Source organism: Vipera berus, assembly GCF_964194415.1.
Source record: "Vipera berus genome assembly, chromosome: 1".
NCBI lineage: Eukaryota > Metazoa > Chordata > Lepidosauria > Squamata > Viperidae > Vipera > Vipera berus.
The window spans coordinates 278,649,453-278,793,631 of NC_138202.1; the positions used below are offsets into that span (position 1 = coordinate 278,649,453).

General features: G+C 39.3%; 1 protein-coding gene across 1 annotated transcript; it reads left to right on the forward strand.

The window, feature by feature from the left end:
* Window positions 1-1,618: 1,618 nt before the first annotated feature.
* FNDC1 (fibronectin type III domain containing 1) lies at window positions 1,619-92,139 on the forward strand (the record flags this gene model as incomplete). Its single annotated transcript, XM_081336021.1, has 20 exons — window positions 1,619-1,706; window positions 33,914-34,117; window positions 34,995-35,093; window positions 43,546-43,663; window positions 44,970-45,157; window positions 46,407-46,514; window positions 48,601-48,789; window positions 51,517-54,183; window positions 54,900-55,018; window positions 55,108-55,219; window positions 57,708-58,073; window positions 65,140-65,205; window positions 67,969-68,121; window positions 72,918-73,148; window positions 74,223-74,331; window positions 81,304-81,383; window positions 83,917-83,946; window positions 86,715-86,876; window positions 88,594-88,716; window positions 91,315-92,139. 20 exons carry the CDS (start codon window positions 1,619-1,621, stop codon window positions 91,428-91,430), a joined length of 5,328 nt encoding a protein of 1,775 aa, XP_081192147.1. The 3' UTR covers window positions 91,431-92,139.
* Between the last annotated feature and the right edge of the window lie 52,040 nt (window positions 92,140-144,179).

Here is a 144,179-nt window from a genome sequence, read left to right on the forward strand (position 1 = left end):
AAGGGCAGCATGAGGGAATAAGTATGAGGGAACTTCAACTTCCCAAGGGCACTTTTACCTTACCTATGTCTTAATGACTGAAGACATTGCATTGATTAATAATGAACCTGGCTCAGATGCATGTACTACCTGGTATTCTAATGAAAAGGAAACTTATGGAGGAAGAGGAGGAGGAGGAGGAAGAAGAAGAAGAAGAAGAAGAAGAAGAAGAAGAAGAAGAAGAAGAAGAAGAAGAAGAAGAAGAAGAAGAAGACTTCATGAGCACTTGTAACTTATCATTCTTGTGCAAGATGGATGAGAAGAAATCAATAGGAAACCGCCTGGGTGAATAAAAGCCTTAAAACCTGTTTTCTGGGGTGGGGGTAGGGGAAGTAGGAAACCTCTGAAAGAAAAACTACCGTAAGCTACAAGACTTGGGAACCACTGGAGTCTGTGAGCTTCTGAGGGAGGATGCTGAACAGTCTGGGGAAAATTATTTGGTCTTTTTAAAGCAGAAGAGAACTTCAGACATTCATTCACCCTTAATAATTCCCAACCCTTCTGCCAATTCAATTGTGGTCACTCCCTTTTTGTAGTGTGCCATCAACAGTAGGATTAGCAGTGGCCATCCGGATTTAGGGAGCCCAAAAGAAAAATCTAGTTAAACTTGACGTGGACCCTGAACTCATCAAAAATTGCATATCTCTGGTTTAGCAGTATGTTTAATTATATGACATATGCAAATTCTATCCTTCTGTATCCCTTCTTAAAAAGAAACTCAAACCTGGAAACTTTTAGTTTACTATAACTTGAAGGGTGGTAGTAAAAATTACTACAGCCCTACATATTTGAATTTGCTAAACAACTAAGGCCATTCAGAAGAAAACAAAACAAGTCAACAACCAAGATTAAAACAAGTCAGGACTTGGTTTGATCTAGAAATTTAGCAGGTTCTTCTTGTCTTACATAGTGCTTCACAAGGTGGTTGTATGGATAAAAGTTTGGGCCTGTATGTCGACCTTTAAAAGAGGAGCGATAAAAATGCAATTAAATGAATCCCGGAACAGGGGAAAAAATGGGAATATAACCCTTCTGTCCCTCGGGTGTATTTTGTCTTTTACGTTGTTGTTTTTTTAAAAAAAAAAACTTTTGTCTTCAGATCTCTTACTTTCCTCGCCTGCCGTCTCAATCCGCCTAGCAGAGCCCGTGTTTCGGACGCTTCGTGTTTGGTCGATTTTGTGACGGAGATTCTCAGCGATCGCACAGGGCGGATCGACCTCCGGGCGAGCTGTCCCCAACGGAACCCATCCCGCCGCCGCCGCTGAGATCGGAGCGCCCGTTTCGTTTACTTCGAATCACGGAGCTTGCAATGACGCTCCCGGCCAGCAGGAGGAGACAGGAGGCCGGCTAGGCAGCCCCGCGGAGAGGAGCGGGGACCGCGCTGCAGAGCAGGGGCGAGCAAAGACGGCGCGGAGGCGAGGCTGAGCTCTGCTAAGTGTGGGGAAGTGCGGAGGAAGAGCGCGGTCTCTGCACCGTCCCGTCGGCGTCCACTCTCCCAGCCACCTTCTGCGGACACCCGCTTCCTACCCTCCCTTTGGCAGCTTTCGAGGCGCCCCCGGCCCTTGCGCCCACCGGCTCCATGGCTGCTTCGGCTTCGCGGACCTTCTTGCTCACCGTCGGGACGCTCCTGGTGCTCTTCGCTGCCCTGCTCCACTCCGCCTTCCCAGGTACAGCCCCCCCCCCCGGTTCGTTCTCTCGACGGCGCGCCCGCGGGCACCCTTGGAGAGACGGAGGGAACTCGGGAGACCCTGGGGTAGTTTGCAGAAGGGCTTGGGACGCCCTGCCCTCTCTCTCTCCCTCTCACCCGCCCCCCCCGCGGTTAAATTCATCAGCATGGCACCCCCGGGCGCGTGGGGCTACAGCTCGCCAGTTGGCTATGTTGGCAAAGGAAGACGGGAGTTTTCACTCTGGGTATCTGGAGGGCCCGCGCTCCAGAGAATCGCAACGCCAGCCACTTCCCCACCGTAGGAATGAATACCTGGCGGGAGAAATGCCGCGCTTGCCCCGCATAACTCTTATCTCCACCTGCTTTGCGGTCTGTGCAGCCAATTGAGCTTCCTGGCAAAGCAAACTTCTGCTAGCCTGGACTCTTTTTTTTTTTTTTTGCATCACACGTAGATAGATGCAAAAGTGATTGGCCAGCATTGTCTTCTTTTTCTTTTAAAAGAGGATTGATGGAGCACGGCTCTCCACAAAATGTTTTTTTTTTAAGTAAACCTCATAGGAATGCAATGGAGCAAATGTTTATTTGTGTACATGGGATCACTGCTTAATACACACACACACAGAGGGACACACACATTCTCACTTTTCCAAAGCTCTGATCTCCACCTTTATTGTCCTTCCATGTCTGTTTTGGTTGTAGGGTCCCACAGAGCCAGGAAACCCGAACCAGTTGTTCCTAAATGTAAAGCAAACACAAAAATACATCTCTCCTGGGGAACTCAGGGAAGGATCTCAGTTGTTTGCAATGCAAAGATTGCAATTCAGGGATAGCATTCCTACCAAATGCTGCAGGGTAGATTTGCAGTAATTATGCATAGGTTAACTCCAGAAGAGGAATGTTTAGTGATTGGAAATAAGATTTGGAGGGGGAAAAAATGAAACAGTGAGGAATGACTGAGGGAGAATTTGCCACGCATGCTGTTGGAGAGGATTTCCAGGGTCTAGATTTTTTTCCCCCTGCTCAGAATGTTCCCCACATCCACTTTTTATAAAATTAGGTATTGTTGGTAAATGTCATTGGAAAAAATTGTCTAGAATCTGTAAAGATTTTTCAGATTTGTATTGGGAGTGTAACCAGCAAGAGAGATCTTTTATCATATGTGCTGGGTGTGCAAAAAAACTAGGAAGTTTTGGGTTCAATTACATTACATCAATTCAGAAGATTTTTAAGATTTATGTACAACTGAAACTTGAGGCTTTTCTTTTGGAACTAACTGATTGATAAGCAGTTGGGAACTTCATGGAGCTTCTTCTTTATATATGACTACTGCAACAAGACTATTATAAGCACAAAGGAGAAAAGATTTGATACTATCCACAATGGAGGAATGGGTGGTGAAGATGATGGAACTTGCTGAGATGGCCAGATTAACAACTCTGATCAGAAAAAAGATTATTATCTAAGTTCAGTGCTGATAGGAAACCCCTACAGAGGGGAAAAATGAAAATGTGACATATGGTTTTAATGACTAGAAAAAAATAAATGGCAAAAAAGTGTAAGTCATGTTGTAACCATGAGTAAGAAGTTAATTTATCTATAACTTATAAAAAAAATCAAAAGTCTATCCTTCCTTCCTTCCTTCCTTCCTTCCTTCCTTCCTTCCTTCCTTCCTTCCTTCCTCCCTTTTTGCTTTGTCTTTTTCTTTCTTTTTCTCTTTTTCTCTATTCTAAATATTCTTGCTAGATTTTAATCTTTTTTAAATAAAATTATATGTATAAGAAAAGAATGTTCCCTACCTCCCACTCCTTTTTTGCTTTTATTTTTGGTCCTTTTGATCTGTGTTTTTAAAAAAAAGCACGTACTTTTCTCTTATAGGAAGGGCAGAAATGGTAAGTAGCTGAATATGCCCATACAAGTTGAGCTGGGAGTAAAGAACAGGAATTCTTAGTGCATATTTGCCCACAGGGCCAGTTCCTTGCCATAATAAGATGATAGGATTGTTAAGGTTGGGACTAAATCCTAAGCAAGACAGAGTGCTTGGAAGCAAATCGCTTTAGAATCAAGGAAACATCAATCTGAGAAAATACAGTAAGTTCATAAAGTCAGGTTGGAAAGTTGAAACAAAAACAAGTGCGCCTTACTGAGATGTTTTTTCCTCTCCCAGGTTTTGAATATCAGCTATTTCATGGTATTTTAAAAAAACGCACTGTGAAGTATCTTTCATCAGGCGTACATTTGTCAATACTGTGGTTGTTTCCAACAAGATGCCTTAGATTATAAAGATGGGTGTGGCAACTCCTGAAGAGTTCCCACTGCATTTTTCAGCTCTTCTTTTGAAAAAAAAACACAACTTTTGCAGGACAGTGGCTTCCAGGAAGCGTCTGCTGGAACACTTTAGTCTAACACAGTACGGAACTCTACAGAGACTTTACAATTAAAGTATCTGCAACTCACTCAGAGGTCACTTATTGGTTGTCTGAGCAGTTCCTGATGATCTAATCAGAGTTGTTAATAGCAATTGGGAGCTCCTAATGCCCTGCAAGGGACACGGTAGCTCAGTGGGTTAGGACACTGAGCTTGTCGATCAGAAGGTCGGCAGTTTGGCGAGTCGAATCCCGAGTGCCGCGTAACAGATTGAGCGCCTGTTACTCGTCCCAGCTTCTGCCACCCTAACAGTTTGAAAGCACGTAAAAATGCAAGTAGAAAAATAGGGACCACTACGGTGGGAAGGTAACTGTTCCGTGCGCCTTTGGCGTCTAGTCATGCCGGCCACATGACCACGGAGATGTCCTCGGACAAACGCTGGCTCTTTGGCTTTGAAATGGAGATGAGCACCAGCCCCTAGAGTTGGAAACAACTAGCACACATGTGCGGGGGAACCTTTACCTTTAATGCCCTGTATAAACACAGAGGGGTGTTTTGGGGTTGTTGGTTTTTTTTTGGTCTTGGCCTGAAGTCTTGTGCTGAAACTCAGCTTCATCCCGTTTAACTCAGTTACAACAATTGGATGCACAGATCAAAGAATTATGTGGAGAAAACGAATTGGATGACCAGGGGTGGGTGGGTGGAAGTTTTGTCTTTGCTTTTATATGGAAACAGTCACAAGATATTGAAGGCTGAGTAGTCTGCCCAGGATAAAATAATTGCTGGCTCTATTCTGTTCAGTTCCAAGTCAGTTCCAAATAAACCTGTTATAGGTAATCCTTGACTTACAACCAGTTGCTTAGAGACCAGTTGAAATTATGACCTATCTAAAAAGGGAATTTAAAGTTAAATTTAAAGAATTTAATCCAAAGTTCCAATGAACACACACACACACACACACACACACACACTGCAAACACATGACTGTGCTTTGGGTGCTCAGCAATATGGCTATATTTATGGTAGTGTGTTGCATCCTGTAGTAATGTGACCACATTTTACAACAGTGTTATGCAAAACTGGTTACTTCTGGTTTTCATCAAAAACTGTGCCCATTATGATCCATTGGTTTGTGTAACAACTGCTGCATTTGTTTAATGACTGCCGCAAAAAATGTTATAAAATCGTGACCGACCCATTTTTTTTTACTGTTATGACTTCAATAGTAATGGGAGGACTCTATTACAGTCATAATTTGAAGACTGTCTATACTTGCTTGAATTCTAGAATTCTAGAATTTCAAAAATCTGAATTTAGTTAAAGGACATCCACAAGAATGCTCATTTCTAATATTTACTGCTCCATTCACCTGAGCAACCTATCTTGGCCTTAACTTTCCTCGTCTTCCAGAGATGTAATTCTTAATCTCATAATTGAGAACGATGCTTAGCCATGCTAACTGGGAAGGATGAGATAACAATCCAGCACATCTGTATGGCCAGTCTACTATCAGCAGTGCAAGCTTATACATGTCAACTCAGAATTAAACTCTATTAAGGCAAACCCACACAGTCCCATTGCCCCTGATGAGATTAGCCCACTAGCTGTTTCCAAAGGACATGCCCACCTCCCACCCCCTCTATCTCATTGACCACTTGCAAATGAGGCAGACCAAGCACAGCTTTAGATATTCCACTCTGGAAGTAACTCTTTCCCCCTTCTCCCACCTCCATATGCCAAACATAGGCAATGAAGGACACACTGATATGTCTTGGGGGAAGTGGCCAAAAATGTGCTCCTTGCTATGCTCTGTGTCAGTAAATTTGTGGCTTCGGTTGGTTCTGCCGGTTTCCTTTGGAGCTGCACCCTTTCATCTGAATATTGACTCGCTCTTAGACTGGTCTTATAGATGTGCTGGACTATTATCTCATCACTATCTCCTTCTACCAAATGAGCAATTAACAAGCATATCGATCTAGATCAGGGGTGTCAAACTCGCAATGTCATGTGACATGTCGTGACGTATCACGACTTTTTTTCCATTGCCGGCAATGGGGTGGGCGAGGTTTTGACACCCCTGATCTAGATCCAGCATATGTGAGAAACCAGACCACTTGAACTGCCAATCAATAAGAGAACCAATCAGCTGCTCATAATTCAAACATAGCACCAAACAAACAACCAATCACATGACCAACTGACCACACTGGCACACAAGACATTTATAAGCTAAGGAGAATAGGACAAGAAAATCCTGATGCTGATGTTACCTAGTTTGGTAATGAAACATTCAGAAATTATATTGAAATAAGCTTGGAGAACAAACCACAGCCAAAATTATCTCATCATTTCCAGTTAGCATGGCTAAGCATCGTTCTCAATATGAGATTAAGAAATACATCTCTGGAAGGCAGCTGGTGAGGAAAACTGCAGTAGACCAGCGTTTCTCAACCCTGGCAATTTTTTTTAAAACAAGTTTTATTGATTTTTAATATTTACATGGACATGTATTTGTGAAACAATATGGTGGCTGGGTAATTAAAATAAGAAATAGCCATTTGTAAATAGGTCAGGTTACATCAACAGAGATGCCCTCTCTAATTCCCTTAGTGATTACATAGTCAAAATAAGCAAGTTAGTATATTTCTAGTTATAACCTAGTCAATCAACAAAATTCAAAATATATTTTCACTAATACGTATCAATATCCTGTTTTTAAATTTTATCTAATAGCAATAGGATATTCTAGAATAGCCTATAGTATATAGAAAAAAAGCTTAATTTGGGGTAACCCACAATTCCCTATTTCAATAAAGAATAATTCTTTTGTCTACAAAACTTATATTGTTCATTACAAAACATTTTTATGTTTTACCATTAAAGTCTAATTTTCATCTTAGCAAATCACCAGTTATTAGAAATATATTTTTTGCCTTACCCATTCAACAATTATTAAAATGCTATCTTTTATATATAAAGTTCTAGATTGTATACTATAGTTCAAAACTAGCCACTGAATATTCTATAAGGCATCTTAACCATACATCAATTATTAAAATGCCATCTTTTGATATGTCATTCCAAATTCTATAATATAGTTCGGAGTTATATTTCCTTTACAAATCTAAAAATTAAATGTAAAATCAGTGATATTTTTTAGAGATTCCCCTTAATCCATAAAAAGATATTTTTATAGTCTTATCTTTAGGAATCCCAAAAAACAAACAAGTTCAGTCTTTTAAATCTAACTCTTGCCTTCCTTTTGTGCCAATCATACTTCGCTCTTGGTATCTTTAAATTCTCAAATGTATCTTTCTTTCTTCCTAGACCCCTTATTTGAATCCAGGGAGCGTATCCTAATGTCAGTTTTGCAAGGAAAATGTCCCCTTTGTAACCATTGTATTTTTGCTTTGGTAGTTCGGTTTTTGGTGGTTGATATAATATGTTGTTGTTAGCTGTGAAGTCGTGTCCAACTCATCGCAACCCTATGGACAACGTTCCTCCAGGCCTTCCTGTCCTCTACCATCTTCTGGAGTCCATTTAAGCTCACACCTACTGCTTCAGTGACTCCATCCAGCCACCTCATTCTTTGTCATCCCCTTCTTCTATTGCCCTCAATCTTTCCCAGCATTAGGCTCTTCTCCAGTGAGTCCTTCCTTCTCATTAGGTGGCCAAAGTATTTGAGTTTTAGCTTCAGGATCTGGCCTTCTAAAGAGCAGTCAGGGTTGATCTCCTCTAGGACTGACCAGTTTGATCGCCTTGTAGTCCAAGGGACTCGCAGGAGTCTTCTCCAGCACCATAGTTCAAAGGCCTCAATTCTTTGGCGCTCAGCCTTTTTTATGGTCCAGCTTTCGCTGCCATACATTGCAACTGGGAAGACCATAGCCTTGACTATACGCACTTTTGTTGACAGGGTGATGTCTCTGCTTTTTAGTGTGCTGTCTAGATTTGCCATTGCTTTCCTCCCCAGGAGCAAGCGTCTTTTAATTTCTTGGCTACAGTCCCCATCTGCAGTGATCTTGGAGCCCAGGAAAATAAAATCTGTCACTAGCTCCATTTCTTCCCCATCTATTTGCCAGGAATTGAGAGGGCTGGATATAATATAATTGTCATTAAATCAGTCAAATCTTTTTGTTCTTCCAATTCTGTCTGGGTTAGGTAGAAAGTAGTAGCTGGTATTATGTTTGACATTTGATTAATTGAATTCTTAATATAGTGTATTTGAAGGCCTTTTGTGTCTTCATTCTTGGTGTTGCTTTCTTCAGGTGCTGTTAACTTTTTGGCTTGTAAGTTTTGTAGTTGCTATTAAAGTTTGGACTTTAAGGTTTTCTGTAGGTTGCTTTTGTTGTTCTTTGAAATCTCCTATTTTAGTGTTAGTTTCCACTTCTTCTATTTGGTTTTGGGTTATCTTTTCCTCATTTACAGTCAGAGTTTGATTTGGTGGCTTTAAATTGTCAGATTTTTCTTGCAGCTTGGCTTTAATTTGCTCTGTCATTGCCAAGATCGTATCTAGTATTAGTTTATAATCAAGTGGCGGGATGTATTCATCCATTTTGTTGTTATTTACAGTTAAATCTTCCATGGAGGCTGTTTTAATGATAGTCAAAGATTTTCTACCTCCTGAAGAGTTGTATTTAGTGCCAAGTGTTCCCACACTTATCTTCAAGAACAGCTCTATTGTTCAGTCAGCTCCCACAACAGAAAAAGGAAATTTACTTGCTGTACCAGGTTTCGCCACAAGATGTCATCAATAACATATAACATGCAATGTAAGAGGGTTTTTTTCTTTTTCTTTTTCCAAATTAATATAGAACTTTTGTAGGATTAGTCCAAATTTTTTCTTTATTTTATTTTATTTTAATTTAATTCACAGTTTAAAGAGAGAATAGGATAGTGAGTCCCCAGCAACAAATAGAAGCTTTTTAGTAAATATGGCTGAAATTGCTTAAATTCTTTGCTGCATTAATTGGATTTCTTTTGTGACTTTGAGGCTTTAAGATTTGTTCCCAAAGTAGATATTCGCCGTTTTCTCAAAAAATGGGGATTTTCAGGAAAGTCCCACAGGAAGATGATTAAGGGAATAGGAAAGGTAAAAGCTCACCCAGGTCCTCTAGATTGCTTCTTAGTGCTAAGTAGTACTTTTGGTTTTCGGCAGGGAGCGGCTTAGTGATCGGCCATCTTTATGGCTGGTCTCTTCTTCTTCAGGCCAAAGGAGACGATCCCGGATTCCAGCGGAGGGTTGCCACCCTTCCACGATTGCAGGGAAGTCCTCCTGTCAGTAATCACCCCTCCAGGGCGATTTTTGACCCTTTTCAGGGTCCTCCAAACAAGAAAGAAACGGACGGCAGGAGACATACTGTCCCTGCACATCTGGAAGCGCCGTGTGCGCAAACCGGAAGCCTAAACCTGGCAATTTTAAGATGGTGAGGAAAGTTGCAACAGACCAGTGTGGATTTCAGCTCCCCAAATTCCCCAGGCAGCATTTGGGGAATCTGAGAATTGAAGTCCATAGACCTCAGAGTTACCTAGGTTGAGAAACACTGCTGTGGATAAATCCTTTATTGAATATCTGTCCTTGATTTGCTTGAAAGTAATGTTAATGAATGAAATACAGATAGTCCTCAACTTACAACTCTTTGCTTAGAGACTGTTCAAAGTTATGACAGACACCCCCAAAAAGTATTTATAGCCGAGATTCAAAGTTCTGATAGCCATCTTGCTGGTCACATGACCACATTTTATGTGCTTGGCAACAGGCCTGTATTTATGGCCACTTATAACATCCTGAGATCATGTGACCAACTTTTATGACTTATTTGCCAGAAACCGGTGTTTACAATGGGCTCACTTAACCACTGCAAAAAGGGTCACAAAATTGGGCTTGGCCATGTAATGACCCATTTAATGACGGTCACAACTTATGACCGTAGTTGCAGTCTCAATTATGGTTGTAATTCGAGAACTACCTGTAGTTTTGAGAAAGGAATTAAATCCTTGACCGCTTTTTCTTTAAAAATTGTTTATTTTCTTTCTTTCTGAAAAATGTGAAAGTTTGCCAACTATTGTAATGAAACATTCCTTTAATGAATAATTGCCCTATTAAAACTTATGAATGAAATAATTTTCAGGAAAAAAAGTACAGCATATTTTATTTGGAATAGTGCAGGCCATAGCGAAAGGTTCCAAATGCGGGCATGCATTGACATGAGGGAAAAGAGAATTTTATAATAACATTTTTTCATAGCACTTTCCATAACTACTACTACTACTACTACTACTACTACTACTACTACTATTATTATTATTACTACTACTACTACTACTATTATTATTATTATTATTATTACTACTACTACTACTACTACTACTACTACTACTACTACATTAGCATTAGCATTACTGTTTCTAAAAAAGGGAAAAATAAAACATTGGACTATTTGATTTTCCATCAAAGTGGCAGCCCTATCCCAGTGTTTCTCAAAGTTGGGTAACTTTAAGAGGTGTGGACTTAATGCTGGCTGGGGAATTTTGTGAGGTGAAAAATCCACTCATCTTAAAGTTGCCAAGTGTGGAAAAACACTGCCCTGGCCTATTTTGTTTGATCTTGGAAAGCTAAGGAGGATCAGGAAATCCAAGGACTGTAAACCGTACTGAGAAAATCAGAGAAAAGCAACATAAAACAAGATTATGACTATGAAACATGCCTGTTCTATTAGAGGCCCAATTCCAGTGGCACTGATTCTGTAGCACTTTGTGACCTACTGACCACAAGGGAGCAGTAGGGGATAGGTAGAGAGTTAATGATTCGCTCTGTGTCTCCTCTGTGTCTTTCACCCTGCTTGTTTTAACAGATGGCTAATCTCAGAAAAAGAGGAAGTAAAGAAGAAGTAACTCCTGCAAGAGAGTGACTTTGATATTGGTTCCTGGTAACTGCCTGGACTAGTCCTTGCACTTTTCTTGGTAAAATTTTGGATATAGTTTGCTCTTGCCTCCTTCCTAAGGCTGACAGAGAGTGACTAACTCCCGGTCATCCAGCTGGTTTCATGCCTAAAGCGGGACTAGAACTCACAGTCTCCTGGTTTCTAGCCTGGGTGTCCTAACTGCTACTCAACCTGGCTTTCCAAATGATATTACATAATTACATAATCTTCAATCCTTGTGCTCTTTGCAAGACTTTAAGAAGGCAGATCCTAGCTAAATTGTTAAATTTAACAAACTACCCTGTGGAAAAATTATAAAGATTAGAAAATTATAAAGATCATCTTCTGGATTGACTTAATTCAGGCATCTTCCAAATCTGTCCAAAATGGAGCAGCATTTCTGCCAACTAGCATGCATCCTGCTTCTGAAGCTTCACTAGAATTTGGAAGGAGGTGTAGTTGGGCAATCTTTGAATAAGAACCATTCAAGAGCTTGAAGAGGGGAACAAGAGAAGAGAATTTTGATTGAAACATTTAATTACTAATCTTAGTGGGTTTACTCTTTGTGAAAAGGAAAGGAAAATAAAATTAGCTTGGGATAAGTCTGCTGGACAATTGTTACTGAAGCCAGGAGCAGAATATTGAAAGGGTCTTAATGTTACATTGGATTCTTATTATGGAAAATGGAAATGTTCTGCTTCTGCTACTATTTACTCTATTTCTATACTCTATTCATGTCCTATACTGCAATTTCCATGACTTTGGAGTTTATTGACTATAAAATACAGCCAAACAAAGAATCCTTTAGCCAGCTTTAGATTCATCTTTTTCCAGCTTTAAATATCATCCCAAACTTGCAATGCTTCTTGTCTATAATGTACACAATTTTTTATTTTCATATTTTTTATTAAAAAAAAGATAGAGAATGAAGTAATGCCGCTGTCCTTTGTCCAACCACATCGTGATTTTTTCATTAGCTGTAGAGCACGTAAAAGCCTTGGCATCAAAACTGGGCAAATGGAGAAGCTATTCAAAATTTGGAAAGAATTTTATTTTTTCTAATACATAAATATTTTCAAAATTTATTTTGATGGGTACTTAAAACCCTAACTTACATCTTTGTTTCAACTTATGACTTTGGTGATGGCAATGAAGTTTAAATTGATTCCAGATTGTTGTTGTTAGCTGCGAAGTCGTGTCCGACCCATCGCGACCCTATGGACAACATTCCTCCAGGCCTTCCTGTCTTCTACCATCTTCTGGAGTCCATTTAAGCTCACGCCTACTGCTTCAGTGACTCCATCCAGCCACCTCATTCTCTGTCGTCCCCTTCTTCTATTGCCCTCGATCTTTCCCAGCATTAGGCTCTTCTCCAGTGAGTCCTTCCTTCTCATTAGGTGGCCAAAGTATTTGAGTTTTAGCTTCAGGATCTGGCCTTCTAAAGAGCAGTCAGGATTGATCTCCTCTAGGACTGACCGGTTTGATCGCCTTGCGGTCCAAGGGACTCGCAGGAGTCTTCTCCAGCACCATAGTTCAAAGGCCTCAATTCTTTGGCGCTCAGCCTTTCTTATGGTCCAACTTTCACTGCCATACATTGCAACTGGGAAGACCATAGCCTTGACTATACGCACTTTTGTTGACAGGGTGATGTCTCTGCTTTTTAGTGTGCTGTCTAGATTTGCCATGGCTTTCCTCCCCAGGAGCAAGCGTCTTTTAATTTCTTGGCTACAGTCCCCATCTGCAGTGATCTTGGAGCCCAGGAAAACAAAATCTGTCACTACCTCCATTTCTTCCCCATCTATTTGCCAGGAATTGAGAGGGCCAGATGCCATGATCTTGGTTTTCTTAATGTTAAGTTTCAACCCAAGTTTTGCACTCTCCTTCTTCACCCGCAACAAGAGGCTCTTTAGTTCTTCTTCACTTTCTGCCATTAGAGTGGTATCATCTGCGTATCTTAGGTTGTTGATATTTCTTCCGGCAATCTTAATTCCAACTTTTGATTCATCTAGCCCTGCCTTTCTCATGATGTGCTCTGCATATAAGTTAAATAGGCAGGGCGACAGTATACAGCCTTGCCGGACTCCTTTCCCAATTTTGAACCAATCAGTGGTTCCGTGTCCAGTTCTCACTGTTGCTTCTTGACCCGCATATAGGTTTCTCAAGAGACAAATAAGATGGTCTGGTACTCCCATCTCTTTAAGAACTTGCCACAGTTTGTTATGATCCACACAATCAAAGGCTTTAGCATAGTCAATGAAGCAGAAGTAGATGTTTTTCTGGAACTCCCTAGCTTTCTCCATGATCCAGCGTATGTTGGCAATTTGATCTCTAGTTCCTCTGCCTCTTCGAAATCCTGCCTGTACTTCTGGTAGTTCTCGATCCACATACTGCTGAAGTCTAGCTTGTAGGATTTTAAGCATGACTTTACTAGCATGAGAAATGAGTGCAATGGTGTGATAGTTTGAACATTCTTTGGCACTGCCTTTCTTTGGAATTGGAATGTAAACTGATCTTTTCCAATCCTGTGGCCACTGTTGAGTTTTCCAAATTTGCTGGCAAATTGAGTGTAGCACTTTTACTGCACTGTCTTTTAAGATTTTGAATAGCTCAGCTGGAATACTGTCACCTCCACTAGCTTTGTTGTTGCTCAGCTTTTCTAAGGCCCACTTCACCTCACATTCTAGGATGTCTGGCTCGAGGTCAGTGACCACCTCATTGTGATTATCTGGGACGTTAAGCTCATTCTTGTATAGTTCTTCTGTGTAATTTTGCCACCTCTTCTTAATCTCTTCTGCCTCTGTTAGGTCCCTGCCATTTTGGTCCTTTATCATGCCCATTTTTGCATGAAACGTTCCCTTCATCTCTCCAATTTTCTTGAAAAGATCTCTGGTCCTCCCTATTCTATTGTTTTCTTCTATTTCTTTGCACTGTTCATTTAAGAAGGCATTCTTATCTCTTCTAGCTATTCTCTGGAATTCTGCATTCAATTGGGCATATCTATGTTTTTCTCCCTTGCCTTTCGCTTCCCTCCTTTCCTCAGCTATTTGCAAAGCTTCCTCAGACAGCCATTTTGCTTTCTTGCATTTCTTTTTCTTTGGGATGGTTTTGGTTGCTACCTGTTGTACAATGTCGCGAACCTCTGTCCATAGTTCTTCAGGCACTCTGTCTATCAGATCTAATTCCTTAAATCTATTTGTCACCTCTACTGTATATTCAACAGGGATATGATTTAATTCATACCTGAGTGGCCTAGTGCTTTTCCCTACTTTCTTCAGTTTAAGCCTAAACTTTGCAAGGAGAAGCTCATGGTCTGAGCCACAGTCAGCTCCTGGTCTTGTTTTTACCGACTGTATAGAGCTTCTCCATCTTTGGCTGCAGAGCATATAGTCAATCTGATTTCTGTGTTGACCGTCTGGTGATGTCCATGTGTAGAGCCGTCTCTTGGGTTGTTGGAAAAGAGTGTTTGCTATGACCATCGTATTCTCTTGACAAAATTCTATCAGCCTGTGCCCTGCTTCATTTTGTACTCCAAGGCCAAACTTGCCTGTTATTCCAGTTATCTTTTGGCTTCCTACTTTAGCATTCCAATCCCCCATGATGATAAGGACATCATTTTTTGGTGTTACTTCTATAAGGTGCTGTAGGGCTTCATAGAACCGGTCAATTTCATCCTCTTCAGCACTGGTGGTTGGGGCATAGACTTGGACTACTGTGATATTGAATGGTTTGCCTTGGATTCGAACTGAGATCATTCTGTCATTTTGAGGATTGTATCCCAGTATTGATTTTCCTACTCTTTTATTGACTATGAAGGCTACTCCATTTCTTCTGAGGGATTCTTGCCCGCAGTAGTATACCTGATGGTCATCTGAATTAAATTCACCCATTCCTGTCCATTTTAGTTCGCTGATACCTAAGATGTCGATGTTCAGTCTTGTCATCTCTTGTTTGACCACGTCCAGCTTTCCTTGATTCATGGATCTTACATTCCAGGTTCCTATGGAGAAAAAATCTTTACAGCATCGGACTTTCCTTTCACCACCAGACATATCCACAGCTGAGCGTCCTTTCGGCTTTGGCCCAGTCGCTTCATTCTTTCTGGCGCTACTAGTACTAGCCCTCTGCTCTTCCCCAGTAGCATATTGGACGCCTTCCGACCTGAGGGGCTCATCTTCCAGCGTCATATCGTTTTGCCTTTTGGTACTGTCCATAGGGTTTTCATGGCAAAGATACTGGAGTGGGTTGCCATTTCCTTCTCCAGTGGGTCACGTTTTGTCAGAACTCTCAGCTATGACCTGTCCGTCTTGGGTGGCCCTGCACGGCATAGCTCATAGCTTCATTGAATTACGCAAGCCCCTTCGCCATGACAAGGCAGTAATCCATGAAGGGGTGATTCCAGATTAGGTGATGGCATAAAGCCAGCCTGGCCTAATCAAAAAGCTAAGCAGAATCAGATCAGGGCAATGCTTGGATGGAAGACCATGAGGAAATACTAGGATTATAAGTTTGATTGAGACAATTATATAAAGTCAAGCATGACTCAAATGAAAGGTAACATGGAAGGTGCTGGGTTCTCCTTCACTGATATAGTTAATGGAGGTGGGATGGTTTTCTACCACAGATGCCATCAGTGGAATCCCACACTGGGCAAGAGATTAAACTAGAAGATTTCCAAGAGATTAAACTGGATGATTAAATTACGGTAGATCTTTTACATTCTGCAGTTCTATGATTCTGTCCTTAACAGTGGGTAACCTGAGGCCTCTGTCTCAGGCAGGCCTTGGGCCTCTTTTTAAAAGTCCCAACTATGCAAATGTCTTACTAAGGCCACGGTCTCCTCAGAGTTTTCACTTCATAAATGACCAGGTTCAAATTATCCAGGGTGGCCACATTAAGTGAAGACTTAGCTCTGTGGAGAAGGTTCTAACGCTGCAAAAAATGGAAGGAAAGAGAAGAGGATGTCTCGCCATAAGGTGGATAGATTCAGTGACAGTTGTGATGAGTGCACTGTCGAACACTTGAAAGATCAGGTTAGGAACAGATTCTCAGGAAGGAAAATTTATCCATGTCGTCATGAGGAGTTGAAAACAACTTAATAGCACATAGTCAAACAACCAAAATGACAGCATATTTATTTCTCCTCTCCTTCAAAAAAACAAAACAAAAACAGTCTTTCTTGCTTATTATGAAAAACTCCAGAATATAACCTTAAGTTCAATGGATAACATCTGTGATTTTCTTAAAACATTTAATATCTAAGAAAATTATTTTTATCTTGAAAATTCATAACACAAAATATTAGTTAGCTTTTGAAGACATCAAAGAAGTCTTGCTTTGTGAAAAACAGTTTTCATAAGTCTCACTTTTGTAAATAAATACTTAAATGTAAATACATAAAATGTTGAATGAAGTATTTAATAGGGTGCATTTTTTAAAAAAAATTATATACTGTGAAATATGACTGAATATTGGGTAAAACATGCACCAAAATGCAATAACATTCATGCATTGTGAAAATAACTTCAGGTTTTTTATTTTAAAACTAAAACTTGGCTTTAAGGAAACAACCTTCAAAATTGTCTCTGTAACACTGATGAGTGGCTACTGTAAATGGCAATACAGAAAGGAACAAAATGCACTCAACTTACATTTTACAAAGATAAAAAATGTTGTTTTTTTTAGAATTTGCCTGTTTTGATATTTTATAGTTTGGACTTTGGCAAAGGAGGATGTTTCCTAATCCCTAGAAAAGATGCATCCAATATTGCTGATTTATTGGTTGTGTTTACTATTAAAAACACAACTAAGAAGAATGTTAGATTTCTTCATCAAGTAAGTGCATGTTAAAGCTTGAGTATGTGTTCCTTGACATTTTTTCAGATTTCTGAAAGAATGTTGGCAAGAACCAGTGGAAAATTGTACTTGCACAGTAGAGATGGAGTGGAAAACCTTTCTATAAACATGAATCTTTCTTAGGTGGGCAAAAAAATGTCTTCCTGTAACACAAAGTGGAAGAATATTTTGTAGTGTTGAAGGAAAAGTCTTCATCAAGGTTCAGTCCAAGCCAGGAATAAACAACATGGTGACTGCTTTAGAAAGAAGGCTGCAGTTTATTGAAGAGGAGAGTCAGACAGAAATATGGCTCTGGAAGAAAAGAGAGAGAGCACATGTAGGGAGTGGGTTTTTATACCCTTTGGAGCCTTTTGTTTGGAGTTGTTCCTGTGGCATGAACTTTGACCTGAGTCTGAATGTGCCTTTCTGGTATTCTGATGGTGGTGGGTTAATCTTATTATGTCCCAAAGATCAATCCTGCTTCTCCAGGGCTGTGGCTGATGTCTCTTAGATTTTTGGTGTGAGGGATTGTTGATTCTAGGGATCTTTCTTCCTAATCCCAGTTTCCTGACTCCAGTCTTTCTGAAAAGATGATCACATCTGCAATTCTGCAGACTTGGTTTCTGTTTGGGACTGAGAGACTTGGGGGCGGGGTTGGTTTCTCCTTTTAAAATCCTTTAGGGAAATATATTCTGCCTTTTAAATATTTCCAAAAATATTTTTTTTCTCGGTGGGGCTGACTTCCCAAAGTAATCAGGTCTCATCATCATAACCCAACATGGTCATGAGGCTCCTGTAAAATCTGCAATAGAGCATCCTTGATGGTTTAAAGGTTCTGATATTAATTTGTCTTTTTGATTTCCGAAGTTAGACTTTTGACCATTAATTTGGGGGTCCTCAACCTTGGCAACTTTAAGGCTTGTGGACTTCAACTCCCAGAATTCCTCAGCTAGCTTTGCTGGCTGAGGAATTCTAGGAGTTGATGTCCCCAAGTTTTAAAGTTGCCAAGGTTGAGGACCTCTGCATTAATTGTTTTGGGTAAAGTCTTAAGGAACAATGTTAATTTTCTTGTAAAAGGACTTGAAGGAGAACACCTTATAATTAACTTTGCTTGACACACTGGAATGTGTGTTACTTAACACACAGTATTATGCTTCTTTCCCTCACAACAGCAACCTTGTGTGGTGAGTTGTGCTAAGTAGAAAACTTAAAGTGCGAATATATATCTCATTCAAATGAAAAGCTATCAGACACAGAAATGTGTAAAAGTGTGGATGCATTCTTTGATCATCTTTATTTCATTGTATCCAGCTTTTTATTTCTTTTTCCCTATTTCACTGAAAAATGAAAAATAAATCTAAATTTATATTTTATTAGTTCATCTTACAATGGTGATCCCATTTCAAAATGTTGCAGGGAATGAGTCATAATACTGTATAGGTTTGGATGAAGAGGATTAGAGTTAAGCTCAGATCTTACAAAACCAAGCGGCAATGGGTTCTTCCAGATCCAGGGACTTTTCTGACTCTAGTTCTAAATGGGGTTGCACTTCTCCAAATAACACTAATATGTCATATGAGGATCTTCCAGAACTCTTAGCTCTTTCTGAAAGAGCAAATGACAGCTGTAGCCAGAAATGGTTTCTGATAGATGTGTCACATGCATCAAATGTTCTTCTTTAAAAAAAGCCTCAAAGAGCTGACTGTTTCCCCAGGCTGTGGGTTAGGATGGGATGTAAAGCAATTTTGCATTTTTAGGATGGCTTCTAAATGCCTTTGACACCCATAATCATTGAGAGGTTGGATGGCTTTAGAAATCTTTCTTTTTTTTTTTTCTTTCTTTCTTTCTTTCTTTCTTTCTTTCTTTCTTTCTTTCTTTCTTTCTTTCTTTTTCTTTCTTCTCTCTCTCTCTCTCTCTCTCTCTCTCTCTCACACACACACACACACACACACACACACACACACACAAACACACATAATCTGGGGATATAGAATCAGCATATATAGTATTCAGCCATGGTGGTGTGTTCTTGCTCAGTCAGTGTCCATTTACCAGCCTAGACCAGACTTGATACAGAGACGCAAGGTTTTTGAGCTTCTATTCAAAATCCATGTGCAAAATAAATGGATGGATTATAGAATGTACAAAACGAATTACAAGACATACTAAACTTGACCTAGCTTCTAGCTTCAAATATGTGTTGGACATCTGGAATTTTTCAGCTACTGTTAGTATTATGTCACAAATATATGCTGTAAAGTTCTGGAATCAATAAAAACTTATGAACCAGAAGGAGTTATCGGCACTTAAAAGATATGAGAGCCAGTTGGATGTATGGATTAAGGCACCAGGCTAGAAATCAGAGGCCATGAGTTTTAGTTCCAATTTAGATTACTCTCTCTCAGCTCTAGGAAGATGACATGAGCAAGTCTCCCCTATAAAATCTCAGAAGCTTAGCCAGGCAGTTGCCAGAATTGAAGTCTGACTTGAAGAGGGGGGGGAAAGATAGAAAGCAAGAAATGAACTGAAAGATCTATTATACCAAACAAAATATTTCTCTGTCAGCTTTGGGCCTAGCAACTAGTAACAGGGAAGAAATTTCTTTCACCCATTTTTTTACCCTAATTTGAATTACTGTGACAAATGGAATATAGTTATTCTTTGAATCATAAACTGATCCAAATATGTATGGCTTTCCTTACTGTTTTGGAGTCAGCAACAGGCTCAAAAATACCATGCAAAACCATGTACCGGTATATTAAGAAACATTGAATGCAAAGTAATATACAATAAATGTTGCCAACAAAGCATGTGTTATTAGAGGTGAAATTTTGTGCTGTTTAAAATTGCAGGCAGGTGTGGAAATTGGATGTCACTGATTTATGAGTGAATTCATACTTGATTGACATGAGTTAGTGCTTACCTACTAAGAAGGCCGCAGTCCCCTCCATTGCAAGGCCCTGTCACTTCTATTATTATTACTACAGTTGATCACACAGTCAACGAGACGTTTTAACTGGATTTGGCATTTTTGTCCATCTATTGAGTCCTTCTCAAGGATCCGGGATAGGCAGATGTTGCTTAATAATATTAAATGTATTGTCACAGGTTGTAAGCTGTTCCAAGTAAAGCTGCCTGTTGAGAGTGATTGATGGTGATTTTGTCAGTGCCTATGGTATTCAGGTGTTGCTCCAGAAGTTTTGGAATTGCATCCAAGGTGCCTGTTACTATTAGTACTAGCTTTGCTTATTTTGCCACAGTCATTCTATTTCTATTTGCAGTTGTTTATATTTTATGATCCACCCCCCAGTTCTTTCTCTTCTCTTCTGCTGTCTCCAGGTATTGCAATGTCCACGTTCCAGAATTTCTTTTGTCTTTCTTATCAATAATTGTTAAGTGTGAGGTGTTGTGTAGCAGATGCTTCTCTGTTAAGTGTGAGGTGTTGTGTAGCAGGTGCTTCTCTGTTTGAATTCTAAAGTCCCAAAGCATTTAGCTTCTTCGTTTTCTCTTACTTCGTCTATTTTGTGGTCTCCCAGTTCTTGCTTGCAGGCAAATGGTATTTCTTGCAAATATTCCAATATACCATTCTTGCTACTTTGTCATGCTGTTGTTCGTAGTCGGTTTGTGTGATCTTAAAGTAGCTAACTAGGTTCTTCGGCTTCTTTGCAGAGGCGACATTTGCTGTCTCTTACTGTCTTCTCAATCCTGGCTTTCTATGCATTTGTTCTTAAGATTTAATCTTGTGCAGCCAAAATTAGCTCCTCTGTCTCTTTCATCAGCTACCCTGCTCTTAGCTCTTGCCAGGTTATCTGCTTTGCCTGCTAGCTTTTGGCTATGTAACTGGCCATGCAATACTTCGTTTTACCACGTCTCTTCTATTTGGTCTTCCTTATAGGCCAGTTTGGTCTCTTTGGTATTGAGTAAACCTTCATTACTAATTCATCTTCATACTTTATACAACAAGAGAGCAAAATAGAATCTAGACCTGTGTTGAAAGGTGGGACGATCAGAACGAACATAGAATGGTCTTCTTATTATCTAAGAACACCTTCACTGCTACACCCAACTGGTTCTGGGTTCCTTTATGGCAAAAGGGACTGATTCCATGGAGAGAGGTTTTTCTGAGGACCAGAGGGGGCATGGTTTTGAGTGCTGCCTGCATCCTGTGGATGGGGCTTTGGTTGTTTGCTGGAATGCCGCGGCCCGGTTCTGGTCCACAGACTGGGGGTTGGGGACCCCTGCTCTATGGCACTTTATCTTTTCCTCACATAGTTCTCAGTGCTAGAACATCTGAGATGCACGAAGGATCTGCTTCAGAGCTCTGCATGAAATACACAGCAGGATGAGAAGATATAATTCCATAAAGAAGGCCCACCAGCATAGGAGCAGCATGTTCCTTCTGGCTGTGGGGCTAAAATCAGAAAAGGATCTCATTCTCAGGGAATGCCTGGTGATATACATATCTTTGCATTATATGTCATGATTAGCAGGAATCATGTGAGTATGAATGTTGGACTTTTTAACGGCTCTCGTGATATCTTCTCCAGATGTGTGACACCTTTACTGCATGAAGGTTTCCATAAAAGGGTCCCCCCCAGCATTTGGTTTTAGCTATCAATTCCAAAATGAAAGTTTCTTCAAGGGGAGACATAAAAATTATAAATCTGTGCTTTTTTTTAGTCTACAAGATTAGCCTGCTTTTTAAAACAGATTATCTCATCTATTTTTGTGGAATTATTCTGTGTGGGCCTATTTCATCAGTACTTACTATATTTATGCATTTGCATTAATAGTGTAAGATAGCCTTCATCCTTTCTGATCTTCCCATCTTTCACCGCAAATCTTCATTCGGTTTTGTTTTCTTGTCACATAAAATATTTCTACTTTTGAAAACATAGTGGTCTCTCTGAATCAACAACCATTGGAAGGTGGTTAGGTTGGCTTTCTAATTTGCTAGCCTAAAGTTTTTTTCTGAGTACTGGGAAAACTGGGAGATCTAAGAATCCATTGGATGAAATCCTTGAGCTGGCAGACCTTTCAATATAGTGACTAAATAGCTGTGGTATGGCTATTGAGTGATTTAGATTTTTAAGAAATAAGGTATAATTGCTCATTTCAAAAAAAAACCAAAACTTTTGGAGAAACAGATGTAGAAGTGTGGTTTATAAATAAAAGCTGGAATAAATCCCTTTTCTGTATAAAATAGAGATATTTTTGACCCAGAATACCCTCAATACATTAACAATTTATAGTACCACCCTGCAATTACTGTGGCAATGTAAACTGTGTCTGCATTAGGCATATATATCCAAATTAGTGGATAGATGGTGCTAGAAATCTATAATGTAGATAGTCTTAGGTTCTTCAGAGATCCAGTGACTTAAATTTCTCAGGGTTGATCCATTTCTTCTATCCTAAGATTCTTCTTCTATTGGCACATGTTTACTTAAGGGTACACGCCACCGCATAAGTCATTCTCTTTTCCTTAGCTTCGAACCTATGCTTTTGTTAATTTTGTCGTGATTTGCTCTGAGGTTGGTACAGGGCAGAGAAAACATTGAATGTTGACTAAAGAGATCCAGGTTCATATCCCTGTTCAGTCAGGAAGGCTGACCTAGCCCAACTCATTTTATAGACCTCCAAACTTTGGTGCATAACAAGAACTTTCTAAGCTTTCTTTGCTCTTATTTTATATTTCATGGCCTAGTATAATTTTGTGATATATAGTGAATTGGTAATGAAATTCAGTTTGCTGGCTGAAGTGGAACAGAAATGGTACACTGCCCCATTACTGGGTTCAACATTTTTCAAAGATCTTTCTGGACATTCATACTCAGTTCCTGCTTTCATTTTTCCCTCATGGTGTAGTCTAAAATCAGGTTGGTTCAGCAAGATACATTCTCAAAGATTTGTTCATAGCTCCGTAGGATTATTTGGGATGCTACACATCTGTTTTCCTTGTTACCTTCTGGGAAGAGGCTTTGTGGTATCTGAAGCAGAATTTCTAGATTCGGTCATCTCTGCAGCAGTAATGAAGCTTATTCTTCAGAAGCAGTTTCTGGACAAACAAGGTAGAAGCTGTAGAGATTTGATAGTTCTGTAAACGGAGAGTTGGTACAACAATCCGCCACCTGAACTTTCAAAAGAGAAGAATCCTAGTGGTGCAGCCTATGGAAACTGTGGTAAGCAGTTCAGGACCCAATGATATTTCATATTCACAGTATAAAGGCAAACTGCTCAGAGTTTCTCATGCCCTATTTTACTCCCTAATGGACTACTGTAACATGCTCTGTGTGGAGCTGCCCTTGAATGCTGAAGTTTCAACTGATGCAAAATGTAGCAGTGCAGGCAGTTTTGTGCAGCCCTAGAATGGCACATGTTTCACTTCTGTTCCTTGAGTGGTGGTTGCTTCTTGTTCCAATTCAGGGTGCTGTTTTTGACCTGTAAAACCATAGATGGATTGGAACCAGTGTATTTGAAGGACTACCTTTCCCTAATCACATCTGTTGATCCCATCAGGTCAGATAGGAAGGACAGGTTACAGTTCTTGTCTGCAAAGAAGTTCCATCTTACCCAGGAGCGGAGCCTTTTCTGCTGTGGCACCTGCACCTTGGAACATTATTCCCCCTCTCCCGAGGTGAGGCGGCCCTGATTCTAGCCCTAATTCTATTGACCTTCTAGAAAATTCTTAAAATGTGGCTTTTGCAGATGACCTGGGAATCCCTTGGAAACAGGGAGCCTATGAGATAGTTACATTATGAGTCTTTCAAACACTCCTCATCCACCCCCACCCCCGTGGTCTTACTGATATTTAATTGTTTTTACTGGCTATTTAAGATATGCTTTCATTATTTTGTTTTCTAGATGTCTCCCAGAGTCACATTCATGACACGGACAGCTGTATACATTTGATAGATAAATAAACTTGTGTCCTTTATAAATTTGGCCAATATGGCAAAAAAAAACACCACCACTATATTACCCCAATCATACTGGCATTAATTAGTACCCCAATTCTATTGAAGATAGAGGCAATACTTAGGGTACAGTGCAGAACAGGTGACCTTCTACCCTACTTCTCACCTTAACATCTGTACTTTGAGGCAGCTGTTTTAGTAACGATAGGGTTGACTTTTTGTTATATGATGTTGATGAGATAGATATCATCTGTGAATGTCTAGAGCTAATCCTCAGTAAGAAAGGATAATTCTGTTCATGTTGGTTTCCCTAATTTCTTAACTTACTGACTTCCAGTCTAGTTTGCAAATTTGGCAGAAAAACCTTGCATCATTATTGATATTGATGCTCTGATATACGTACCAATTCTATTGCTGGAAATTCACATTTTTATATTTGTTCTAATGTGGGTATTTTTGTTACACATTTTTTCCATATGAAAATACATTGTTTTTTCCAATTTTTGGACTTTGAAGAAGCAGGATAGAAAGAGCATTGGCATTTTTGAAATTTGGTATTGAAGAAGACTCCTGAGAATATCATAGATAGCCAAGAAAAATAAACAAATGGATCATTGAAATAGTCAACTCAGAGTTTGCACTCAAGGCACAAATGACCAGGCTGAAATTATTCTACTTTGGACGCATTATGCCTAGTTCTCTACAGCAGTCTGTAGTGCTGGAAAAAGTGGAAGAGAAGAAGAAGATGGACTTTGTTACAGTGGTGATGGCTGCACCATTGGAAGACCTAAAGGACCTAGCTAGGGACATATTATCATGGAGAAAATCTGTGTTGTTAAGAGGCAACACCAAATTGTTGGCAGAGCACTGTGTTTTTTGAGGTATGCTTTCTCTGAATGCATGTTTTAAATTTTCAAACATTTTGGAAAGTTCTGACTGTAGATTTCAGCTTATATGTGCATTCCAAATTGTTCTACATATTTAGAGAATATTTTCCTAAAGATTCTGCTCAGCCAAATTTTTCTTCCATCTTTACTTCTGGAAACAGCTAGAACAACTAACCAGTGGAACAACCTGCCTCCAGAAGTGGTGAATGCTCCAACACTGGAAGTTTTTAAGAAGAGACTGGACAGCCATTTGTCTGAAATGATATAGGGTTTCCTGCCTTAGCAGGGGGTTGGACTAGATGACCTCCAAGGTCCCTTCCAACTACTACTACTTCTTCTTCTTCTTCTTCTTCTTCTTCTTCTTCTTCTTCTTCTTCTTCTTATTATTATTATTATTATTATTATTATTATTATTATTATTATTATTATTATTATTATTATTATTTCTAATTTCATTTCCTATGATTTGTTGCTCTTTCCTCTTTCTCATGTAGTGACTGAGTCAAAGGCTTAGACCCAGGAGAAGATGCAGGTCAGAGAGAGAGAGAGACAGAATTTACCACAATCAAAATAGAACGGGAAGGGACCTTTGAGGTCTTCTAGTCCAACACTCTGCTCAAGCAGGAGACCCTACACCATTTCAGACAAGTGTCTGTTCAATCTGTTCTGAAAAACCTCCAATGATAAAGAACCCACAATCTCTGCGGCAAGCAGTTCCAGTGTTTAATTGTTCTCACTGTTAGGAAGTTTCTCTTTAAACCCAGGTTGCTTCTTTCCTTGATTGGTTTCCATCCATTGTTTCTTGTCCTGCCTTGTGGTGCTTTGGGAAATAAGTTGACCCCCTCTTCCTTGTGCCAATCTCTCAAATACTGGAACACTGCTATCATGTCAACCCTGGTCTTTCTTTTCTCTTGACTGGCCATACCCAATTCCAGCAACTGTCCTTCATATGTTTTTGTCTCCAGGCCTTTAATCATCTTAGTTGCTCTTCTTTGCACTTTTTCCAAAGTCTCAACATTTTTTTTTGTAATGTGGTAACCGAAAACTGTATGTAGTATTCCAGGTATGGCCTTACTAAGGCTACAGTTGCAAGAAAAAGTATGTGAACCCTTTGGGATTACGTGGAGTTTTGCATGAATTGGCCATAAAATGCGCTCTAAATGTCATCTAAGTCAACAATAGAAAAACACAGTCTGCTTAAAATAATACTACACAAACATTAGCTGTTGTCATGTTTTAATTGAACATAAGATGGAAACATTCACAGTGCAGGGTGGAAAAAGTATGTGAACCTTTGGACTTAATAACTGGTTGACCCTCCTTTGGCAGCAATAACCTCAACCAAACATTTCCTGTAGTTGCAGATCAGACCTGCACAACGATCTGGAGTAATTTTGGACCACTCCTCTTCACAAAACTGTTTCAGTGTAGCAATATTCTTGGGATGTCTGGTGTGAATCGCTCTCTTAAGGTCATGCCACAGCATTTCAATCGGGTTGAGGTCAGGACTCTGGGCCACTCCAGAAAGCGTATTCCGTTCTGTTGAAGCCATTGTTTTGTTGAATTACTTGTATGCTTTGGGTCATTGTCCTGTTGCATCACCCATCCTCTGGAGCTTCAGTTGGCGGACAGATGGTCGTACATTTTCCTGCAAAATGTCCTGATAAACTCTGGAATTCATTTTCCCATCAATGACAACAATACGTCCAGGCCCTGAGGCAGCAAAGCAGCCCCAAACCATGATGCTCCCTCCGCCATGTTTTACAGTGGGGATGAGGTTTTGATGTTGGTGTGCTGTGCCTTTTTTTTCTCCACACATAGTGTTGTGTGTTTTTCCCAAACAACTCAATTGTGGTTTCATCTGTCCACAGTGTATTTTGCCAGTAGTGCTGTGGAACATCCAGGTGCTCTTTTGCAAACTTCAAACGTGTTGCAATTTTTTTTTTGGACAGCAATGGCTTCCTCCGTGGTGTCCTCCCATGTACTCCATTCTTGTTTAATGTTTTCCTTATTGTAGATGTGTCAACAAAAATGTTAGCATGTGCCAGAGATTTCTGTAGGTCTTTAGCTGACACTGTAGGATTCTTCTTTACCTCATTAAGCATTATGCGCTGTGCTCTTGCAGTCATTTTTACAGGACGACCACACCTAGGGAGAGTAGCAACAGTGCTAAACTTTCTCACATGAACATCAAGGCTTTTGGAGATACTTTTGTAACCCTTTCCAGCTTCATGCAAGTCAACAATTCTTGATCGTAGGTCTTCTGAGAGCTCTTTTCTGCGAGGCATGGTTCACATCAGACAGTGCTTCTTGAGACCAGTAAACCCAAAATAAGTGTGTGTTTTTAAAGGGCAGGACAGCTGTCAGCAACACATCCAATATCATCACACTGATTGGAGTCAAGGTTGGCTCACTCCTGGCTCCAATTAGCTCTTGGAGAAGTCATTAGGCTAGGGGTTCACATACTTTTTCCACCCTGCACTGTGAATGTTTCCATCTTATGTTCAATTCAAACATGACAACAGCTAATGTTTGTGTAGTATTATTTTAAGCAGACTGTGTTTTTCTATTGTTGTGACTTACATGACGTTTAGAGCGCATTTTATGGCCAATTCATGCAAAACTCCACGTAATCCCAAAGGGTTCACATACTTTTTCTTGCAACTGTATATAAAGCAGTAATAATACTTCACATGATTTTAATTCCATGCCTCTGTTTATACAGAGGATTTGTACAGTATTTGCTTTTTTGGCTGCTGCTGCACACTGCTGGCTCATATTTAAGAGATCATCCACTAGGACTCCAAGATCCCTCTCACAGTTACTGTTTTCAAGCCAGATTTCACCTTATTTGTACTCGCACCTTTGGTTTTTCCTGCCTACGTGTAAAACCTTGCTTTTCTCTACATTAAATGTTATTTTTTTGGATAGGGCCCATGGTTCAAGTCTGTCAAGATCTTTTTGGATCCTGAGCTTGCCTTCTGGGGTGTTGGCTATTCCTGCCAGCTTAGTGTCATCTGCAAATTTGATGAGTTCCCCTTCTATTCCCTCATCTAAGTCATTTATGAAGATATTGAAGAGTACTGGGCCTCAGACAAAACCTTGTGGTACCCCACTACTTACGTCATGTAACTGTAGTGCCATGTCTTCTCCCATCTATCAAGCAGCTTATTCCATGGTTCATTGGAGTGGGTAGAAATAGGTGCTGCCATGTCTTGGAAACCAGACTGGCAGGCAAATGAAGTGGGCAGTAAATCTACAGGGAAGAATTCATATTAAGACCTCCATAGAATATTTCATATTGCTCTCCCTTTTTAAAAGCCTGCAAAGAGAACTAGGATAGAGAAGCAAATCCTTGTCTATAGCCAGATTTATTTTAAATGGATATACTTTCCATATGGCTTTTTGGCTGCTTTAGGTTTTCTCATGCCCTCTATCCCACGAAGAATCTTTATACCAATTCCAGTTGGAAAAGGGTATCTATAACTGGTGCAGAAGAAGCTGATTGATTGCAGACTTCCTTCCTGCTAAACCAGACCAGCAGAAGTTCAATTAAATTATGTGGCCAGTAGCAATGTGTTCAGTCTTTGTCAAGGATCAGCAATAAGTCTGATTTATTGCAAAGTGAAAATCAAGGAGTTATGGCAGGATATGAAAGAGCCAAGCCCATAGAATCTTCAGATATGGCTATTGAATAGAAGGTTGACATAATAGGGTTGCCAGCAAAATTGCTCTTTAAGAGGATTCACTGCTACTGCTATATCCAGGTGAGATATATATTACCAGCCATAACACCTTTAATTTCAGTTTCACTGGCAGGTAAGCAGGTTTATTACAAGATCTCTGTCAGTTTTTGGAGGAATATCAAATGGACTGATTTTTAACAGTTTGTCTATGGAACTCTTAATTTTCAAACTATGCATCAGATAAAAATCTTACTGACATTTTTCTTGCGCACAGAAAAATCAATAATAACTTTTATGACTGATCTGCTTGCCAACCGCATGAAGAGATAGTTGGTCCACTTGCCAGGAATTTAAAAAAGTTTAAGCTGCTTAATATACACACGTTATTATATGGATCCGCATTAGTTGTATCCCCTTGTGAGCTTCAGAATATTTGCTGGTGTGCTAAGGACGGAGGGTGCAGATACATTTTTTTAGGCTTAAGGAGCATTTATTTTTTTGCTATATTTTCCAGGAAAAATAGAGCTTTTCCACATGGAGCATTTATACCAATGCTACTATCATCTCTCTGCTGTTCTTTCCCATGCTGTCCTCCTTGGCAGCTGACTTCAGCCCTGCCCACCCCCAGCTTTGTTCTGGAAGTCCTGATACACAACATATGCACTGCGGTTTCATCAAAGGAGTCCTTTAGAGCAGTGGCCCCCAACCTTTTGGGCACCAGGAACAGGTTCAGTGGAGAGAGGTTTTTCCACAGACCGGAGGGTGTGTGTGTGTAGTTTTGCATGCTTCCTGCATCCTGTGGATGGGGCTTTGCTTGTTTGCATGGACCAATTGCTGGCATGCCACGGACCAGTGCCAGAGCTGGGGACCCTTGCTTTAGAGATTTGGTACTCCAGATCCTGTGCAAACTGTTTAAGGGATCAGAACAACCTGCACAATCCCACTCCTCTTTTTGCATATAGCTTAATAGCAGAGAGGAATAAAGATCATAATGAATATCTTAAGAATTGCTTCATGCTATCCAGAGGTTCAGGTCTGAAAGTAGGGATTTAAAATTGGTTTGATGGATTCTGATTAAAGGCAACTCCCCAGTTACTGTAAACAAAGGTGAAGCTGGGAAGCTGTGGAAGGCGTGAGTATTTTTGGTGGGAGAAGGAAGAATCTGAATAACAGAAAGCAAACGAGATCTTGTACTGATGCCTAATTGGACAAATATGCTGAAGGAAATGGAAGCATGGCATAGGTTCTAAGACAGAGTTTTCCAATCTTGGCAACTTGCTGGCTGGGGAATCCTGGGAGTTGAAGTCCAACATGTCTTAAAGCTGCCGTGGCTGTGAAATCCTCTTCTAAAAGAAAAGTAGCTTGATTAAGTCTGGGGCCTTTTAGGGCAAATGCAAAGATGCCATTGCATGCATGTAACTGCTTTCCCACTTCCCACATAAGGACAGATTGATGGCATAATCATGATCCAAGCATCCTTGTACCATTTTGATTGTAGCGTAGTTCCAGATCATTGTAGAAAAATGAGAATAGTTTCTCCTAACTTACCAAACAGTAGTTCAAAGGATAATTGCCATGTATCTTCTTATATAGATAAGTGGTCCTTCTTTGGCCTTATTTCATGAGCAATAATTTCTAAGGCATTATTTGATCTGCTTGATGAGAGTTTGAGATCAATCCTATGTCAGATTGATGAGTCATGAGTGATTGATGAGTCATGAAATTCATTTTCACTCAGTCCTATTGGGTCCATTGAACTGTTCAGTACAACCGAAGAACACATTTCTCTGTGTTGCATTCAGTGATTTGTTCATTAAATTGGAATGTAGATTGCTAGCCTTGGTAAGTGCTATTCATTTTATTCAGTACTGTTTTTTTTTTAGTGTATGGTTTTATGGTGGAATTGGATGTATTTCTTCTAAATCAAGGGTGGGCAACTATGGTCCCTTTACGACCTGTGGACTTCAACACCCGGAATTCCTCAGGGCCATAGTTGCCCTTTCTGTTCTACATAAATATGTGCATTTTTGTTTGTTTTTGCCTGAATTTAAGCCACCCACCATCAATGTTTGGGATTGCCTATAAATAGCCTTTAGTTGAATAGCCTTTTCAGTTATCTACCAATATGTTTGTGTGCTCTTTTCTATTCTGTGGCTACACTACATATGACTTGCAATTTTCCTACCACTTAATTTACCATCATTGGTTTCCACATCCACATGTTTGAGCCCTTTCAACTTTGCTCCACTATTGCAATACCTTAATGGCTTGGATCTTGAATTCATTATATTGCCTCTTATTTCATCTCCATTGTACGTGCTAGTGTTTGTGTCTATCTACTTGCGGTTAGAAGATTACATGTCAAATCTTCTCATTAACAACCTGGGCTGGTGATTTTTCCTCCCTCAACTCGTGTGGTTTGTTTCTGTAGCTCATCCAGTTTAAATGCATGCCTTAACTCTTGATTGCTATTTTTTTTGGCCTTTTCTCATTGTGGTTTTTCATAATCTGTACAATATTTCAACTAACAGTTTTATTAAGGGAAGTAATGGTATGTGGATATATGCTCGGCAAATACTGAAAATGCAGCTAATGTATCTTGGGAGCTGTTGTAGATTACAAACTCACCATACTGTACAAACTGTGTCTACTTGGTTTGCCTTTAGCTGCATTATACAATGTTCCTCAATGAACAAATAGGTGTTTTGTTGCTGTGTAAGCACATCAGCTCACTCTTATGTACTTTTGTAGCATATCAGAAATGTATTTGGTACTTTGATTTTTATGTTGTGCCAAACACATATTGGTGCATCTGGATACCATTGGTTCCATCTGAGAATGCATGCTTATTTCATAGAATAAGCATGCTGGAATGTCCCACATCAATCTTCATTTATATATCTAAAATAACAATTTATTCTTCTTGGAGGAAAAGTTACTCCTTTTCTACTGTTAATTCTTTGATATCTCAGAAATCTTTAATTTCCTATTGTTCTGAAAACCTGAGTTTGAGCCAGCTGATTTTTATCATCTTAGCTGAGCTTTAGCTTGGCTTATTTCCACCAGTTTCCTTTCAATGATTTGGACATTTGGAAGTAACTGCTATTCTAGACTTATTCTAGTCTTCTTTTCTACTTAAGGTAGCCAAATGTAACTGGACAGCTACAAAAACAAGTCTCTTGTCGTGTAAGAAATCAAAGGCCAATTCATACTGTACTTTTAAGGACTCCCTTGAACTGATCTTGTCTTCGAGGCGAGAAGGGCCATGTTCATATAGTTTTCTTGGCACAATACAAAAGTGGTTTGCATTGTCTTCCACTCTGGTCATTATTCCAGTTGTCTACAACAAATCCAACATTGACTAACAACCGTCTAATTTAGCTTATATCTCGGGATTTGCTAATGTTATTCAGGAAACTAAATGGAAAATTAGCAGCAGAAGATTATGAGCAGAACCACTACTGCTACCTCCTCCTCCTCCTCCTCCTCTGATGAGATCTAAAAAGATTGGCTAACAGTGCCACCTCTGTGACTACACATTTGAAATGGGTCAAGTGTACATTGTGGAATGGTATCCTAGGCAGTAACGATTGGCATTGGGTCCCTTGCTCGCAGGAAAGACATGTAGGTTGAATGAAGTTGAATGCTGGGTAGCTGCTGTGAAATGCAAACACCAATAAAGCACCTCCCAGATCAGTTATCCAGATAGTACTTCTTATCAATATATTTCATCAGAGTAAAGTCAGAGGAAGTGAATAAAAAGTTAACGCATATATTCAAAAAATGTGCAACATTTTTGTAGTGTCACTATCACCTAAAAATCTGAATTTGAAAAAGGGAGGATGTGAGACTGAGGTTAGGAATTTGAAGGCTGGAAGATTCTTGTTGGCCAAAGAGATGTCTCATTTGGACCATCGAAAAAGATCTGTATGATATGTTATAAGAAAACTTTTTATGTTTGTATTTAGGGGAGAGATCCACAGGAGCAGTTCTGATATGGTCAGCTTGAAATCCCAGGGGCTGAAATTACCTAAAACTATGTAAAGTAATTAGAAATTTGCAGATTTTTAAGATCTTTAATAAGAAATAATTCAAAGCAATAAGCACTGGAACTGGTTATGTCGTATTATATTTTCTTATTTTCATTAATAAAGGTAAAGGTTCCCCCGTACATGCGTGCTAGTCATTTCCAACTCTAGGGGCCGGTGCTCATCTCCGTTTCAAAGCCAAAGAGCCAGTGATTGTCCGAGGATGTCTCCTTGGTCATGTGGCCGGCATGACTAGATGCCAAAGGCGCATGGAACGCTGTTACCTTCCCATCATAGTGGTCCCTATTTTTCTACTTGCATTTTTACGTGCTTTCAAACTGCTAGGTTGGCAGAAGCTGGGATGAGTAACAGGCGCTCACTCTGTTACGCGGCACTTGGGATTCGACCTGCCAAACTGCCGACCATCTGATCAACAAGCTCAGCGTCCTAACCCACTGAGCCACTGCGTCCCTTATTTTCATTACAGCACTGTAAAAATTGGCAATTATGCAGTTAATGGTAGGTTTCATGTCTTCTGAGAGAAGATTCATGTGGAAATATTGGATCTTCCTGGGAATCTATTTATTAGGGGCAATTTAAATAGACCTAATATCCCTGTAAAATGTACGGTGTAATAATTTGTGCAAAATGGTTTGTCTTTTTTTTGTTACCACACAGGTAGATGCGCTGGATTTAACGGAATTTTAGATACCTGCCTTGCTATGTGGGTTGTAAGCTAATTGTGCCTGACTTTAAAGAATGCAGTTCTCAGTCTGGGGAAAATAAGGTTCTGTAAATATTGTTCCCAAACACCCTGATCTATCCAATTTCTTCCATGTAGAGGCAGCTTATTAATTTGTTAACTCCATATCTTGTATTCCTTGGGTGAGCAGTTGCTTAGCTTGGTCATTTCCTAGGGAGATTAGGAATGGTGTAGAAAACTCATATACAGTAATGCTAACTCCTGCTGCATAACCTGTTGCTTGGAGAAGGGAAGTTATCTGTGAAAATTAGAGATCGGTCCAGCTGGGGGAAATAATGGATTTGCAACCAGGAGCTTATTCCCATCTTCCAGGCCATTACCTGGATTTTGGACACTCCTCTCTCAGCTCTTAATTGGACATTTGAAGGTCCATTTGGTGTAGTGAGAACTCAAAAAATGTGTTTGCATTGATTCTGGCACATTTTTTTTGCATAAATTCTTACTTCTGCGCTGCAGCTGATTTGGCTTCAGAGTTTGGTGCCACAGGGGATTACTATACCTTCATCTGTGTAACAAATTTTTTTTAATAACATTTGGGGTTCTTAGAGTTAACTGCACTATATGATGTGCATTCCAGGTGTCTTTGACACCCTGGAGTATTTAAAAGCAGCAACCTGCTCTTATTTGTATCCTTCTGCTTTCCAGAATAGAATTTTTGTCTTTTCATTCAAGTTCCCCATCTTAGCAGTTCCTTCTTCAATTAATGAATACTACAGTTTTGAAAAGTTGGTTCTTCAGTGTGGAAGCAGAAAGAATGCATCAGAGTAACTGTTTACTTGTGTGCTTGTGTGTTTTTTACATTTTTTTTAAGAAAAGAAAGTGCCAAACAGACCTTTGAGAACACGCTTCCGTTCATCATCTGGCAGGTCGTCCATTCAGTGGAGACCATCCCAATCAGCAAACTCGAGCCCGCAGAGATATCCAGCCTATCTTCGTGGATATGGGGAGAGCAACAGAAAAATCAGTTTTAAATCTCTGCCAAAAGAAGAAAGAGCCCATTATGCTAAAAAAATAGGTAAGTGTGTATCTCTGTGAAAGTTTTTGATCATCTGCTTATTGTTCTCACTGTTGTGTTGTTTTATGTGCTATGAAAAATCATTTGATCTCTTCTCCTTGGTAATGTGTTTGTTATTTCATTTGCCAGAATGAATTATTATATCATTTGTTATCAATCATAAAATTGATTACAGTAGTTCTAAACTGGAAAGAACGAAATCAAGCCAAAGTTCACCCATGGCCACCAAGAAATAAAATAACAATTGTATGTTATAAAAAAGAGGAAATACGATGGGGCACTCAGAAAGGAAGGCATATACATTGCTAATGAAAGACTTGATTAAAATTGCAGTGATTTCAAAAAGAGGGGTGTTTTTTTTTTGCAACGTTACAATTAAGGGGAACATTTGCAACCCAAGTTTATTTCACTTCTAACTTGCCTACATCAGAAATAAATTCTGGCATATATTGCTAGCTATTTATTAAATTAATTAATTAGTTGGGTGGGGTTGATGGCATTCATATCAGAACAATTTAAATAAATGAAGCTTCAGGTTGAGGCAATTTTTTTCCTCTTTTTTTGGTTGTCAGTGTCTCACCCCCTTTTAAAAGTGCATCGCTTGGATTGCACACATATAAAAAAGGGGCAGATCTTAGATCCGGTCACAGCTGCCATTTTGATATTGTTTCACCCTTGCTATGGAGACCCTGTCCACCCATAGCTGACAACATTGTTACTAGTGCTTATTCTGACTGCAATGGTTGTTAAGAGCAATCAGTTACAATTCTTTGAAATGGAGGCTTTCACTCTTAACAAGCCAAGCACTGTTGACTTTTAATCTTTGCAGTAATAAATGTATTAAAATAGTGTATGTGTTTCCTGTTGTTGTATGCAGCATCTGAATCTGTATATCTGGTTTCACCGCATTCAAGAAACTTTCAAGGGCGGACTCAACCAGTACATCAGGTTGTATTAACCAAGAGGAAAGTCCCAGGTCAGTTTTCAAATCAGTGTGCAAACCGGCAAGTCATATTATTGCATAATGACTTTTTTTTTTTTGCTAGAAAGTGAAATTTGGCTAGAAAATGAAAATTAACAAAGGGCTAGAATCAAGAACACGTGAAGTGTTAATACTACTTTACAATGCCTTGGTAAGACCACACTTGGACTACTGCATCAAGTTTTGGTTGCCTTGATATAAAATAGATGTTGAGACTCTAGAAAGAGTGCAGAGAAGAGCAACAAAGATGATTAGGGGACTGGAGGCTAACACATATGAGGAACAGTTGGTGGAATTGGGTATGTCTAGTTTAATGAAGAGAAGGACGAGGGGTGACATGATAGCAATGTTCTAATATCCAATATTCCAGGGTTGCCACAAAGAAGAGGCTCCAACCTATTCTCCAAAGCACCTGAAGGCAAGACAAGAAGCAATGGATGGAAACTAATCAAGGAGAGAACCAATCCAGAACTAAGGAGAAATTTCCTGACAGTTAGAACAATTAATCAGTGGAATGTCTTGCCTCCAGAAGTTGTGAATGCTCCAACACTGGAACTGGGCATTTGTCTGAAATGGTGTAGGGTTTCCTGCTAGAGCAGGGGGGTAGGACTAGATGACCTCCAAGGTCCCTTCCAACTCTGTTATTCTGTTATTCTAGTTAATACAAGGGAAGACAATCTAGTGCTTTCATATATTTTAGACCACAAATCCCACAATCTCTTAGCATCAGCATATACTGGTCAGGATGATGGGAACTGAAGTCAATGAAGGGAGCACTAGGCTGCCTATCCTCTATCTAGGGATTCCAGAGATCCACTGTAGAGATGGATAGACAGATTTGTGCTTTAGTCTACATTTAATTTTAAATTGTCTTGAAACTGTTATGAAGACATTTCGATTGTTATCTTCATTGGAAAGTATAAGAGTTGCAATTCAACACATCTGGTATGTAGTTTTGGAAAAAAAAAGCTCCCAGATAAATGCTAAGTATTTATTTTTCCTTGTCCAATTTGTGTTTGGGTGGAACCAAATATTGTGCATTGCAGGTTTGGAAATGGCCATTTGCACTGTAATAAAAAATAAATCATAGCATACCGTGTTGTTTCCTCTGAAGTTATTGCTTCAAAATATTTACAGTGAATCCAATAGCTGATAATGAGACAGTGCTTTATTCACTTACTAAAGTGGAATCTAGACTTGGTATTTTTTTCATAGAAATTTAGATGCCACAGATTCTTGAATCATTCCTGTTTTAATAGATATCATACTTTCTAACCTGGATGTCTTTTAGCATCTATTCAGATGTTTATAGGCCAGTTATAGCAACTCAAAACTAGAAGAAGTCATTGTGCAGTACTAAGGAACATCTTTTCACCATCTTTAACAATAGCATTGAAATCAGACTATACTGGTAGTTGAGGCTCAAAATAAACTTTATATGAGGTCTAAGAAGTATGACCACTTTCCAAATTTATGACCTTGAGATATGTTAGAATTACGACTCCCAGGAAATTCTGTGTGTTGCAGCCTCAGTGCATCTGGCAAGCACCAGTTAGGACAGCTGCTCTACCGTAGTGGGAAGTGGTGGATACTATGGCTAAAGGATGGCTCTGTTCACTTTGAATGAGAAAGCAATCTTTTGTCTGCAGAAATTTTTTTTTATTGAAAAGTTTTAGAGTACATTTTATCTTTAACAATCCCCCCCTCCCCCCCTACCTATCCCTCCCTGCCCCTCCCCCCGTTTCCCCCCCCGACTTCCCAGAGCTAAGTACAAGGTATAAAAACAAAGAACAATCATAAACATCCATATGCTAACAACAATAAACTCTTAAATCTATCGCTCTCTAGCTCATATAAGATAACTACAAGCAATATTAATATTACATATAAAAAGAAAGAAAAAAGAAAAAGGAAAGGAAGACCTATTCAAATGCTAAATGAAACTTTTTAGTCCCATATTTGTTCTGGATATAATCAATCCATTTTTTCCACTCCATAATATAACGTTCTTGTGAATGATCTTTCAAATAAGCCGAGATCTTTGCCATTTCCGCCAGGTCAGAAACCTTTAAAGTCCATTCCTCTATAGTCGGCAGTTCCTCCTTCTTCCAATATTGGCCTATTAAAAGTCTTGCTGCTGTAATTAAATTCAACATCAACTTAGTGTCCACAACAGTAGCATCTGTAATTATGCCCAACAAAAACAATTGCGGACAAAACTTTATCCTTTGCTTGAAGATCTTCTGCATATTCCACCAATTTTTTTTTAATTGAAAAGTTTTAAAATACATTTTATCTTTAATAATCCCCCCTCCCCCTCCCCAACCTATCCCTCCCTACCCCTCCCCCCCTTTCCCCCCTCCCCCCCCCCAGACTTCCCAGAGCTAAGTACAGGGTATAAAAACAAAGAACAATCATAAACATCCATATGCTACCAACCATAAATTCTTAAATCTATCACTCTCTAGCTCATATAAAATAACTACAAGCAATATTAATATTACATATAAAAAGAAAGAAAAAAGAAAAAAAGAAAGGAAGACTTATTCAAATGCTAAGTGAAACTTTTTAGTCCCATATTTCTTCTGAATATATTCAATCCATTTTTCCCACTCCATAATATAACGTTCTTGCGAATGATCTTTCAAATAAGCCGAAATCTTTGCCATTTCTGCCAGGTCAGAAACCTTTAAAGTCCATTCTTCTATAGTCGGCAGTTGCTCCTTCTTCCAATACTGACCTATTAAAAGTCTTGCTGCTGTAACTAAATTTAACATCAACTTAGTGTCCACAACAGTAGTACCTGTAATTATACCCAACAAAAAAAAATTGCGGACAAAACTTTATCTTTTGCTTGAAGATCTTCTGCATATTCCACCAAATTTTTATCCAAAAAGCATTGACCTTTTTACAAGTCCACCATATATGAAAATATGTTGCATCTTCACCACCACACCTCCAGCATTTTGGCTGGTAATTCGGATACATACTTGCAAGCTTTTTAGGATCTAAATGCCATCTATAAAACATTTTATAAAAGTTCTCTCTTAAGTTTTGAGCTTGTGTAAATTTTACGTTCCTCACCCAGATCTTTTCCCACGTATCCATTGTAATAACTTCTTGGATGTTCTGGGCCCATTTTATCATACAGTCTTTAACCAGTTCTGTTTCTGAATCAATTTCTATCAATGCAAGATATATCCGTTTGATATGTGCTGGACCCTGATTTCTAATTTGCTTTATCAAATTTTCATCAGTCATTGCAAAACCAGTTTTCTGATCTTCTTTCCACCTGGCCCGTAATTGAGTATATTGAAACCAGGTTTGAACAATCTTCTCATCTTGCAAGAAATTATATGATTTTAAACACCATACACTTCTTTCCAAGCTTAAAATCTCCTTATACGTAGTCACGTCATGTTTAAAACCAACATTTATGTTTTCTATTGCGTGTTTTGGAATAGCCCACAATGGTATCTTGCAGTCTAACTTGTATCTATACTTTTTCCAAACTCTCAACAATGCCTGTCTTAAAATATGCACTTTAAACACATTATCTACCTTCTTATCATACAACAAATATGCATGCCAGCCAAATAACAAGTCGTGGCCCTCAAGATTTAATAATCTCTCTTGTGTCAAATTAATCCAATCACTTATCCCTGCTAACGCAGCAGCTTCATAATATAATTTAAGATTGGGCATTTTAAGACCACCTCTTTCACGAGTATCCTGCATAATCTTAAGTTTAACTCGTGGCCTTTTCCCTGCCCAAACAAATTTATTGATACCCCGTTGCCATTCTTCCAAATTAGAATCTTTCTTAAGAACCGGTATCATTTGAAATAAAAATAAAAATTTAGGCAGGACATTCATTTTCACTGCTGCGATTCTTCCCAACAAAGACAATTGCAATTTTTCCCAACTCTCCATTTCTTTTTGAATTTTACCCCATAGTTTTTCATAGTTATTTTTATATAACTTTGTATTAGAGGGTGACAAAAACACCCCCAAATATTTGACCCTTTTAGCAATCTCAAATCCAGTTAATCCTTCTAAAAGAGCCTTTTGCGATACTGTCATATTTTTGGCCAGAATTTTAGTTTTTTGTGCATTAACTTTAAATCCAGAAACCCTCCCATATTGCATTATTATCTCCATCAGGTCCACAACAGAATTTTCTGGCTGGGTCACTGTAACAACCAGATCGTCTGCGAACGCCCTCAATCTATAATCCTGATCTCTAATTTGAATACCCTTAATTTTTTCCGAGTTCCGAATTTTTATCAATAATATCTCCAATGTTAAAACAAATAATAAAGGTGATAACGGACACCCTTGTCTTGTGTCCTTCTCAATATTACATACTTCAGTCAAACTATTGTTAACTATTATTCGGGCCGTTTGTTTTTGATATAATGCCCTAATTGGTTGCAAAAATTTATCCCCAAAATTCATTTTATCTAAAACTTTCATCAAAAATTGCCAATTCAATTGATCAAAAGCTTTTTCAGCATCTAAAAAAATTAGCGCCGCAGGGATCTGGTTGTTCCTTTCCAAAAACTCTAACACATCAACTATATGCCTCACATTATTTTTCATTTGCCTACCACTAATAAACCCAGTTTGATCCCCATGAATCACCTGTTGCAGAACCCTCATCAATCTGTTAGCCAACACCTTAGCAAATATTTTATAATCTGTATTTAGAAGTGATATCGGTCTATAATTTTTAACTTGAGTAGCATCTTGATCTTCCTTCGGAATCAAAGAGATAAAAGCAGTTCTCCAAGACGGAGGCACCTTTCCCCCTCTCTGAATTGACTGAAACAGTTCCTTTAACGGCTTTATCAACTCCATTTGTAAATTTTTATAGTAAACCGCAGTCAAACCATCCGTACCTGGCGCTTTATCCAACTTCAATTCCTTAATTGCTATAAGAATTTCTTCTTCTGTTATCAACTGGTTAATCTCCTCTTTTTGTACTTGCGTAAGAACCGGGATGCTAGCATTCTCCAAATATACATCAATGTCTTTTTCATTAATCTTTTCCTTAGCATATAATTTAGAATAAAAATCCACAAAGGCTTCCTTGATAAGATCCTGTTGAAACACAACCTTTCCCTTATGTTCAATTTTATCTATATTAGAAGCCCTTTGCTTTTTCCTTAGTCTATAAGCTAGCCATCTACCTGGCTTATTAGCATTGCAAAAAGTATTATGCCTAGCAAACCGCAAATTGGTTGCCACTTGATCAGCCATCAATTTATCGAATTGTCCTCTTAATAGCTTAATAACTTCCTTAGTCTTTACATCCGATGGATTCAAAATTAAGACCTTTTCTTTTTCCCTAATTTCATTCTCCAGTTCTTTCCTTCTGGCTTCCAAAGTACGTCTGTATTTATTATTCATATATATCAACACCCCTCTCATGTAGGCCTTGCTAGCATCCCAAACCATGTCCATAGAAGTATCCTTATTCATATTAATTTCAAAAAAATCCTTCATCCGCTGTTTACATTCTTCCACATTTCTCTGATTTCTAAACAAATTCTCATTTACGCGCCACGAGCGCCTATCCCTATTGTCCTTATTGATCTCTAACCAAACTGGACTGTGATCCGAAATAGTCCTTGCACAAATCTTTACCTTCTTAATCCTAGAAAAAAAATCATTAGTCAACAAAATAAAATCAATCCTAGAAAAAGATTGATGTCTGTCAGAAAAAAAAGTATAATCCTTTTCACGTAGGTGTATGTCACGCCAGATATCTCTCAATTCCAAGTCGTCCTTCATTTCAAAAAAAGATTTAGGCAATCTGGCATGACTCGGAGCACGCTTAAAAGAACCCGCCTTGTCCATCTGTACATCCAATACACCATTCCAGTCCCCCATAAAAATAAACGATTTATAATCCAATTGAGTAAGCTTTGTATGAAGTGAACTAAAAAAATCAGCTTGTTGTTGATTAGGAGCATACAATCCAACTAAAAGCGTTTTTTTACCTTCTAACAACAAATCTATCATAACATATCTTCCTTGCGTATCTGCTTCAATTAATTCCGCTGTTAGAGTACTTTTAACGTAGACAACCACTCCATTTTTCTTATTCATCGCAGAAGCAACAAATTGCGTGCCCAACCTTGAGTTCGATAAATACTTTTGGTCCATAACCCTAATATGCGTTTCTTGCAAACATATAACATCAATCTTAAATTGTTTTAAATATTGAAAAACTTTCTTTCTCTTCTGTGGTGAATTTAATCCATTGACATTCCAGGTTAGGAATTTAGTCGCCATGCGTGGCATCCCGAAGCTTTTGAAGCACATCTTTAATAGCCCCTATATTTTCTTTGGGCCGCGCTCCTCCCACAGCTTCACTATAAGTACGCTTTGAGAATTCCATAAACTTCTGCTGGTCTTGCTCTTGTACTTGTCTTGCTCGTTTTACAGCGGCGCGCGTCAACCTCTGCTCTCCAGCAACCACCAATGAAGCTGTAGTTTGATCCCCTCCATCACCATTCTCCTCTGTCTGTCCACCGTCAGCCTCTTGAGGTTTTCCCTCTCCAGATCCCTTTGCTGCTTCCAGGAGTGATAGTGGGGTTGCTTTTAAAACATTGTTGTAAAAATCACGCGCCTGAGTCACAGTAACCAGACGATATCTTTTACCTTCGTACATCACCACCAGTCCAACTGGAATCTCCCATCTAAACTTAATATCACGTTGCTTAAGTTCCTGTACGAGGAATGCAAAATCCTTCCTTCTCCTTAAAATCTTTGGAGGAATTTCTTTTAGAACCAAGACTTCTTGCTCAGCAACCACAACTTTAGTATCATAAGCAGCTTGAATAACTTCATCTCTAGTTGCTCTCTTTGTAAAATAGACCACCACATCTCTAGGTAGCTTCCTCTGCCTTGCAATCCATGAATTTACACGAAAAGCTTTATCCATACATCCCTCTATTTCAGATGCTGGCTGGCCCAATACTGCTTCCAAAGCCTCAGAAATCAGCTGCTTTAGGTCTTCTTTAGGATTCTCTTTTAAGCCCCTGATTCTTATAGCATACTGCATCTGATGATACTGGACAAGACTCAATTCTCCGTCCATTTTGTCCCTTAAATTTTCATTCTCCAGTACCTTTACTTCTAATATAATATTCTTTTGACTAAGATCCTCCATTTTTTCTTCCAAACATTGCACACATTCAGCCACGCTTTCCACTGTAGACAAGATGTCTACCCTCATTGCACTAAACTTCTCGTTAAGCTTCTCTTCCATCCTCTCCTCCAATTTCTCCATTCTCTCCTCCAACTTTGCCACCTTATCATCCAGCATCTCTGAAATTACCTGGGATTGCCTTGCAAAGGCATCTTGTAAATCCTTAAGCGTCAATGCCACAGGAGGTGCAGGAGGAAGCAGAGCTTGCAACGATGTCTGTTGCACCGGGGAAGTTCCCGCACTCCGAAGAACTTTAGAGGAAGATTTAGCCGCCATCTTTCTTCACTTTCACTTGTTGCGCACTTTCACTTTAAGTTTATAAAGTCCATCAAGCTAAAGAGTAAAAATAAAAGTCCTCTTCACCTGAACCTCCTGTACCGCTCTGCCTGCTCCTTTTACTCCATAGTCTTTCCTTCTGGCAGGGGTGGTCGCAAACGCCTGGCTCCGCTCCAAAACGAGACGCTGTGCAGCTCGGAGCTAACCCAGGCTTCGGAGGGGCTCAGTCCTTCAGCCGCCCAAACTTTCAGCTCAGGCGGCCCCGGAGAGCTCAACCCCTACCTGGGGCCTCACCCCCTCCTCTTCTCCCGAGGAGGGGGCTTCAAATCCACCTAAACAGCTGATCGGCGCTGTTTTAGATGGATAAACACAGCTGCGGAGCGGACAGCCCGGAGACGGCTGTCTTCGGCGCTGCGTCGCCACCGGAAGTCATTTGTCTGCAGAAATTTTATAGTTTGTTTAAGCCTTCAAGGTCCTTTATAGACAGCCTTGATAATTAATCTGGGTGCTGTTCAGTTATATTGACTATTTTTTTTACTGTATTTGCTTTTATCTCATATTGTTATATGGTAAATCATCCGGAGGCTTTTGTAGAATACTTGGCCGAATAAACAAATACATGTGTAAATAAATAAATGTTTTTCTTAAAATCAGCCAAGTGCTGCCACAGCAATTTTTGGTGGTTTTAGAAATCTGAGATGGAATTTGATGCTTTTCTACTTTTGAAAGTTAAGGAGGAGGGGAAAAGCCAATTCAAACTCTATTTCCCCCCCACACACACACACGCACACACATATTGGATTCTTAGCCAATGGTTAGAATGCTGACTCTTTGTCTAGAGGAATTTAGATCTAATCCTTACCCCCACTGACTATGTAAACTTTTCCCTTCTTAAAATCAACTTCCATATTCATGTCCCAAACACTCATAAATCCTGTTGTCTCATTTCAGAGGAAGATGGACTGGAAGAAACGAAAGACATTGCTGTTCGTGTTATGTCCTCTCATTCAGTACTGGTCACATGGACAGATCCCTTCGGTGAAAAGCAGAAAAGGCCAATCCCCTCTAGGTACTAAGCATTAATCTGGGCTCTTTACATAGGCTTGCCGCAGGTATGGCAATTCTAGCTTGTTGCTTGCAGCTTTGGAAATCTAGCACGGCTGGGCAATACTTCAAGGAAAAACAAATCTGACTGATTTGCTGCCCCTTAACCACAGGGCCAATACAACTTTAGTGCCACAGGGCCAATACAACATAGTGCCATGTCCAATATGGGGTCAGTAATTGAGTGTTTAAACCAGGGCTAGGCAACCCTGGCTCTTTTATGACTCGACTTCAACTCCCAGAATTCCTGAGGCAGCCATGCTGGCTCAGGAATTCTGGAAGTTGAAGTCCACGAGTCATAAAAGAGCCAAGGTTGCCTAGCCTGGTCTAAACTCTATTGTGAAGCTTTTGGCAGTTGTCTCAGATTAAAAGTATTTCTTCCATGCGGAAAGTTCTTGTGAAGCATTCTTTAACAGGATTTGTTGAAAGGGGTAGAGGTGCAAGAATTTCAGCAAGTGAACAGTATCTAATTTGGAATCATTATATTCCAGTACATTAAGTTGCAGTCGTGTAGACTCTTAGTTTCTCTTTAACTACTTTATATGAATCAGTGGACAGGCATTTTTTTTTCTTCACTGATTGAAAAATCTGCAGCTGGCTGTTTTACAAAGCCATCTCTTAAACTTTAGGCTTGCTGGATGGCTGTAATGTGGGGTTCAACATGTATCAAATTGAATTTCATTCTGAGATTATGTCAACGCTGCTAACATCGAATATTATTGCTTGACAAGAGACGAAGAAGTAGCCATTTCATATGTTAAACTTGTGTATTGCTTTAAGAGATTTAGTTTAAGGTTGGGAGGGGGGATGAGTAGGATTGCACCTTTGAAGGGCATCTCTAACCAGAGAAGATAAGACCTCGGGCGGGTTTTCTAACGGAAGGGAAACTGATTCTTTAAATTAATTGGAGAATATGATTAATGACAAAATTAGAAAGGTGGAGAATTGTGTTTTAATATATTGTGCAAGGGGCGGAGATTTCAGATTCCAGCTTCCTTCGAGCAAGCATTTGCCGGTGTATTAGGCTAATAAAGGACTTTTAAGGTAAACAATGCCTCAGAGTCACTTGAAAAACCCATACATCGGAAACTTGACATTTATTCTTCTGCTGTCACGTCCTGAATATTCTGATCAAGAGTATTCTGCTATCCTTGAGGAATTTGCCAAGTTCTTCAGGGGTTGGGTGCACTGTGCATGTAAAGTAGTGATATCTGAACCTTTGCTATTGTGCATTGGGTTAATCCTGCGTTCTTTTGTCACGTTATTTCTAGGCAATATACTGTCCGCTACAGAGAGAAAGGGGAATCTGCAAGGTGGGATTACAAACAAGTATCCAACAAGCGGGTCTTGGTGGATAAACTAATTCCAGACACTATGTATGAATTTGCAGTTAAAATCTCACAAGGAGAAAGGGAGGGCAAGTGGAGTGTTTCAGTTTACCAAAGAACTCCAGAGACTGGTATGTATTAAGTATTATCAAAATTGTGCCAGTTAAATCTTTTTTGAGAATTGTTAAGGTTCCAGTCCAAAAAAATCCCCCAAATAAAATCGTCGTGTTAAGGTAATTTTCTTAGCCACAACATGAACATGATTTGCCATTACTTCTCACAGGATAGGGTTTCTACTTTCCCAGTCTGACATACAAAGCTCAGCGTCTGCTAAGCTTCCGTTTTAAAATCAGCCATGCTTGGCTAAGAGCTGCTACCTAGTTGGGCAAAGCAGGCAATACTGTTTTATATGTCAGTTTGCTTTTGATTTTTTTCATCTTTAACCAATAGGACCAGCTGCTTCAGTAATTTCTCAATAAAAATAACTCTCTCTCTCTCTCTCTGGTCTTTAATTGGCTATCTGTCTGTCTTATCATCAAAGCAGTACTATACTGACAGGCATGCATGGGTTTAGAACAGGGGTCCTCAAACTTGGCCCTTTTATGACTTGTGGACTTCAACTCCCAGAATTCTTCAGCCAGCATGCCTGGCTGAGGAATTCTGGGAGTTGAAGTCCACAAGTCATAAAAGGGCCAAGTTTGAAGACCCCTGGTTTAGAACTTCTCTGAATTGTTTATATTATACTGTAAAAGTGTAGCATGGAGAGCAAGCAATCCCCAGCATTTTGTAAATGACAGGCATGTTTGGAAATTGAAGGACATGTGGTGGATGCTTTTGTAAAATATCTACCAGAAGGATGCTTGCTGTCTCACTGAATAACTGCTACATGTTTATAATCAATTGCACAGCATCATTTTTTCAGAAAGCTGTTTGCCACTCATCAATCCCCACCTCATCAGAATGTTCCCTAGTCTTTAGCTAGTGTCCTATTCCTGGCATGAGGGCACATTTCCAAATTAAACACTAGATTGCAGTGATCCATCACCTTTGTTTTATAAGAAAAGTTGTGGGTTCTCTTCAGAGTCCAGAGGAATGAAGCATCCCAGTGTCTCATATGAAGAAATATATGAGACAGGGAGCCTATTGGGCATTAAATAAAGTGTTTATTTATGAATCTCTTTCTTTCTTTCTTTTTCTTCCTTCCTTCCTTCCTTCCTTCCTTCCTTCCTTCCTTCCTTCCTTCCTTCCTTCCTTCCTTCCTTCCTTTCTTTCTTTCTTTCTTTCTTTCTTTCTTTCTTTCTTTCTTTCTTTCTTTCTTTCTTTCTTTCTCCCTTCTCCCTTCTCCCTTCTCCCTTCTCGTATTTGCTGTTTATTTTGCAGCTCCTGCTAGTGCCCCAGAAAACCTCAATGTGTGGCCAATTAAAGGCCAAACTCCTTCTGTTGTGGCTACCTGGGATGCCCTTGCAGAAAGTGAAGGAAAAGTCAAAGGTAAATGGGGGAAATAAATTAAAGAACCTCATGTGCTGATTTCACTGAGCTAAATAATAATAATAAATAAATGGCAAAAGCAGAAAACTACACGCCCAATCCTGATCTAAATCAGCAAATTGAACAGATGCACTGCCCTCAAATGTTTCTCCCTTTTTTAGAGAGGGATGCAGGGGTCTGCTAAAAACCTGAAACGACATTAGTAGTCCACATTGTTGCTGGGGGGGGGGGCATTCATATGCTGGAAAGCAAAAGAATATAGTTGTACTTTGAATTCTGGTATCTATAATCTAAGTCAGCATGAGACCACCAGTTTTAGGATTGCAACGCTGAACACACACACCCCAACTCAAGTCTCAGCAAGCTGAAAATAAAAACCTTCATGGCATGCCCCCAACAAGCTAATATAACCCCCCCCTTCCCCAGAAAATAGCCACTTCCACCCTAGGAACCAGTCCCGACACACACACACAATGGCACAATAGTGCAAAGCCAGGAATGCAGCTGCTTGTGGAATTTATGGCCCGCAACACAAAGCAACAAGGAGGAGCTGCAGCCGCTTTGTGTTCAGCCACTACAGTGTGGAGAAGCAGGGCTAGGAAAGAGCCAACTTCCCATGGAGACACACCTTCAGAAGTAGGTGACTGTGAGACAGAAGGCATAGACAACAAAGTTCAAATGCAAGAGAAATGGGGAATGACCATTCATTCATTCATTCATTTATTCATTCAATTTCCCTTTAGAGTTTCCAAGATTATAATTTTAAATTCAGATTTGCATTTCTGAAATCCATGTGGCTCTTGCTTCTTTAGTTTGCCAGTTGTATGGGGCTTGATTCTGTCCTTGGGGAGAACCCACAGCATCTAGCCCAGATCAGCAAGTTGCTGGACCACCTGTCCAGTTGAGGTCCCCTCCACAACTCGGGCCCACCCCTTCCCAAACCTCCTTGCAGCCTCAGCAAATGAATGGGATTGTCACATGCAGCCAGTGGGTTGCAACTTTCAGACCTTTGACCTGAATGATACAGAGTTTATGGAAAATATAATGAAATGATGGATAGAGATAACACTCAAAAAACAATTACCCAAGCAACTGATATTAAAAGTACATCCAGCTCAAGTACTTCCAAGTAGCTAGCAACAGAATTGTTTCATTCTGTAATCAGAAACCCTTTGAACATCATTCACTTTTTGAACTAAAAAGAGAGAGATGCCAATTAAAGAGTGCTCTATGTCCTGTTCCATTTTCATGTGAAGTCTGTTCTTTGCTTGTTTGTGACTTAAATGTTAGATTTGTACAAGCCATAAAGGAATGCACAAAAATATTTATAAATTATAAATTACACTTTAATTTAAAAAGAATACCTATCCAAATAAAGGCGTGCCATTGCTAGTAGGCATCAATATTGTATTCAGCTCTTTTCATATTGCAAAGTCAACATGAGAAACGCAATCTTTAATATGAAAAAGGAAACCTCTGTCATTTTAAGATTGTTATAACCCAAAAATAAAGAATACATAAACAGAAGATGCAAATTCATTAGTCTTATGATGATATTGATGGATCAAGGATGGTAATTCCATGGCCTTAAGTTTTATTTGAATAATTAATTGATGATGTTCTCTTACTGTTTATGTTTCCTAAGTTTTTTATATGAATTCTGAACTATACTGTAAACTATAGGCTATGGGGAAAGGTTACACGTATGAATATTGTTTCCCATACAAACAAAAAAAATTCTGCATGATGAATAAAGAACTTTGAATGAAAACCAATCTCCCTTACACACACACACACACACACACACACACACACACACACACACACACACAAAATGTTCAACTTGTATTAATGTATATGTACTAAGATGAACAATTCACTTGCCTGATACATTAGAATTGACTATCACTGCTACCTATATATAAAATGCAGCATCTTTTATAGCCCAGCTTTTGTCTTGACGTGCATTGCCAGTGTATTAATTTTAGTAATGCACGTTCTAATTCATCCTACCCATACAGTCTGTCCACTGGAAACAGGATTGTTTTCAGTTTCCTACTTCCAACCGTCTGCCAAATTGTTTCAGAATACATTCTCTCATACGCCCCGGCACTCAAACCCTTCGGCGCAAAGTCCATTTCCTACCCAGGAGACACTACATCTGCTTCAGTGGAGGGACTGCAGCCTGGGGAGCGCTATGTTTTCAAAATTCGTGCTGCAAACAGGAGAGGCCAAGGCCCTCAGTCGAAAGCCTTCAGTGTCGCCCTGCCAGCACGTAAGTACAGTGGCTCCATTGTTCACAAACTTCTTGTTGCCTTTTTTAATTCATCGCATCTTGATAATTTTGGAACAAACCCTGCTCCCTTCCAGATGATTGAATAGTTTGAGGGGGGTAGGCAAAGGGGTAGGAAATCTTTAAGGCAGATACAGCCTGAAGGCAGGACAAGAAGCAATGGATGGAAACTAATCAAGGAGAGAAGCAACCTTGAACTAAGGAGAAACTTCCTGACAGAACAATTAACCAGTGGGACAACCTGCCTCCAGAAGCGGTGAATGCTCCAACACTGGAAGTTTTTAAGAGGAGACTGGACAGCCATTTGTCTGAAATGGTATAGGGTTTCCTTGGATTAGATGATCTCCAAGGTCCCTTCCAACATTAATAATAATAATAATAATAATAATAATAATAATAATAATAATAATAATAATAATAATTAATAAATTATTATTATTATTTATTATTTAAAACTTTTATTCATAAAACATGAAACTCAGTCAACTGAACACTCAAACTGACTGGCACTAATGATTGACACAGGTTGCTCCCAGCATCCTAGGTATCAACCAGGTATCTCCTTAAAATGTGAGATGTTCAGAGTAGCACAGTTTTTTGTAGCTTTGCTGGAGTTATTGCAGGAAGCTGCAATTTCTTGATGTATTTTGCAAAGTTTTTGGACATAGTTCCCAGTGCCCCGATGACAATGGGTATCACTGTTACACGTTTCATCTGTAATCGCGCAGTTTCGATGGCCAGGTCGCGGTATTTCATAATTTTTTCCAGTTCTTTTTCTTCGACTCTGGCATCTCCTGGTACAGCAATATCAATCAACTGTATGCTTCGGTTCTCTATGACTGCGATATCTGGTGTGTTGTGTTGTTATTATTATTGTTATTGTTGTTGTTGTCTCTGTAGCCTCCTCTTCCACTAATTTCAGACCCTTTTGCTGGCCTTGGAGGTTTTTTAAAAGGAAGACAGGTAAATGAGGTGATAAAAAGAGAAAGAGTGAAAACAGTGAAGAGGACTTTGCCCATATCCTCAAAGGTGTGCTGCTAATATATAAGAGCTGATCATTGGCTTCAGCAACCATGCTTCTCCACAGAACATCTGAGGAATGAATTAGGCATTGAGGCTCATCTCTGCTGTCAACTGGCTGAAAAGACTAAAATATATACAGTATATTAACAATTGGCTCTCAGAAGTCAGCTCCTGCATACCCTGCCTAATACCCTGCCCACTTGTGTCTCCAGCTGTACCCCTTCTTGCCACGGGGTCATCCAGCACATAATCCCTGAAAAAATGTTGTTTTTGACAGAGCAAAGTTTTCCCATGTTTAGGCTCATGCAGCCCTTAGTTGGATGGATCCTAAAACATGCCTCTTTTAGGCAGAATGTTCTGCATTAAATTCCAGAGGCTAGATCAGGGGTGTCAAACTGCTGGCCCGTGAGCCGGTTTCATCCTACCGAAGCCGCACCCACCCCATTGCTGGCAATGCAAAAAGAGTTGCGATACGTCGTGACACGTCATGTGATCTGGTGAGTTTGACACCCATGGCCTAGATGGTGGCAGAAGTTAGGCATATTTCATTGGTTAATCCAGAAGCTGTATATGTACTATTTCCATTTTGCATTGAGTAATTAAAATATTGTAAGACTGTGAAAATCAGAATGTTCAGAAACAAATTTATATCATCAAAATGTTTTTCTTTGTTTCCTGATTCCGATGTTGGACTATATTCCCTAAAAAATATCTGAGAGTTATATTTGAAACTGAATAATATTTTACTTTGATAGTGATCATATTATGTGGCATTTAACATCAGATATAATTTCTAAAAGCACAGCTGATGGCATTTAGTTTGTCCTAATGCTGAGTAACTAACATTTTTTTTCCTTCCTTACTCCTCAAGAATAAAAAAGCAGTAAAGTCTAGAAGTCTTTAGAAATTGATGTGTTAAGCTAAATTTTCATGTTCAGAAAACAGATTTAACAACAACAACAACAACAATAATAATAATAATAAAGTTGGAAGGGATCTTGGAGGTCATCTAGTCCAACCCCCTGCTAAGGCAGGAAACCCTAAACCATTTTAGACAAATGGCTGTCTAGTCTCTTCTTAAAAACTTCCAGTGTTGGAGCATTCACCACCTCTGGAGGCAGGTTGTTCCACTGGTTAATTGTTCTAACTGTCAGGAAGTTTCTCCTTAGTTCTAGGTTGCTTCTCTCCTTCATTAGTTTCCATCCGTTGCTTCTTGTCCTGCCTTCAGGCACCTCTTCTTTGTGGCAGCCCCTAAGATATTGGAACACTGCTATCATGTCACCCTTCATCCTTCTCTTCGTTAAATTAGACATACTCAATTCCAGCAACTGTTCCTTATATGTTTTAGCCTCCAGTCCCCTAATCATTTTATTTGCTCTTCTCTGTACTCTTTCTAGATTTTAAAATATTTTATTAATATTTATATCGGCTTTTAATCCCTATCAGTAAACAATTCTGAAAATATACTACCATAATTATAATTTTAAAAACTATAGATAATTACAATGCAATATGTTTTATTACTTAATCTTTTCTTCCTTCCTTCCTTCCTTCCTTCCTTCCTTCCTTCCTTCCTTCCTTCCTTCCTTCCTTCCTTTCTTTCTCTTTCTCTCTCTCTCTCTCCTTTTTCATAATTGTTTATTTTTTATATTTTTTATATTTGTGTTCTCTTGTCTCTTTGTTTAGCCAATACAGATGAATTGAAGCCGAATCAACAAACAAATACCGAAGAAGATTTGGAACCTAAAAAGTCTATGAAAATTATGCCTTCTTCCCCTTTTCTAACTTCTTCTGCCTTGTCTCAAAGTGCTTCACCATCCTCGTCTTCTAAGCATTTTTCTAGTCACCCAGTTACTTTTCCTGATGAGGTAGATTCAAAATATCCAATTTCTGATCCAAAAAATAAAGTCTTAGATGGTTCGAAAAAAGAAGCAGAGCTGAAAATGGCTTCTCATTCTACAGAAGATTGGGTTGATTCTGTCAAGGCAACATCAACCATGCAACCCAAAGTTCAGAATATTAAAGGGAATGTTAAATCCCATTCCGCCATTAAACCTGCACACACTTTCACATCCTCAGATAAAGCACCTCTCAGGACACGAACGTTAGCAAGGGTAGGGCAAACAAATCCTGATACGCCTAGATCACTACCATCTTCTTCCCTTCCCAAACATACAGAGGATGAAACAAAGGATCTACGACAGGACAGACCTAACCTTTCTCCTGTCCCTAAAGGTACCGTAGATAATTTGCCTGTAAATAATGAAAATAACAACCAACTAGACAATCTGGAGGATAAGCCTAGAACTCTAGAAGAGAGCCATTCAGTTTTACTTTCAAGCAAGCAACTGTCTGCGTCTCGGAAGACAACTCATAATAGACCCACCAAATTGCGTTTCCCTTCTATATCAGTTAAATCTCCTTCACCAACCGCAGCTGCAAAGTTTCAAAATCATTCACATCACTTCTCTTACAAACCAATTATGCCTGATACCGGCGATATTCTCGATGATAAGAGCAGAGGAACAGAAAAAAGAGAGCAGAAATTAAATTCCAGGGCGTCTTCTCCTCAGGGAGGTTCATCTCCATCTATGCAAACAAAGCCTCTCACATATTCCAATCGCCATGCGTTGAGAGATCCAAAAATAACTACCTCTGCTGTTTCTGCTGCTGCCACCCATACTTTACCTCATTCACATGTTTTATCTTCTGATAAACATAGGTCCAAGGGAAGAGATAATTCGGATGATAGTGAAAATGAAAAGAGTGAAAGAGAAGGTGAAGAAGAAGACAAACAAGGGTCATCATATTCTAGACCAAATTTTAGGCCCTCTTCAGGCCTGGCTACCTCGGAACGTTTTGATTTATTAAAATATAGATCTGTTATTACTTCTAACCGATTTGCAAATAGAGTTACCAATAATCATGATGCAAGAATGCAACCACCCAAAGATCCTTCTGCCACACAGTCTTCCAAAGTTCATCCTCAATTTAGTTCTCGTATAGCATCTGGCAGTACCAGTCTTAGGTCTAATTTCAACATTGATAAAAAACAGAGAAGTAAAAATGAAAATCCTCTACCATCCACTCCTCTCCATAGTTACTCACCACCATTTTCTAAGCAGTCTTCTTCAGTAGATGATTTCAAAAGGAAACCTGTGGCTGACACTAAGAGTCACCACAGAGTTACACCAACTAACAAACCTAATCTTGTAAACATCCAAGGAAATAACCATAATAAAGAAAAAGAAACCACAGATACAGATTCCTCAAGAATATCTGCAGAAAAATCATTTCCTCTACATTCTCCTACTTCCTGGTCTCAGCTTGATGATCGCAAGATCAAGACTGCATCTCCTAGGACAAAACAAACATCATCTTTGTCAAAGAAACCAAACGCTGCTTTATCCCATAAAATTGTACAGCCAGAATCCATTCATTCCTCAAAAGCATTAACTGATTGGGCACAAGTCCGATCCTCTTTAAACTCAAGAAGTGATCTGATGTCGCTTTCAAAGAATGACAAAGAACTTACTGATAATGACAGTGCAGAAGACAAGGAAACAAATGTTAAAGAGGAGCAAAGAGGATCTCCTTTAACACCTGCCAAAGGAGTTCCCACATCTAGAAGAATATCTACATCTTTGTCTCAGGGAAGAACCCGCTCTCTTTCAAAGCATTTTAATTCTCGGTTTGATAGAACTGATGAAAGATCTCCAACTCAGTTGCTACCAGAAAAACAAGCTGGGTCAAGGGTTATAACTTCTACTGAAGTTACCTCTAATACGTATAAATTGCCTTCATCTTCACCTTCCCAAAGATCTAAATATGTACAACCGACATCTACCTCTTCCAAAGACACAATCAGAGACTATCAATACAGTAGAGAAACTTCTTTGAAACAAACTCATCTTTCAGAGCCTCATTATCCATCTGGGTCTAGAATTTCAAGTAGGGTAGCATCCCAAATAAACAAAAAGCATGGACTTTTCCAGCCAACCTCTACAAAGGTTGAACTATCTCCAAAACTGCCCTTCTCTAAAATACATCAGTCAATTTCAAATAGTGATGATGATTACGAAGACTATGACCAATCAGATGTAGAGAAAGATCCTATTTTGTCTTCATCAGCCAAGACTTCACAAATTTCTAACAAACTGAAATCCTTGCCAAAATTAAACTTGGCTTTGCCCCACACCTTTGAATCTGTGTCTTCTCATAGTCGCTTGGCTTCTAGTGTTTCTCCAACACATTCCTCAACTTCTCCCTCAGTGCCTCCTGTTCAACGAATACAGAACTCAAGATTATTAAATCCTTCTCAACGACATCAATTTCGGTTTCCTCATAGACAAGGTGAAGTATAATTCATAAACTTTCTAGTTAAATTGAAAGAGAAAAGTTTTACGTTTGGGCGGTAAGAATCTCATTAGGGAAACTGGTTTGTTTTGGAGCCATCTCCTAGTTTTGTGTTATAAAGACTTGTAGTCTCTGAACTTTTGCACAGTTCTGCAGACAAATATCATTGAACCGGTATTTCAGTGAAAATCATTTTGTCATCATCTCTCACTAAGAAAGCCATATTTTTGTGTACTAATTAATAATCATATTAGATAGTTTTAATTCCTGGTAGATGTTTTTTAGATGTTTCATATACGTAGTGCCTATCCTAGGTTAATTAAAGAAACATATTTGTTAGGTAGCACATAAGTTTTACGTACTTAGGTAGTATATAGAATTGTAAAGCAAAGCAAAAAAAAATTCATGAAAAAAATTAATGTGTGATGAACATGTTTTGTAGGCAAATGTAATATGTAAACAAACACTAAAATAGTGGCCATATGAAACATAGAAACACATTTTGTACTGTAGAGATACATTTACAATTATTAACCCCAATATGATTAGGTAACCTGGTTTAATGTGTATGCCTGAAAGACACCTTTATACATGCTCATTTATAAAATGTATTTTGCCATGTTGGAATGATTTGAATTTAATTCTGAGAATTGTCATTTCCCTGAATGGGCAAAATGTTTGATTGCTGTATGTTTTCACCAATTATGTTTCAGGTAATGGTAGGAGACCCAATGTGATGACAACAACAGATCTAAATAATAAAATAGCTCCAAATAATAATGGAAAACGAAATGGACAAAAAATAATAAGTGGTCCGCAAGGTGTAAAGTGGGTAGGGAGACCTTCTTTTAAAATATCTGAAAGATTTAATTTTATATTCCTTTGAGTTGGAGGACCTTTCAATCAACATATTGCTTTTAGATTGTAGATCTTGACCGAGGGCTGGTGCTGAATGCTGAAGGGAGATATCTCCAAGACTCCCAAGGAAAACCTCTCAGAGTAAAATTGGGCGGAGATGGCCGCACTGTCGTTGGTATGTTGTATTATTATGCTCTGTGATTAAGGCCTTTTTTTTGTTCAATAAACTTCCCAGAGTATTCTACATTGTGATAAATCCTGAAAGTAAGTAAATTATTTGTTTACTTACTTGATTTATATCCCTGCCCATTTCACTTTTATGTGACTAGGCAGCTTACAATAAAACAAATGAAAATGTGAAATGCATACAGGGAATCCTGTACTTACACCAGTTCATTTAGTGACCATCCAAAGTTACGACGTGGCTGAAAAAAGTGACTTGTGACCCTTTTTCCTGTGACTCTTGGAGCATCTCCACAGTCACACAGTTGAACTTTGGACACTAGGAGTCATGCCTGGAGTCATGCCATCACCTTTTGCCACCTTCCGACAAGCAAACTCAATGGAGAAGCTAGATTCACTTAACAATTGTGGCAAGAAAAGTTGCAAAATGGAGCAAAATTCACTTAACTATCTCGCTTAGCAACAGAAATTCGGGGTTCAATTGTGGTCAAAGGTGAAGGACTACCTGTAATAGAGAACCAAAATAAAAACACATAGCAACTGGGCATGATCTAATTCAGGGGTCCCCAACCTATGGGCTATGGCCCACTACTGGACCATAGCCTACTCACCCTCCACTCACCCTAGCCCAGGGACCTATTTGCACATGCGCGCAGGACTGGTGGTGGTGGCTAGCATCTGCACAACTGCACAAATGGGGCCACTAGCGCCATGCAGGTTTTGTGGCCAGTTTGAGCATGGACATGGGGGCTAGCAGCAGCAGCTAGCGCCTGTGCACATGCGCAAATGGGGCCGCTAGCCCCATGCCGGTTGTGTGGCCTGTTTGCGCATGCATCCTGGGCTAGCAGTGGCGGCTTGCACCTGCACGTCTATGCAAACGGGGCCGTTAGGTTCATGTCAGTACATGTGGCACCATTTCTGCACGTGCAAACTTCCCAACTGCTTCCTTTCCCTCCGGGCCTCCAGCATGAAAAGGTTGGTGACCTCTGATCTAATTCGCCATCTATACAATCAGGCGATGGGCTCTAACTCATGCCCAGGGCTCCTGGCTCGAGCATAAAACCAGGTTTTCACAGCCTTTGGGTTGGATGGAGCCAATCTAAACTCAGAGGGAAGGGGGGCCACAGCAGAAAAGGCTCTCCTTCTGGGCCCTGCCAGCTGACACTCTTTTGCTGATGATACCTGGAGCATGCCCGTCCTACCAGATTAGACAGGAGAGGTAGAAACAATTGAAGCGAGATAGATCTGTAAATAACCTGGCCCTAAGTCGTGAGGGTGACAACCAGTAGTTTGAATTATACCTGGAAGCATACTGGAAGCCAATGCAGCTCAAAGAACAGAGGTGTCACATTATTCAGATATCATATCTAGGACCAGGCAAAGGCATCTGATCACATGAGCCTTTTTTCCCCCCACCTCTCAATAAAACTCTTCTGTCAAGCAAAATGTATACCAGGAAGCCATCAAAAGATTTAAAAATGTGCTTCTCTGTTTACTTCTCTTTGGATGTCAGTACATAGTTTGCTGAAATGGAGCCTTTACACGCTCTGTCCTCCACCCCGCAAAAAATAAATGATTTGGGTAAATGTGTCACTGCCTTGAAGTAGCGTTCTGTGTGAAAGGTACCACTGGCCTTTTTGTAGTTTGGTGACGCAACCTGGTCTCTTGTCAGTTTCTGCTGTATTTAATTGGATAACAGTGGTAGCCTCAAGAATCTGCTGTTTCTCAGAAAATTAAATAAGATTGGAGAGGACTCGTAATGGCTGATGTGTGTCCTACGAAAGGTATTTTGATCACAATGCATAGTTAATTCATCAGTCTTTTTATTAAAATGTCTGTGCACCATATGGAAAAGAATGGTTGAAGCTTCCTGGAAGAAGTCAGTATATTAGGAGAGGGTGCTAAGGATATAAATATTTTGTATGCAGGTACTCCTCAACTTACAACATTTTGTTTAGCGACTTCTCAAAGTTACAACACTGAAAAATCTGACTTATGACCGTTTTTCACAGTTATGACTTTTGCAGCATCCCCATGATCATGTAATCAAAATTCAGATGCTTGGCAACTGATTCATACTCATGACCACTGCTGTGTCCCAAGGTCAGTGATCACCTTTTTCAACCTTCTGTCAAGCAAAGTCAATGGGGAACCCAGATTCACTTAACAAGTGTGTTACTAACTTATCAAGTGCAGTGATTCACTTAACAACTGTGACAAGGTCATAAAATGGGGCAAAACTCACTTAACAAATGTCTCACTTAACCACAGAAATGTTGGGCTCAATTGTGGTCATAAGTTGAGGACTACCTGTAGTACAGCCCTGAGAATGATTATTTAAATATTCAGTAGTTCCGGCATCTTAAATGGCATGTGTCTGGTTTTCTAGACAATGACCACACTTAAATCCAGTACTTCCCAATTCTTAGTGTCCTAAGGCAGTGATTGAAGTATATTTCCCTCTTCTTGTCTTCTGATAGATTCTAAAGGAGCTCCAGTAGTAAGTCCAGATGGCTTACCTTTGTTTGGACATGGAAGGTTTAGCAAACCTGTAGCAAATGCACAGGATAAGCCAATAATAAGTCTTGGAGGTAAGCCATTGATAGGCCTTGAAATGGTTAAAAAAACCACCACTCCTTATACAACAACAACTACAACAACTCCTGAACCTACAACGACTCCTGAACCTACAACTACAATTGCTACAACTACTCCTAAACCTACAACTACTGAGCCACCAACAGAGAAACCACCACCTACCTGTCCTCCAGGCACCCATACAGAGAATGATGAACAAGGGAATCTTGTATTAGACCCAGATGGTCTGCCTGAGTGCTATTCTGAAGGTACCCTTTCCTACGTTGGCTAAAGACCAGTAATATCTTTGAATATGCCTACATCGAAAGTTGTGATGCGGGGGGAAAGGCATCTATTTTCCAGCAAGGCTTTATAGTTGCTGGGCTTACGAGGCAGGTAAGATTCAAGCTATCAAAAGCTTGAATTAGTGGTTGTGGAAGAAGAAATGATTCCTTGTTCTCACCCATCTGTTGCAACGATAAATTGTTGAGCTGTTTAAACCAGCAAAATGCAGAAACAAGCCCAAAATTCTTTAAAGCGTGCTTTAAAGAGATGTAGACCTTTATGTAGATAGTTTTTAAGCAAACCCGGGAGAAAAACCATTAACTCTACAGAACAGTTCATTTTCATGTTGGGCTCCTGTTCTGTGGTAAGCTTGTATCTCATCAGCCCTTGAGAGTATGTTGCATGTAATAATGTCTCTCAAACCTGGCTGCTCTTCTCTTCATAGAATCAGTGTCTTAACTCTCATATACATTGATCATGCAGAAGTCACTTAAAACTCTTCTCTCAGTCCCTATAATGTGTAGTATCACTTCCCACACTGACATGGTATTGGTATAATTGACCATTTGTTGTTGTTAGCTGCGAAGTCGTATCCGACCCATCGCGACCCTATGGACAACATTCCTCCAGGCCTTCCTGTCCTCTACCATCTTCTGGAGTCCATTTAAGCTCACGCCTACTGCTTCAGTGACTCCATCCAGCCACCTCATTCTCTGTCGTCCCCTTCTTCTCTTGCCCTCAATCTTTCCCAGCATTAAGCTCTTCTCCAGTGAGTCCTTCCTTCTCATTAGGTGGCCAAAGTATTTGAGTTTCAACTTCAGGATCTGGCCTTCTAAAGAGCAGTCAGGGTTGATCTCCTCTAGGACTGACCGGTTTGATCGCCTTGCAGTCCAAGGGACTCGCAGGAGTCTTCTCCAGCACCATAGTTCAAAGGCCTCAATTCTTTGGCGCTCAGCCTTTTTTATGGTCCAACTTTCACTGCCATACATTGCAACTGGGAAGACCATAGCCTTGACTATACGCACTTTTGTTGACAGGGTGATATCTCTGCTTTTTAGTGTGCTGTCTAGATTTGCCATGGCTTTCCTCCCCAGGAGCAAGCATCTTTTAATTTCTTGGCTACAGTCCCCATCTGCAGTGATCTTGGAGCCCAGGAAAATAAAATCTGTCACTAGCTCCATTTCTTCCCCATCTATTTGCCAGGAATTGAGAGGGCTGGATGCCATGATCTTGGTTTTCTTAATGTTAAGTTTCAACCCAAGTTTTGCACTCTCCTTCTTCACCCGTAACAAGAGGCTCTTTAGTTCCTCTTCACTTTCTGCCATTAGACCATTTATCAAGGGTAAATTCTCTGCTGTGTGTCCTTAATTAAATCTTAAGGAAAATGCTTCGGATTTTAGGAAGAAGAGATAGATTTTCCCTCATCATTTGAAGGAACAGAGAAGATTTTTTTTCCCTGTTCACATTTGAATGCCCACTTAGTTTGCTGTTTATTCAGAAACCATCTGGCTCCCTGCTTGTTCCTTTTTGGGGTAGGATTTCACTCCTCCTGAAGAAGCAGGAAGCAATCTGGTGGTTCTGGATTTGCAGGTCCTGCTGGAACAGCCCGTGAAATCCAGGACAGACTTTGTCCAACTTCAACGAGTTTGCCAATCGCAACCATTCTTGGAGCAACCTTATTTAGTTAATTAATTAGATTCCTATCCCATCTTTATTATTTTTATAAATAACTCAAGGTAGCAAGCATTACTCCTTTTTCTTCCTATTTTCCCTCTGGGGAATGTTGGGTTGAGAGACCGTGATTACCCCAAAGTCACGCAACTGGCCTTCATGCCTAAGGCGTTAGTGACTGATGTTCATGCCTTTATGATGCTGTGCTTGAATTGCGATCGTGCACAATAGGCTACCTTTGACTCCTCAGAAACTCCTGTTGGACCAGAACGTAGTACAAGAGCCAGTTCACCAAGGTAACACTTATACTGAGTTGGTTGCCAATATGCTTCCAGTGTGCTAGTTATGAAGTATAAAGCTCTTATGACCTCGGGACCATCTTCCCCAATTGGGCGGTGCCCAAACTGTGTGTGTAAATTGAGAAGCTGTGTTGAAGATTTCTACCCCCATCCTACAGGACCTTCTCTTGCCTTATGGACAGCTTATACCCTGGGCCCAGGATAGCCCCCTTTTTGTTGATTTCTGAGCAGGTGGAATGGGCCTTTGGAGTGTAGAATGAAAAATATTTATTTATGGATGATTTAATCGGTTGGTTTTACTGATTGTGTTAGTATTTGATATGTGAAATGCCCAGATTGTTTTATTGGAGTGGCATATATTGTAAGTGCTGTAGAGGGGAAAAAGTGATAAATAAGTAAATGCTATGAGTAAATAAATGTAACATCATGAAATGGTTACTTACATTTAGCAGGGTGATAAACTATTTCCAGACCTCACCTACAAAAATTGCCTCTAAGTGTGGGATCTGGAATCCTTTAAAGGCAACCCAGAAGAAACTAGAGTCAAAGGACCAAACAATTGACAATGATTTTGAAGGATAAACCAAAATTGCAAAGTGAAAGCAAGAGATGGCCAAAGTTTTCTTATCTCCAAAATGGTATTAGGTAAGTCAGCATGTTTTGCATGTTTTATTTTTCCCTGAATAAGCATTACTTATTAGTTTTTAGTACCACTGTGGAGTTAATTGCAACTCCTAACAACCTACCCAGTATGATTTATGATAAGGTTTACTAGAAACGATATCAGCAACATCTGCCATGAACTTTGCTGTTTATGGAAGCTGTGTTGCACTGCAAATTGCTTTAAAAGTTGCCTACCAATCCTATATGCAACATTAAGCAGTCCTCTCTCATGCAACACTATTTAAATTATGAGTATGTAATTTGCTCTGCTAAGTTATGCAACAGAAACAAAGAAAGGCCATTATTAAAAGGGCATTATAGCAGTAATGATCATAGGAAGAAAGTGCTAATTCAGCTTTCCCAGCCTGGTGCCTTCAAAATATGCTGGTCTACAATTCCTATAATTTCCACATGTGTGGCCATAGATCAACACATCTGGGAAGAACTAATTTGGTGGTAGCTTTTCTAAAGCTAACTACAGTAGTGGCCAAAATTGTGAAAACCGTTTGGGAAAAGTGTATTTTTGAGGTTTGATGGCTAATAGCACCACTTTTTTTGGAATAGTACCATAAAATTATATATCAATGGAAAGATAATTTAATCAAGAATGTAATGCAACAAAGTTTGTTCAAGTATCTGTACTGTATTCTATGAAAGATTATAGCCAAATAACCAGAAAAAGGAAGCACAACTTGCTTAGGTTGATATCAGGTAGCTTTCCTTCATCTGATTGTAGCCAATGAGCATGAGTGTTTCGAGAGCCAATCAGGTGTCATCTTCTTTTGGCAATTAGCCAATCAGATCATAGTAGAATTCAGTTATTGATATCATGTATTGAAGCTGAGAGGAGGACATTTGTCAGTGTGTTATGTGATCGCTATCAAGTTGGTTGGGTTTTTTTATGTTCTTTCATTTAGTGAGCTTGTAAAACGTAATAAAATTAAAGTAATGGTGCAAAGAGTTGACTGGTTGCCCAGAAAGTGATGTAAAATAATATTATTAAGTGAACAAGGCTACAGTTATAAAGAAATTAGAAGAAAACTTGATGGAAACTTAACCAAAAGTGACATTTCTACTGTACACTTTTCCCAAAAGGTTTCCACAATTTTGGCCACTACTGTAGGTGCCTAAGGTAAAATAATGAACGGATTACTTACATTTAGTAAAAGTTAAAAAAAATGGCAAGCCACAAATAATTATTTAACTCTTAGAAAACATCATCATTTCAAATGGTGTTTTTCAATAGAGAGAACACAAACCCATGTACGTATCTGTTTTTTTAAAAAAAACAAAACAAAAACAAATGCCATTTTCTGAAAAGTTATATGCTTGCTCTTATGAAAGGCTATTGGTAGAGATTTCCAGTGTTCATGACAAAGAACAGAATTTTTAAGCCATCATGATGTTATGAGTGTAAACAATAATTAAAAGTTATTTTTAGAAAATTATGGCTATAAAGAACCCACAGATTTAGTTCTCTCATGTTATTTTGCACCTATGTATCAATATCTATCTTGTCACAAATGAAAGCAAATATATGTGTCCCAGGATAATGTTGCAGGATCCAATTTGGGCCGGTCATCTCTGGTCCAGTGACCAACCCAGTTTGGATCCTGCAATATCTATCTATCTATCTGTCTGTCTTTCTACCTATCTGCCACGGGTATTGTGTTGTTGATCTCTAGAGCATATTTTATATTTTATGACATGTTACAGTGGCTCAAATAGAAGGGAGAACAAAGTGGGTAGAGGGAAATGGCAACATGGGCATGATGTGTATGCTGCAATTCATCTATTTCCCTCAGCTGTCCTGACAGAAGTCTATAGTGGCAGCTTTTATCTGATTATGTGATGATGTGCATGTCAGCTTAAGCTGCCAGTGACCTAAGAGGACTCTACTATGTTGATTGTCTTGGATTCTTAGATTTCTTAGAAGAAAAGTTGAATGTATGTCAACAACAGCAGTACAGTAATAATAAGGAATGGTGCACAAAGTCTTAATACTGATATTGGAACTGAAAAAGTCAATGTAGTGCACTTGAACAATTCATGACTCATAGGTTAAAACTTATAGGATTGGGCAGTACATGTTGTTGTTGTTAGTTGCGAAGTCGTGTCCGACCCATCGCGACCCTATGGACAATGTTCCTCCAGGCCTTCCTGTCCTCTACCATCTTCTGGAGTCCATCTAGGCTCACGCCGAAACAGTCTAAGAAAAGGAGGGTTTTCTGAATTATAGATGCAGAGAGAATAAATGAGAGCACAGATGTCAGTGGAATTCTCTCTGTAATAAAAATTAATGTGTATGCATGCAGAGAAGTTTGTTTTGGTGATACATATGCAGAGGAGACCTGCCTACATCATATTTTGAAATGCAATCTCTCTATCTCTCATCTTTCCAGCTACCACTTCTCCAACGGCCTTAACGTTGCTCTTTACATACTGTCATTCATGTTTGAAAGCACAGCAGTACAAGAACCAGTCTGGAATATACAAAACCTGACTCTGTTCAAAAGACCAGGATTTCAAGAACTTTGGGTTTGCAAGCCATTCAGATGGATATGCCGAGAGGCCAGATGTTAAGTGAGCTATTTTTGCTATGGACTGATTGAGCACCTGAGGTGTCCCTGGACAGCTCTCGTTGAATATGATAAGCATTTTCTGAACACCGGCTAGATGACTGAAGCAGTGGCCAATGTGTTGCAAAAATGTTATCTATCCCTGTGTGGTGTTGGAGGATAGATAACAGCTTTACCACAGTCCTGCCAAATGCAATCAACAGAATCTTCCAGAAAGTTCTCTTAGGATGGAAAAATGCAGCGGCATCTTGGGTCAAACACTTTGTCATTTCTCAGGAATCCGATCAATTGACAGCTTCCAAATGGACTCAGGGAAATGCGGTGTGAAAAGAATGCTGCTGTGGGTTTTGCTAAAATCCTTTGGTCCAATTTTCTCCTTGGGGTTTTATAAAAATGAGTTTAGCAGAGACGGTTGTGTTCCACAGACAAGGAACATTTGGGAAGTCCAAGTGATGCAGCAGTGAAATCCCAGATGGTTCAACATCTTTGAAGAACTATAGTCAACATTAAAAGCCACTTTTACAACTGCTGCTATCATGTTACTGGAAAATAGAGGCCCGTAAACATGAACAGTTATGAGCTTATTAAGGAACCAGTATTTCTAGGCTGCATTCTTTTTTCTTTTTTAAAAAAAAGTTTAGTAAAGCAAGCATTCGCTCAAACTAGCTACACTCAGAATTCACGAAGACTGTGGATTACCTTTTCTGGTTAGATTATCCTTTTTGATCCTTTATACATGTTGAGTTCAGTCTATGGAGAGATCTGGGAAGGAAGGAAGGAAGTGGGTAATATATGTCAAAGAAGAATTACTGGCAACTCAGCTATGGAAAAATGAATGGTCAATTTTGTTTTGCCCTTCCCAGGGTTTGCTTTGGCATGGCTCCTATAAAATTGTATTTTTCTTCTTAAGTCTGAAAGTCGCCTGAGATGAAGTGGCAGTGCTTAGGCTTAGAAATGAGGAAATGGTTCAGGTTGTGTTGCAACTGATGTTGAATAATCGAAGTGGACTAGTTTGGATTTACCAGCTTCCATGTTGTAAAATCTTCCAGAGATGTTGGACAACATTTCCCATCATCCTTTGCCAGTATGCTCATTGGTCTTAGCCAACACATTGGAAAATATCAAACTGAAGAAGACTGGCTTAACAATGATTCTGATTCATGTGAATTTTTTTTCTAGCAGTTGACTATCGTTTGGGTGGCAATGAATATCTTATATAGACCTTTAAAAGTGTAATATAGTAACCCCCAGACAGACATGATATGTGTTTCTAGATCTATAACTGCCATCTTTTGTCTCATTGTGCTGCTTACAGATCAATATTTATAACTTAATGTTTTGAAATAGATTGCTGTTAAATATGTTTAACTATGCAAAAAAAATGTAAACTTTCATTCTGATAGAGAGAATGCAAAAAGGCAGGAGCTGGAGGTGCTTCTTAATGGTCAATAATTATTCATGGAATATCCTTTCATCCCTCTATTTATTAATATCATATAAGTGAGTAGCTAATGCTGATTTCTACGGGAAAACAGATACGTTGCAGTGACGGGAAAATTCAACAAAATATAAACAAATCTCCTCCACGCGCAACTTTTTACTACCATATTGGCAGCTAGTTAGATGGAAGGTGATATTTTGGCAAAATAATGCACCTGAATTTCTCTCCACAAATTCCACCTTGCTCTTTATATTTCCAAAGCAGTTCAGCATAGAAATCAATTTGTTGTTTGATCGGTACATTACAATAGAAGCCATTGGCTTTATATAGGGATAATCAATAGCCATTGAATGAATAGGAATTGTTTCACTGTTTGAATGTATTCTTTTTTCCATAGATGTATTCTCAGGGTTTGATGCAGATATAGCAGGGACTACAGAATCGTATGTGGTTTATGATGAAGGTACTTGAAAAATCCTTTTCCAAAATGGGTTTTACCTTTCATGTTTGCTTCTAGAAATGCATTTCCAGAAAGATATAATGAGTTTCTAAGAACGTACTGGTAGCCTAGACAGAATTCCAATCTAAATATGTCTAAACAGGAACACTGACTTCCAAATTCTGAGGTTAGTGTCTCCAGGCCAAACAAAAATTAGCAGGTCTGCAGGCAGCATGACTTTCTACATAAACATACACTTGACAGACAGAAATGTGTGTTTAAACAAAGTTTTAAATGGCAATCTTTCCAACCACGTAGAAAGAGGATGGTATAAGCCACAGGTCTGCAACCCGCGGCTCTGGAGCCGCATGCGGCTCTTTCAGCCGTCTCCTGCGGCTCCCAGTCCTCTGCCATGTGCAGTCCAAAAAAAAAAAGTGGGACTAAAAAAGTTCAACCAATCAATTCAAATATGCAGGGTAAGTGCATATCTCGCCTTGGTTCCACTCTTCAGTCAAACCCTGTTCTACACATGCGCGCATGTATGCGCATGTGCACACATTTTTTGCGGCTCCCAGTTTTTCCTTTTGTGAGGGAACCGGTTCCGAGTGGCTCTTTCACTGTTTCAGGTTGCTGACCCCTGGTATAAGCAGATTTTAATAGCTGGAGGGGGATACTGATTAAGGGTTACCACATTAATTGCTTTCTTATATCTAATTTTTATTCATGCTCACTTTTATATTAAGCTTGGATAATGCCATTAACTTATAGGATAAAATAAGTAAATACTAACTGTATGCCAGAAGGAGTTTTTTTAATCTTGGCTTAAATGCATTTTTGTCATTAAAATTGACATGGAGCTTTTTTTTTACATAACAAAAGGCAAAACAGGTACAAATAATCAAGATCAAATATCCCAGTGATCTGTTTTGCTCCTGGAATTAATAATAATGTTCATATTTCTGTGTCTTGTTTTTCCAGAGGTTGTGCCTTCTGGAAAAATACAACAATGCTGCTTTCCTTCACCAGTGGCTATCAGATTGGCCAAGGACACTTTTTGTTGTGTTTGTTTTATTCCTTGGGTCATTCAAGCAAGACATTTAAAGCTCTCTAAGTAAACATTCCAAGCAGAAGACACAAACCATCTTATATGAGTGAAGTTGTCCATAAAACAAATCACTGTAAATTAAGCAACAGCTGGACACCCAAGAGGAATCCCAGCTCACCCACCACAATCGTTGTGCAATGCCAAGAACTCTGTCCAACTTGCAGGCACACATAGCTAGAAGTCCTCCTGCGACTGTTTTAGTTGCTGAACACATGTGAAAAGGCAATCCATGGTGCAAGTCCATCTCCATATTTTATGGGACCTTTGGCCAATTACACTTGATGGGTTTCCCTATGTCATTGCAAGCTTCTCTCCAATTATTAACTATCGGTCCACTTGGAGTTCTGGACATGTACGGTATACTTTGGACTTCAATGCCATAATTTATTTATATATCACTTCCCCGCTCAAAGGAGTTTACAATGTAGCAATTAAAATGCAATAATATAAACATGTTTAAAAGTACTATAAAAACAACATATTTATTTTTTTTAAAAAAAAAGGTGGCAGGAAAACAAAACAGAAACCACCTATGCAACCTTCACCCAGGAAGATTTGGGTAAAGAAGGAGTTTTCAGCAGTGATCTACAATATGTATAGAAAGTTACTCATATTTTCAAGGGCAGAGCATTCCAGAATGGAGATGTTTTGCCTCTAGAAGTTGTAGGTGCTCCATCAGTGGAGATTTTAAAGAAGAGATTGGTATAAGGTCTCCTACTCAAGCAGGGGGTTGGGCTATCCAACTCCATTATTCTTTATGTGTATGTTAACTTAGAGTAGTAAATCCAAGATGCAAGAAGAGTTCCCTGACCATATTAGTGATTATCTGGGGCTCTAACAGTGAACATACTCTATTAGGAAAGATCTGTATGTGCTGGTAACACCATCTTAGTTTTATCATCAGCTCTAGTGCTATATAAGGCCCAAGCCCAATATAATTAGCAAGATAACACTGATGACTTAATGTGTACTGTGCATCTCTTGTAGATTTTATAACCAGGCCCATCTCCTTCCAATTATTGTTTACCAAGATAAACGACCTAGTTGGTCATAGCATGTACCTGTATATTGGCCTTGGGTCTTTTCTAGTCACTAATCAACATTCCTAGTCACATCATGAGAAACTACGCTGAAACATGACGATTTTGTTCAAGAAAGCATCTTGGCCAAGCAAGACATTCTTTCCAGTGCTACACTGTAAATTTTAGAAGAATGTCCATTTATTAAAAAAATGCAACCCTACAGTTAAAAAAAAACACAAATTTACCAGGATGGTGACACTTCCAGAAAGTTCTGGTATCCAAGAAACAATTAAAGGATCCTGGCCCACTGAGCCTACAGAAAAGATGATGCAGGGGAAATATGATTGCAGAAAAGCAAGTAGATTGTTCTCTGTTACCTCAAAGGACAGAATTGGAACCAGTGAGTTAAAAGTTAAAAGTAAAGAAAAAAAAGAGGGGGAACTCCTGATGGTGGAAGTTGACAGTGGAACAGACTGCACATAAAGTCATGAATTCTCCTTTACTAAAGATCTTCAAACAGAGACTGAATGGTCAGAGATGCTATGTAGACTTCTTCAATAGAAGTATAGACCAAATAACTTTTCTGCTTCTTCAGCGGCCTATGACCAAACCTGGGCACTCTTTAAACAAATGCATCACATTTTCTATTCTTTTGTCTAGATTATGAGTTTTTGGAAACTACTTTGCCACCATACACCACCACCGCTACCACCACCACTGAATCACTGCCTGAAAACATCTTTCCAGAGTTTAGTGTCACGGGCACAGATCCTTTATCAGAATATGATTCTGCTGGAAAGAAACGATTTACTGGTAAGTCTGAAACTTCTGTTAAAAGAACAAAGATTACCAATGCTCTGATAAGGGCTTCTGAAGCTAAATACTAACTAGACTGTCAGTCCTGTCAGCAAGATTATTTTGTTAATGGCAAACATGCCCTGTGCACATCACCTGGGAACCATTTGCTTCATGAGATCATAATAAGAATCATAGTTAGATAGAGGAAATAAAAAATACACTACTCTACTGTCATGGTTCCAACAGATGAAACTCTTCAAAGAACTTCGAGGCATTGTTTACCTTAAAGAATCTTTATTCGAGAAACATAGCATCGGCATGTACACAGGCAAAGCCAAAATTTGAATTCCCCTCCCCTGAGCACATAGTATCAAAGCACAATTCCCTCCTCTAATTAACAGTCATAAATCACATTGCCCAATTAGTTTGAAATGCAGGCTTTCCCTCCAGTTCTCCAACCTGCCATTCCTTATCTTCTCTTATTTCACAAACCTTGGTTCTCACACTACTACAGTATTGTTATGTCTAACTAAACTCCCATGCACATTCCTCCTCCTCCCCACCCCAGTATCATTTAATTCTAACGCTAATTCTAAGAGTAAAACATAAGAAGGAAAATGGCTGCATCTCCAGTGTTGTCAAAGCAAGAACATCCGATGTTAGCAGCATTGACATCTACACCACTGATAAAGTAATAAATTCATATTTTAAACCTCTTTCAGAAGGACCAGCTTGGTGTGTCTATGGGCATCAGGACTTTTGCTGGATCCTTCTCCCTATAGAAATTCTCCCTGCACATAAAATAAAATAAAGTAAAACTGTAAAATTCTGAATTCTTACAAAGTTATGAAATTGTGTGTGAGTTTTATAATTTTTAATAATTTTATAATTTGTATAATTATTAATTTTTATAATTAGATTACAAAATCTAACACCTTGCAGTAGAATGCTGACTTTACAGGACTGACAAAATCTTATGAGACTTTTCTGGCTTTGTGCATTTTCTTTTGAAATGTATATGATCTTGCTCGAAAGGACATGAAAAGCACTTGCAATCTTTTCCCACATAAGGTTTGAAATGGAAAAGGCCTGTCAAAGTTTGTTGGCTTTTCATCAATTCTGTCCCTTTTTACACAGATTTTCCCCCCCAAAACTAAGTAATTCAAACACCGTTGCCTTTTGTTGTAAAGAAATTATTCTGATTTTCATTCTGATCTTGACAACATAGTATTCCCAATTCTGATACTCTTTGGAATTGCTTGGAGGAGAAAAATTGAGTCTGCTCCTTCTAAGAATTAAGCATATTCTGTGGTAAATGTTAAAAGGTATTTTCCCCCTGGAATTGGCAAAGAGACGAATATTTTCTCAAAATCTGTACAGTATTCATCAACCTCGTGAAAATATGGAAATTATACAGTAAATGCAGTATCTTGTTCCAATGTAGACATTGGCCTATATAGGAAGAAATGTATGAATACTTCTTCCAGTCCAGTAGGCGTCTTTCACCTGGCAATTCATTTCCCTTCTTTTGAAGAAGATTCAGCTTCATATTGCTGAAAGAAAAATTTTCATCAGGGTCCAGTCCAAGCCGGGAATAAACAAAATGGAGACTGTTTTAGAAAGAAGGTTGTAATTTATTGAAGAACAGAGCCAGACAGAGGGCTCTGAGAAAAACTGACCACATGTTGCTGGGAGTGGTGGGTTTTTATACCTTCTTGGGCTTTTGAGGTTGTTTCCTGTTCCTGTGGCATGAACTTTGACTTGAGCTTCAGTGTGCCTTTCTGGTATTCTGATGGTGGTGGGTTAATCCTATTATGTCCCAAAGGTCATATCCTGCTTCTCTGGGGCTGTGGCTGATGGCTTACTTCCTGTGTTGGATTTCTTGGGTGAGGGGTCGTTGATTCCAGGGATCTTTGTCTTTCTAATCTCATCAGCTTCTAGCTTCCAGCCTCCAACATTTCTGAAAGGATTGTTGAATTTGCATTTCTACAGACCTGGTTTCTGCTGAGGGGGAGGGAGAAGTTTCTGCCTTTTTAATATTCCCCAAAATATTTCTTTCTCGGGGGGGGAGGGGGCTGACTTCACACAATATGAACTTGTGATTTTAACATTATGTACTATGTTGCTGCTCCACAGTTTAACTCTAAACCTAATTTGAGAAGAGTGGTCAAAGTAAATACCATTTCTTCAGGTTTTGTTTGTTTTTTCATGAATGCAAACCTTTGTGCATAACACTGGAAGGACAGTTATGAAATGATGGACATCACGTTCTGCTCCTCAGTGTACTTGCAAGCCTTTGATTTTGTTTTATGCTGTGATGCCTAATTGTTTTTTAAAGTTCTTTATAATGCTATAAATGGCACACCCCTTGAATGTCTATCTTGCATCTATGAACAAAACAAATCTACACTTGTATTTTTGAAAAATAATAGAAAAATGCTGTACTTCTGGATTAAAAATTGCATCATGTGAAAAGGAAAAGAAGAACAATATCCAAAGTTTATTATCTCAGAAGGTGATCCTTTGCAGTTTAATGCCAAGTAGGGAGATTTCTCTCAAAGCAAATGTTCTCTTCAAAAACAGATTTTTAAAAAAGGTTTGCAACAAGAGAGGAAACAGCTGAATTTCCTTTCTTATGACACCATTTATTAACAGTCTCGCTGTCTCTTTCACACACAAACACACAACACAGAGAGAGAGAGAGAGAGAGAGAGAGAGAGAGAGAGAGAGAGAGAGAGAGAGAGAGAGCTGATAGAATTACTTTCATTTTTAAAATCCAGTTTATATAACAGGATATGAAACTGCATGTAAAGTTTGTCCCAGATAAAGCTGTTTTTAAAAGGGAAAAAAGTGCTTCTAAAGTTGGTTTTTAGGTGGTGAATTTGCATCAGTTTGTTCCTTTGAAGAAACTACTTTTTGCTTTGGTTTCAATCAAGCCTTTGACTAGGTATGTCTATCAAGCTGTCAAGAAGTCTTCCTTTTCTCTCACCAACGAGATCAGGTCATTTGGGAACAAAAAGCAATCACCTCGCTTAAAAATAAATGTACACTTGGAAATAATTCCTCCAGAATGACCAAATCTAACGAGATTAACAGACATTTTTTTCTTATAAACATTTTGTCGCATTCATGAGGAGAAAGGGAAAAATTGTTCTAACCAGAACTGTAAACTGTAACAGAATAAATATTTCCACTGACTAGTGCAAAGAGATTTTTCAACCTCAACCTGACCTTTTGAGATAATATGTACGCCCATTAATTTACAAGATCTGTTTGCCTGAACCCTTCTTACTGGTATAAAATACAAAAGTGATAAATTGAGCTGGGGTAGCAATATTCTTCATAGAACTTGGAAGGTGTACTTTGTATCTCAGGAAGAAACCAAACTGGCATTCTTGCCTACTTGCTAAGTGCTGCTATTTATTTATCTTCGTTATTTTTGTAGGTTGCTGTTTAAGGCTGTTTGCAAGGTATGGTTAAAAAGATAAGTCAAGATTTGCAGCCATGAAAGTACAATTGAAATCTCATGTGTTTCTTATGTGTGATGCAGCCAATCAGAAATCATTTAATCATTTCGCATCTCAGCTGTAGCTACAGAGAGAAAAAATAACCATAAAATTGGTTCAAGTCCATAGTGTACCTTCTCTGCAGTATTCTGAGCATTATGGTTAACCCTTAAGTACTCAGATTCTAAGCACATGTTTGAAAATATAGTGATCCCTAGTTGAGACTATCATAATCACAACCATTCTCTTGGCTTTTAACAATTATTTAATTGTCGTTAATGCTTTTATAGTTACGTTTTTATGTCATTATAAACTACCCAGAATCATTTGGATAGTGAGATGGGCAGCATATAAATTTAACAAATAAGTGACCAAATCCTAAACTTTTAAGAGGCAGAATTGTTGCTGTGAGGCATATGCAAATAGCAGCCTTACTACTACTTAAAAATGTAACCAATAAGACCCTACTTATTTCCTAAACTTCCTTCTAAGGATGGTATAGCTGCTGAAAGAGAAACCTAAATGGTATATAAAGTTTATATTCTGATGCTTTTTAAAAATTGGTGTGTGTGTGTGTGTGTGTGTGTGTGTGTGTGTGTGTAGTATATTCTAATGCTTTTTAAAAAAAAAAATCCAACCTTGTAGTTGCTTGCAACTTTGTTTAATATAGAGAGCTTTGTAAATCCCTTTATTTAACTCCCAGAATTCCTCAGCCAGGCACGCTGGCTGAGGTATTCTGGGAGTTGAAGTCCACAAGTCATAAAAGGGCCAAATTTGAAGACCCCTGGACTGTGAGGGATCCTTGCTGCTCTCTGAACTGGGTTGTTTTCTTGCAAGCATTTCATTATTCAAACTAGATAACATCATCAGTACATATTAATAGGTATTTTTTCATAATTTGTAGTTTTAAAAACAAACAAACATTCCTTTATATATGCAATATGTTTTCAGGGCTCAATTTTTCTAAACTTACAGAAACTTGCCCGCTTCATTCATTGCTACAAATATGTGCAGTGCCTAAGCCCTTTTTTGTGCATCTTTTAAATAAATCCCCTTAAATTTCTGTTTCTTTCTTTTTGTAGACTTAAAATAAATCTTCTTTCCAGTTTACAAAGTTAGCAAAGGTAGGAAAGTAGATAATTCCTAAGCTCAGGAGCTGTCCTTTTTAAAGCATATTTTAACCAATTTGCACTTTCAATTAGTCTTGGAAACTTGTCTGAATGTCAAAACTGAGTGTTCCTTTTACTAATCCACCACCACCACAAACTTTTAAACTGAGCGGTCTCCCTTTGTGATTTCTTCCAGCTCCTTATGTGACTTATCTAAACAAAGACCCAGCAGCTCCATGTTCTTTGACAGAGGCACTGGATCACTTCCAAGTAGAGAGCCTGGATGAACTTGTTCCCAAGAACTTAAAGAATACAGGGATGCAACCTCCGAAGACTCCGCACAACATCACCATAGTAGCTGTGGAAGGCTGCCATTCTTTTGTGATTGTTGACTGGGCTGCACCTACCCATGGAGATCTGGTAACAGGTACACTAATGCTTGTTGCAGAGGTTGGACTGGCCATAGAGGCTGAATTGAACAGAACTTTTTTTTTTTCATTTCTTGTCTACATTTTATTTTGCAATAAATTCCCTGATGTCTTTCATTCAATCATATTCCAGGTTTCTTTCCAATGCAAAATAAATTTTGGCCTAAATTACAGAGCTAATCTCTTTTTAAGGTGACTAAATAAATAAAACATGCCTTGACATGCAAATGAAAAATTATAACGTGAGGATCAGTCTCTCTACTTTGTTTTTGAGAGGCTTTATTGATTGATCTATTCATTGAGAGGCTTTTTCAAAGTTAGGGTACCACCATGAAAAGTCCCTGCCTCTTATAAATATACATCAGACCTCAACATGTGATAGTACTTGGAAAAGGCTCTCATTTGAGGATACATTGGCAGTCTTGTATGTGTTCTACATTTTGCTTTCATAAAAACTGCTAATTTGTTTTCTGGATTCAGAAACCATTTTACTTGATGGGAAAGTCCAGAAGCTGCTAAAGAGATAGGAAATTACAGTGTTGAAGGATTCAATACCCTTAGAAGCCTAAGATCACTTATATATAGGCTATTATTTTCTTCCTCCACTAATACAGATTTATTTATTGACACCATCAAGTCAGTCTTGACTCCTTAGCAACTGCCCGGACTAGTCCTTGAGTCTTCTTGGGAAGACCTTTAGGAGTGGTTTGCTATTGCCTTCTTCTGGGGGCTGAGAGAATGTGGACATTAGGATTTTTCAAAGGTTTATAGGAGCCATATGATCTTGGGAAAAGGTCCGATTGCTTTAATAATGCACATTTTGAAGCATTTTTTTCTGGTAGAATCCAAAATGTTCTACATCTTTATTGGACATGGGCATAGTTAATGCACATAGATAGCTAATGCCTACTTGCATGATGTTGATTGCACCCTGTTCCCCACCTAGCTTTGCTGCCATCTCTTCTTGGCAGAAAGGAATTCTCTCCAGCTTTGAACATATGATGCTGCATGATGTATTAGGCTACTGAAGTACACTGGGGTCTAACACATCCATGTCATCTTTTTCTTGACAGGTTATTTAGTTTACAGCGCATCCTATGAAGATGTCATTAGGAACAAATGGTCAACCAAGAGTGCAGCAAGCACTAATTTACCCATTGAAAACTTGAAGCCAAATACAAGGTATTATTCCAAAAGACATGATTTGGAGAGGTGGGGATGGAAATAGATATAGAAACATATTTACAGTTGAAAGGTGTCTTGGAAATCATCATATCTAACACACACATACCACACCCATCCTGCAGTGCAGAAAATCATGTCTTAACCATTTGAAGTCAGGAACGGAGTAGACTTTCAGAAATCCCATAACTGTTATGAATCCAACTCAGCCATCAAGTCTATCTTGGATTTGTACCAACTCTTTCATTTGCTACTTAATCTCCTCCTGTATCCTTTCACAAGTTATCAAAGTTGCAGGCAAATGCAGCAGTAGATGTTTGGGAGAGGAGGAACTGAAAATATCGTGTGTTTGCTTTGTACTCCTAAATAATTTACCCAGATGAGTAGGAACAACAGTGTCCAGAATCTCTGATGAGCACAAACATTTAGGCAGACTCAAAAAATTTCAGCGTGGAAGGTTAAGTTAAACTTGATTTTTGCCTCCCCTTCAAATGTACTTGCATCAAGGACTATGATGTCATAATGTAAGTGATGTCACTTTGTACGTTGTCATTGTGATATCATTATGGCTTGTTACGAATACCACTGGTTGTGTCCTCTCTTCCACTCAGCGCCAGTATTCTCCACTTGGAGTCTTTCATTGGAGACGAAAGGTGCTTTTCAAAAGGCAACTGGAAAGAAAATCCAGTTGCCTTTTGAAGAGCACTTTTGGGACTACCATGATCTGGATGATTGAGAATCTCCATAGACTTTCATTGGAGCATTTTGTAGCTTTTAAGCATTTTCCCTCTGCTCCTTCTTGGGCACAATCGTTTTTGTACCCACACTGCTGAGAATAAAGCCAAGCATCTGAGTCTAACAATACCCAATTGTGGGGGGACGTTGTAGGCCACAGGTGTCAAACTTGCCATGTCATGTGACGTGTCACGACGTATCACGACTCTTTTTGCATTGCTGGCAGTAGGGTGGGGGCAGCTTCAGAATGATGAAACCGGCCCACGGGCTGGCAGTTTGGCACCCCTGTTGTAGGCAAAGATGTTCACCTTTCAGAATCTGGGGAACGATCCGGAATCACAACACATATTAAAAAATGTGGCAGTGACACTAGCATATGAGGAACTCATTAATACCAATGAAAGAGAAAATGTGTAGCTCAGACGTGAAATGAGGGGCCCTTGGTGCTCTCTGAGCTTGGTTCAACCAAGCTGTTCTGTACCAGCCTGCTACCGGCCCTGCATCAAAAGCAGGGACAACCCCTTTACAAACGGCAAGAGACTGGAATAAAGCCTGCCAAATTTATTCACATAAAACAGAGCAAGACAAGACACCAACCATAAAACATGAGCTAAGAAACAGGAACTATCCAAGCGGTTGCCTTCAGCAAACCAGCCCTCCCACACATTCCCCTTATATAGAGTTCAGGGCGTGGCTTCTCTCTGCCTCCTTCTGAGGAGCCCCATTGCCTTCCTCTGTTTACTCCTAATTGACTGCCTCCTGCGTCGGGCGTCCTTGAACAGGGCCAGCTGTGGGTCATCTTCATCCACGCTGTCAGGCTCACACAGCTGGGTCTCCGTGGTGACCAAGTGGGAGGGGCCTGGCTGGGGGCTCTCATCACAAAGATCTTCAACCCCCTCAACAAGGTCTTCAACACCCCCCTCCTCCTCCTCTGAGTCGTCCGACCCAACTGCCGAACCCACAGGCTGACCCTGAATCACAACACAAGCTCAGAAAGCACCAAGAACTCATTTGCACTCAAGTCATTCTGCTCAGTTGCTTATATTTGTTAACCAAGATGCTCCCACTCTAGATTGTATAATAGGGAAACAGAATTTCAGGATCGGATTGAAGCCTTTGCCTTTTCTTTGACAGCTAACTTATCATCTGCACCACCAGTGCAGTGTTTCTCCCAGGCAAACATAGCCCCTTGTCTTGTGACTTTAAAATTGCCCTTCAACCACTGTAAAATTTCTGCAATTTAGCAACCTGAACTGGGAGTTTAAGCTAGCTTCAATCCATGTGTTCATGGTTATGTGCAGATTGTGAGGAAACTCTGATTCACAGAAGCTGAGCTGCATGAAGTGTGGTCCTCCCACTTTGTTGTGGTTCCTGATTGAAGGATCTTATGCCTACTTGTTCAACTGAGTTTTAGACTGTTGCTTGCTGGATACCTGGCTAAAGTATTTTACTCTGTACAGTCATTCATTTAGTATAAATTTTAATATAGTCAGAAATAGATTAAAATATACAAATAACTGACACACCATTGTTTTAATGCAATACAAGAGTTAAGATTTTCTTCTTCTTCTTGCTTATTATTATCCTCTGTACCTTCTTATTCACACTTAGCAACATGTAAAAATAATCTCTAGACACTTAAGTAGAAGCATAAACACCCTCTCACGTTGAGCTTAATTCCTGATTACTCTTTCCCGCCGACGTTCGTGGCAGGGTTACACCAGTAATTTGCTGTGTTTTTCCAACTTTCCAGTCTAGTCAGAAGCTCTGGAATTCCCAGGCATTCCTCCATCCAACTTCTAATCAGGGCCAATCCTGTTTAACCAAGGATCAGCCAAGGTTGGCTAAAAAATTTGGAACTCAGAATCGTGATGGATTGTGCTAAATCTCGAACTATCTTGCAAATTGCTTAATCTATCAAGCTTAAAATACTTTGCCATAGTGTTTATACTGTATTTATTTCTCTGAAAGGAAGAGTATGGTTTCATTTTTAATATAATTTACTTTTAAAATAGATAGGGTTATCCAGAGCATCTATAAACTGAAATATTTTATTATTTTAAAAAGTTGCCCTTCTTAAACAAAATCAGTTGCTTTCTTGTAACTAGGATCCCCCAATTTGCAATTTTGCAATTGCGACTGAATGCTGCTTTACATATTCAGATTTTGGGTAAAACTCAATTTTAAATACTCCTTAGAGTTTTCTTATTCTGCTATGATTCTTTCTTAATTAATTTTTATTTGCTATCCTTTTACAGTATTGGAAGACAAGGAATATCATGTCTAAGCTGATCTGTATTTTTTCTTTTTGGAAAATAGACCACATAATAGGTTTTAAATAAACCAGATCTGTGGATCAAATAATATATTTTAATATTTTCTTCAATTAAAATTAAGGAATTTGTTTTTGCTTTCCATCATATTGGAACTCTGGTGATATTTAAAGTCACCATTAATGAATTTCAGAAGTAGTAATCAAGTCCAAAACCAAATAGGAATTATAATACTGTGTGCAATTCAATTAATTACTTGATTTATCTTTGACTAGATTAGACTAGACTAGACTAGACTAGAATAGAATAGAATAGAATAGAATAGAATAGAATAGAATAGAATAGAATAGAATAGAATAGAATAGAATAGAATAGAATAGAATAGAATAGAATTGGAAGAGATCTTGGAGATCTTCTAGTCCAGCCCCCCGCTCAAGCAAGAGAACCTATACCATATCAGACAAATGACTGTCTAGCCCACAGGTCTGCAACCCGCGGCTCCGGAGCCGCATGCGGCTCTTTCAGCCGTCTCCTGTGGCTCCCAGTCCTCTGCCATGTGCAGTCCAAAAAAAAAAAAAGTGGGACTACAAAATTTCAACCAATCAATTCAAATATGCAGGGTAGGTGCATAGCTCGCCTTGGCTCCACTCTTCAGTGAAACCCTGTTCTGCGCATGTGTCCATGTACGCGCATGCGCACACATTTTTTGTGACTCCCAGTTTTTCCTTTTGTGAGGGAACCGGTTCCAAGTGGCTCTTTCACTGTTTCAGGTTGCTGACCCCTGGTCTAGCCTCTTCTTGAAAATCTCCAGTGATGGAGCACCCACGATTTCTCAAGGCAAGCTGTTTCACTAGTTAATTGTTCTTACTGTCAGAAAGTTTCTCCTTCATTCCAGGTTGCTTTTCTCTTTGATCAGTTTCCAACCATTGTTTCTTGTTCTGCCCTCTGGTGCCTTGGTGAATAACGTGACCCCCTCTTCTTTGTGGCAGCCCCTCAAATACTGGAATACTGCTATCATGTCTCCTCTATTTCTTCTTTTCTTTAGACTAGCCAAACCCAAGTCCTGCAGCCGTTCTTCGTTCTTTAGTTTCCAGGCCTTTAATCATCTTAGTTGGTCTTCTCTGAACTTTTACCAGACTCTGAACATATTTTTTGTGATATGGTGACCAAAACTGGCTGCAGTATTCCAGGTGTGGTCTTACTAGTAAGGTAAAGTTTCCCCCGCACATGCGTGCTAGTCGTTTCCGACTCTAGGAGCCGGTGCTCATCTCTGTTTCAAAGCTGAAGAGTCAGCGCTTGTCCGAGGACGTCTCCGTGGTCATGTGGCTGGCATGATTAGACGCCAAAGGCGCACGGAATGCTGTTACCTTCCCACCGCAGTGGTCCCTATTTTTCTACTTCCATTTTTTACGTGCTTTTGAACTGCTAGGTTGGCAGAAGCTGGGATGAGTAACAGGTGCTCACTCTGTTACGCAGCACTTGGGATTTGACCCGCCAAACTGCCGACCTTCTGATCGACAAGCTCAGCGTCCTAACTCACTGAGCCACCACGTCCCTGTGGTCTTACTAGGGTTTTATAAAACGGTACTAATACTTCATGTATTCTTGATCCTATGCCTTTGTTTATACAATCCAGGATTGTATTAGCTTTTTTGGCTGCTGTTGCACACTGCTGGCTCATAGTCAAGTGATCATTCACTAGGACTCCAAGGTCCCTCTCACAGTTACTGTTTTTAAGTCAGGTCTTGTCTAATCTGTACTTGTACCTTTGATTTTTCCTGCCTAAATGTAAGACTTTGCTTTTCTTCACATTGAATCTCATTTTGTTGGATAGGGCCCATTGTTCAAGTTTGTGAAGATCTTTTTGGATCCTGAGTTTGTCTTCTGGGGTGTTGGCTACTCCTGCCAGTTTGGTGTCATCTGCAAATTTGATGAGTTCCCTTTCAATTCCCTCATCTAAGTCATTTATGAAGATATGGAAGAGTACTGGGCCTAAGATGGAGCCTTGTGGTACCCCACTGCTTACTTCTCTCCATGTGGATGTAGTGCCATTGAGGACTACTCATTGAGTACAGTTTGCTAGCCAGCTACAGATCCATCTGGTGGTAATGTTGTCTATTCCACCTTTTTCTAGCTTACCAGGAGGTTATGGTCTACTTTATCAAATGCCTTATTGAAATCTAAGTATGCTACGTCCACAGCATTTTGCTGGTCTACTAGTTTAGTCAGTTTATCAAAGAATGAAATAAGATTGGTTTGGCATGATCTGTTTTTAACAAACACGGGTTTGTTATGGCAGATTTTTTTCTAATTACTGAGTGTAATTTTTGACCAAAAATGAATCATTTATGATGTCAGCTCTGTTTCAACATTAGTTTTTTTATTATTATTATTTCTCTTCAGCCCAACTTCTAGTCTGAAGTCCTAGGACCTGAACTGTATTCATATCAGATTTGTCTGCAAAACAATTAGAAATTGAAGGGGATGTTGCCAATGGGATTCACCCAATTTTGGGTGGTATTTTCTCTGTCAAAGACTGTTATTTAAAAAGATCAACTGGGAAATTATGGAAATCTTTCCCCCAAAATTCTATATTGATGAGGTTACTTACTAGAGTAGCCTCTAGAGAAGTGAAACACCTGTAAATAAAAATCAAGCTTAAAGAATCCCAACAATAAAATTGTTCTATTAAAATGTCCTTATATTGCATTATGACTTTGTGCCCTAGAGTTTGTGCCTTTGAAGATCTGTGTGCCTTCAAATCAATGTTAACTCCTAGTGACCATCTGAACTAGTTCCTGTAGTGTTTGTTTGTTTTTTTTGAAAGATTTTCAGAGGTAATTTGCCACTGCAATCTTCTAGGAGCTGAGAAAGAGTGACTGGCCCAAACTTTCTTTGTGCCTAAGGCAGTACTAGAACACAAAGTTTATCTTTAATAGTTTCTCTTTTCCTTCAGTCTGAGAATTTATGGCCCTTTCAATTCCATGGGTTCTGAGAGTTTTGAAAGGGCACCTACCTTTCATTTGGATATTTGAGAATATGGCAAGTGTCAATATATAATTCATTCAATCTGAAGTGTGCATAGGCAGCTTTTGGATATTATGTCAACTGGGCATTTATCAAAATAATATATTTTCCTACAGTTAATCACAAGTTTCAATGCATGTCTTGCCATGAAATCAATGTTCCTGGGAAATAAGACTTTTTGGTAACGTATTATTATTGTTGGTGTTTTTCCTCAGAAATTAATTGTTTACATTTTAAATTTCTTTGCTAATTTTCCCCATGTCCATTTCATTCACATAAAGTATCTTGGCTGCATGTGCCCTGGTTAGCTAACAGTGCCTATAGAACCACCGAGGGCTCAGTTTAAACCAGATATAAGACAATTTATCTTTCCAGCTCAGAATTAAAATAAGGCCGGCAATTGGAGCCACTCAAATTGACAAGGTGGCTTTTATATACATTACAAGGTATATGCAGAAGACTATTTTTATTCACCAGATTTTTCTTTTGCCCCCAACTCTTTGGGAAGATATTGATACATTTTCCAAGGAAAATATGGGCTAATTCATGGATGTGCCCATGCCACAGAATTTAATATGGCTTTTTAACATTTGATGACTTCCATCTGTCTACATCAACCAATCTCACAGAAAGTAAACATAGTGCTTGAGATAATGCTCCATATTTAAACACTTCAACTATTGTGTTTCACCACTGTCTGCTCTTTGCTCATTATCAAATTCTGTTGTTTCTTGCATGGTTTCATGACTGAATAAAACTTTTTGATGAAACTATCATTAGAAGTGCCTAAAAAAACCAAGGTATATTTAATATCTTTTGTGGAACTTTTCAGCATTCCTTCTAAAGCCTGTTCGGAATTTGTCTAATTTTATTACCACAAGCTGTTATTATTCTGCCATTTTATTGGGTGCTCGTTTTCTCTCTTTCCTTGATTTAGGTATTACTTTAAGGTCCAAGCAACGAATCCATATGGTTATGGTCCTATAAGTTCATCTATCTCCTATGTCACTGAATCTGGTATGGTAGTTTAATATAATATTAAAATATAAAACAAGTTTTAAACTGCACTGTCAACCAGAATCCAATGTGTATTAAAACTTCTTCAGAATAAAAACAAAGGACAACAGGAATGTTCAGAGGACAATACAGTAAAGGAGGAGGAGGAGGAGGAGGAGGAGTGTTAAGAAATAAAGACAACTTTGCCCGACCTGAGTTTTCTTCAGATGTGTGCATTTATTTCCAAACATCTCCAGCCAGAATGGCTATTGTTGAGGATTCTGGGATTTGAATTTGCACATCTGGACAGTACCAGTCAGGGAGGGCTGGTTAAGAACTGAAGTAACAAAAACAAGATGACAAAGTGCTGATTGTCTCTGGCCAAACAGGAGTGAGTTTGTGCTTCAGGTCTGGCTCTTTCTATGCAGAGAGCCAACATCAATGTTTTCTAATAGCTTCTCAGGTTGCCCAATGTGGATTTAGTCTTTGCTATCCTGATAATAAAGAAAATGAATGGCAGACCAGTTCTGTTTTCTTCTCAGGAAAACTTCATGGCTGTTTCCATTTGGTCATCAGGGGTCAAACTCAGCGCAAAAAAAAATAAGTTTACCTATATATCTTTTACCCTGATAGTGGAAAAAAGATTAAATGAAAAAATGAAAAGAGGAAATTCCGTTTCTGCTGCTTGCTTGGCAAGACACTTCACAGTAGTTTTTCTTTCTTTCTTTTAATCCTGAGCGGCTGAGTAATTTGAAGCTATTGTGTCTGCAAAAAAAGTTGGGGAAACAAATTTTCTTTTAGATTTTTCCTCCTTCTGGGTTGAAGCTTGTTTTCATTTCATAAAGCTGATCCTGTTCTTTGAAATCAAAGGCTTTTAAATAATTTCAAAATATGTCCAGTGATAGACATATGTTTCCATGCTATTTTTACTTGCAAGGTTGGGCATAGGTCATTTGGCACAATGTAACAACAAAATACAGTGGGGTTGACACCTTAAACTAACTCTGAATAACTCCAAGGTTATTTTCCCCCCTAACCTTAGGTTCCTGAGTTCCTGACTTGGAATTCATGTACATAACTTATCTTTCAAAAAATATGCCTACAAATCAACTCAATAGTTCTTCTTATGGATTTAGAGTAGGAATCTTTGCGTGTGTGGGATGTAAAAGTAATGTCCAATTGAGTACTCCCACATTGATTCCTGGACAAAATGAATTGAAGCCTTAATTCAGGGGCGTCAAACTCACAAGGTCACATGACATGTCGTGACATATTGTGACTTTTTTTCCATTGCCGGCAATGGGGTGGGCGTGGCTTCGGCATGACGCAGCCAGTCCGCAGGCCGGCAGTTTGACACTCCTGCCTTAATTAGCACCTATATCTGCAAGGGAATCAACAGGTCTGCTTGACAAAGACAGCAATTACATCATTGTACTGCAAGCCCTGCCTTTTTTTGTGTATATGCACAGTGAGGTCACATGCACATGAAAAGTGGCACAGATTGCAGCATGGGGCAGTGATGTTGTTTCCCTAATTGTCTTGAAAGCATCAGGAGCCTGCAGATACTTAGGTTGATTAGATTGGTTAAAAGAGACTTTTAAAATAAGCGTTTACACTTACTAAAGAATCATTTCACTGAATTAGTAGTAAATGTATATTATATTAATACCAGTACTTTAATAAAGAGCCTGTGTAATAACTACCGTATGATTACCATCCATGGCAGTGAAAAGTTCAAATATGGAAATTTCATTGTCAGAAATAGAATAAAATCGCAAAACAGCTGGAGCACCCCTTGATCACCATCAGTATTGATAAGGTCACCACCAGTCATTTGCAAAACGCAGCTTACTTAGAACAGCTTACATCTTGCAACAATACCTTTAATACCATCAAACAATATCTACCTATCCCAGGTCCATGGGAAAGGCTCAGCTGGTGGATAAAATGCCTAATCCATTCTAAACATCTGGCTGACTGTGCAACAAACCATATTAATTTATTAAACTTGTATGCTGCCTGACTCAATGGCTGGGTAGCTCATAGCAATAAAAAAACTACAATAAAATCAATAAAAAAGAGGTAAAAGATGGTAAGTGCAATGGAGACAGAGATGTACTGGATGTAGAGACTTTAAAAGAAAAAGCCAAGGAAGAGAAGTCAAAGGAGATGATGTTTAATGATTGTATATTTTAAAATACGTGGAGAAATTAGAAAGGATAGCACCACTTCAGGTCTCCTTCATCAGAGATATTAAGAGGAGTGGGAGCACAAAATAAAATAAAAAATGACTCTCCAGCGCAAAAAGGTGGTAAAAATGCTGCTGTTTTGTCACGTTTTTAAAGTATGTCATACTGTTTTTAATTTCACTTACTGCTTTAAATAATTTTTATATGATATTGTATGTGAGCCATTCAGAGTTTATGAAATTAAGCAGGATATGAATTATACAAATAAACAAGAAGATTTAGAAATTACCTGTTGCCTTATTTTGACTGTAGATGCTGAATTTTAAAGTAAATAATTGAAACATTTCCTTCTTATTTCCTTTCAGATAATCCTCTTCTTATTGTCAGACCGCCAGGTAAGTCTCAGTTTTGCTTTCTGGTGCTTTGTTACTTTCTCCTGAGAGTGGCATGGATTAAAAACTGTGATTTAATATCTATGATGAAGAGGAGAGGAGAGGAGACGAAGGAAGGAAGGAAGGAAGGAAGGCAGGCAGGCAGGCAGGCAGGCAGGCAGTGGAAATCAAAGTTTGGAAGAGTATCCTCACCTTAAGAACTACAGCATAATTGCAGAACTTTGTTTAGTTTGAGAGCCACACTTGCCCTTGAAATAATGAAGTGGCATTACCTGGAGCTGAGGCAGGTGTTGAGTCAGGACAGCTTCTTCACAGTTCTCTAACCATTGCATGAATATACTACAGTTACACTTTTTTTTCTGCTGTGTCTCATGATGTTGCCTTTGTCTTATCCACCTCCACTATCTGAGGGAGCCTGTTCCAAAGTAATATTTTCTCTTTTCTCCCAATATATCATTGGCTGTCAGCCTGATCTGGAATGCTTCATTGATGCACGGCACTCAGGAATTAGGATTCATTCAGGTCCTATTGATCACTTAGGCTTCTGAGAACCACTCCACCCCCGCCATCCCTGCTCCAAATGTATACAGTAATGGGCAGTAGGAATAACTTGGAGGAACCAGTGGAAAAAATGCAAACAAGACAATGGTTAGATAAAAGGAATTTCAGTCCAGGGCAGAAATATAATTTGAGTAGCATCTCAGACATGTTCCTTCCTAATTCTCATAAAGATAAAGGGAGAAAGAGGGGAAGCACACATTCAGAGATGCAAGATTCTGTTACATAATAATAATAATAATAATAATAATAATAATAATAATAATAATAATAAATAATAATAATAATAATAATAATAATAATAATAATAATAATAATAATAATAATAATAATAATAATAATAATAATAATAATAATGTATTAGCATTCATACCTCTAGCATCTTAGTCTAATCTACCTTAAAAATGACTAGTGGACAGCATTTTAATGGGGCCATCTGAAAGAGACCTACACTTTGTTTAATTCAGTTTATTATAATTAGATTAGACTAATTAAAATTTAAGTACTATCAGTATAATTGGCTCTCTATGTAATTAGTCATTTTGCTTTCTGTCACACTAAAAGTTCCAATATAACATCTAAATTTGATGGAGTGGCTATACTCCAGAAAACTCCAAAGAGTTCATCAGCTCTTGGAGTAGAGGAAGAGTAGAATTCTATGTCTGTTTGTCAAGTTAGTAAACAATATTTCAGGTTAGTGACTTTTGTGTGTTTGTTATAGTTCTAGAAGCGATTTAGATTAGAATATTGCAGTGCATCTTTCCTTATATAATTCAAGATAGTGACTGCTTAACTTGACATTTAATATATTTTTAGCACAATGTTATTATACAATGGATTAAAATTATGTCTTGCAATCATAATTTGTTCCTGGGTTTTCATGTTTAATATTTAAAATGCAGAAAGTGCCAAATAATTCTTGCAAGTTGCTTTGAGTGCATAACAGAAACCATATGGTTGGCTTCACAACAGCAACTGTAGTGGTATATGGCCGATTTCACTGGCACCTCTTCATGAGAAACCACTCTGCTGATGAAGAGCACAAGAATGTGGAATGTTGTGATCCAGATTCATTGTATAGGTCTCTTTCTCCTTTCCTTTTTCTGCTTTTTCAAATAACATGGTGGCTGAAATGCTAGGAAAAGTGAGAAGCTTGGTGTAGAACTTTCACTCAGAGCTGAATGGGCTTATCTTTGCATGTTATTCGTCATTTGAAGTCTGTCTATAGGCTAATGCCTTTTTTTCAAGTTGAAAAGGCCAAATAGTGCTGTGGTAGGTGTTTCCCCTCCTTTAAAAAAATATGATTCTCAAGCCGTGGGACAGCTGCTACCAGTGTAAGAGAGCAGAGAATATAGGAAAAGCTCATATTTTAGAAGCAAAAGCCATTGTAAGCAAGAATGCACTTTTATGTGCTATTATATTAGCTGCTAGGGAGCCTACTAGATCAGATGCTTAAATTGGAAGCATTTTGTGCAAATTAACCTAATGATTTCCTGCACTGATGCAGGCAGCGGTCTCTCCCACGCACATAGATTACCCTGATTTTTAAAGCTGAGAAGGCAGTTCTTCGATGTTTTCTTTTGTACTTCAAAACTGTCATAATTTTAAAAATTAGGAGAATCCATTCGTGCTTAAGTTGACATGTCAGAGCACACAGGCTGTAAAATAAGAACAGTTGATTTCAAAAAGAAAGATAGATAATTCCTATAATATTTTGGAGCGTATTGTAGGTTGCCAGATTTTGTTGTGAATGTTGAATACACACTGAAGAGTTTCTTGATCCGTGGTGCCCAGATTGTGGTTTGCTGTGTAACCATTCAGACTTCGAATGAAGGCAAATATACGTGTCGCAGGATAATGTTGCAGGATCCAATCTGGGTTGTTCGCCAGGACCAGAGTTTAGCCTTCTGAGCTCTTGGACTTCAGGGAACTTCTCTCTAGTAGAATGTGTTATTCAGGCTTATTATTCATTCAGACTCCTTCCAGACAATTTGCAGTGGTATGGAGAGCCATAATGAAGGAGACAAAAAGCTTTTTCACCATTTAGTAATCTACTTCCACTTATATCGCTATGGGTGCATGACCACTTCCAAATCAAAGTAAACCCATTTCAGTAGATTGTGTACTGGTCTGGTCAAGTAGTAACATTTAGTAAGTTATTCTTAGGTTAATATGATCATATTTCATAGTCAAGATTTTAACCTGTTTTGCAGGTGGTGAACCCATCTGGATCCCATTCAATTTTAGATACGATCCTACATACTCAGAATGCAGTGGAAAACAATATGTGAAACGGACGTGGTACAGGAAATTTGTAGGTGTTGTTCTTTGTAATTCATTGAGATACAAGATTTACCTCAGTGATGATCTAAGAGGTATGTATTTGGGGGATCTGTCAGTGCTGGAGTGAGATAGAGTAAAATCTCAAAAATAAATTTGATTACCTTGCATGATTAAAATGTATCCAAGCTATTGGCTGGCGTACAGTAAATAGATCAGTCTTTTTCCCCCTTTTCTTTTAATCCTATCCAAGATATATACTGTATTAAAAACACTTTGGATTGTCTCCTTAGTCAGTTTGAATAATTTGGGGTAATCTGAAATTCTATTATTTGAGTTCTCTATCCACTTTCAAGTGAGTGAAATGCAGCAGGAACAAAAAAAGGCATATTTTGCAGTGTTAAAATTTTGGTTTGGGTCCCCCTGCAAAGAGTTGCAAGCCTGTGTTTTAGTAGGCTATGGTAATATTCCATAACGCTTTGTATGAACAGTGCTATGTCCTAGTAAGATCATTCAAGACAAATAGATTTACACTTTGTCACATAATACAAAATATCAGTTCAGTCTCAATCATTTCAGCTTAAGCTCACCACAGTTTTGGAAATTCAGAGATTTCTCATTCCCTCACAATCCTTGAAAATCTGAGAACTGCTACTTTATTTTCAGCAAGTGCATAATGAGATGCTGTAATGTTTTAACTCAGATCAAAATGGAATCAGTCCCATCTTTTTAAAAGGAAACATTACATATCAGAACCAGACCAAGAAGCAACAATCGTGTTTTAATTTTTAAATCATTATAGAAAACATTTTAAATGGGTTGTTTTTAGGGGAAAAATGCTTAAAATAGTATGTGTGGCTCAGTGGGTTAGGACGCTGAGCTTGTCGATCAGAAGGTCGGCAGTTTGGCGGGTCGAATCCCGAGTGCCGCGTAACAGAGTGAGCGGCTGTTACTCGTCCCAGCTTCTGCCAACCTAGCAGTTCGAAAGCACGTAAAAATGCAAGTAGAAAAATAGGGACCACTACGGTGGGAAGGTAACAGCGTTCCGTGCGCCTCTGGCGTCTAGTCATGCCGGCCACATGACCACGGAGACATCCTCGGACAAGCGCTGGCTCTTCGGCTTTGAAACGGAGATGAGCACCGGCCCCTAGAGTCGGAAACGACTAGCACGCATGTGCGGGGGAACCTTTACCTTTACCTAACCTAGAAGTGATTTTTTAAAAAAAAATAGTTATCATACAGTAGAAATGGAATGAAGTGGACTTAAGGGTTTACACATGGAGGGAAAAACCGCCTGGAAATAAACTCATTTACTCATCTCTAATTGTAATGCTTAGACTTGGTTCTGTTCAGTGAGTTAGAGAAGAATATTTCTGTATACATTCATGTATGCATTTTTGTACCATCTTCTGTTTTATGTGGAATAAGAATACTGCTACCTCATTTTAGTGCAAGTTCTTAAATATATACATATTAATTGCTCCTAAGACATTGAAAAAAGGAAACCACAGTACAAAAAGAGTGCTACCAGTCCAATGGCAAATGTGTCAGTTGAAGGCAAGAAATTTTAACTGTGATTCTTAGCCAACTATTTTTGACCGAATGCAGGAATGCTGGCAAGGACCACTGGTTCACTTTCATACTGTGCCAGTGGATTATTTCATTATAATGCTCCCATTATTGCAGAAATTCATAAACATAATAAATAAGTTACTACCAAGGAAGGGACAGAAGATTCTTCTCTCTGGATTTATAGTCTTGGCTGCACCAAACCCATTCTAAGTGCTTCTCACCCTCTTCACTTTTTTCCAGATACATTTTACAGCATTGGGGATAGTTGGGGAAGAGGGGAAGATCACTGTCAGTTTGTAGATTCACACCTGGATGGACGAACAGGACCACAGTCCTATGTGAATGCTCTGCCTCCTATTCAAGGTAAAAATAAGTGCAACGTTAATTTGATGGGGGTCTGGAGATTTACATTGCATGCAATTGTAGAATAAAGGCAGTTTATGCCTGGCTCTTCAAAAATTGTGGTTTTTGTAATACTAAAGTTGAACTTTCTGTTCCCAGGTCCCCCCAATGCATCAGCAAATGTGTTCAGGCAGTTCAGTATTATAAGCCAGTCTTCCCTCAACATGCTCTCCACATCTATTGGGGTGCCAACTCCCAACCAGCAACAGAATTAGAGATGGAACACATTAGCAAAGCACCACGCTGGGGAAGCTTATGGCAAATTATTTCATTTCCAGTCTAGGCAGTGACTGGCAAAGTTTTTAGAACCTTGGCATTTTAGCACCTAAAAAGAAATAATTACTGAAATGCTAGCTTCATGCTGTACTTTGCTTTCTATGCAAGAGTGAGTGATCCACATAGGGCTGACTATGGAGAAGAATCACAAAATACCCTGAAGTAATGGACATAGCACAGAAGACAACATTTCAGGTTGCCCTCCATCCATGTGGAAAGGAGTGCTGATAATTGTTAACATTTTAAACATTCCACTTCTTTCTACCGGCTTGTCTATCATTTGAAAATGGTTATCTTTAATTTGATTCCTTTTGATTTCTTAATTTTACCCTTTTTTATTGCTAGCACTGATATTTCTGCCTTCTGTGTTCTCTTCTTTCCATTGGCCACCTCTGTTTGGTGGGGCAGAGCCAGAACGCACCTCTGCAACTTTTTGCAGATTGTAGGAAAATTAGCAATAGCACTTAGACTTATATACTGCTTCACAGTGCTTTGCAGCCCTGTCTAAGCAGTTTACAGAGTCAGTATATTGTCCCCAAAAATCTGGGTTCTCATTTTAACGATCTCAAAAGGATGGGAGATTGAGTCAACCTTGAGCTGGTGAGAATCAAACTGCTGAATTGCTGGCAGCTGGCAATTGGCAGAATGAGCCTGCAATACTACATTCTAAACACTGCACCACCACGGCTCTTAATGCTATGATCTGCTAAAACACTAGTGTAATTTCATTTACCTGGCAAGAGCCATTCCTACTATTAATACCAATAATGAACGCATTATTGGTATTAATGGTACATCAGAACAGGACACAGTTGTCTCTGCCTATTAGTTTGGAATAAGTCCCACTAATATGTGAAATGGCAAGCTTGTATTATGTGATACATAATGTTTCTGTCTCTTCAAATCGGCATATATTACTTTGGGTTGTTCTAATTCTCACAGTAACCCAGACAGTGCCTTGGAATATAGCCACTCAATGCACTCAAGCAATTTTTAGAATGGAAATGCGGTTATGCAACATATTTCTCTGGCTCTTATCTTATCAGGCACAAGCAACCAGAGCTACACGTGAAGGGTGTAGGTTACTTTATTGTATTCTAGTTATAATACAAAAATCCGCTCAGACTGCTTGCCTTCTCTTGGGAACAAACAGATAAGGTACCATGGAACTTAGGAGAACTTAGGACTTTTGTGGATGCGCAATGACTCAAGACTAATTCCCTGCTTGATCCCTCCCTTTTGATTGGCTGGTAGTTTTCCAACTGATCTACAATTATAGAAGGAGATCTGGGTGGCAGATTGGTAAGGTATAAATGTAAAGATCTATCTGGCTTCAACAGCTTTCTTTCAGATTTGAAGTACAAGGCACCACTTCTTGCAGTAGCCAAGAAAGGAAGCCCAAACAATGAATTAATGAGTGAAAGAACTTCTATGAGTCAGAAAGAAATTAGGCTGGCCCCACACTACTGCCATTTGTTTCAGAAAGGGACCTTCAGTCAACAGCAAGAGCCTTGGTGGAGCAGTGGGCTAATGCCTCCTTAAGTAACACCCGCTGCCTGCAATTAGTGCAGGTTCGAGTCCCACCAGGCTCAAGGTTGACTCAGCCTTCCATCCTTTCGAGGTAGGTAAAATGAGGACCCAGATTGTTGGGGGCAATAAGCTGACTTTGTAATAATGCCGCTTGGGCGCGAAAGCCCTAATAAGTAGGCATATACATAGAATGAAGGCTATTGCTAAGCACATTGATTTGTGCTTCTTAGATTGTAAGCCGCCCTGAGTCTTCGGAGAAGGGCAGGATATAAATGGGATTAAAAAAAACAACAACAACAAAACTGGAAAATCTGTAATGTAGAAAGAGAAGTAACCAAAGATCAAGTGAAGCACAGGATTATTATTAACAGAGGCTATGCAGCAAAATAGATGAAGAGGAAGAAGAGCTGGTTGGTGATACACGCCAATAAGAAAGTTCACAAGAATTACAGGCCAAGAAACTTTACTTCCCTTCTACTTCAAACCTTCTGTATACAGCAGAACAGTAAGAAATGTATTTAAGCTGCTTCTAGAACAGGATACGTTTTATGCCGTAAGGAATAACACAAGGAAACAATAGGGTTCTTCTGAAGAATGCTCAGTTAGCAAGGTGTATCTCACTTCTTTTCCTCCATCTCCATTTTCTTTACAGTAATTAAGTAATTATTGAACTAAAAATTATTAAGTAAAATTAATAAAGTAGTGATATCCCTCAATGTTAAGATAGTAACTTCAATATTTTGGTTCCTTCAGGTTATTATCGCCAGTATCGACAAGAGCCTGTATCATTTGGACGCATTGGGTATATGACACCCTATTACTATGTGGGCTGGTATGAGTGTGGTGTAACAATTCCAGGGAAGTGGTAGCTGTGCTATGGTCCTCTGCAGATCGTAACCACAACTTATGAATAACTACCATTGAAGGACTTGGAGCAACTGCATCTGGGAATGAAAGAAAACAAAAATCCCTCAAACAAGAAACAAGAGAAGCTTACTGGAACTCAGTGATGTCCTTATCCTAAATCAATGGTGCTGATTGGTTATTTTGCTTCAGGACATATACTGTATAGGATGAATTTGGGGTTGTCCTGCCTTTTTCTCCTTGGTTCTAATAGGCCTGGGAACGTAACTGAAATGAGCAGTTATCTATGCTCAGTGAAGCCTAATATATTTGATTAACCACACAGAAAAAATGGAATTGTGATATATCTTGCAAGAAGATGACTTAAGCATGCTGTGCTTGCATTATGGAATGTTAACCACTTCCCACTGCTATTAATAGGATTCTTTGTTGTTATCCACTTTGGGTTGTGAGCTTCAGAATGTTAGCTTACAGCTGCACTATGTTACAAAACACCCCTGAAAACCAAATGGAAGTGTTGCTCACAGCTTCTTCTGGGGGTTTGCACATTGCTGAACAAAATACCAGGTCACTCTGTAAATTCAGCTAGCACAAACAATGAACAACCAGTACACTATAGTTGCAGAAATACTTTTTTAAATTGATATTTTGTAAAGAAAAGAATTTAGATAAATATGTTTATGGGTTAATGTTTATGTAAAAGGTGCTATTCATAACAAGTCTTCTGAAAATATTCTGTGAAAAATATACTATGCACAATACATTAATCGTATATGACTCAGGCTTTTATTCTTATAGGTGGTGTTGAATTATAATGAAATAGAAAACATAGAAAAATAACAAGAAAAAAATAGGAAATTTCAGCATCAAACTATTGAGTATGGCATGTTTCAGCAACAATGGGTTATTTGGTCCATATTCTAATGTGGCTAAGATTCCAACTTCAGTATAAACTTAACCAAGTGTACATTAAAGGTACTTTAGATGTTCTTTACAGCCTAAATCACAAACCTCTTAAGTGGAATAGAAAGAGAGTTTGATTTCAGTGAAGTATGCTTAATCTGCCATATTATGTACATTTGCACCAAAGAAGGCTTCACAAAATCATGTCAGAAGGGTTAAAAAAAATAATTCTACCTCTCTCTTCCCTTGCCCGCATGGCCTCAGATATACCCTCCTTTCCATGGTGGTTATTTTTAAAGTACATGTTAAATGAAATATAATATTTAATATCACAACTAGTATACTCTGTCCCCTGGCTGCACGGGTGCTTAAATTTGAAAAATTAGATCGAACATCCAAGCCTTCAGTTGCTGAAAACTTTTAAGTCTTTTTCAAGCACATATTGTTCTGTACTAGCCTACTACCGGCCCTGCAGATAAGGCAGGGACAACCCCTTTACAAGAAGGCAAGAGGCTGGAACTAAGCCTGCCAAATTTATGAACACAAAAGCAAATAGAGCAAAACAAGACACGAACCATGAAACAGGAACTATTCAAACAGTTGCCTTCAGCAAACCAGCCCTCCCACGCATTCCCCTTTTAAACAGTTCAGGGCATGGCTTCTCTCTGCCTCCTTCCGAGGTGCCCCATTGCCTTCCTCTGTTTACTCCTGATTGACTGCCTCCTGCGTCGGGCGTCCTTGAACAGGGCCAGCTGTGGGTCATTTTCATCCACGCTGTCAGGCTCACACAGCTGGGTCTGCGTCGTAACCAGGTGGGAGGGGCCTGGCTGAGGGCTCTCATCAGCAAGGTCTCCAACCCCCTCAGCAACCTCTCCAACACCCCTCTCCTCCTCCTCTGAATCGTCCGACCCAAATGCCGAACCCACAGGCTGACCCTGAATCACAACACATATTTATTTAACCTAAAAATCAAACTCTGAGAATTAATTCCACCAACCTGGTGGAAATTTGAGGCTTATTTTTCATGAAAAACAGTATCAAGTTACTTTTGAAGAGACGAGAGTTTCAAAACAGTTCACAATATTGCTTGGAAGTCACATGCTTCAAAAGAAGAAGAAATGCGAGAGCTCCAAACCGTAGCTTGAGTCACTCAGTTTTTGAGTATCTCATTTTTTTCTTCTTCTCAGAAGCAAAGACTCTCACCATCTATTTAGCACAGTCCTGGGCATTTTACTGCCCGTGGACCATATTTGGCCTTTTGGCTGTCCCTGTCATGCTTGTGGCATGAGTGCTGTCAGTGGGGGGTGGGAGAGCATCAGCAAGAGGAGCAAACTGGCATCATCATTGGCAGAAGACAGGGCGGCAGTGATCCTTCACAACAGTTGCTTATGTGACCTCTTGGGAAAATGAATTGTCCACTCCTGATTTAGCATATAGCCATATAGTATGCAGGACTTTCACATTTTAATCTGTTGTTAACATCCTAATCCCGTTAGTATGGCAATACATCACTTGTTCTTTAAGAAGAGATATTTGAGATACTTTGCAGTTCTCCAGTGCACATGTGGAACCAAGCTGTTTATGTCACATCCTTCCTGTATAACCAAATTGTTAAAAAATAATGATGTAGCCTCTTCTCAGATGTACCTTGTGAACAAACAGAATTTCCATATGTGTTTAAAAAGTACAGGATGCAGATACAGCTGGATAGATGCTAAACTGGTATTTAAATGTTAATTTCGCTTTCCAATTTACTATGCATCTTTTTTTAGTAGGCTGATGATGGCTTGTTTATTTAGACAGAGATTCTCCAACATAGCTGGATGAAAATGTCTTCCTTCCCTATACTTCCTCTCCATTTAACATGGAAAATCTAAATAGAAAGTATAATTTTCTTGTATTGCACAATTGTATCAGTGTTGGTCAATTATAGCCATTCAACATCATGCCAAAATTACAGTAATGAGGACAGACTTTACATCTCTTTAGCATTGATTGGTTGACACTACATAATATTACAAATAATCAATTGGAAATAGTTAAAGTTGGTATACCTTTTTATACTAAATAATTCTGATGTCACTTTATTGAGTAGTGTGTCTCCATTAAAGACCAAAGGTTTTGGGAAATAAAGCAACTGGGGAAAAAATCATGCAGAACGCTTGATTTCAAGCCAAACTAGCAGATTCTTCCAGCAATAAACAATAAAGAATTGGAAGCATCTACAGAGCTGGATGTAAATAACCAATTTCCAAAGTGTGACAAAGTTTGTGGTTTCCAGGCTTCCATGTTTATGAGCACCATTTGATATTGCCAATGGACAAGTATGGCTACTGTATGAAAACACTGGAAGGCAATGATTGTTTATCATTATTTTTGGTTTATGTCCATACTTTGCATATTGGATTTTACTTTTCACTTATCTCCATTAAAACCAGAATTGCACATTACAGAGGGTGTTTCCTGTGCCAATGCAGTATTTTTCTAGAAAAAGTTAGTTGAGGGTTTGTAGATACAAACATTAGGCCTGGCACCAATATGCAATACTTTGATAGAGCAATTCAAGTCTTACAGAGCCTTGACATCAATGATAAGTCCTTATTACTGACCCATAGGATTAACCCTAACCTTAGCTCTCTGGGACATTGTGCAAATGGCAGACAAATCCCAAACAGAGGATACTGATAATTGTTTGAGGCACTACTTCTCAATGTGGTTGCCGTATATGTTTTCATGGGTGGTCCTGAGGACATCAGGGAAGAGTGTATAATGATATCTTGAATGATGCCATAGTAACTTGTAGCCAGAAATTCTGTACAAGATTTGTTAATGTAGGAAATCTCCTCCTCCAAAGCAGATTTCATTGACCGCCTGTTTAAACCTGGAATTCTCTTTTTGGAACATAAATGGTGCATAACAAGTCACTACTATAATCCAAAAGTTCATGAACTGTCCCAAATAGGAACATATGAGCTTTTTCTTGAAAATCACTAGAAAGTTTAAGTCATGGAGGAACTGAGGAATTCTGGGAGTTGAAGTCCACATATCTTAAAGTTGCCAAGTTTGAAAAACACTGGTTTATGTCTCCAGCACGTGAAACACTCATAGTTAAGTGCTTTCTGGCAGCCTCCATCAGAGAACTATAACTGTAAAATATCCCTGAGTTGCTAAGACCCTACAGTCTTCCCAAATAATCAACCAAGTTGGCTATACTTCCAAGAGAGACTGGCTTAAGGGATCCATCCTGTTTAAAAAACCAGCAAACACTTTCCATTCAATAATGTTTTCCCAATATAGACGGACCTGATTTTCTGCCATCTGCTGCTTTTGGAATGCAGTGCAAAACAGAAGGGTAGGATTCCTGGTTGAAAGTATAGTAACAGTGTGTAAACTGTGGGAGCTAATAAGCAGCACCAATATAGGAGATCCTTCTCTATTACAACTTATTTTTATTTTTCCCACCTTTTCTAGCAGCATTTTGGGGAAAAAAGAACACTCCTGGAATATTCACCGTTTTTCTAATCAAGCTATTTCCTGCTACCTTCCTATATTTTATACTGTGGATTTCAACACATTCAATATATGAAGACAGCAGGTAATTTATCTCAACTACCAAACATCCCAATGCACTCTGTAATAAAATGACTATTACAAAAATTCCATTTTCTTTTGCTTTGATAGTAGCCTTTCTGGAAGATATTGCCACAATTGATATATTACTAATAGAAATAGCAATTTCCCTTGAGTTCAACTGTCATTCTGACTGTTTTCAGGCCTCTTTGCAACCATATTCAGCAATATTTCTTTCTTTTCCTCTCATCACATCTTTCTAAAGAGACCATGTGAAGCCTGCCATTTACTGTAAGCTGATCACTCTATTTTCATAGATAAGGGATCTTTTGGAAACAGACTCAGCAGTACAAGTTACCATTTTCCTTAGTTTGTTCAAAGTGCCAGTATTATGTCCATAAGCTCTAAAATAAAATAACTTGCAAATATTTGGTCCTACAGTAATCTATATTCTACATCTGATATTATGAAGGATAAATGTCCTCTGTTTGAGAGATCTTCCAACTGGAGATGCAGTCAATTAGTTGGGTGGGATGAACAGCCCATGTAGGGGAGATGAGCAGCATAGAAATTTAATAAATAAAATAAATACATTTTGATATTCCCCAGGGCTACTGGTGCTCAATCTATGTAGAAATGCTGCTTCAGATAGCAATTCCTGCTCTTGTTGGAGAATATTCTTGGTTTGCCACACTTCGGGGATCACGTTAAAGCAGGGGTGTTCAACCTTGACAACTTTAAGACCTGTTGACTTGGGGATTCTGGGAGTTGAAAGTCGCCAAGTCTTAAAGTTGCCAAGGTTGGACACCCCTGCATAAGAGCTGCATTCTGGCCAAGCTAAAGGAATCCAGCTATGGAATTGCTAGCCCAGTGGGACAGCATGAGAAACCAGAAGGTATCAGAAATTTGCCATGGGAAATTAAAGGTACACATAGAGTTACCATATTTCTGAACAGGCAAAAGAGGAGACTGGCTGTTGGAAAATAAAACAAATGGGGGAAAGGAGAAGAAGATGCCTGTTTAATATTTGCTTTTATATTCACAGGAGATGAAAGGATTACAAGTGAGTAGGCAGGAACACAATGGGGAATACATCTTGAGAGGAATGTACTAAGGCCAGTTAGGAGGCAAAAGCCTTCAGCACCTAACTGATTAAATTTCAGGCTGCAGTCCAAGCCAGGAGGAGGTTACTAATCAACTAATTAAGGTCACAAAACAGACCTCTTATTCTGGAAGTGCTACACCACAGAGAAAAGTGGCTCAGGAAAATATAAGCTTGCTAAATACTCAAAAATTTAGATAAGATTTGCTTTCAAGGCTATGCCTGTCAGAGAAGATGAGTATATGTCCTTCTTTTGCCAGATGTTTGATAACCCTGAATGCCTGAGAACATATACTCCTTAAATCATGAAGTTGTTCAGCTGGCAAAAAAATGGCAAAAATTTGACCAAAAAGGAGAAAAGTTGTTGCACAGAGCTGTTCCTTCAGCTTCAAAATGCTCTGATATGTAATCTGAGATTACAAACAACTGAAGGAATATTTTCAAAAAACATATTCTTCCTGTGTCCAAGAAACTTTTGAAGCTGGATATTCTCTTTTTTATTGGAGTGTTTACTATAATCCCCTTGAAGGTCTATTCTTATTAGCTGACAAACCAGGAATAAATATTTAACATTTGATTATGATGTCCATGCTAACCTACTGCAGTACCTCTATTTGTAACCTAATTCGAGCATACTTAGGCTAGAAGAGGGGGGGAAAATCTAAAATTCCTAATATCTAACGTAATAATTACATTAACAAATACAGGATTGTCACATGAGCTGGGGCTGGGAAGTAGGATTACTTGGAGCTCTTTTAATTTGCACAGAATGCAATGTCGCCAATCCAGTAGAATGAAAATGGAGCACCAATAATTCCAGGAATTTAGGTCAGATAGTGTTGCCAATGCTACCGCTAAGACGTCAGCTACTGCCTGTGGTAACCAATCTGTTATCTTTATAGATATAAAAAAAATCCAGTTAATCAACCAAAACAAACCACTGTAACAGTGGAAAAAGATAAATAAGAAATGGCAATTAAACCCAGAAAAACATGACAACATGTCTAATAGAACTTTCAGCCACTTCCAAGTGTCTGTGAAAGAGCCAAATTCCACTTGGAACCTGAAGGTATATTGTTTGTGGCAAGTTGGGCTTCCTTTGGCAAGAGATTGTAGCAGCTGGTAGGGCCAAAAAGGCCCAATTGACAGTAAACTAAGGAGAAAGACCAGGCTAGAACACACAAGAAATTAGTCCTTCAAAAATGTAGTTCCAAGCCAATCAGAATCTTGAGTTCAACCTAAAAACAACTAAGACAGGTCAAATAACATGTATCAAGAATCCACAAACAACCAGCAATTTGACAACAGCATTTTTACATTAAATTTTCTGGAAATATTTAAGTTTAGCCTCTTTTAGAACAGTTAGAGCACTTATAGTTTTTCTGTCCATGTACAGATTTTTGCCTTTTCATCATCTTGTTTGGTTATACTTTGAATTGCATTTAAAACATTTTTTAATATATTTCTATATTCATTTTTATTGTGTTCTTAACTAGGGCTTTTCAACCTTTTCACCCACTGTACCACTTTTAGGATATGGCAACATCCAAGTACCACCAGTCACCTAGCAAGGTGTCAAAAACTTGATGACCAAAAAAAAAAGGAAAAAAGTGATGAAGTACAGGTAGTCCTTGACTTACAACAGTTCGCTTAGGGACTGTTTGAAGTTACAATGGCACTGAAAAAAGCGCCCCCCAAACCACAGCCAAACAAGACACTTGCTTGCCCGCCCGGCGGCGCTCTTCCTCCTGTCTGAGGTTTTCATTGTGAGCATTTCTGTTGAGGATTGACAGTGGGGGTGGGGTGGGGGTGTTTGGTTTTTATCCCCCCCCCCGTCTGCTGTGTGGGTTGCAGCAGGTTTTTGTCACTTCACATGACCCCGGGGAAACTGTGACCGTCATAAATATGAATCAGTTACCAAGCATCTGAATGTAAATCAGAAGACCCTGGAGATGCTGCAACATTCCAGCTGGAGCCCGGCGCTGATCCTGGCACTTCCACTGAGCCCTGACAGCCCCGAAGAAGTGCTGATCCTAGTGCTTCTGCTGAGCCCTGACAGCCCTGCAGCTCCAGCCATCTCTCACTCAGGCTTGTGTGGTGCTGCCACTGGTTCAGCTCATTCCCCTCCCCCGCTACCACTTTTCTAGGATGGTCGCGTACCACCTGCCAGGTGCCAATGTACCACAGATGGTACCCGTACCACTGGTTGAAAAGCCCTGTTCTTAACCACTGGCTTGGATGGAAAAGCAGAATATGCATGAATAGATAATTTACAGAACAGGCTTTTACAAATCTATGTATCTAAATGATGTTGATTGCAAGAAGCAACTGAGCAGCTTGACTAGTGGGAAAATGAAGAAATTGCAGCTAGTAGAAACACCTGAAGTTGGTGGGACTTACCACTCTGTAAGCATGTTCATTATTCAAGGGAGGTCAGCTGGGTTTCCATAATAAATTATTTGACTTTCAGAAATCAATTGCCTTTATTTCCTTCTGTAGGCACAAATGACTAAAAGGACATTTGAAAGGTTACATCTACTTGCTTAGGTGCCGAGTTTAAAGTGTACTGTCTCTACATTACTGCCTGTTATCTATAAATCCAAATGTAAACTGATCCATACTATGCCTTTTTAAAGAAGCTTTGTAATAAAGTACAATTTGTCTTTACAGCTTTATTTAAGTGTTAATAACATGAAGAAAATGAATGCAGGGATGACAAATGTAGCAGTTTGTTCTTCAAAAATAACATGGCCATTTTTTTATTTTGGTATGTGCAAAATTTCACATGAAATTTTATATAACATCCATTGTGCAAAACCTTTTCTAAACAGAATTTGGGGGCAATATCTTCTCTTCCCATACTGACATCTGGCAAACCTTCTCCACTTTTGAGCCATGACTAGACCCATAATTCGATGTGTCAATTCTTTTGACAATGATGTGCTTCCTTGGGAGTGAAAGTATTTCATATCCTCCAACCAAAGCATGCAGCTTTATACCAAATAAATGTATTAAGACCTAACTTTATAAAATTTATTTGGGCACCAGTTTGGGCTTTTATGGAGTAAAATGTGGATCCTACCTGAGCAGCATATGAACATTTCTGATAATGCCTCTAAATGAACAACACGTGTTAAAATGAAGAGCTTTCTTGATAAACCCACCATTTTTTGGATATTCTTTTCAATCTTTGTAATCTGATGGCAAAACATAGAAGCAGTGTGATAACTGTGTGTTATCTCAATACAGGAACTGCTGGTGGCTTACAAGTTTGCCAAGATTTGATATCCTGGTGCAATGTCCTAGCTTTGTAGCAGTAGACTCTTTCTGGTTTATCTGCACGTTTTACAGTTATAACAACTGAACAGAAGAAGCTGCAGTCATAAGGACTTTATTCTCGCTAGTTTGTTCAGTTGCTTCCATGTTCTGATGGGTGTTATTTTGCCAGGAATGTTTGTCAGTCACTGCTTCCGAGTTCTTGCGAGCTCATGTTGCAGAACATCTGGTGATTCTCTGAAGTGAAGTGACCCATTCCAGTCCATTTCAGTTCACTGATTCCCAGAATGTCAATATTCAGTCTTGACATTTCTGCTCTGCCAATACTAAGTTTGCCTTGATTTATTGTTCTAACATTCCACATACCAGTGGTATACATGATTTTTATAACATCAGATGTTCTTTTTGCCTCTGGCAGCATCAGCAACTGGATGTTCTTTCTGCCATATTAGAAGCACCAGTGCTATTTGCACATATCCTCTGCTCTTCCCCAATAGTTCATTAGATACTTTCTGACCTAGGGGATCATCTTCCTGTATTAAATTGACCTTATCCTGATGTATGGCAATGGGTTGCCATTTTTTCCTCCAGCAGATATAACTTAGTCCAGGGGTCTCCAAACCTGGCCGCTTTAAGACTTGTGGACTTCAATTCCCAGAATTCCTCTGGCTGAGGAATTCTGGGAGTTGAAGTCGACAAGTCTTAAACCGGCCAAGTTTGAAGACCCCTGACTTAGACTGACCACTTATCTAAGACCAGCCCCTCAACAGTAACTCTTCTGGGATGCTCAGAGTATCATTGGGATGCAGAAGCCCTTTCAACACTGCAAGGCAACAGTCCATCAAGGTCAGCAGAATTAGATACATTTAAGTAACTAAGGTACCAGACATAGTTTGGGTTTATTAGGAAATGTCTACTTACTAGGTTAGAGTAATTTGGAAATGTTTTCAGCATTTCAGCAACAAAAAAGAAGTACCGGTAAAAATAAACCAGCTTCTCTTCCTACACTGGATCCATTTCCCGAGCAGTGTTCCATTCAGTCAAGTAAAGATGAAGCAGTTAATCCAGCAGGCTTTACTGTGTCCTTGTATGCTTCATTTTTTGTCTATCTGGAAAAACCTTGGTACAAGAAATCCTGAAAACAATGATTACTGTTTAAGTAACAAATTAGCCCTGAAAGTATTCCCGAAACAGGTTGAATGCCCTTGGCTTTAGAATTCCCCATCAATGCAGTTTCAAGTCACATTGAAATTCAATTTATAAGTACCACTATTCCATTCACTTTATCACATTCCTAGATACTGCTTACCCGAATAAATATATTTATCACTGGAATTTATTGTTTGGTCCTTTTTTCTTTTTTAGAAATCTCTCACATTTTAATAATTTTGTTAATGTGCTTGGAGATCTTCAGCTTTTTGATTAGAAACATAATGAATAAATATTTCACTTGATTTTGAACGTTGTTCCTTTGTCATGAAGATTAACATATCCCAAATATCTAAAAGGGATATATGTCAACGTTAATGTTAATGACAAAACTAATAACAATTAGGATTACCAGACTCCCATTTATGGTTGCCCAGATTTTTGCAGCTCATATCTGATACCAACATTTTAGTCTCAGCAAAATAGTAAAGAGTCCATTCCCATAAATAAAATTATGGTTAGCATTTTTATTGTTCTCTTGAACAATTGCCTGTTTTGTAGTAGGATGCAAGTGAGTTGTGCACAGCAACCATGATTTTATTAAGTCATTGTTAGGACAATCTTGTTTAAGGTAAGTGGGTTTATTTTTCCTCTTTCCCTATAGGAGTTGGAGTAATACTGTAATAGTATAATTAGGAGGTTTTTTTAAAAAGCAACTGTTGAACCTATGGAATTATGGTGGTTATTGCATATGATATTTTTGTTCAAATCAGTGCTTGGAGAAGAAGGTGAGTATTAGGAGAAAGTAGAAATGTGTCTCCTTGTTCAAGTCTAATGTAAAGTTTTGTCCTTGCTTGTTAGGATGAAACAATTATTTTTAATTTACTTTACCTTGTATGGTTAAGACAGAGGAAAATTAGATACTTTTAGATCTACAGTGTTACACCTTTTGTAAGACGTTTTTTTGTTTTTATTACTTTTTTTAAAAAAAGTTCTTCTCTTAGGATCTCTCCAGTAGCATTTGGAAGTGTTTGGTTTCACTTCATTCGGTGTCTGGACTTTTTTTAGAGCCCGTGTGTTTGGTAAGATATTGTCTTTTTTTCTTAATCTTTTACTTCTAGGCTTATTCAGATAACTGTGTTAATATAGCATTTTACCTACCTATCTACCTACCTGCTCTTTTGTCTGTAGAATAAATTGTATCCATACAACATTAGAGAGCCGTTTGGTGTAGTGATTAAGGCACCAGGGTAGAATCCAGGAGATATGAGTTGTAGTTCCACTTTAGACACAAAGCCAGCTGGGGGACTTGGGACCAGTCACTTTTTCTGACCCTAGGAAGGAAGAAATGGAGGGGCAAGGGGGAAAAGAAGAAGAGAACATTTCTATATTGATGGTCAAGAAAAGGCTGAAAAGAATATTATTCTGCTTTGATTCTGCAAATGCGACATGTAATTATGGACACCATCTGATATCAATAAGGCTGCAAGAGTTAAGGGCCACTTAGTTTATTAAAATATTAATCATAACTCCCAGGTTCTGCCCTGTACGTGGTAAAAGCACACTGATTCCTTTGATTGGTGATGCTACAGATTAAGCTTGGTCATGTTTCAAAACTGATTTAAATGAAGCGCTGAACTGAATTAATGAAATAGTGCTTCTTTGTTATTTATTTATATTTTTCTCATGTGCCATTTGACTTATTTCATATTTTTTCAGGCTTACGCTTTCAAAAAAACAAGTTGTGATGCTTGAATGATGAGCAGCGACTTGCGTGCATGTACTTGTGAGGTCTAAAACACTTCATCTGAATCATTTTTGGAATCTGCATTGCTCCACTATAAATGTGCAAATATTCATAAGTAAAGTTAGAACTGTTATTACTGGCATAGACTTCTGTTCTCATGCTAGGGGTAGTTTTGTGTCCCAGTCTCCGTCTTCATAGAAACTTCGTCAGAATCCACAGTTTATTGCTCCTTCCTAAATTAACTACCAGCCCAATAGTCAGAAGAAATTATTTCTGTTATCTCTAGCAGAAATCCCCAAAGAACAATACCGAATAGAACTAACTGAGTAGAAGTTGAAGCATTCTTGGCCTGGTTCCCGTTATGGCAGCAAGCATAAAAAGATTTTCATATTCAGGGGAACAATATATATACATTTAGTGAAGTAAGTATAAATATCTAGTGCAGCATTTGTCAGCACATTTGTGATAAAACATGCTGGATCACTCAGTGTCCAGTGATGGGCACCCTGAGAGGATGTGGCCCCCAAGAGGAGGGAATGTTTTGTTAGTAATTCCAACTGTGATATAAATCTTTTTGGTAGAACAATTCACAGCAGTATTGCCTCCATACTAGGAGCTGCCTGCTCTGAATATTGCAAAGCCAGTTTATATAACAAGCCACATCTGGTACTAGATCATCATTACCACTGTATTCAAAGCAATCTGCTCCAATTCAGTTGGAGAAACCATCAAAATCCCCTCGAATTTGATTCAAAGTCTTAAAACAGTCTGTTTTCTTTTTCTTTTCTTTTCTTTTAAATTATATTCAACAGAGTTACAGGGAGATGTCAATATGAAGCAATTAATTCTGGCTCAAAGCAGTTGCCTAAACTCTTTAAAAAGAACCATTTGAGTTTTAACCAGCTCCATTGTCTTTACATCTGTGAAGGCCAGGCTTTATTCAGGAGAGACTCATCACTGATCTGTGAAGGCTGAGATAGGATCAAATAGCCTAAATCTCAAGACCGACTAAGTTTCATGTGTGTGTCTGTATTCGTATAATCCAGGGGTAGGCAACCTTGGCTGTTTAATGACTCGTGGACTTCAACTGCCAGATTTCCTGAGCCAGCATGGCTCAGCTTGGAAACCTCTCCCTTTTCCCTCAGCATGGCTAGCTCAGGAATTCTGGGAGTTGAAGTCCACGAGTCATAAAACAGCCAAGGTTGCCTACCCCTGTCTATCACTCTTTTTTTTAATTGAAAAGTTTTACAGTACATTTTATCTTTAACAATCCCACGTGTCCATTGTAATAACTTCTTGAATATTCTGGGCCCATTTTATCATACAATCTTTAACAAGTTCTGTTTCTGAGTCAATATCTATCAATGCAAGATAAATCCGTTTGATATGTGCTGGACCCTGGTTTCTAATTTGCTTTATCAAATTTTCATCAGTCATTGAGAAACCAATTTTCTGATCTTCTTTCCACCTGGCACGTAATTGAGTATAATGAAACCAAGTTTGAACGATCTTCTCATCTCGCAAGAGATTGTACGGCTTCAAACACCAGACGTTCCTTTCCAAGCTTAAGATCTCCTTATACGTAGTCACATCATGTTTGAAGCCAACATTTATGTTTTCTATTGCATGTTTCGGGATTGCCCACAACGGCATCTTGTAGTCTAACTTATGTCTATACTTCTTCCAAACTCTCAACAATGCCTGTCTTAAAATATGCACTTTAAACACATTATCTACCTTCTTATCATACAACAAATATGCATGCCAGCCAAATAACAAGTCGTGGCCCTCAAGATTTAATAATCTCCCTTGTGTCAAATTAATCCAATCACTTATTCCTGACAACGCAGCAGCTTCATAATATAATTTAAGATTAGGCATTTTAAGACCACCTCTTTCACAAGTGTCCTGCATAATCTTAAGTTTAACTCGTGGCCTTTTCCCTGCCCACACAAATTTATTGATACCCCGTTGCCATTCTTCCAAATTAGAGTCTTTTTTAAGAATCGGTATCATTTGGAATAAAAATAAAAATTTAGGCAGGACATTCATTTTCACTGCTGCAATTCTTCCCAGTAAAGACAATTGCAATTTTTCCCAACTCTCCAATTCTTTTTGAATTTTTCCCCATAACTTTTCATAATTATTTTTATATAACTTTGCATTTGAGGGTCACAAATACACCCCCAAATATTTGACCCTTTTAACAATCTCAAATCCAGTTAATCCTTCTAAAAGGGCCTTTTGCGGTGTTGTCATGTTTTTGGCCAATCTATCACTCTTTTTCAGTTGATTGAGGTGTTCAGTGCCTTATTTTATTATGTCATCACTTTTTAATTCCTGCTTATTTATATTCATGTTATTTATAAAACCGGAAATGCCTCAGACTTCCCTGGATCATTGAACAGGTCTGTTCAGTTATCATCTAGTGATTTTATAATGCATATCTGTTTTCTCTGGTCTTTTTAATATCACAGAATATAAGAGAACTGCTTTTCTTCTTCCTCTTCTGAACTATTTTAATAAAACCACCAGGAATTTAAATTCCCAAATGCCCTCTGCAATGGAAAGATCCTTAAATCCTTGAGCTTATTTCAAAAAAGGCACCTATAAACAATAGGTAGACCTCAGTTAAAAACTGCTGTGTTTAGTGACTGTTTGAAGTTACAATTGCGATAAAATATTAACTTTATGACTGGTCTTTGCATTTATAAACTTTGCAGCATCCTTGCAGTCATGTGATCTAGATTCACTCAAGTTCAACCGGTGGGTGTTTACGACCATCCGAGAAACCCATGATCACATGATCACCATTTGCCGGCTTCAAGGCTGGATTCCAACAAGCAGAGTCAATGGAAAAGCCAGCAGGAAAATTGCAAGTCACATCTTATGTCTTGCTTAATGAACATGTTGCATAGCAGCAGAGTTGCTGGTCCCAGTTGTGGTTGTTAAGCACTGACTTTCTGAGAAGCCCAGTTTGTTTCAAAATATGTTTAGTTTAACGTTAGCAGTTTTATTTCAAAAGAAAGAAAGGAAAACGGTAAATTATAGGAGGACAAAGGGATGGATTAAAGTTGACAAACCAGTTCCCTGTTATAGCTACTTTTTTTTAGCAATATTAAGGTTTAATAAACAAGCACCAATCCCTGCCTACTTTACTTTAAATTTTCATGCAGAAATGTGGTGTATAATGTGGTAAATCATTAGCGATTATTGCTAGAGAACTTTTTATGAATGTGTTGAAATATACACCATAATCATACAAAGATATATTTGTTCAGTCAGTTAAATATGCAGTGTTTCAGTACACAATTGTGTTTATCGTTGCTTTCTTATTTTCATTCTTAGAAGCATACCAAGACTTCTAAGAAATGCATCAGTTGATTTTCCCATTTCTGTTTGATCTAGATAGGTCACATACTGTTGTCTCATAGGGCTTTTTATAAATCTAGTTCAGTATAAGCAACAATCAAAATATTTGCAGTTAATGACTACTGTAAGAATGTCTCATTCTTAAAATTCTTAAGAGTAAAATCCTGAAGATGTTCATCTATATCTAGATCTCCCTCTCAAGAAGGGGTGGGCAATTACAGCCCCTTTATGATTTGTGGACTTCAACTCCTAGAACTCCTGAGCCAGCATGGAATTCTGGGAGTTCACATCTGCAGGTTGTAAGGGGGCCATAGTTGACCAGTCCTATTCCGCAGGAATGGAAAATTCCTTCCTTTTGTGTTACAAAAACTAGCCAAAGAAGACATTGTTTCAGTTAGTTTAATCAATGACATCTATGATGTATTGGTTTTTTATAATTATATATATGGATTTTAGCCTCCTGTTTTATTTTGACTTTGTTGACTTGCACAGGGTCCAATTGGATTGGGGGCATGAAGGTATAAATATTGTAAAATAAATAAATCCTAGTTGCGTTTTGGATCTCTATACAGATCTTTGACACCTAATCTGGTTTCCTGACAGCCCAAATACCTCAACAGTCAATCAGAAATCTTATGAGCCTCCATTCTGACTTAAGAGTTTGTCAGGATTTGTTCCAGCTTCCCTGTCTGTCTGTCTGTCTGTCTGTCTGTCTGTCTGTCTGTCTGTCTCACTGTGTGGGGGGGGGGTCTGCATGCATGTTCCTTCAAGTCAATGTCAAGTCCTGACAACTGCATAGACTAATTCCTGTGGGGTTTTTTAGCAAGACTTTTGGAAGTGGTTTGCCCTTCCCTCCTTCCTAGGGTTGAAGGGAAGGGATTCACTGGCCCAAGGTGACTCAGCTGGCTTCATGTCTAAGGTGGGACTAGAAAATCTAGTTTCTTGCTTCTAGCCTGGTGCCTTAACCACTATACCAAACTGCCTCTTTCCAGTTTCCCATTAGTATTGCTTTTTATTGTTCAGAAGAGAACTTAAGCATTTTTACATACATTTGTGTGAAATACGTAGTTTGTTTGTCTCTTGTCATCATCTCTTTCAAACCGTTCTACGGTGGTTCTCCTCCTACCTCCAGGGCCGCTCACAGTCGGTGTTGACAGGAGGGCAGAGATCCGCCCCGAGGTCTCTCATTTGTGGAGTTCCTCAGGGGTCGGTTCTCTCGCCTCTCCTGTTCAACATCTATATGAAGCCGCTGGGCGAGATCATTCGTGGTTTTGGGGTGGGGTATCATCAGTACGCTGATGATACCCAACTTTTTCTTTCCACCCCGAACCAACCCAGTGATGCCCTCTCCGTGATGTCCCGGTGCCTGGAGGCGGTTCGGGTCTGGATGGGGAGAAACAGGCTCCGTCTCAATCCCGCCAAGACTGAGTGGCTGTGCATATCGGCATCTCGGGTTAACCAAGTTATTCCATCCTTAATGATGGGGGGTGAGGTGTTACCCCCCGTCGATAGGGCTCGCAACTTGGGCGTCCTCCTGGATTCACGGCTCAATTTTGAAGACCATATTGGAGCCGTGACCAGGGGGGCTTTTGCTCAGGTTCGCCTGGTGCGCCAGTTGCGTCCCTATCTGGACCGAGACGCCCTACGCACAGTTACTCACGCGCTTGTGACCTCCCGTTTGGACTACTGTAACGCTCTCTACATGGGGCTGCCCTTGAAGACCACTCGGAGGCTTCAACTGGTGCAGAATGCGGCCGCGCGAGTTGTAATGGGGGTTTCCCGATACTCCCATGTAACACCTCTACTCCGTGAGCTGCATTGGCTTCCGGTTGCCCTCCGGGTGAAATTCAAGGTGCTGGTTATCACCTATAAAGCCCTACATGGCCTGGGTCCGGGATATCTGAGGGAACACCTGCTGCCGGCATCAAACGCCCTTTGCCCAGTGTGCTCCCACAGGGAGGGTCTGCTCAGGGTCCCGCCGGTAAGAGATTGCCGGCGGGTGACACCCAGGGATAGGGCCTTCTCGGTGGGAGCGCCTGCCCTCTGGAACCAGCTGCCGGTGGAGCTGAGAACTGCCCCCGACCTCCGATCATTCCGCCGGGGCCTGAAGACCTGGCTCTTCGAGCTCTCGGGCCCAGACTGAGGAGAAATTTTTAATTTGGGGTTCTTTTTAACTGACTACAGGGTCAATTTAATATTTTTAATTTGGTTCTTAATTTTTGTATTTTGGATTTTTAATTCCCTGTAAACCGCCCTGAGTCCTCAGGGAATAGGGCGGTATATAAATATAACTAAATAAATAAATAAATAAATAAACTCCATGGACATGGAGAAGTTTAATTGGTTATTGTCCTGCAATTATGGCTTCATCTGCAGTTTAATTCGCTAATTAAAACCACTATCTTTTCAGAGCATAAGGAAGCCCAGCTAAATATGCATTTAATCAAGAGAATTTAGAGAAGACATACTTTCAAAACAATTAAAACAATTGAAAAATGTACATAAATAGCCAAATAACTACCGAAACAATGTTTTTAATATTTTGCTAGGTCAGGAGACAGACACCACAAGGAATGATGGATTTCTATTGTTTGTGGGGTATATTACCAGACTGGTAGACCTGGACCTCTCTTATATCAAAGTCTCAAGACAGTGTCATCTTGAGTTTCATTCCCTCTTCTGTCCCAAGTTGATCTTTCCTTAATGTTTTTTGTATTCCTTTTTCAAAGTTATGCTCTTCTACAGAAAGAGTATGACTGGTTGAAAGTCACACAGTCAGCTTCCATGACTACTACCTAGTTTTCCTGCTTCTAATCCTATATCATAACCACTAGATATAGTTTCATACTCTGTACTCTGATTCTGAGATCTGTCTCCAGCACAGAGTTTCTATTGATCAGGATACTTCTTCCAGCTCAAGCTAATGCGTTCCAGGGTGTCTTTTGCCAGCAGAATAGACACAATTGAAGAATGAATGCCTCTTTCTTCTCTATCCCCTTATACTCTTTCTTGTAAAGGCAGTTTTGAGGTGTCCTGGGGAGAGCAGAAAGAAGGGAAGGAAGGAAGGAAGGAAGGAAGGAAGGAAGGAAGGAAGGAAGGAAGGAAGGAAGGAAGGAAGGAAGGAAGGAAGGAAGGGAGGGAGGGAGGGAGGGAGGGAGGGAGGGAAAGAGAGAGAGAGAAAGAAAGAAAGAAAGGAGAGAGAGAGAGAGAGAGAGAGAGAGAGAGAGAGAGAGAGAGAGAGAGAGAGAGAGAGAGAGAGAGAGAGAGAGAGAGAGAGAGAGAGAGAGAGAGAAGTCTTATTGTTTGTGAGGGCAATATTGCATAGTTTTCAGACCTATCTTCTTCCCTAACTTTAGGTTACAACACCTAATCCAGTTTATTTATTCCATGTCCATTGTTCGATTTATGATGTATATATTTAAAGTACAAAACTAAGTACTAGGGGTATATTAAAGCAAACAACAAAAAGATATTTATAGTTCTCAAATGGAATTTCTTTATATTACAGCCCAGATGTCAGTGAGTTTTCTTTCCAACTTGAGAATATGATTTCTTTAACAGTGAAAGGAGGAAAACTAAGTAATGTAGATAATCTGTATCATCTGCTTGGCATAAGAACAATGTTTTTGGTTTCAAGTTTTTATAGTTCATTATGAAGTTAGGATGAAGTTCAATACTAAAGGTCCCTTAAATATGCTGATTTGATTTTTAGGCATTAGAATAGAGCATACAAAGTAAACTCACACTTTAGCTGCCTAGATTTTGCCTGTCTTATTTGGCTTAATACAGTTTATTTTATTAATGCACATTCAAATTGGCACTAATGAATTAGGCAAAATGCAAGGATAAGACTCTAAGGAAAGGGAAATAACCCTCTTAGAAAGAATGGCAGTCCCTTCTCAAAGTCATTCTTGTAATCAACAATCTCTCCCTACCCAGAGCTCTATTTTGATAGATCATTCTTTGAGGTATACTGACAGCCACTATCACTAGCTGCTTTCCAACATTTTTAGAACCTTTTAAATAAATACTTTTCCTTTAAGTGCAGAGGATCAATGACAGTGTCCCCCTCTCCCTTAAAGTCAGGAAAACCACCGAAGGTGCAAAATGTGTTTCTCAGTCAACTTTTGAAACAGAGTAAGAACTTGTGTTATGTTAATTTCCAATTTGGATTCATAACTGAGGATACAAAAAATGTAGTCCAGTAGAACATTGGAATGCTTTACAGTTAAAAATCAAAGAGAAGATACAGAATAATCTGATTGAAATGGAAAAATGTTCTGGAAATGGTGTGGGAGGTTAAACAAAGAGTCTTGGGCAACGGAATTAAAAACAAAAAAAATGAGATGATTTTGGGTAAAACTCAAGTGAAGGAAAGCTAGGCAGTCTTTAATGGGATATTGGGAATATGTGTTTGGGAAAGAAAACTTACTAAATGTTGATTAGAGTAAACATGTGGTAAACTAAACAGACTTTGGTGATGGAATGTTTTGCATGAATCTGGAACTGAAACAGGGAAGTACTTGTGGTGGCATGAGATATATGTTTTTGAAAACCATGAATGCATGTGTATTTTGTATGCAAATGATGCTGAGTTCCTAGCTAAGAACCTGAATGAGCTGCATTCAAAGCATTGCAATAAGGAGAATGGATCTGAAAAAGTTTGTATGAAACAAAAGATGGCTATATTGGCTTCATAAATTGAGAAACACTAAAATGAACAGGTGAATACTTTGGTAGAGTGTTGACTAAAGATGGGGACATGAATGGAGAAATTTTAAGATGTGTAAATGCTGGATAAAAGCAATGAATAGTATGTTGTTGTTCTTTATGAGGAATGAATGTGAAAGAAGTGAAAATAAACTACATATAAGAGCATCCTTCAAAGAACACCCTTTGTTATATGGTAGTGAGCATTGGATGTGTCAGGAGAAACATACAGATAAATTAAATGCAACAAGAATAGTTTGTTTAAGAAGTTTATATATAAAATAACAAGAAAGAAGGTCAAGAATGGGCAGGTAATGTATGTGTACTGAATACAAAACAGTGACCAGTATAAAATGTATTTGAGGATGCTTACTCATATAAAAAGAATATAAATGGAATTGCAACTATTTTAATTAGCCAAGGCGATTAAAATAATGTGAGTGACTGAATACAAATAATGGGCTGGAACCTGTGGACTGACGTGTATAAAATTCATTGGCATCCTTCAGTCTCGAGAGACTATGGTATCGTGCTCTGGAAAGAGGTCCTAAAGCAGCATCTGGTGTGGCTAAAAAGGCCAATTTGAGAACCAGATTTCACTGGTTCTGGGACTGCCTCTTTGCCTCAGCCTGCCACACAAGTGTTTCTTCGAATTGGAGAAGGCCATGCTGCATCTTTAGCCTCCAAGCTGAGTGACCAGAGGCCAAGTTTTCCCAGCTGTTAATGTCCATTCCCAAGGCCTTTAGATCCCTCTTGCAAATATCCTTCTATCGCAACTTTGGTCTCCCTCTGGGGCGCTTTCCCTGCACTAGTTCTCCATACAGGAGATCTTTCGGAATCTGACCATCAGCCATTCTCATGACGTACCCAAGCCAGCTTAGATGTCGCTGTTTCAATAGTGTATACATGCTAGAAATTCCAGCACATTCCAGGACTGCGCTATTTAGAAGTTTGTCATGCCAGGTGTTGCCAAGAATACATCGGAAGGTGTTAACTTTCTCTACTGACATGCGTAAAGGGTCCAAGACTCACTGCAGTACAAGAGTGTGTTCAGGACACAGGCTCTATAGACCTGGATTTTTGTATGTTCTGTCAGCTTCTTATTAAGCCATACTCTCATTGTAAGTCTGGAAAATGTGGTGGCCGCTTTACCAAAACATTTATTCAGCTCAGTATCTAAAGAGAGAGTGTCGGAGATGGTTGAGCCGAGGTACACAAAGTCATGGACGACCTCCAGTTCTTGTGCAGAGATTGTAATATAGGGAGGTAAATCCACGTCCTGACCCATGACTTGTGTTTTTTTCAGGCTGATTGTTAGTCCAAAGTCTTGACAGGCCTTGCTAAAACAGTCCATAAGTTGTTGAAGGTCTTTGGCAGAGTGAACAGTAATGGCAGCAGATCCCCCCTTTCCACGTCGCTGAAATAGTCCAATGGAACGGCGAGGCCGATACGATTAGTTCCAGCTGTGTCGCAGGAGTTACCAGAACGTGATTGTACACAGTCACGAACTGCTTCCGGAACTCCGGCTCCATATTTTACCTTGAGGTTTGACTCCTGAAGCCTTTTCCAGTAGTAGATATAGCCACAAGACAGTGGAGGTTTGAAATCAGAGTTTCCCTTCTCCTAGAAGATGGTTCTGCCATTTTATCCACTGTTGGGGCATAGAGCCTTCTTCTGCCTTCAAAACCATTGACCGTCTTCTCCTGTAACCCTGGAAAGGGGCCCTTACGAGGTACTACCAGCCGGGCAAGCTGGATCAAGGTTTTTTAGGGAGGTATTACTCCTCCAGTGGATCACGTTTTGTCAGAACTCTCTGCTATGACCTGTCCATCTTGGGTGGCCCTGCACGGCATAGCTCATAGCTTCATTGAATTACGCAAGCCCCTTCGCCACAACAAGGCAGTAATCCATGAAGGGGTGTATAAAATTAATCCAATTAATTTTAGTAAGGTAATATAAATGAAGATCTTTTCTCAGCATGATTGTTTATTTTTTGTGACTGACCAAGGCTTTTGGGTCATGAGTGAAATAATGGCATGAAGTTGTAGCAAAATGATTTTTAAAAAATTCCCATTACCCCAGGAGTAATTTAACTTTGACAGATCTACCCGTCTAGAAAGCCCAAGAAAGAGCAGTGAAGTTGAGTAGGGCCAGATATATCTGTTCTCCTTTTATTGGCCAGAACTCTGGGCCACATAAGATGCTGTCTGATTTATTGCATGACAGGGATTGTGTCTCAGCAAGACAAAGCAAATGAGCTGATTTGTCTATTTTCAGAAGATAAGAGTAGACTTCATGCACTGGCAATAATTCTGCAAACAAGCGAGTTTTTCTCCAGCATTACTTCCATGGGGTTTGGGGAAATAGCACTGCTGACCTGCTTCATGAGAGTTGGCAGAGATTAAGAGGAAGAGAGGAAGGAAAACAAGTTAAGAACAGCAGGAATGGTGAATTTCAACAATTCTATGAACATTTTTTAAAACTACTGCACTGAAGACCTTCTGTTTTTAGAAAAAGGTCTTGCTGTTGTATTGGTTTGGGATGTTATGTTTTAAATCCAACTAGAAACATCCACAGGAGGTGGGTTAGGGTCAATGAGGAGAGAAGTGTTATACTTTCCTGGTACTTTCCTGGTGCAATCTCTACCCCTTTGGTATGTGTATCTTGAGATTGTGTGCATGGATGAAATGGGTGGAGCTTTGCAGTGTGACAGTAGAATGCTGCCTTGAATTCTACAAATAGGCCTCAACTTGTAACCAGTTGCTTAGCAACCACTTGAAGTTACAACTGACCCTACCCCCAAAGCTGTTTACAATCTGGTTTCAAAGTTCTGTTATGCCAACTCCATGGTCATGTGACCACATTTTGAGCACTTGGCTGTTGGCATGCATTTACAGCCATTTGCAGCACCCCGCAATGACATGACCATGCTTTGCCTGGAAACTGGTGTTTACTTCTGGTTTCTAGCAAAAATCACCCCATCATGAACAATGGGTTCACCTAACAACCATGGTGTCCACTTAACGATCTCTGTAAAAAAAGAGAGAGAGAGAGAAAGAGAAAGAGACAGAGACAGAGAGAAAGAGAGAGAGGGGACCCAGTCATATGGTGCCCTACTTTATGACCATCGTAGCTTACAACTGTAATTTTCAGTTTAATTATCCTCATAACTCAAGAACTGCCTGTAATCAGTTTTGTGCCTGGGACACTAAGACCTGATTCAAGTCTCATTGCAAGCAACTGGATTTGCATAATCTTTACATGCCCTGTTCTTACAGGATTTTCTGAAGCTGCAGAGCCCATGAGAGAATGGGATGCTTTCTTGAGCAGACTTTGATGCCTCCATAAATCGCATGAGCACGGGGTATGCTTTTGAATGGTTTTTGGAGGCTGCAGAGGGTGTGGAAGAGCATCCTCTGAAGCCACTTCAAGAACAAAGGCTTCATGCAATCCGGAGCTGCCTCAATTATTATATAACTTTTTTAAAATAAAAGAATGTGTAAAGAATTGCTCCTCTTTAGTTTGGGGGAGAGTGACACAGCAACAGAGTCATGTTAGACATTTTCCAAATTTTTGACATGTCAATCCCAAAAGGTTTGCCATCTCTGGTCTATTGCCTCTATGGATGAAAATACCTAGGAATAATAAAAATGAGATCCCTTCTCCTTTAAATAAGGAGGGTGACAGTACTTTTGGTCTTTGTCCCAGTCCATGCTCTCATTGGTTAATGCAATTGTTTTTATTCCTGGAAAGTGCTTGGAATATATTTGATTGTCCATCAACTGCTTTGCTTGCAACTGCTGCTCAGTAGGATGAGGTCATGTCTTTTCAACCAACACAGAGAAAACATGTAACAGCTAATTGATTTTAGTGTCCAAATCTACATTGTTGTGGCTTTTTTTGTGCCACTAAATCAAAAGTATATGTGATGTTGTTTTTTCCCCCAAAGGCTTTATTCATTATAACAACATTTTCACAACTGACAAATCAAATGTTTTAAATTACAACTCTGAATCATAACTCTTATCCAACTCCACCAACTTCAGTAGAGAATTGAGCATGTAGTTAAGCTTTTCCTGCTAGAATCAACAGGACCTAAAAATGATTGATGATGATGGCTGGTGGACTATAGGAACAGTCATCAAAGTCAGACTGAATGATGGTTAGCATTATTTACTTTAATTAGATTTATATCCCATCTTTATTTCAAGAACTCCAGAGAGTACATGGAGCAATTCTTCACAATAACTTTATGAAATTGGTTGGCAGGACAGAAAATGCCTGGCCAGGACTGTTTCTCTGACAAAGGATGACTTGATCCTGGATCACTTGACTTTTACTCCAAAGCACCACACAATACACATAACATCTTGAAAATATAACCCCAGATATAGTGAGGGCTTTTCTAGATAGCCAAGTTCAAATGTTATCTAACAATCCAAGAGCTGACAAAAAAGATATGCAGGTTTAAGTATGCTGCATCCATTGCTTATCTATAATGGGAACTAGGCTGACATTTCTGTGATCTACTCTGCATTCTCCCACATGGATTATTTTCACTGAACTAGATCTCCACTGCCCACAGTTAGTGACACAGTGCAAAAGAAGGGGAATGCTTGTCCAGCTCTGTGAGACAGGCATACTCAGAAATCAAGAACTGCATGGTTTTCTGAAAAGTTCTAGTCATAAAAGAGTCAAGTTTGCCTACCCCTGCTTTAGGTGAAGCTGGCCCCGTTCTTCTGGCCTACCCAAAGAGTGTTAAAACCTGACTCTAACAACTAGCATGGGGATCCAATAGGTAAAGGTAAAGGTTCCCCTGCACATGCTAGTCGTTTCCGACTCTAGGGGCTGGTGCTCATCTCCATTTCAAAGCAGAAGAGCCAGCGCTTGTCCGAGGACGTCTCCATGGTCATGTGGCTGGCATGACTAGACGCCAAAGGCACCTTCCCACCGTAGTGGTCCCTATTTTTCTACTTGCATTTTTATGTGCTTTCGAACTGCTAGGTTGGCAGAAGCTGGGACAAGTAACAGGCGCTCACGCTGCTACGCGGCACTCAGGATTCAACCCGCCAAACTGCCGACCTTCTGATCGACAAGCTCAGCGTCCTAACCCACTGAGCCACCGCGTCCCTGTGGGGATTCAATAGTGGTATGCAACTATTGGTGTTGGTGGCTTGAGAACTTTCTCTGTGTCTTTTTAACTTTGTCTGTTTCTGTAGGATTTTATGGTTTTTCCTCGTAAATTGCTTGAGAAGAGCCTCAAATGATGAACCAATCCCTTTCAGCCACTTAACTACGTTTTCCTCTCTCCCCCCTTTTTTCCATGTAATGGAGCAATGGAAACAATATGGCTTAGTTTTGCAGCCACAGTTTTGCCTTTTTACACTGGCTACGAACCACTAAATGGTCTGTTAAGCTTTCTGGTCCTGTTGTTTTTATGGGAATTGCTTTTTCTTCAAAAACAAGCCAGTTTCAATCCAAATGAGTCCATCCCGTTTCATATTTCAGGATCTGTCGTAAAGTTGTTTTTAATCATCTACCAAAACCCTTATCAGTTTATTTAGGAAGACATCCCAAATGTGTGTGTGGGGGTAAGCAGTATGGTTTATAATGAAACAGCTGATTTGGGAGTAAAGAATAGTTCTTTTCTTTATTCAGCATTCTCATCAGACTCAAGCTGTCAAAATAATTTGGACTGATAAGCAGATTATTTCACAGAAGTAAAAAAACAACAGATAAGACTTATCCCAATCTAATTTATTGATAAGCATCTGATGGTTTTCATGCAATTTCTAGTCTGAAGCAGGAACACTCCAGGGGTCCACTCATAATTCCTATTTTAATAAAGACATTACCATCGCTCTCATAGCAACAAAGCAACAATTTGTACAAATTCCTGACCCATAACAACACTGTATTTCTTGTGATCCCATTTGTTTTGGTTGGAGACAAGAGCTACTAAGTAAATCTGCAGCCAGCATTCAGGGAATTTTGACAAAAACAGAAATTATATCATTCTCATGCCTCTTGCAACCTATTTCTCCATTAACAGAAAAGTAATACTGTACATTTACTGTAATTTCAAGCGAATGATCCATCTAGAGCAGATTGTTAACAATTTACAGATGCTCATTGATAATGATGCTTTCTATTTATTTCTATTTACAGGGATATTACTTTCATCAGTCAGTTGTCAGAAAAGGACACATGGAGACTTTCACTAAGCTTTTATTGAGTTTAGAAATTCATTTTCTAAATAAAAATAACAACAAATTGGCCAATATCTCCATTGGTTTTACCCTGGAAATGAAAGAAAGACAATGCTAAGAAATATATTAACCAATTTTGAGATAGAATCAATGCAAAGGACTTCATAGAATAAACTATTGTAGAATAGAATAGAATAAACTACTATACTTTATCCATTGTCTACCTATAAGTCTTTTGTCTTTTCAACTACACTATACTGCAATCCTTCTGCATAATAAACTTTATTATGCAGAAGGATTGGAAAATTTTAAGCAAAGGAATTGCCACCTAGTTCAAATGATTCCAAAACCACAGATGCATATAAGAAAAAAGGAAATAGATTTTATTGTACATAGGGAGACTTGATTATTTGCCTACAGAAGCTGGGTGGACTCAATTCTGGGGCCCATGGATGAGTCTCACCACTTGGTTAGGCTTTTATTCTAAGACCATATGACCCGACATCCTACTTCTTTTTTATACTCACTAGTTACAAGACCTGTCTTATACATGTAGAATTTTTGACAAGTCATTCATTGTTTTTACCAGATATGTTTGAGTAACCTACCTCCAATCAGATATCTTTTAATTCTCCCTTCCAGTGATGGACAATTAGTTGGACTGCAAGGTAAATATTTAACCCTGTGACAGGATCGAGATCACTTAGCTGCTTTTGACTTAGCAATGTCTTCAAGCAATGTCACATACATTTTTATATATGGGCCACTTACCATGAATTAGAAATGTTGCACTGAAAAAATATTATTCAAAAATGTCTAAGCCCAGTAATAAAAATACATCAATAAAAATACAATACCAATACCAATAAAAACAATAAAGTTGGAAGGGACTTTAGAGGTAATAATAATAAGTTGGAAGGGACCTTAGAGGTCATGTAGTCCAACCCCCTGCTAAGGCAGGAAACCCTATACCATTTCAGGCAAATGGCTGTCCAGTCTCTTCTTAAAAACCTCCAGTGTTGGAGCATTCACCACCTCTGGAGGCAGGTTGTTCCACTGTTCAATTGTTCTAACTGTCAGGAAGTTTCTCCTTAGTTCTAGGTTGCTTCTCTCCTTGACTAGTTTCCATCCATTGCTCCTTGTCCTGCTTTCAGGTGCTTTGGAGAATAGCTTGACTCCCTCTTCTTTGTGGCAGCCTCTGAGATATTGGAACACTGCTATCATGTCACCCCTCAATCTTCTCTTCGTTAAACTACACATACCCAATTCCAGCAACCGTTCCCTATATGTTTTAGCCTCCAGTCCCCCAATCATCTTTGTTGCTCTTCTATGTACCCTTTCTAGAGTCTCGACATCTTTTTTACATTGTGGTGACCAAAACTGGATGCAGTATTCCAGGTGTGGCCTTACCAAAGCATTGTAAAGTGGTATTAGTACTTCACTTGATCTTGATTCTATCCCTCTGTTAATGCAGCCTAGCACTGTGTTGGCTTTTTTGGCAGCTGCAGCACACTGCTGGCTCATATTGAAGTGATTGTCTACTAGGACTCCGAGATCCCTCTCACAGTTACTACTATTTATTTATTTATTTATTTATTTATTTATTTATTTATTTATTTAATAATATTTCTATACCGCCCTTCTCCCGAAGGACTCAGGGCGGTGAACAGGGCAAGAATAAAAATACAGAATTACAAAAATTAAAAAAGGATTAAATACATGCCCACTAAAAACAATCAATACTATATTAAAACCCCAATAAAACAACCGTAAAAAACCCCGCCAATCCCCCCCTCAGGCCAGGCCGGCTTGTTCGAATAAGAATGTTTTTAGATCGCGGCGAAAGGAGCGAAGATCGGACGCCATCCGGAGCTCAACCGGTAGCTGATTCCATAGCTCCGGGGCACCCACAGAGAAGGATCTCCCCCTGGGGGCCACCAATCGACATTCTCTGATCGGTGGCACCCTGAGGAGGCCCAGGGCGAAGGGAGGTTGATGCCGGCAGCAGGTGTTCCCTAAGGTACTCCGGACCCCTGCCATGTAGGGCTTTAAACACCATTACTAGTACCTTGAATCTCACCCAGAAGACAACTGGTAACCAATGCAGCTCACGGAGCAGAGGTGTAACATGGGAGTATCGGGGGACTCCCAACACAACTCTCGCGGCTGCATTCTGTACCAGTTGGAGCCTCCGGGTGGTCCTCAAGGGCAGCCCCATGTAGAGAGCATTGCAGTAGTCCAGACGAGAGGTCACGAGCACGTGAGTGACCGTGCATAAGTCATCCCGGCCTAGATAGGGCCGCAACTGGCGCACCAGGCGAACCTGGGCGAAAGCCCCCCTAGTCACAGCCACTATGTGATCTTCCAAGGTGAGCCGTGAATCTAGGAGGACTCCCAAGTTGCGAGCCCTATCTACGGGGGGTAATAGTTCACCCCCCATAGAGAGAGATGGAATATCCAAATTGACCCGGGATGAAGGTATGCAAAGCCACTCAGTCTTGTCGGGGTTGAGTTGAAGTCTGTTCCTCCCCATCCAGACCCGAACCGCCTCCAGGCAACGGGACATCATGCTGAGGGCATCACTGGGGTGGTTTGGGGTCGAAAGAAAAAGCTGGGTATCATCAGCGTACTGATGATACCCAACTCCAAAACCACGAATGATCTCACCCAGCGGTTTCATATAGATGTTGAACAGGAGAGGCGAGAGGACCGACCCCTGAGGAACTCCACAAACGAGAGACCTCGCGGTCGACCTCTGCCCTCCTGTCAACACTGACTGCGAACGTCCCTGGAGATAGGAGGAGAACCACTGTAAAAACGTGCCTCCCACTCCCAATCCCCTGAGACGCCGCAGCAAGATACCATGGTCGATGGTATCGAAAGCTGCTGAGAGGTCTAATAGGACTAGAACAGAGGAATGTCCCCTGTCCCGAGCCCTCCAGAGATCATTCACCAGCGCGACCAATGCCGTCTCCGTGCTGTACCCGGGCCTGAAACCTGATTGGTACGGGTCTAGATAATCCGCTTCATCCAGGACCAGAGGGAGCTGATGCGCCACCACACTCTCAACAACCTTCGCAAGAAAGCGAAGGTTGGAGACCGGACGAAAGTTGTTCAACACAGCTGGGTCCAAGGCAGGCTTCTTGAGGAAAGGCCTCACCACCGCCTCTTTCAAGACGGCGGGGAAGCTACCCTCACTCAAAGAGGCCGATATAACTGCCTGGAACCAGCTTGAGCAAGGTACCACCTATACTACACCTGTGCATTTGATTTTTCCTGCCTAAATGTAGAACCTTACTTTTTTCACCATTGAATTTCATTTTGTTAGATAGCGCCCAGTGTTCGAGTCTGTCCAGATCCTCCTGTATTTTAAGCCTATCTTCTGGAGTATTGGCTATTCCTGCCAGCTTGGTGTTGTCTGCAAATTTGATGAGTTCCCCATCTATCCCCTCATCCAAATCGTTAATGAAGATATTGAAGAGCACTGGGCCCAGAACAGAGCCCTGGGGCACCCCACTACACACTTCCTTCCATGTAGATGCAGTTCCATTGAGGACCACACGCTGAGTACGGCCTGTCAGCCAGCTACGAATCCATCTGGTGGTGATGCTATCTAACCCACATTTTTCTATCTTATCAAGTAGTAGGTTGTGATCTACTTTATCAAATGCCTTACTGAAGTCCAAGTAAATTATATCTACAGCATTCCTCTGGTCCACTAATTTTGTCACTTGGTCAAAGAATGCAATAAGATTTGTCTGGCATGATCTGTTTTTGACAAACCCATGTTGGCTTTTAGTGCTAACTTTGTTCGCATCAAGGTGTTCGCTGATTTGTTGTTTGATTATCTTTTCCAGAATCTTCCCAGGTATTGAGGTCAGGCTGATAGGTCTGTTGTTTCCTGGATCTATTTTTTTCCCTTTTTTGAATATGGGAACTACATCAGCTCTCTTCCAGTCCTCTGGTAGTTCCCCAGTGTTCCAGGATCTTTGAAAATATAGTTCAGTGGTTCTGAGATCATGTCTGCCAGTTCCTTGAGAACTTTGGGGTGTAATCCATCTGGGCCTGGTGATTTGAACTCCTCTAGGTTGGACAGGTGTTCACTTACCATTTTTTCCCCTATCTTAACTTGCACTTCTATTCTGTTTTTTATGGCACTGGTTTTGGTAGGTTGGACTGTTTTTTCCCTTTGTGTAAAGACAGATGCAAAAAACGAGTTAAATAGTTCTGCTTTCTCCCTATTGCTTATCACCTTCTTGCCACTTTCCCCCACAAATGGACCAATCATTTCCTTAACTGTTTTCTTGTTTTTTATATGTTGAAAGAAGCATTTTTTGTTATTTTTGACTTTGGTTGCAAGCCTTAGTTCATTCTGAGCCTTAGCTTTCCTCACTTCATCTTTGCAGGCATGGGCTGTTTGCTGATATTCTGACTTAGTTATGTGCCCCTCTTTCCAATTCTTATACTTGTCCTTTTTATCTTTCAATTTATCAGAGAGTTCTTTATGCAGCCATGCTGGTTTCTTTTGAGAGCTGTTATTTTTCTTCTTTGTTGGTATTGTACTAGACTGGGCCTTTATTATCTCACTTTTCAAAATTTCCCAAGCATCTTGAGTTGTTTTCCCCTTTAGGTTTCTCATCCATGGAATTCTTCCCATGGTCTCTTTAAGTTTATTGAAATTAGCTCTTTTAAAGTCCAAGACTCTAGTTTGGCTGTGTTCTATTGCTTGTGCCTCCAGAATCTTGAATTCCAATATTGCATGATCACTTCCCCCCAAGGTTCCTGTGGCTTCGACATTTTCTATCATTTCATCTCTGTTTGTGAGAATTAAATCCAATATGGCTAATCCCCTAGTTCCCTTCTCTACTTTTTGGGAGAGAAAGTTGTCTGCTAGGTTTGTCAGGAATCTGCAGAGTTTGTCTCCCAGTTGATATCAGGGTAATTAAAGTCCCCCATTACTATTGTGATGTGCTTCTTACATACCTTAGTTAGCTGACTAGCAAAAAAGTTCATCTATTTCCTCCGCTTGGTTGGGCGGCCTATAATATACACCTATGGCAATGACATTTTTTCCCCTTTTATATTGACCCAAATGCATTCAAGTTTACAGTTTCCGCCATTGTTGTGCTCTATTTCTGTAGAGATAAAGTTATTTCTTATATATAGAGCAACTCCACCTCCTCTTTTGTTTAGTCTGTTTCTTTTAAATAGTTTAAATCCCTCTAGCTGTGTGTTCCATTTGTAGGTTTCATCCCACCATGTTTCCATAATGGCAACAATATCATATCCGCCCTCATTTACCTGAATTTCTAGTTCACCTAGTCATCTAGTCCAACCCCCTGCTCAGGCAGCAAACCCTATGCCATTTCAGACAAATGGCTGAGATTAGGAACAATTTAAAATTAAGACATGATACATCAGCAGGACTGATGAATGATCCCCCTGGATAGCTATCCTCATTACTAAATGTTGTTATTTAGTTAAAGCCACAAAGGAAAAAAGAAATGCTACCTTTCTACTATGAACAAGGGGTATTTCTGGCCACAATGATATTCTTTAATGAACGCTTTTTTAATGTCTGAAATTCTCATTTTTGGAAAATGCCTCGGGCACAATTATGGAGGAGATCAGATTTAAATCGAATAAGTAAAAAAAACACCTGTCTTACATTGAAGATATGTTTTGGGTAACTCGCAGCTGTTTATTTATTTAAATTTAAATTTATTTAAATCCAAACTCCTCCAGAATCATGCCTAGCTCTGTTTACAAAAATAAGAACTGCAGGCATGAAAATGGGTAACATATACTAATAGACTTAAGCTGAATTAAAATATGGTCCTTTGAAAGCTAGTGGTAAGTCAACTTGACCAAAATTTTCCAAAGTACACAAACAATAGAATCTGGACCATTTCAGATCAAAGGCTTAAAGTTATTCTTCTAACTGATCAACTGATATAGGATTTATGTTCCACTTGTCTGGTAGCCACTATATATACTATTCAAAACATTTATTTTATGTTGTTGCTTCTTTAAACTAGCATATCAAGTTTATCAATATTAAGCATAGACTAATTCTTGCCTTACTAGTTCCCTACCTATAGAATATATTCTCTGTGTCTTTCGGGCTTCCGGTGGCTCCGCGGCGACGGAGACAGCCTTCCCGGGCTGCCCGCGGCTCAGCTGAGTTTTTTTTCGCCCGAAACAGCGTCGATCAGCTGTTTGGGCGAATTTGAAGCCCCCTCCTCGGGAGAAGAGGAGGGGGTGAGGCCCCAGGTAGGGGTTGAGTTCTCCGGGGCCGCCTGAGCTTGCAGCTTGGGCGGCCGAAGGATCGAACTCCCCCGTAGCCTGGGTCGCTCCCAGCTGGCCAGCGCCTCTGCTCCTGACTTTATGGAGCAGAGCCAGGCGTCTGCGACCACCCCTGCCTGAAGGAAGGACTATGGAATAAAAAGAGCAGGCAGAGCGGTACAAGAGGAAAAGGTGAAGAGGATTATTTTATTCTACTCTCGAGCTTGATGGACTTTTTAAACTCTAAGTGAAAGTGCGTCACAATTGAAAGTAAAAGATGGCGGCTATACCTCCCCCTAAAACTCTTCGGAGTGCTGGAACTTCCCCGGTGCAACAATCATCATTGCAGGCATTACATCCTCCTGATGTAGTGACATCGAAGGATTTACGAGATGCTCTGGATAAACTTTTGGAATCAATTAATCAATCAATGGGTGACAAATTTGCAAGGATGGAGGAGAAATTGGAGAAATTGGAGGAGAGAATAGAAGAGAGGATGGAACAGAAGTTCAGCGTGATGAAGGTAGACATTTTGTCTTCAGTGTATAAAGTGGCTGAATGTGTGGAAGATTTGGATGAAAAAGTCAAAGATTTGACTCAAAAGAATGCTATATTAGAAGCAAAAGTATTGGAGAATGAAGATTTAAGAGACAAAATGGATAGAGAATTGAGTCTTGCTCAATATTTCCAGATGCAGTTTGCCATTAGAATCAGAGGTTTAAAGGAGAATATTAAGGAAGATTTAAAGCAGCTGGTTTCTGAGGCTCTCGAAGTGGTATTGAATCAGCCAGCATCTGAAATAAAAGGAGGCATGGATAAAGTGTATCGTGTGAACTCATGGATTGCTAGACAGAGAAAGCTGCCTAGAGATGTGGTGGTTTATTTTGCAAAAAGGGAAATTAGAGATGAAGTTATACAAGCTGCCTATGATACTAAAGTCGTGATTGCTGATCAAGAAGTTCTGGTTCTAAAAGAAATTCCTCCAAAGATTTTAAGGAGAAGGAAGGATTTTACATTTCTGGTGCAAGAGCTCAAGCAACGAGATATAAGGTTCAGATGGGAGATTCCAGCTGGGTTGATGGTGATGTATGAAGGTAAAAGGTACCGTTTGGTTACTGTGATGCAAGCGCGTGATTTCTACAATAATGTTTTAAAAGCAACCCCATTAACACTTCTGGAAGCTGCAAAGGGATCTGGAGAAGGAGAATATCAAGAGGCTGAAGATGGACAGATAGAGGAGAATGGTGCTGCAGGAGATCAAGTTATAACACTTTTGGATGATCCCAGAGAACAGAGGGTGACGCGTGCTGCTTTAAAACGATCAAAAAAGATAAAAGAACAAGATCAGCAGAAGTCTATGGAACTTTCACAACGTACTTACAGCCAAGTAGTGGGAGGTGGGAAAAGATTTGGATGAGGAATGTAAAATTTATATAAGTTTGAAATCTAAGAGAGAATTTTTACAAAATGTTTTATAGATGGTATTTAGATTTTAAAAAGCTAAGCATGTATCTGAATTATTAGCTTAAATGTTGGAGCTGCGGTGATAAAGACGTAATATAATTTCATATTTTCATATATGGTAGACTTGCAAAAAGGTTAAGGCTTTTTGGATAAAAATCTGATGGAATATACTAAGTTGATGTTGAATTTAATTACGGCAGCAAGACTTTTGATAGGATAGTACTGGAAAGAGGAACTGCCGACCATAGAAGAGTGGATTTTAAAGGTTTCCGACTTGGTCGAAATGGTGAAGATTTCGGCCTATTTGAAAGATTACTCGCAGGAACGCTATATTATGGAAGGGAGAAAATGGCTTGAGTTTACTCAGAATAAGTATAGGGTTAAGAAGTTTTATATTTGAATAAGTCTTCTTTCTTTATTTATTTTTTCTATATTAGTTTTTTTTATATATATATTTTTATATATATTTAATATTACTAAGGTTTGTTTTATCCTATATAAGCTAGAGAGTGATAGATTTTAGAGTTTATGGTTGTTAGTATATGGTTGTTTATGATTGTTTTTTTTTATATACCTTGTACTTAGCTCTGGGAAGTCGGGGGGAGGGGGGGAGGGGGAGAGGAAGGGGGGGAGGGAGAAGGGGGGGAGGGGGGATTTTTAAAGGGAAAAATTGTATGTTAAAACTTTTTAATAAAAAAAAAAGAATATATTCTCTGTGTCTTTCATATACATGCATTTATACCGGTATGCACACACGCGCGCGCACACACACACACACACACACACACAAACATACTCTAATCTCCCATCTGAAAACTCTACCATCTCATTTCAGTCTATACAGAATCTGTGTCTCGTGTGTTGTAAGAAAAGCAGATATGTCTCAGGGAATAACATTTTGTAGAAAGTGAACAGAAATAAATTCACATTCAAATTCCACAAAAAATAATCACAGTAATTCATACATCAGATAAGCCCTACCTCATTTGTTTCCTACTCAGTATCTTATACTAAAACATTCTGCTATTACTATTATACCTAATGCTGTACTTCCCTCTTCTATAAATGGCTCTGTCTTATAATTCTACCACATTTTCGCCATCATTGTCTTTTTAACTATTAACCTGAGCTCTTGGCACTATTTGGTCCTTCTTGTTCTCCTCCCATATTTGTGACATTAAAATGTATTTAAGGCACAATATTTCTCCCAAGTGAAATAGCAATATTTTATGACCAGGGAGACACAGCTATAGCCCTTTTCATCATCAATGACAGCTAGTCTGAGATGTGTCTATTCCATTGTTCATATTTCCAGATGCTCTGACTGGAGTTGAGAATGGTTAAAACATTAGCAGAATCTCTTTTCAATTTACTGCTGTTCTCATTGAATGAAGATTGCTCCTGGATAGCTGTATTTAGAGCCCAGATGTCCATGAAGCACCTGCCAATTATTACATGAACACAATATACTGCCTTTGTGTCATTGTTTAGGTCTAAGAGTTAATGAGACATGGGAGTTGCCTACTTCTCCTCTTACCACAAAGACTGATGGGAAAAAGTTTTCAAGGTTATCACAAAAGTATTAAGAGTCTTCTTCTAAGTATAAATTTTTTTCTGCAGTGCCAGAAAAATGGGAGCATCAATTATTTGGATATGGATTTGTAAATATGATTTGGAAGGAATTTTGAAATGAACAGAATAATCCAATGCACATTCACATGAAAAGAAGTCCTACCAATGGGATTTAATCTCAGAAATAAGTGTCTGAAAGCCAGAAGTACTATTTTGTTAAAAATGGCGTTATTGGATTAAGCTATGGAAAGTGGGGTCCTTCAGAAATGATTGAACTACAATTGTCACCATTCCTCATTGTTTCTTCTTCCCCAAACAGGGACCAAAGCAGAGAAGCATCACAGTTTATTTAAAAAGAAAAAGAAAAATCATAATTAAAACATAAAAAGGCATAATGCTAAATTCTTAAAGAGTTTCTCCCTATTCTATAAACTGTTTCCTAATTACAGTGGAAATGAGTTATTAAAATAACTAGCATATGATTTAGATATGATTTAGATAAGAGTGTTCATTAGAAACTCATGCTGAGCAAAGATAAACTTTGTAGCTTGTTTCAATTAGGATTCTTTTTGAAGAAACAATATTTTTATTCTAGAAGTCATAAGGAATACATGCTGAGTTGCTAATGTCCAGAACAAGTTACTTGTTGACGTCAATAAGTTGTTAGCTTCTCTGGTATTTAGTAATGCAAGAAAGAAAAACTCCCATTTGTATGTATTCAGATTGTCAAAGCAGAATAAAGTGACAGATTAAATACATAAGGAATTCCCTTTTGGCTCCTTGGCAATATGCCTTCAAGTAGCATGAAGATAGAACATGGTCCATCTTTTCAAAAGTTATGTATGTTTACTGTGCTGGTAAACAGTGCTGATGTTAAACTCAGTCCTTTCATGGCCTGTGACTTGGACTGTGCCATTTTGTTGGAAACAGCAGGACTCTGCAGACACACAAGGCTAAATGAAACAGCAGATTGACTTCTTGCGAGGCAAAATCCTATTTCAAAAATATTTTTGTATTCTTGGAGATAAAATTATGAGTGATCTAGCATGCTCCTCATGATAGGCTGGTTTTCCATGTCCATCAATGCCATTGATGGCCTAATGAAATAATATCTAATAAGAAACACCAAAGCACAACTATTAAGCTTGCTGTGGGTTCTTTAGTAATAAAGAAATCATTTTATCCTATTGTGATCCATCCAGAGTCAGTCTAGAGCAGTCATGTCAAACACAAGGCCCGGGAGCCGGAGCCGGCCCGCGAAGTGGTTTCATGCGGCCCATGAAGCCATCCTGGAAACAGTGAGGGAATGGCCCCCACTGCCTTGGCCCTGGCCCAGAGACCCTCCTTCTGCCAGAGACCCTCAGATCTGTCCCACTCCTGCCCAGGCCCCCATAGGCACCCTTGATGCAAACGATGTAGAGCTGGCCATGCCCACCCAGTAGGCCATAGGCACTCTAGCCACGCCCACCCAGGCCATATCCACCCGGCCCCCTGAGGGCAACCACAATGCTGATGCAGCCCTCAATGAAATTGAGTTTGACACCCCTGGTCTAGAGTCAAGTGCCACTGAAGCTGATTGAATAAATGAATTAATAAATACATAAAAGCTTGATGAAATTGGAGCTAACTACACAGTCATGTCATGTAACATTATAAAAAATCATCTCACTAAAAGCAAAGGAAATGTTTTATTTTTTTGCCAGCCTTTGAATGCAAAAATAGGCTGAAGACCTTACACATCAAGTATTGGATAGGTTAAGCTATAGGGAAGTTGGAAAGCCAAACTTGCTTTGATGGAGCTCTACCACTTTCTGTGTGTTCTTCTACTGAAAGGCCTCCCAGCATGGTTATTATGAGCTCATATTTCCAGCTGTTTTTGTAACTCAGCCACTTAAAACTTCACAAAGGATTTAAAAAAGGGGATGAACAAGTTATCAGCTGACATACAGATTTAGGAAATTGCTACAAAACTAAGACCTCAAATAAAAATAAATAATATGAAACAAATCTTAGAATGTTCTGTGGTAAAACAGAAGGCATTTAAAAATTAATTTCAGGGGACAAATATTTAAATATAATTAATGTTCAGTTCTACTGTTAATAATGCTCCGCACACAGAGATGCAACGGTGCATCTTTATGATCTCCCATCATGCTTTGTCTGCTGCCCTGTATAAATATTGAAATTCATCTGTTCAGAATTGAGGGATGATGGAAACCGTCCACACAGATAAATAGAAAGATGTCCAGATTTCTAAGCCACATCATGCCTTTTCTCTGAAGCTTGATTTTTGCAGACTGATGTCTTTGCCACGTCAAAACAATTCATATTAGAAATAAAAGTGAGTTGATTCTGCCCAAAAATGTGGAAATATACTGCTGGTGATAGTTCAGATTTGATGTAATGGCACTTTAAAGAAATAACAATATGTTAATTTGGGTGGATCTAGCATTGATTTAGTCAATGGATGCAGTACTAATAGAGGAACAAATAGAACATATAGCATAGAATAATAGGGTTGGAAGGGACCTTGAAGGTCTTCTAGTCCAACCCCCTGCTCAACAGGAGACCCCATTTCAGACAAATGACTGTCAAGTGTCTTCTTGAAATCCTCCAGGGATGAAGCTGCTACAACTTCATAATTCCTGTGTATGTTGTGCTAGCACATCCAGTAAAGGAAAGTCTCTAGAAAAGTGTTTCTCAACTTCAGCAACTTTATGTTGTGTGGATTTCAACTACCAGAACCAAACTGTTTACTGTGGAATTCTGGGAGTTGAAGTCCATACATTTTAAAGTCATGGATCACTGAGGCCATTTCCTACCATTAGGACATTACATCAAAGCTTCTCTCATGCAATTTAAGAACATTATTCCGTGTCCTAAGCTGTATTGGATATATTGCTTGAAAAGTATTCCTTCCAAATATACATAAAGTTAGCAGATGATGAAACTGGCAGTCCAGGGTGCTGTTATATTTCAATGTTATTATTTCAGGTTATATAATAATGGTATAATGAAGTATCGTTGATCAGCCAGCAGCAGGCTAATCAGTAGATAATATGATTAAAAATGCAGTTGGTGTCAAAAGTGGAAATAGCTTCACTGCAAGAGAAATCCATCAGCCTCTGCTCTCCTCAGAGGATTTCCTTAAAAAATAAGGTACAAAAGGGGCCAGAAAAACTTGCCAAAGGATCACCAGTTAATGTTGGTCCTTAACTGAAAAGACCTAGAATCTTCTATGTCAGGGATCCCCAAACCAGTACCGGGCCGCGGCATGTCAGCAACCAGTCCACACAAACAAGGAAAGCCCCATCCATAGGATGCAGACAGCACAGAAAACCACACCCCCTCCAGTCTGTGGACAAACCTCTCTCCATGTAACTGGTCCCTGGTGCCCAAAAGGTTGGGGACCTCTGTTCCATGTGTCTCCAGGCCCTCAGATGTTGGGGAATCAAGAAGAAGACCTTAAAAATGATCCAAATGTCTGTCTCTCTCTGTCTCTGTATCCCTGTCTGCCTGATATGCATGTATGTATGGAGAGAGGAGAGAAAGCATATGGAGAGATAGAGTGCATTACACTTATTTGTATATTTCCACCACTTTATATATGCCTTCTAAGATTACATTTAGCAAAAAAGCCACATGTTTATGTTGATGAAAGTTTAACGGGACTATGAAATCTGCCACCTTCCAGATGTTGCTGATAGTCTCTGTGTCTATCATGCTGGCTGGGTTGCTGGAAACTGTGGTTCACTGACAGCTGGAGGGCTATTTATGGTTTATGGTTCCCTATTTATGGTTAACAGCATAAATGTCAATAGAAAGGAGAGAGCAGGAAATAGAGGAGGAAAGGAAGATACATGACTAACAAAACAACTGATGAAAGGACCTCCACATTAATCAGAATAGACTGCATGGCTTCTATTCTTAAGCACAAAGTTCAAAATATAAGAGCAAAAAAGGACTAAGTGTTTAAGATTGATCATGTTATGTATCCAGGTGCAGGCATCTGCATAGCAGTGGCCACTAGGGGGCGTTGGCCTGGACGGTTTTGGCGGGAAACCCAGTTTCGGCGTGAAACCTAGGGCCAACCCCATTGGCTAGCCGCCTACCTGGCCAGGTAAATAAGGAGGCCAGGTAGCCCTTGTTCTTCAGTACATACCCCCCCACAATAAAGAGCTGAACACGTACTCCAGCTGGCGTCTCTTCCGTGCGTCGGACCCACTACATTACAGATCAGAGGGGCCAGACATACATATTTTTTTCTAGAAAGAAGGCCAGACCTAGATCTGATCAGGATCAAATCTAAATTTTTTTCATTTCTTTTTTTTTAGTGAAATAAACAGATTAGAAAAGTTAGATTAATTGACCATGCTTCCTCAATGGGCATGTATTTTGTCACTATCTCCTTCTGTTACATACAAACATTACAATATGGTGACTTTTGGAGAGGCTGTGGGGCCAAACCCATCCACACAACCCTAGGGAGTCAGATTATGTTGGAAACCCTCTTTCAAAGGACTTGGTGCCAGACAACGAAGGACTTCAAAGTATATGTGTGCCCAATGCAATGCTGTAGGAAATTCATCACTTAGACAAGCCATTCAGGTAGCTGCTTCAAGGTCAGTTTTCAAGCCAGGACTAGTTGACTACTGGCAATCCAAAGATTTGTGTCTCTAGTAGAAACTCCACAGACAGCCAAATCTCGTCCATGTTTTAGCAGAGTGGGAAGTCTTTGGCAGGAATGTCCCTTTGACATAGTTCACTTCAGTTCTTGTCCTGTGGCAGAAAGAAAACAACTTTCAAATGAAAATTAAGAGAGAAGGCAAATTCTGTTAACATTTGAAGAGTGATGCTGAAAGTTTAACTTGCACAAATAAGACAGCATGTTAGGTGTGATACAGGTTTTCTTCCCATTCCCATTCCCTGCTTTCTTCTCCCTCTCTTTGGAGAAAAATGAAGAGGGTGTACGCAACATAGAGGTCCATGATGGGCTTATTGAAAGGCATGGTCAGCAACTGTACATTTCATAATCTGTTTTGTTCAACAAATTGGCAAGTCACCAAGGCCAGTTTATTTAAAGATATCTATTGTATTTTCTTTGGTGTAAGTCTCAAAAAATAAACATTCATGTGCAACCTATGAAAGCTTGTCATTTTAAAAATATTTATATTCTAAAATAAAAACTTTAATACAGATATCAGCAATATCTTCATTGCCTGATTTTGCCCAATGACATGATGTAAAGCAATAATAACAACATGCAGAATAAGAAATAACAGAACAAAGGTAGCAGATCAGCACTGATTCATAAGGCAAAATAAAGTTTTCACAGAAGCAGAACTGGAAGAATTGCAAAGGTTACCCAGAGCAAAGAAATCAAAGCCTTGTCAGAAGGAACTCAGACTGTAGAAGCAAACCAGGGGAAGCTGGGAGTAGAAGCCAGCGCAGCTATTGAATCGTTTTCATTCTTAAATCAGGCACTCTTTCTTTTACCTTCTCCTAAGAAAGAACAAAGACTTCTAACTTAAAAAAAGAAAACAAATAAAGAATAGTTGAGCATTTAAAATAGTACAAAAACAACCAAAGAAGCTTGAATTGCAAATTATAGGCAGAATCTCCAATTTCAGTCAAATCAGATGCATTTCTACCAATTCATCAACAGAGAGACTGCAGTGAACCAATAAACACCTGACAAAATAGAAACTGCACCTTTGGAACAACCCAAAGAAATACAAGAGGTTTTTACATTGGACGTTGTTCAAAGAAACAGATAGCAAAAGTAGTAAAAGATGCCAATACTGTAATATCAAATAGAAGCACCACCTCACCACAATAAAAAAAACAAACTAATATATAGCATGGCTCCAGTTATAACTGAATACCTCGGATGCAAAATCACAAACGTGGGGTGGGGAGAGCCAAACTCTGCAATACTAAATGAGAAATCAGGCTCGAAATGAGATCAGTATGGTAAGATCAGATGCAAGCAAGCAAAAACAGATGAAAAAAGAAAATAAGCTGATGAACAATTAGACCAAACAATACCAGATCAAGAAATATCACCTACAAAAAAAGAAAGACTAAGGAAGCACTGGAAATAATAAAGCAGCAAATGACAGCTATAGCCCAGAAGATCAGCAGATATGAAGCTTGAATTGCAAATTATAGGCAGAAATTCCAATTTCAGTCAAATCAAAAGCATTTCTACCAATTCATCAATAGCGTGACTGCAGTGAATCAGTCAACATTTGACAAAAAAGAAACTGCACTTATGGAACAACCCAAACAAATAGAAGAATGCAGCTTGGATAAAGGAGGTGGATAAGAATAAAAAGAAGCTGAAATAAAAGAATGTGTAATAACAGATGAAATGGTGAAGAAAGGGGCAACGAAGATCAAGAATTGGTCAGCACCAAGTGAAGATGAACTAACTGCATGGCTTTTGATTGAAACATCTGACTCCTCTATACCCTCTTCTTGTCAAACAGTTTAACAACATACTTCAAGGAGCTGAAATTGGAGACTGATTAACATTTGGCAAAACCTACCTGAAAATGAAAGATTAAAAAAACACTGTGTGTGTGTGTGTGTGTCTGTGTGTGTGTGTGACTAGAAAACTACAGGCTTACCAACAACTTTGAAATTGCTAACTGGTATGGTAGCTGACGACATCCAACAGCAACTAGTTGAAAACAAGCTCCTTCCACCCAAACACTACAGGAACAAAAGATCAGTCCCTTATTGACAAGATGATTTTGGAAAACTGCAGAAGAAGAAAGACCAGCTTGAATGTAGCTTGGATTGATTACAAGAAAGCTTTTAACTTCCTGCTATATGATTGAGTAATCAAATGCCTAGAAATAACAGGAGTCAGTAGAAATATCAGCTTTCTGCAAAGATCGAGGGCACGATGGAAAACACATGGCTGGTGAATGATGATACACTGAGAGAGATTACTATAAAGAGACAAATCTTCCAAGGAGAATCACTATCACCACTGCAGTTTTCATTGCACTGATTCCTCTGTCAACAATACTGACAGGCCATGGCTGTCAAACATCAAAAATATCTGCCGACTATCTCACCTCCTTTACATGAACAATCTGAAGATGTATGGAAAAACACCATCTGAAATAAAATCGCTGCTCAACACTGTTTGTACATACAGTCAAGGTATTGCAATTACAATTGAGTTTGGACTGGACCACAGGTCTGCAACCCGCGGCTCCGGAGCCGCATGCGGCTCTTTCAGCTGTCTCCTGCGGCTCCCAGTCCTCTGCCATGTGCAGTCCAAAAAAAAAAGTGGGACGTTCGCCCTTAGGTAGCACTCGAGCTGTCCCACGAAGGCTTCCCACTCTTCGGGACGGTTACTCTTAAAAAGGGGATACTGACCCAGCTGTGCCATTCCGCTGTCTCGGGTCGTCCTGCGTCCTGATTCAGTGCTGCCGATGGGGTCTCGTCTGCGGCTAACAATGTCCAGGTCAGGATCCCATCCTCGTCACCAGTGCAAAGTCGCGTGGTCGCACACAGAGATGGACACTCAGCTGGATGTTAACTTCTTTATTGGGGTCAGGAACAAGGCTGGGGAAAAGGGATTACCTGGCGTATCTTTATACCTGCCCAGGTGAATACCATCCAATGGATTCAAACCTGGGCTTCCCGCCAGTGCAGGTGACCAATAGATTTAAACCCTGGCTTCCCGCCAGAGCTGATCATGCCTTGGGCTGTCAGGCTTTGTTCGCAACCAGGCTTTCCCGCCAAAAGCAGTTATAGCCTGGAGCTGTCCAGCCCCCTGCTGTGCTGACATCCTGTGTATGCTTTTAGTCGCATACACTACAAATACCATTTGCCTGCAAGCAAGAACTGGTGGGAACACAAAATAGGCAAAGTAATAGAAAATGACGAAGCTAAAGTGCTCTGGGACTTTAAAATTCAAACAGACAAACACCTGCCACATAACACCCCAGTCTTAACCATTGTTGATAAAAAAGACAAAACAATTCTGGATAGTGAACATTGTTGTACCTGGAGACAACAAAGTAGAAGAGAAAGAACTAGAGAAAATCAAAAACTATAAAGATTTGAAAATAGTAGATCAACTGGACAAAAGAAAGCAAAGATAGTACCAATAATGATAGGCATCATGGCCACATCCCAAACCAACTGGAGGACCACTTGAATACCATCAGCACTGACAAAATCCCCTTCAGCCAACTGCAAAAGACTTTAATCTGAAGAGCTTATACCCTGCGATTATACCTTTAACACCAGCAAATAATGATATCTGTCTATTCCAGGGCCTTAGTCAATAGGTGGATAAAAATGCCAAGTCTAGTATAAACATCAAACTAACTGCAACCAATCATAATAAATTTCACAAAATCTTACAAATTTTGAAGATTTGACGAGATTTTTAATTTTCAGGCTTATTTTAATTGGGGGATTTTTAACGGGCATTATATTGGGTTATGATGGGTATATTCATGACTGCAGGTTTTATATTGTTCACCTGGTCTAAAACATAACCTAAAGAGGACAACAATGAGGAATTTGTTGCTCATTTGTGAGGGAAAGTGCTGAGAAACTATGAAATAGTGTAAATTGAATTCCAGATAAGATTATCTCAACCAGAATTATATTTTTTCTGGCCACGTTGCTACAAAAAATTTTTTAACAGATCTTTCATAGAAAATGAACAAAATGTCTGAATGGTCTAACTGTCAAACTGCAATAATTGTTAATTATAAACTATAGAAAATGAAAGGGACGCGGTGGCTCAGTGGGTTAGGACGCTGAGCTTGTCAATCAGAATGTCGGCAGTTTGGCAGGTCGAATCCCGAGTGCCGTGTAACAGAGTGAGCGCCTGTTACTCGTCCCAGCTTCTGCCAACCTAGCAGTTCGAAAGCACGTAAAAATGCAAGTAGAAAAATAGGGACCACTATGGTGGGAAGGTAACAGCGTTCCGTGCGCCTTTGGCGTCTAGTCATGCCGGCCACATGACCACGGAGACGTCCTCGGACAAGCGCTGGCTCTTTGGCTTTGAAACGGAGATGAGCACCAGCCCCTAGAGTCGAAAATGACTAGCACGCATATGCGGGGGAACCTTTACCTTTACCTTTATAGAAAATGAATTATAGCATTCATTCATTATGTTACCACTTCTCACCTACTTACATCTTATGAATAACTATTGTGGTGGAATGAAGAACCCAAAAAATGAGAGTATAGAACAAATCAATAAATACAGTAAATCTACTTTATTCTGCACATCCAATGAATTTAAAGTGTTTATTGAGCATATTAAATGAGATAATCATGTGCATAATTTACAGACATATTTTTAAAACTTAATCTAAACTTTTTGAGAGCAGTGATCAACAAACGTGCTTGAATAGTTATTTACATAAGGGTACATAATCATGGGTAGAGTACTGTACACAGTAATTCAGACACTGAATGCTACAAGATGTTCCTCTGAACAAAGATTTTTTGGGACAAATATGCACCATAGTTCTCACATATATAAAGTCTCTGAGGTATGATTTTGTTGACATACCCAAAAATTGCACAAGTATATTGCATATTTTCAGTGCCTAAAGGCAACAATCCAGCACAATCCAGCACCAATTTTAAACATCCTATCTGAGTGTTCCTGGACAAATCTGAGAAATGGAAAAAAATCTGAAGAGTGGTGCTGTGCAATTGGATGGTTAACTAGATCAATAAAATACATGCTACATAAAATAATGTAGATGCTCTTACAAAGCAAACCTCTATTCAATTGATGTGTATCAGTTCTAAAAACTGCCAAAAAGGTATTAATTAACTCATGGAAGTATTTGAAAGGATAGTAGCAAAATTGATATATTCAATTAAGTCTATCGCTGAAGCTCAGGAAACAATGATTAAAACTTAATCATGCTCCTTATCTCCTAGACCAAGAATATAAGGTTAAATTCTCAGGAGTTCATGTTTCAAACTTAATGTTATCACTACTAGCACAAGCTCTCTATGTGATTAGGAAATAAACATCTGGCATCCTGTAGCTAGGCAGAAATAACACAAAGTGTTGGGAATAATGGGATGTTGCCAATGTGAACAAAGGAATGTATTAAGTTACTAAAAGTCCATTGTTTTGAAACTATTTCATGCCCAGCAGCCAAGGCTCTCTCTTTATGAAACTAGAAATTATTGGCAAGAAGTGCATTCTCCCTTACAGTAGGGACAAGCCAACCATTTATAAAAATGGATAAGTGTCCAGTTCTAAATATTTTTATCCACAAAGACAGAATAATGACCATAAAACAAAAAAATGAATGGGGCGGTAAGCCAAGACTGTACAAGGCAGATCCCAGATTCTTGTTACATGATGAAGATGAGGAGGCAGTCCAGATCCCAGCAGCTGTCGTTCTTTGCTGCCATCCTTTTCCATGGGTCAGTGAAAGATACCTTTCAGAGTTCTTTCGCTCAGCCTAAATGTTTGTGTCTAAACATTAACAAGATCCCAACAGAAATTCACAAATTGGGGCATCTACAAGGGAAGAAGGTGTCAAAGAAACCAAGATGGCGCCCCCAACTGGGCGAACAAAGCTTTTGTACATGTTTTGGCTACCTGCAGGTAGTCCTCAATTTATTATCACAATTGAGCCCAAAGTAAGACAGTTGTTAAGTGAGTTTTGTCCCTTTTTACCACCTTTCTTGCCACAGTTGTTAAGTGAATCACTACAGTTGTTAAGTTAGTAACACAGTCGTTAAGTGAACCTGGCTTCCCCATTGACTTAGACAAGTTAACCTCCAGATGCTAAGTTGGGAAGTGGGATAAATCCAATATAAATGTACTGTAGTTTGTGTTATGTTGTGAGCCTGTTGTGATGCCTCAGTTATTGTATTATTATTTTACTTCTGTTTCCTATTCAGTTTGTAGAGGTTTTATTATATTGTTTCTTGCAGACTGTTTTTAACTAGTGCTCTAATGTAAGATGGGTGGCCATATAAATTGTCCATATAAATAAATAAAATAAATTAATCAGACGCTAGAAAATAGGAACTTCCCCTACATAATATACCACACATCCACTGAGACTTTAGCTATGTAATAAGAATTACTATTGCTCTTGATTTTTTTTCCCAAAGGACCACACTGCTTCCAGTCTTATCCTTCAATAAAAGGTATTAAACAAATTTAAATATGTCATTGAGAAGATGGTTTAAGTTATACCTCTGCTGCCCTGAGTTGTTCTGTTAGACCAGGGGTAGGCAACCTCGGCTCTTTTATGACTCATGGACTTCAACTCCCAGAATTCCTGAGTCAGCTGACTCAGGAATTCTGGGAGTTGAAGTCCATGAGTCATAAAAGAGCCGAGGTTGCCTACCCCTGTGTTAGACAGACAAATGTATAATTTACTTAATAAACAAAACAACAGATAGAAAATAGAAATTGAAACACCAGAATCACTCCGTAGCTTTGGAATAGCACAAGGAAAGGAAGGATGAAAGGTTAATTAAGTACAAGTAAATACTGTCAAATACTGACAACTACCAGGTTGCTGAATCCAATTACTGCAAATGACATGAAAACAAATTTCTTAGAATCTGTATAATTCAAGCAAGAAAATCATATCTTTTTATGGAGAAAAGTGGCTACGGGCAAGATTTCATCTTGACAGATTTGGATTCCAGAAATGCATAGCATAACACGCTCAGCGCTCATACAACTTCTGGGTGATTGATGATGTCTCTGATCCAGTGATACTGACATGGCACAAATCCAGTCCTTCATTCCTGTCACACCCAAGGCATTCAGTGTAACAGAAAGGGTCACAAGGGTCACGGCAGTACTTCAGAATATTTGGCTGGAGGAAGATTTTTAATCCCAGCTGAATGCCATTTGCTTTTATCAACTGATCTGAATTCTTTGGGCAAACTGGGTTGCTTTATTATTCACAGACCAAAAGACCAATTTTTTCTCACTTATGAAGCAACTTCTTTTCTATAGACTCATAGATTTGGGAGGGGCATTTGGGCCATTGAGTCGAAGCCCTTGCACCATGTAGGAATCCAAGTTAAAGAATCCTGGTCCAATGTTCTCTGCTTGAGCATATCCAATAAAAGGGGAATAACAGAATAACAGAATGGGAAGGGTCCTCAGAGGTCTTCTAGTCCACCCCATGTTCAAGCAAGACACTTTACCATTTCAGATAAGTGGTTGTCCAATCTCTTCTTAAAAACCTCCCGGGATGGAGCACCCACAACCTCTGAAGGCAAGTCGTTCCATGATTAATTGTTCTGTCAGGAAATTCTCCTTAGTTCTTGGGTTCCTCTGATGACTCTGTAATACTTTTGTTATTAGAGCAATTTTTTCTAACACTCCTCTGCCATTTGCTTTCCTGCAATTTAGATTCATTGTTCCATATGTTCAGGAATGATAGAGAGCATGACTTGACTTTCTTTATACCGTGCAATATAATTCAGACTCTTGAAGAGTACCATCATAACCCACGAACTCTTCTAAAGGCCAAACTCTACTGGTTCCTTTGATTTCTCTTCATAAGTCATAAATTTTAATTTCCAGATCATCCTTGTTGATTATCTATAAATGACCTGTACCAGTGTTTTCCAAAATTGCATGCAATATTATTATTATTATTATTATTATTATTATTATTATTATTATTATTATTATTATTATTATTATTATTATTATTATTATTATTATTATTTCTGCTGGGATCTGGCCAACAAAGCAAGATTATTACTTCCTATGGTTTAGTAACTGTTACTGCAGTCAACTATTCTGTTTGCCGTTCTTTCTTTCTTTCTTTCTTTCTTTCTTTCTTTCTTTCTTTCTTTCTTTCTTTCTTTTTTCTGTTGCTGAATCATTCAGTCTGCAAAAACAAATAAACAACAGCTTGGTGTGCTGTACATCGGAGGCCAATCTAATAGAGAATAGAGTGATGAAGGATGGTTCAAGCCAGCAGGCAACAGATTGGGTTGTAAAACTCAGCATGACCATTAGATGGCAGCAAAGAGAGTTTTCTGTGTTTGCTGCCATATATGTGCACCTGGGGTTTTTTGCAACCTAGATCTGGTAGCCAGATCTGCAGCATTGTCAGTGCATAGTAATTTTCCCCTTTGAGGCACTTAGGAATTCATTGCAATCTACTTTTACCTCATATGGTTCTTTGCAACATTCAGATGTCTCTGTAATTATCAAACAAAACACAGATTTCTATTGAGACATTGTGAAGTATACACATTCAACAACAGCAGCTGCTACAACTGCTTAGGGGTGGGTTTCCAGTTATAGCTGGTTCATGGTGTCATTTTCAGTCTTTCATCAATCTTTCTATCAAGCTTTGTTTTAATAGCCTGGAGCCATAAGGAGGCCTCATTTCACCTATTAGATAAGTTTCAAAACACCAATTATATATTTTGACTTTCTTTTGGAGAAGTGAGCCAAGTTTATTATGAATATAATGGCATGAAATATAGCAAAATTGTTTCAGTGATTTATTTGGACAAGGATGTAGAATTAATCAAAAGAACAATCAAAGAGAAAATTTAAAATGAACTTAAACTTTCATCATCTTTTTTTAAAAAAAAACCCTAATCCTAACTACTACCATAGTTCTGAGAGTTGGATCTGTTTAATAATTGATATTATTAAAAATTCTGGGACAATTAGAGATTATTTCCAGGTGCTTCTCTTTGCATTGCTAACTCATATCAACACATTTCCTGGCTTTTGAGGATATTTAATTTTACTTTATAGGTTAATTTTTAATTATTACAGTTAGAATAATTTTAAAGTGGTTATTACATTTGCTTTATTCTACACAACAAAACATGTAACAATTCGAATACAATAGTCACCACTTGAATTGTGAAATTTTAAAGAGACTTTCATAAAACATCCAGAAAAAGATAATTCATAGTGACTAACTGTTTGGTCTTGTACCCATTTTCTGGATTTTAATAGCAACTTTAATTTCTTTCTTCTCCAAAGTGACCTAATGAGAACCAAGATTTATTATAAATGTACCATCCATTCATTTATTCATGCTCATTTGCCTCAAATGTTGCATAATAGAAGAGAAGCACACACACACACCCAAATGTAGCTGAATTGGCTGAGTTAGAAGAAGAGAGGAGATGGATGGGAACAAACTATGAAATGCTGTCATGCTGCTCTCCTCTGATGAGAAGAAAAGCCAAGAGGAAAGGAAATCTAATTGTGGTGGAAGGCCACAAGCTTGCTTTGCAAGGAGGATTAAGGATAATAATAATAATAATAATAATAATAATAATAATAATAATAATAATAATAATAATAATAATAATAATAATAATAATAATGATGATGATGATGATGATGATGATGATGATGATGATGATGATGATGATGATGATGATGATGTTGGAATGGACCTCGGAGGTCATCTAGTCCAACCCCCTGCTCAGGTAGGAAACACTATACCATTTCAGACAAATGGCTGTCCAGTCTCTTCTTAAAAACTTCCAGTGTTGGAGCATTCACTGCTTCTGGAGGAAGGTTGTTCCACTGATTAATTGTTCTAACTGTCAGAAAATTTCTCCTTAGTTCTAGGTTGCTTCTCTCTTTGGTTATTTTCCATCTGTTGCTTCTTGTCCTGCCTTCAGGTGCCTTGGAGAATAGCTTGACTCCCTCTTCTTTGTGGCAGCACACAAACCCCCTCTGGTTCACAAAAAAATCTCTCTCCACATAACTGGTCCCTGGTGCCCAAAAGGTTGGGGACCTCTGCTGCAGAAGACTCCTGACAGTCCCTTGGATTGCAAGGAGATCAAATCAGTCAATCCTAAAGGAAATCAGCCCTGACTTTCTTTTGGAAGGACAGATACTGAAGCTCAAATACTTTGGCCATACCAAATGAGAAGAGAGGACTCATTGGAAAAGGCCGCAATGTTGGGAAAGACTGAAGGCAAAAGGAGAAGGGGATGGCAGAGGATAAGATAGCAATAGCACTTATATACCTGCTTTACAGCACTCTCTAAGCAGTTTACAGAGACAGGCTATTGCCCCCCCCCAACAATCTGGGTCCTCATTTTACCGACCTCGGAAGGATGGAAGGCTGAGTCAACCTTGAGCTGGTGAGAATCGAACCACCAAACTGCAGGCAGCCAGCAGTCACCAGAAGTAGCTTGCAGTGCTGCATTCTAACATTGCGCCACTATGGCTCATAGATGGTTAGATAATGTCATCAACGCAAGGGGCTTGAGTTTGGGCAGATTCAGAGAGACAGGGGGATGGGGGGTGGCTTGACATGCTATTGTTCTGTACCAGCCTGCTACCGGCCTTGCAGAAAAGGCAACCCCTTTACAGACGGCAGGAGGCTGGAATACGTCTGCCAAATTTATTACAAAAACAAACAAGACACGAACCAAGATACCGGAGCTTTGAAACACTATCTGAGCGGTTGCTTTCAGCAAACCAGCCCTCCCCACACAAGTCCTTTATAAAGAGTTCAGGGCGTGGCTTCTCTCTCCCTCCTTCCGAGAAGCCCCATTGCCTTCCTCTGTTTACTCCTACTTGACTGCCTCCTGCGTCGGGCGTCCTTGAACAGGGCCAGCTGTGGGTCATCTTCATCCACGCTGTCAGGCTCACACAGCTGGGTCTCCACCAGGTGGGAGGGGCCTGGCTGGGGGCTCTGCGGAGCCTCAAAGCCATCATCAGCAAGTTCTTCAACACCCCCCTCCTCCCCCTCATCTGAGTCATCCGACCCAACTGCCGAACCCACAGGCTGACCCTGAATCACAACAGCTATGGCCCATGGGATTGCAAAGAGTTGGACCTGATTTAGTGACTGAACAAGAACAACAAATGAGAAAAAAGATGAGAGCACTAAATAAACATTTAACTTTAATTATCAGATTTCCGCAGAAGTTATACCTCTGCCCCTTTCTCCCTAGGAAATTGAATAAACACTTAGCAACCATTCAGAGTTGTGACTGGTCCGAAAAAGAGGATTTATTACCTGAATTTGAAGTTTCAATGGTCAAGCCCCCTCTGCAATCATGTGACTGGAAGCTCGGTAAACACTGCACATTTACAGCCATCTGCAACCTCCTGCTGCCACATGAAATGTTTTATGAGAGTTTTGTTGAAAGCCAGTACTTACTTCTGGTTTTTGATAAAACTGCACCCATAGCAAACCACTGGTTTGCTTAACAACTGCACAATTTGCTTAATGATTGTGGATTTGCTTCACAACCATCCCAAAGTTTGGTCAATCATGAGATGTGGCAAACTGCCATAAATGTGGCTCTTCTACCAAGCACCTGAAATTCAGTCATGTGACTGCAGAGGGGGCCCAACCTTTAGAACTTCAAGTCCAGGTTATAAGCTCCCTTTTGGGGAGAAACTTTCCATTATGGTCATAGGTCAGTGGTAGGCAACCTCGACTCTTTTATGACTCATTGACTTCAATTCCCAGAATTCCTGAGCCGGCTGGCTCAGGAATTCTGGGAGTTGAAGTCCATGAGTCATAAAAGAGCCGAGGTTGCCTACCCCTGTCATAGGTCAAGAACTTCCTGTACAGATACAGCTATCACTATAAGCAAGTTTTGTGTAGTGCTTAAGGCATCAAGCTACAAACTGGGAGGCTGCGAGTTCAACCTTAGACACGAAGCCATCTGGTGACCTTGGGCCAGCCACTCTCCCTCAGCCCTAAGAAGGAAGCAGTGGCAAACCACTTCTGAAATCTTGCCGAGAAAACTGCAGGTATTAGTTGCAATATACACATCTGACTCTAAATGTTCATTTAGAAACCTGAAACTTCTTTATTTCTTTGGCAATGGCAGTCTGGGTGACACCACTGGTTGAATCCAAGTGGAATGTTCACAGATAAAATTGAGCCAGTTCTTTCAGTGTCTCGGAACTTGCTGGGTTTGAACAAAACCCGGGCCATCAGCTAGCCAATTAAATCATAGCCTACCATGTACTGTAGACCCAGCCTCTCTGATTACTTCATGGCCCCATGTATTATAGGGAATTCAACAAGTGGGTTAATTAAGCAAAATACAGTCCAGTTAAATAGGGGTAAGTGGGTCGTATAAACATAGCCAATGTGATTCAAAAGAAGTGAGGAAATAAATTTAAAAAAGAGAAACACCAATGCAAACTATGCTACATATGTTATTGTTTCTTTCTGTCACTGACCAAAAGTGTGAAGAAGCCTAAGATGTTGACATTTTTTAACTTATTCTTCCAACGGTGGCAGTAATATTTTTTCTTTCTTTCTCATATGAATGTGTCCCATTCTGTTCTGATTGCCATGCAATATGGAAAAGCAAAGTGTATAAAAGAGTCTTCCTCTTTTCTGTAAGTTTATTCATTCTCCTCCCCACCTCACCCCTT